The 137103-nt window shown below is 40.8% G+C and overlaps 2 protein-coding genes across 3 annotated transcripts in view; both read right to left on the bottom strand.

Annotated features, from left to right (window-relative positions):
• The window catches only part of LOC132768974 (melatonin receptor type 1A-like), a 10603-nt gene extending 5945 nt beyond the window's left edge, over positions 1 to 4658 (bottom strand). Inside the window, exon 1 of the mRNA XM_060765485.2 lies at positions 3368 to 4658. Within this exon, the coding sequence (XP_060621468.2) occupies positions 3368 to 3551 (184 nt within the window). The 5' untranslated portion in view covers positions 3552 to 4658. The remainder of the gene's footprint in view (positions 1 to 3367) is intronic.
• Positions 4659 to 16479: 11821 nt separating this feature from the next.
• FAT2 (FAT atypical cadherin 2) lies at positions 16480 to 132719 on the bottom strand. Of its 2 annotated transcripts, none has more exons than XM_060765486.2 (24): positions 132473 to 132719; positions 92062 to 95334; positions 91139 to 91453; positions 75656 to 75717; positions 74502 to 74813; positions 70356 to 70566; positions 62297 to 62436; positions 59474 to 59749; positions 58707 to 58917; positions 52094 to 56149; positions 50541 to 50737; positions 48960 to 49113; positions 46666 to 46899; positions 43207 to 43596; positions 41236 to 41450; positions 40111 to 40248; positions 38780 to 38923; positions 35683 to 35880; positions 33992 to 34802; positions 32403 to 32548; positions 28805 to 29246; positions 26645 to 26801; positions 23549 to 24138; positions 16480 to 18591 (listed from the first exon to the last, which is right to left on the bottom strand). In XM_060765486.2, the coding sequence occupies exons 2-24, from the start codon at positions 95324 to 95326 to the stop codon at positions 18071 to 18073; spliced, it is 13185 nt and encodes a 4394-aa protein (XP_060621469.2). In that variant the 5' UTR covers positions 95327 to 95334; positions 132473 to 132719; the 3' UTR covers positions 16480 to 18070. The 2 variants fall into 2 exon arrangements, with proteins under 2 accessions (XP_060621469.2, XP_060621470.2); XM_060765487.2 differs by having other exon boundaries at positions 23717 to 24138.
• Positions 132720 to 137103: the final 4384 nt, after the last annotated feature.

Genomic DNA, 137103 nt, shown 5'->3' with positions numbered 1-137103 from the left:
TGCCATGGCTCATTGCATGGAATGATGGGAGTAGTAGTTTTAGAAGGTCTTTAACATTTTCTGTACCAGCACTTTTATGCAGAAAAGGACAACAATCTTCTAAAACTACAACTATAATTTAATAGCATTGAACCAAGGCAGTCCGGATGAATCCTAGTAGCTATATGATATCTTGGAGAGTAGAGAAAGTGAGCCACTCTTTGTCACAAATTAAAACTATGATAAACTTTTGTGACATCTTACTTTTGTGACATCTCCACTTCATTAAATACATCAAGTGCTGCTTTAAATTGTCAGGTATACACAAACACACACTTTACTGGCAAAAAAACCCCTCAACTCTCATCAGAAAGACATAAAATGTAGGAAAGTACAGATGGTGCTAATTATGCTAAAGCTGGAATGTATATATGGCTGTGCCTAAAAATAGTACAAATGTGCAATAATTGTTCCCAAAATAGCACTGATTGTAATAAAGACAATGTTTTTGAAGACAGCATTCACAGACATTAGATGTGGCAACGCCTGCCAACTCAGGCAGCTGTCAGAAGCGAGTTAGATCAACTCATGGAAGAGGAGGCCATTATTGACTACTAAACAGGATGGCTATATATGAAGTTTAGTGCACATAAGTTGCAGGAGAACCTCATTCAGAAGGGATTAATGCCACTCTGTCCTACTTGTTGACTTTCCAAGATATATCTGGCTGACCACAGTGTGAAGCAGGATAAAAAAGTAAAGGTTACCCCTGACATTAAGTCTAATTGTGTCCGACTCTGGAGAGTGGTGCTCATCTCTATTTCTAAGCCGAAGGGCTGATGTTGTCTGTAGACACCTCCAAGGTCATGTGGCCAGCATGATTGTATGCAGCACTGTTACCTTCCCATAGAAGCAGTACTTATTGATCAACTCACATTTGTATGTTTTTGAACTGCTAGGTTGGCAGAAGCTGGAGCTATCAGCAGGAGTTCATCCCACTCCCTGGATTCAACCTTTTGCTCAACAAGCTCAGCAGCTCAATGGTTTAACCTGTTGCACCACCAGGGGGGCCTTGAAGCAGGATACTGAACTAGAAAAGACTTTGGTTTGATCCAATGAAGTTGCTTAATATTCTTGTGATTGCCTAATAACTTGACAACCTGGGATAATAACTTTATCCATCTGATGGAATAAACTCTAGCCTATCAAAGTTTATACCACAATTAGTTGGTGACGTCTTCAAGGCACTTCTGGATGCTTTACTTGCAACCAAGTAACATGGCCAACCCATCTGGAAACAATTATAGCTTAGCTTACAGTGGGGACACTTCAGCAAATATGAGTTCCCTCCTAAATTTTCACTGTGTTATATTTTCAGGGCATGGTACAGGCTTGAAGACAGATTATAACATGCCTAAGACTCTTGAAGAAATTATGTTTTGCTGTATTGCTAGTTATCTTTCAAATACAATGAGATCCGCATAGAAAAACACAGGGAGAGTCTTTTACTGTGGTTCTGGAGGTTTATGATGGTAAGTCCTGAGTGTTTTCTTGCATGCAGGGAAGACTTTTTTAAATCTCCTGAATACAATTCATTTGGAACCCTTAATGAGACAACCTGGCAGCTCTTTGAGCTCCGAGAGAAGATCTACAAAGCTTTGGACTGAAGTTCTTCAGGCAATGCTTTCGACACTGTGTCCTTTTTGCTGCTGAGAGCAAAGCAACACAAAACAAAACAAAACAAAACAAAACAGATATTACAAAAAAAAAAAAGATCTATAATGAACCTTTCCCATTCAGGGCTATAGTTAATAATATGAAGCTAATTAGCTTTTAACTTTTTTCTCCCAAGTTAATTGGATGTTAACCTGATTTATTATGCTACATAGAACAAATGACATTTGTAGGGCATTGTTTCATGCGTGTGTATTTGCACATGTTAATTTGTATCTATTGGTTTACATACAAATATAGATAGTCAGCCTTCACATTTGCAGTTTTGACTTTTGTGGATCTGATTATTGTCAGATTTGATGAAAATGTTCTCTCTAGGAACCTCTAGGTGCTCCACTGCAACTGCTGCAAGCTGACCACTGACAACCTACACATTCTTGGGGCATCTCTCTAGGAAACTCTATGTAATCTAGCAGAGGTTGATCATAAAGTCATGCAGGAGGACCTAGAGATTCCTAGATAGGTGAAACTGCAAGTCGCTTCTGGTGTGAGAGAATTGGCTGTCTGCAAGGACATTTCCCAGGGGATGCCCAGATATTTTACAATCCTGTGGAATGCTTCTCTCATGAGAAGCTGGGGCTGACAGATGGGAGCTCACCCTGTCTCATGGATTCGAACCAGTGACCTTTCAGGCGGTAGTCCTGCCGGCACAAGGGTTTAACCCATTGCACTACTAAGGGCTCCTCTGAAATAAAAAGTGGGTTTTTTTACTTGCCATTTTTCACATCTATGGAGCCCTGTGACATTGACCCAGGCATGGGCAAACTTCTGGAATTTCTGGTTGTTGGACTTCAACTTCCAGAAATCCCAACCTGCTTACCGGTTGTGAGGAATTGTGGGAGTTGAAGACCAAAACACTTGGAAGGCCAAAGTTTGTCCATCCCTGCTAGCCTCAGTCAATGTAGAGTGTTGATTGTAGTTCAATAGGATTGTGTTTTTGGATCTTCCTTGGGGGTGTGGCTTCAAGGATGCTCATAAGTGCCCAGACTTCAACCTTTGACACTACATCCGTGTTCCTCACATAGTCCTCATGCCTAAGCTTAGTTCAAAGGAGTTTAACCAGTTTATTTACCTAACTGGGAATGCAGCCTGAGCCCTGCCACATGCACAATGGAGGTCCTTCTTATAGCAACACCAGAGGCACTAAATGCTTGGCATTATTTAGTATAATGCTAAGTTTTTAAAACCTTGATTGTGTTTTTAAATACATTACAACTGTAGCCTCAGTTCACTTCTGATACAGTAAATAAATAACCCAAACTGGGAATGAAATGTTGGTAGGAACCAAAAGATTCAGACCATATTTGAGGCAGAGGAGGACTTCTTTCTACCAGAGTACATCAGGAGTGCAGGCATGGGCAAACTTGGGCCCTCCAGGTATTTTGGACTTCAACTCCCATCATTCCTAACAGCCGGTAGGCTGTTAGGAATGGTGGGAGTTGAAGTCCAAAACACCCGGAGGGCCGAAGTTTGCCCATGCCTGAGGAGTGGCTGGTGACAGAGGGGAGGCACTCTTAGTTTCCCCAACCCCATGTTGTCCCTTTGCTAAATCTCAAGGCTAATGACTCCCAACCAGCATTCTTCAGGCTGCTGTGTAGAAGCAGCAGCAGAGTATCCAAAGTGTGAGAAGGAGACCCTGCACAGCCTGCCTTACCTGCTTTCCTCAGCTTCTTGTTCTTGTAGACGGAGAGGATGACCAGGAGGTTGCCCAGGACGTCCACGGCGGTGGTGATGATGAGGACCAGGGCCAGGAAAGTCACCGCCCAAATGGGGTAGAGGTCCTCTCCTTGCTCCCCACCAGCGGTGGTGTTCTTCTGCAAGGAGCCGGCCTCCTCCATGCCTGGAGCTCCCAGGAGAAGCCAAACGAAGGGTCGAGAGAGGCCAAGGGAAGCCCGGAGGCAAAAAGGTTAGGGACGCGCACAAGAATCCCTTTTTTCCGTGTCAGGAGGGACTTGAGAAACTCCAAGTCGCTTCTGGTGGGAGAGAATTGGCTGTCTGCAAGGACGTTGCCCAGGGGACACCCGGATGTTTTGGATGTTTTACCATCCTCGTGGGAGGCTTCTCTCATGTCCAAGCATTGGGAGCTGGAGCTGACAGAGGGAGCTCACCCGCGCTCTCTCCTGTCGGTCTTCAGTCCTGCTGGCACATGGGTTTAACCCACTGCGCCACGGGGGGCTTCTCCGAAAGAACTTCCCAGAAGGGGGGAAACGAGAGTCCCCTAAAGATGAACTTCCCAGCCACTCGGGTGGAGAACTCCTCGGGGTTTCCTGGCGGGGAAGTTGATGGAAGAGTCTGGGCTCCTTTCCTTGGAAGATCTGCTTCCCCTTGGGCCCCCTCTCAGCCCCCCAAACACCCGGGATGGGCTCTCCAGAAGGCACACAACAACACTTCCCAGAGAGCCGGAGGAACAGGAGGAGGAGGAGGAGGAGGGCTTCTCGATTCCATGTCCGTCCTAGGAACCCGGGGAAAGGCAGCGCGAGGAAGTTCTCCCCCGTTTCCAAGTTTGGGGCGCAGGCTTCTCCTGGCGCGCTCATCCCAGGGGCTTCCCTTCAGGGGGCGCCCCCATCCCACGCGCTCTTCCTCCTCGCTCGCCTCGCTCCTGCTTCTCTGGGATGTTGTGGAGATCTTGGAGGGATTGGGGAAGGGATGAGAGAAGGGGAGGCACAGTGTGCGGGGAGCCCCCTCTTCCTCGCAAGCTCCCCGCAAGCGCCTGTCCCTCCTCTCCCCTCCCCGCAAGCGCCTCCTTCTCCCGAGGGAGAAGGCGCAGGAGCCCCGGCATCCGCGCTCTTCCCTTCCTCCTCCTCCTCCTCCTCCTCGTCGACATTCGCTGCCCTTAGCAGCAGCCCCTTTTTATATCGTTTGTATAGCGGATGCGGCGGACACTTGTCGCTGCTCTTCGCCCGCTCCAGCCGGCTTTTAACTCTTTCCGAACCGGAGGCAGGAGGAAACCGGACATAGAACTATTCCAAGTCAAGCAACTGGGCGCTTCGAAAGCCTGTCCCCAAACATGTGCACACCTTTGCTATGGGGTGATTTCGAGTCGTTTCCAGCCTAGAGCCACCCTATGACAAGGCTTTCCTTGTGAGAGTCTCAACTAGGAATACTTCTGTACTTAGTCACCACACCAGTTCAGCAAAATCAGCAAGCAGTTTATTGGAGGAGACAGAATCCTAGAGTTGGAAGAGACCTCGTGGGCCATCCAGTCCAACCCCCTGCCAAGAAGCAGGAAAATTGCATTCAAGGCACCCCTGACAGATGGCCAGTCTCTGTTTATAAGCCTCCAAAGAAGGAGCCTCCACCACACCCCAGGGCAGAGAGTTCCACTGCTGAACAGCTCTCACAGTCAGGAAGTTCTTCCAAGTGATGGAATCTCCTTTCTTGTAGTTTGAAGCCATTGTTCCACATCCTAGTCTCCAGGGTACAAGAAAACAAGCTTGCTCCCTCCTCCCTGTGACTTCCTCTCACATATTTATACATGGCTATCATGTCTACTCTCGGTCTTCTCTTCTTCAGGCTAAACATGCTCAGCTCTTTAAGCCACTCATCATAGAACTTGTTTTCCATACTCTTGATCATTCCAGCTTTTCAACATCTCCCTTCAATTGCATTGCCCAGAATTGGACACACTATTCCAGATGTAGTCTAAGAAATCCAATCTAGAACTATTAAAAGTAAAGCTGCTGGAGTTCAACCCCACACTGCCCAAGTCTCAAATCCTCAACGAGGAGAAGTTAGCATTAGTACAGTCTCAGGGTTTCCCTTCTCCCATGCTATGGTTGTTTAAAAAGGATACTTTTCTACCTCAAGCCATTTCAGAGCTGACTTCTTCCTTCTTACAATTTAGTATGGCAAATATTGCACTGTGTGCTTTGAGATCTTTCTCTGTTTGTGTGTCAGGAGAGATGTAGTGACTGGAGTCCCCCCCCCCCCCTTGAAATCTTACAAGAGATGGGTGTTAGAGTAGCTCAGAACCAGTTCTTTACTCAGAAGAAATATAGTTAGTTATTATTATTGTAAATAAATCTTTTGTGATTTTTTAATAAAAGATTGGACTCTTCATGTTTGCCTCTTAAGCTCTGAATTCTTTATACCCACATCACACTGCACTTCATGCTCTTCTCGCTAGTGAGCTGATGCTCAGCTTTAGTATCCTGTTTGTTTTTGGATGCTCTGCTATATACTTAGGGTAGTTTTCCCTAACAAAAGCAACATAGCACTTAGAAAGCGTGTCCCCAAACATGTGCACACCTTGGTTATGTGGTGCCTCCACATAGTTTCCAGCCTATAATCACCCTAAGGCAAGGTTTTCTTTGTTGAGAGTCCAGATACGCTACATCCACAGCATTCCCTGTGTCTACCCCACATAGCAATTTGCTACTTGCCAAAAAGGTTAAATCATAGTCCCTATGTTGTGTGGCTTTAGTATCTGTTGTGACTGAGGGCCCTTCCAGACAGGCCCTATATCACAGGATATGATCCCAGGTTTTCCTTTTATCCCAGATTATTTGGCAGTGGGGACTCATATAATCCACTTGTAAGCAAAAAAACCCAACAAAAACCTGGGATCAAATCCTGGGATATAGGGCCGGTCTGGAAGGGCCCTGAATCTGCTCCTGATTTTAGTCCACACTTTTAAGTGATCTATTCTAGAAGCTGACTCTAGCCCTCAAATAGGTTCAGCACCATGGATAGTTAATCTACCCAGTTTCCCATCCACAAAGTAATGACAAACGTGAGAGATCCAATCTTCTCCATGATATTCTGGAATTTCAATTTTTTTGTTTTAAAAAACTTACCCTCACCTCCAGCTATGGCTGACATATCTGGTAGTTACATAGGAAAGATGTTTCATTGATACATATCCCATAGTAAATTTGACAGAAAGTGCCACACTATCTATTGAGGCAGCAAGGAATTGCAACAGGGGATCCTACTTCTGATTGTTTCAGCCGTATTTGCAGGTGGGAGGCTGGTAGAAGTGGTGTCTTCCTTGTGCCTCTATCAGCATCTCAATCCTCCTTTGCCCATGTGGCTGTTGGTTGTTTAGATGGGCTGTGGGACAGCCTTACTGGACTAAGTAGCATTACTGAATCTAAAGGAACCGAGGTGGTGCAATGGGTTAAACCCTTGTGCTGGCTGAACTGCTGACCTGAAGGTTGGCGGTTTGAATCCATGAGACCAGGTGAGCTCCTGTCTATCAGCTCTAGCTTCCCATGTGGGGACATGAGAGAAACCTCCCACAGGATGGTAACACATCTGGGCATCCTCTGGACAACGTCCTTGCAGACGGCCAATTCTCTCACACCAGAAGTGACTTGTAATTTCTCAAGTTGCTTCTGACATGAAAAAAATGAATCTAAAACAGTTATGAGTTCATAACTTAATGTTATGAATCTGTAAGTGAAATATCAAATGTCAGCCATGGCTCAAGTTCAAATGAATTCGATGGCATTTCCTATTGAGCAGACACACATTGGATGCAACTTCAACAGTTTGCATGGTGCAAGATTATTTATTTGCAGGCTAAATGCAAGGCCTTTCAAACGTGAGGAATTATATGCAGCCTGTGGATCACATAAGGCCTACATGGCTCCCGTGTGGACTTTGGCCCCACAAAACCAAAGCTTTAACAATGATTTAGGCCTCTAAAGTACTATTTGGTGCAAAACATGTCCCTAGGGTTATAGTTTTGTATTCATCCACTGTTTGTGCAGACAGTATTCCAGATCAGCAAAAATTAGTAACCAAAAGTGATTGGAGTACCACTTCATTTTTTTTTTTTTAAGAAAATTGGCAACCTACAGCTTGCATGGTGTCGGAGTGGCCTGTAAATGATCCACCGCTGTCTGAGTGGGCATAGCACCACAGAAGGAAAACTGCAGTATGATTTTGTTTGTCTACTCAGAACAACAGGGAAGACGTCTCTTGCACTCCAGAGGTGCATTCAGCACTCATTATCAGAGGTGCATTCAGCAGGCAAAGATGCAGCAGCTCTGACAAAAGCTGTATTTTTTGACTCTGCCTGTGTTGTGAAACTCTATTTCCTATCAGAACTTTTGCCAAACCTCTGAGGTGGGTTTTTAAGTCATTCTAATTTACTTCAATTATGTCTTATATGTATGTATGCATGTGTTGCAAATGTGTTTGTTTAATTTTTTATTCATTCTACCTTTTTACCAAAAATATGATGAAGATTGCTAACAGTAATAAAATACAGATTATAAATGGGTAATTAGGTTCCCTATGTGCATGCATTTGCCTTCAAGTTACATGTAGACTTATGGCAATGGCAAATAGTTTCATAGGGTTTTCTTAGGCAAGGAATTTGAAGAAGTAGTTTGACCAGTTCCTCTGAAGTATAGAGCCTACAGTGCCTGGTGTTCGTTGGCTGTCTCCCACCCAAGTATTCACCAGAACTGATTCTGCTTAGCTTCCAAGATCAGAAGGAATCTGGTGCCTTTAGAGTATTTAGGCTGTTCTTGTTGGAAATAGCAACCTTCTTCAAGCCTTCCTTAGTTATTAGTTATTTGTTAAATATATAATTCAGATTGCTTACTGTATTGTGTATGTGTGTATTGGTATGCAGTTTTCCTTAACTCTGTGTTATGAGAGGGGCTGCAGACCATGTGATCAGATCTGGGGATATTCAGGACTCAGACTCTATTTCAGAAGTCTGTAGAAACAGAATGCTTTAGAGACTCTATTAGACTCTCAGAACAGAGAGATGCTTTAGATTTTGGACTGCTAAGATTCTCAGAATGATGCGTACCTGCACAGAGAAACTACTTCAAATCCTTTCTGTAACTGGATTGATAAGCAATGTACCTGCATGCTGAATGCATGAAGTTTGTGGGTAAAGCAACTATGTGAGTTTTAACAAAGACTGCTTATTTTTGGTCTCTTGAGAGCATGATTTAAACCAAGATGTTTCAGTTGTTTGAGCAACTGAAATAACACTTCTGAAACTCTACTTTTTTTGTGAATTGTCATATCTTTGTTCCTAACAGTTCAAAGAGATATCTAGGTATATCAGTCTAACAGCTGAGAAACCCAATCACCTTGCATGAATACTAGTGGATATTTACCACTAAGGAGAAGGTTGACTCAAGCAAGTTTTAAACTTTTCTCAGAAAGATCATACTTTGCAAAGGGTTTTTTTTCCATGTCAGGAGTGACTTGAGAAACTGCAAGTTGCTTCTGTTGTGAGAGAATTGGCCATCTGCAAAGATGGTGCCCAGAGGACATCCGGATGTTTTGATGTTTTACCATCCTTGTGGGAGGCTTTCTTATGTCCCCACATGAGAAGCTGGAGCTGACAGAGAAGCTCATCTGCATTCTCCCCGGATTCGAACCTCCAACCTGTCAATCTTCAGTCCTGCCCGCACAAGGGTTTAGCCCATTGCACCATCGGGAGGTTTCCAAAGGTTATGATTATTCCAAATAGTGTGAATGCCAATTGATCTCCAAGAGGGTCATGTTTCCAAAAGCCTGTGGAGATTTCTGGTTTTCCCAAAAAGTTCTGAATAACCATTTTCCAAAAGTTCTGCATGGGCCAAAATCATAGGGTGAATCTACAATGTAGAATGAATGCAGTAGGACACCACTGTATGTCATGGTTCAATGCTACAGAATAATAGGAGTTGTGGTTTTATGAGGTCTTTAGCTGTGTCTGTCCAAGAGTGCTGGTTCCACACCAAACTCCAACTCCTGTGATCCCATAGCATTGAGCCATTGCAGTTAAAAGTAGTGTCAAATTGAATCTACAGTGCAGATGAATCTACAGTGCAGATGGATCCTGATCTGATCTCCTAACACCAGCCTCCCTTAATAGCCAGGGACCCATATTGTACAAAGGAGCTCCTAGGCGCTGGTGGCATTGGCTGAAGGAGGGTGCATTCAGATCCTCCTGCCAGTGAGCCAGAGCATGTGAAAGAGAAGGTAATGTTGCAAATCCTGGTCACATTGCAGTTTGCTGGCAGGAGAGTCTGAATGTGACATCTTTAAAAACCTTGTTATCCAGGACTAAAGTCTCCTTCCCTCGGCACAGCTGCTGGGCTTTTGGAACTTTTAGGGGTATTTGCAGTTATAGCAATAGTGCTATGATTAAAAATGTCATTACAAAACTGTCACAAGGTTATAGGTCTAACCGAAGGCCATGAAACCTGTCAATTATAGTACTTGGACTCACTGAGAAGGAGTCATGTCCTCTATACCAGTGCTGCTCAAAGTGGTGGTTCAAGATACAGGAATATAGTGCAAAAATGGTTACCAGTTCCTAGTCCACCAGATCAGATAGCTTGAGAATCAATGCCTTAGGCAACTTATTCTGAATATTGTTTCATTTGTTATGTTATTTTGCCTTATTCTGGTCCTCTATTTTATCTTGACCCAATGTCATATAGTAGTTTGAGTGTTGGGCTATAACTCTGGCGACCAGGATTTGTATCCTCACTTGTCTCCTGGGTGACCTTGGGCAAGTCATACTCTCCGAGTGCCCGAAGAAGGAATAAGCAAACTGCCTCTTAACAAATTTTGCCAAGACAACCTTGTGACAGGTTCACGTTAGGGTAGGCATACGTCAGAAACAATTTGAAGGCACACAACAATAACAAGAATCCTGGCTTAGTTTATTTTTAACCTAATGATTTTAAAAACATAACGGTTGTGACTGCTTTAAATTGTGTGCGTATATAATTTGGACATCGGGGCAGCTTTCAGAAATAAGGGCAGCATAATTATAAATAGGAATGAAAGTAGTCATAAATAATAATGATGCCATTTAAACCATTGGTAGAAATATCCTCCAGAGGCGTACGGGCAATTCATGTGTGCAGCTTTCATTAGGAATAGACAATAAAGTAAGCAAGGAGTCACATCTTCTTCTTCTGTTTTGTTTCTTCAAGAACAAATAACTTGATAGCTTGGATAGAAAACCTCACTGATCCTACAGATCTCCCCATCTTTCAGTCTTTGATTTCTTTTCTCCCATGCTTTGATTTTGTGTGTCATTCCTAAAAGCCCATGGAGGTGGCTTGATCCCTGAGTAGCTGGGGATGGATTTGAATTACTTTTCCCTGTCTCTAAAATCTAATGAAAACCTATCTTTCTGTGGATTTCATTGCTATCCATTTGATTGCTTTTTTAATGGTGTGCTTTATTCTAATGGAAATAAAATTTGTTTTTCATTCATGAACTGTGTTGAAACAAAAATGGAAAAGCATATAATTGTGTTGTAAAAATGAAACTGTGGGGAAGCAATCATACACCTGCTTATCCAATGGGATTACCTCTGAATGCAAATCTATGCAATTGCATAGATTTTTCAGTAAGTATCTTGGAAGAAAGTATAGAGAAGTGCAGTGATGTACAATAGACTTTGCACAGCAAAGAACTAGATGAGGAATGGATAATGTGTGAGCCTCCAGATGTTGTTGAACTATAGCTTCTGTTAACCTCAACCAGCAGAGTCAATGAGTATATGAAAATTGTTGTCTATGGGCCATGAAATGGAGCGATGACATTATTGATCAGATATAATCTCATATCCACTTTTGGGAAAGTCTTTAGTGATATCAATCAGATGACATTTGAAAGTCTGGGTTGCTGTAAGTTTTCTGGGCTGTATGACCATGTTCCAGAAGCTTTCTCTCCTGACATTTTGTCCACATCTATGGCAAGCATCCTCAGAGGTTGTGAGGTCTGTTGGAAATTATGCAAGCAGGCTTTATATTTCTGTGGTATGTCCAGGGTGGGAAAAAGAACTCTTGTCTGTTTGAGGCAAGTGTGAACATTGTAACTGGTGACATTGATTAGCATTAAATGGCATTGCAGCTTCAAAGTCTGGATGCTTTCTGTCTGGGGGAATCCTTTTTTTGGGAGGTGTTAGCTGGCCCTGATTGATTCTTGTCTGGAATTCCCCTGCTTTTTGGGTGTTGCTCTTTATTTACTGATCTGATTTTAGAGTTTTTTTAAATACTGGTAGCCAGATTTTGATCATTTTTATGGTTTCCTCTTTTCTGTTGAAATTGTCCACATGCTTGTAGATTTCAATGAACAAAATCTGGCTACCAGTATTTTAAAAAACTTTAAAATCAGGACAGTAAATAAAAAGCAATGTTCAAAATACAGGGACATTTCAGACAGGGAAACAATCAGGGCCAGCGAACACCTCCCTATAAAGGATTCCCCCAGGCGGAAAACAACCAGGCATAATCTGGCTCTAATATTTTCATGGTTTCCTCCTTTTTCTTGAAATTGTCCACATGCTTGTGGATTTCAATTTGTTGAAATTGTCAACATGCTTGTGGATCTGGCTACCAGTATTTAAAAAAACGTTAAAATCAGGACAGTAAATAAAGAGCAACACTCAAAAAACAGGGGAATCAATCAGGGCCAGTGAACACCTCCCAACACCTCCTCCAACCAGAAAACAGCCAGCCTTTGAAGTTACAAGGCTATTCAGTGCTAATCAAGGTGGCCAATTGCAACATTCACACTTGCCTCAAGCAGACAAGAGTTTTTCTTCCACCCTGGACATTCCACAGATTTATAAATCACACTTTCCAAAGTTTCAAACAGACCTCACAACCTCTGCGGATGCCTGTCATAGGTGTGGGTGAAACATCAGGAGATAATGCTTCTGGAACATGGCCATACAGCCCAGAAAACTCACAGCAACCCAGTAATTCTGGCCATGAAAGTCTGCTTAATTTTGAGGAATAGTTGTATTCCATGACTTCAGATGAGGGCAGAAGAAGACTTTCCTCTCAGCAGGGGATGGGGATCTGGCAGCCTTCCACATGTTGGACTGAAACTCTCAGCATTCATCACCCTTAGCTATGCTTGCTATCGACACCCTTGGCTATGCTGGTTAAGGATGCTGGGAGTTGCAATCTAACAACATCTGGAAGGCCTCATCATTCCCACTTCTGCTAAATAGGCAACTGGGAAGAGATGACAGGATTCTTTTAGATTGACCTCATTTCTACAATTTAGTTTGCCACCTGGAAGCAGCTTTCATAATGCCAAACATCTCTGGGAGCTGCCAATCCTGATACATAAAAGGCTGCCCTGCCCTGACCTCAGCAGAACAACCCGGTTTCTTATATTCAAAACTGTAGGCCAGAGAGGGAGGGTGGCAGCGTTACAGTCAGAAGAACTCATCCTTGAATGAAACTGTTTTAAAAGAGCAATTTATTTTTCTATGTATCAACCAAAAGCAGGGGCAGAAACCCAGGCAGAAATGAGGGCTGCCCCCCTTTCCTTCATTGTCAGGCAGGCTTCTTCACAAAACAAGGCTCCCCGAAAGACATTTGCAGCACACCAGGGTATGAGCAGGGAAAGGAGGTGTGAGGGGCTACTTTCCATCACCTGTTATTTTCTTAAACAAAGCCAGTCCCTTAAAAAGTACCATCTCACATCCTGTGGTGTGCTCATCGTCATCTGCCCACATGATGGCTGACTCATTCAAGTCCGGCACTAATTCAAAGTCACTTCTAACCCTCCTTCCCTCAGTTGACTCCATTTTTTTGGATTTTTAAAAGAAGCCCCACAGAGATTTTGAATATTGGCCAGCATGGCCAGATTATAGCAATTCCTTCATTCATTCAAACTATATTAGTTGCATCTACTTCTCGTCTTTCTTCCAAGGAGCTCAAGAGGGCATTGAGGATTCTCTTCCTCTCCAGTCTGTCCTCACTACCCCAAGAAGAAGGTCAGGGAAAAATTGAGAGAGAGAGAGGGAGAGATTGAGAGAGAGAGAGAGGCAGGTAGACAGACAGACAGACATAGACAGAGAGAGTATGATCTGGTCCAGAGTTATCCCTTACACTTTATGCTTCAGCGTAAATGTGAACTTGGCTCTTCCAAGTTGCAGTCTAGTTTCATAACATTGGCTTTATTGTTTTCATTCTTAAGATATTTTGTAAGTCTCACATTGATGGGGTGGGATGGGTACAAGGACAATGGATGAATGAGTGGAAATTATTATTAAATTATTATTTTCTCACTTTTTGTTCAGAACTATGGTTTAATCGGCTCTCCATGTCCATGGCTTCTGTATTCACTACCCCTGGCTTAAAAATAACCCCAGTTTTTATTTTCAGAAAGCCATCCTTGATTTTGTCATTTTATAGAAAGGGTACAATTTTACTGTGCCATTGTATTTAATGAGGTTCAAGCTTCCACTGATTTTGACCATTCACAGAGGGCCCTGGAACCAAGGGCCCACTGTGTACAGTTAGCAAAGAGCAAGGCTGCTCCTCTCTCCTGTTTTTAAATGACTGCTGAACATGTCTATTGCAGTTGTCTGTCTGGCACAAGTGTGGAAAACTCAGATGAGAGCAAGGGTCAATAAGGCTATGGTCAACAAGATGCCGTGCCCCTGTACCATTTATTTGAAAATGTCCTCAACATTACACTAAGTTTTGTTTAGAGAATGGTATTCTCATCATCCCATCTCTTCATAGCTACATGTGGGAGAGAACTTCTCAGAGGTGGCTCCTAGTCTCTGAAACTCCTTTCCTAGAGAGGCTAGACTGTTACCCTCCATGTTATCCTCCTGGCAGCTAGAAAATTACTTTAGTCAAAATCCACTAATACAGTTAGGTATGAGTAATCTAGAGTTAGGCATTTGTAATGGGTTCATATTCACAATCCGTATATATTCACAGCTTTAGGGAATGCATAGTAAAGGGAAAGGTTTATCCGGATATTAAGTTTAGTTGTGTCCAACTCTGGGGGGTGGTGCTCATCTCAATTTCTAAGCCGAAGAGGCAGTGTTGTCCGTAGACATCTCCAAGGTCTTGTGGCCAGCATGACTGCATGGAGCACTGTTAATTTCCCGCTGAAGTAGTACCTGTTGATCTCCTAACATTTACATGTTTTTGAACTGCTAGGTTGGCAGAAGCTGGGGCTAACAGCGAGAGCTCACCTTGCCCCCCCCCCCCCCGATTCAAACCACCTACCTTGCAGTCAGAAAGTTCAGCATCTCAGTGGTTTAACCCGCTGTACCACTAGGGAATGCATAGAGACCATGGAAGTACATCCTGGCAATGAGAGTCTGATGTTTCCATCTCTCTCCCACAAACAGTCTTCAATGTGAAGGGAAATTGTAACAAGAACTCTGCTTCTACCAACTTCTGGAATGATTCCATCAGTGTTGCCTTTGAAAAACCTTTGAGAAGACACGTGGGCAATCATCAGCGTTCTGGAAGAAGCAAAGACCACCAGCACTGAAGCAATGATCCTCTGGCATCAACTTTGCTGGACTGGCCATGTTGTCCCAATGCCCAATTACCATCTCTCAAAGCAGGTACTTTACTCTCAGCTCAAGAATGGAAAATAGAATGTTGCTGGACAGCAAAAAAATATTTAAAGATGGGCTTAAAGCTAACCTTAAAAACTGTGGCATAGACACTGAGAACTGGGAAGCCCTAGCTCTTGAGTGCTCTAGTTGCAGATCTGCTGTTAGCAGTTAGCAAACATGGTGTGGAATTCAAAGAGGCATGAATGGAGGGTGAAAGGAAGAAACATGTCAAGAGAAAGACGTATCAAGCCAATCCTTGTCAGGACTACCTTCCACCTGGAAATGGATATCCTCAATGCAAAAGAACATGTGAATAGGTCTGTAGTTACAAACGGACCCACTGCCAAGATCCTGCACTTGGAAGGAAGTCATACTCGACCATGAGCCTATGATAGTCATACAGCATTCTGCTGTACTGCAAAGGAGTTCCTTTAGTGCTTCACCAAACTTGAAACCACAGGATTCCATTGAATGGAACCATGGAAGTTAAAGTGGGATTGTAGCATTATAATTATAGTGTCAATGGATCCCAGGTCTGTGACCATTTATTTTTACAACTAATAAGATCCATTGTGGTGTTGTGGTTTGAATGTTAGACTATGATTCTGGAAATCAGGGTTCAACCATGGAAAACCACAGAGTGATCTTGGGAGGGAGTCAAAGGCAAACCTTCTTTAAACATCTCTTGCCACGAAAAGTGTGCCCTAAGGCCACCATAAGGTCTGAAGAGACCTGAAGGCACACAATCACAAAGTTTCTTTGTAGTTGTGTGCCTTCATAATTAGCTTCATAATTAGCGGAATCAGGGTGGGGACAAATTAAAAGATTGTTGCAGTCCCTTCCAACTCCAATTCTGAATTATCAGTGAAAATGTGGCTGCTCCTAGATTTGACATTTGAATTAAAACACCACAAACAACTCCTCTTTATTCTGTGCTATGTGAATTGTAGCATGGTACAGGCAAATCCCAGAGTTACAAACATCTGACTTATAAATGACTCACAGTTAAGCATTGGGGCCGAGGCAACAGGAAGTGAGAGAAGTCTACCCCTAGGAAGGGAAATTCACTACTGAAAGGTTATTATGGGGAAAAGGGGGTCTCCACTAAAGCTTTATCACCAATCCACAACAAGCCAAATTTTCAAAATTCATTTATCGCAGGGACAGAAAGTGAGGTGAAATGTTATGGAGAGAGGCATAGACAGCAAAACAAACACCACAGGGATATTAACCCTTCCCTAAGTTACCAAAATGTATGTATGTATGTGTGTGTGTGTGTATATATATATATATATGGGGGGGGGGGGAAGCTGGAGTTACATTTTAAAAATGTATCTGTTCTGACTTACATACAAATTCAACTTAAGAACAAACCTACTTATTCAACTTAAGAATAAACCTATCTTGTTCAAACTGAGGGAGTGCCTGTAATTATAAAAAGCACACCAGTTAACATGGCATTAGTTGAAAGGTATTTATTATTTTTTTAATAAACAAATATTCATAATAAACTCTCAGTGCATTAAAGGTACAGGCCAGCCTTTTATTAAATAATCCACTCCATGCATCATTTTGGCTCTCTTTTTCTCTTTTCATCCACAAATTCTCTCACACACATTCTCACATATGGAACTTTGCACAAATGGGTCCATATCCATACTTCTAGTTAAGGTTTTGCTGTTTGTGGTATGTGTTAATGATGTGGGCAGAGACAATGTTTTCTATTTGTCCATTATTTCCTAGGACAGAAAACTGAGAAATCTGGTAACATTTGGGTCCATCAACAAACATCTCAGTTTAATTAATATGGAGCCCTTGTGTCTTTCTTCACAAGGATGAAGAAAGGACATCACTTTTAGGGAAGAAGCAAAGTTTTTAGTACGAACCACTAAAACTACTTTCATACACATCTATCTGCATTCATTATTTTCACTGGCTTGTAATGATTGTGGCAACGAGGAGACAACACTTTCAATGTTGCATTTCTTCATCCTGTAGAAATTCTCCTTTGGCCCTTTTCATTCAGCTGTCTTGACGGTGACAGACAAGAGAATGGAGAAACAAACATGATAATATATGCTCCTCTTTATGAAATGAGCAAAGAAATACAGAAATTACAAGAAAGCCATTCATCGACCCTAGCTCTGTCCCAGTTCCCTTTGTGAACTTTTAGTCTAGTGGGAACCATTGATACAAAAACTAAAGGCACATATCATCAGTTTTCAACTGCCACTTTCATTTTCCTACATTTTAGACAAAGTAATCCATTCAACCTCAGTGGTGCTTGTTGTGGGAACTGATAGGCACATATACATGCGGTTCCTCAATTATGGCAAATTCTATCTGTTTCTGTATGAGATCTGTGGATGAATATGCTGTCCATGCAAGGGATTAAAGAGAGGGTGCTGCAGGTTTCCATCCATCTGTAAAGAAATCACTACTGCAAAGGATAGGTTGCTGTCAGCAGTTTATCACAGTTCTTTTCATACTGCTTGGTGCATATGTCTCTGTTGTTCCCCCAATGCAATCCAACTTGGAACAGTGACCAGGTCTGTTTGGAATCCAAACCAGAGCAGAAGTCATTGGCAGGACTGTGAGAAGCATCAATGCTACTTTCCAGTGTTAGCTAGAATCCTGTTGTAGCCTTGCATTGGTGTAAATGACTGAACTTTTAGGGCATTGTGCATTGATAGCATTCAACATCCTAGCCCTGTGATGCTAATGAAAAACCACTGTGCATGCCCAGGAAGTTTAAAAGCACCGTTCTTAGTGGCAAGTGGGGACTGGAGTGACCACTGTGCAACTGGGGACTGCATAACTCATTGTGCAAAGGGCGGCACAGTGATGCAACCAAGTCTTACAGCTCAGCTTCCCTTATGGGATTGTATGCTATGCAACTGGTGAAGAGGACCACAGCCTCAGTAACACATGGAGAAGTACTGCTGTTAAAAACACAACAGAAAGTTCCAGGACAAAGATGTCGAAAATAAGCAGCATCTCCTGTTGCTCTATGTGTTTTAATCTGAAGTACAGCATTTTGTCTCATTCCCACTAAAACATCACCTCTTCACAGCTCCCATAGTCACTCTCCACCATGTCTGAGCCCTCATAATTAAGAGGTGATGCCGGCTGAGTTCTGACATTGGATGAGGGGCTCATCTCGCAGTCTGCATAGGAGGGCTGGGCCACACTAAGCCGCATGCTCACCCTCTTGTATCCATTGTCCGGGCGATAAGGTGCTCTCTCATTTTCTATTAGCTGGGAAGGGTAGTAGCTAATGGCAGTGTATTCATTCTGACACTGGGAAGCAGGTAGCTCGGCTGAATTAGGAGGCAAGAAATCTTCCAGATTCTGGTTGCTGTAGCGTGGTGGGATAGGGGCTCGCTTGTTGTTTTGGTCAAGCGGGAAAGGGAAGCCACCATAAAGACCAGCTGGGTCTGAGTCTATAGGAGGACAGGGACGATGGCGTTGAGAAGGTGGAAGGGGGCCTTCAATAACTTCATATTGATGATAGTCTTGGATGTCAGCGGGCTGGTATCTTGGAGGCCAATAGATTGTCTCTCCTGGGTACACTGCAATAAAAACAGAACTCTATTATTATTCCTTAATTAATGTGCAGTCTGCATGATCATGATTATTTCATAGTGCTTTATGAGATCTTGTACACTGTGATGATGAAATAATAATTTAGAAGATGGTATATAAAAAGCCAATTCCTTAATGCATTAATCAATCTATCTAGCTATCCTTGGAGAGCAAAGTACAGCTTTGCATAAGTCTTGTCAAGCAGTTATAGTAACAATCCACTGAGACTAAACTTCCCACCAGACATCAAAAGCTGTTTTTTTTTTCAGTTGGTGTGTTAATGTCAATACTAATAAGAAGATCTATGACAAATCAGATTGCAGGGAACTCTTAATAAAGGGTTTTTTGTTTGTTTGGGCTTTTGGCCATCTGAATCACATTTTCAAAGATAGACTGAATGCTAGAGAGTACAGGATATATTAGCTGAGGTCTAATAGTGCAACACTCTCCCATTGTTGTACCAGAAGACTAGAAAACAATAGGTGCTTTTAGTAACACACATCACACAGGCACACAAGTGTAGCTGAAGGCTCCTGGGCTCAGCCCAGCTTCAAAGCAACCTTCTACACCTGGTAAAAAGCTATTGCATAAGGAAGTACAGGACACCTAGTTCACAATGCTGTACAGTAGTATCTCGCTTATCCAACCTTTGCTCATCCAATGCTCTGTATTATCCAACACAGTCTGCCTCCCACCCGGAATAATGTCCAGGGTGGGAGAAAGAAAGAACCTTTGTCTGTTTTGGTGCTAAATTTGTAAATACAGTAATTACTACTTAACATTACTGTGTATTGGACTGCTTTTCAGTCAATTTGTTGTAAAACATGATGTTTTGGTGCTTAATTTGTAAAATCATAACACAATTTGACATTTAATAGGCTTTTCCTTAATCCCTCCTTATTATCCAACATTTTTGCTTATACAACGTTCTGCCAGCCTGTTTATGTTGGATAAGCAAGACTCTACTGCACTTTGAAACAAGTATATAGAATGTAACCTTTTAAAATGCTTAATGTGTATTGATTTAAAATTGATTCTAATTTTAATGTTATTGGAATTGTATGTGTTTAAGGCATTGAATAATTGCCTATATGTAAGCCGCCTTATGTCTCCTTCGAGGTAAAGAAAGGAGGGGGTATAAATAGGATAAATGAATGAATGAATAAATAAATAAATAAGGTGTTGTAAGCTACCTGCAGGAGTCTGACCACTAAGCTTTAGACTCAAGAGTTGAAATCTCCCACTATCCTCTATTGCTAGCCATGTTTTTTGGGGGGTGGGGGTGGGGGTGGGTGGAGCACAACTGGAGCACCACATATATGATGTCCTGTTGCACCATCACCACAACCTTTGTAGAGGGCTGCTGAAAGCAGCCAAAAAATGAAGACCATGATAATATTGTAATGCAGAGCAAAAAGGAACATCTCATCTTAAATTGATGAGCCATGCTGAGAACATCATGCAGTTTCATTACCACATCCAGAAAAATTGCCCACATTTGATCACTTCAAATCCCACCCCAAGCTTTTGTCACCACTGATTCATCTTTGGCTGCAGTATTCACTATTTCTCTGTATTTTAGGAAATTTGCATATAAACAGAGGAATTTACTGCCACAAGATGTACTTATAGCTTTCAATTTAGATGGCTTCAAAGGGTGAATGGACAAGGCACCGGGACTGTGGAGCAGCTGGCTGGGAGTCAGCTGCATTAAGATCACTACCGACCAAAAGGTCATGAGTTCGAAGTCAGCGCAGGTCGGAGTGAGCTTCCAACCAATTTGTGTAGCTTGCTGTCGACCTTTGCAGCTTGAAAGACAGTTGCATCTGTCAAGAAGGAAATTTAGGTACCGTGTATGCAGGGAGGCTAATGTAACAAATTTATGATGCCCTATAAATCTCCACCAAGCATGCGGGGAATGAGGAAGTACTTCATCAGTGTTGGATGGTGAAGCGACAGCTCCCCTGGTGGCCAGAAAAAGTTGGAATGTTACATAGGCTCTGACTGTCAGTCTATATATGTTGTGTGTATAGGCAATCAGTTAACCAATGTGTGAATATAAAATACTGCACTAAATTGATTCTGATCCATCATGGTTCTTCTTACATTGATTCTTTATTCAACCATAAATGGGTTGGGATTTTAATTTTCTTTCTAAAGCTATGGTTCTTCTCATGCCTTTCTACCCTAATGATATTTGATAACATCTCCCCCGCCCTTCTAGCTGGCTTCCCTATTAACCTGCCCTTGAAGCTTATATGCATTATATTACTTTGCTACTGGCATTAAAGACTCATAGTTGACCTGCATAACCTCCCATGTTAGAAGCAAACCAGGACAGTTGGATGAACATGAGAGTTTTGGACAGTGAAACTTGTCTGAAAAGCAATGGTTACAATGTCTGTTTGAGCTTTATCACTGTTCAGCTTGCCCACAGCTGTACCTGAATAATTCACTTCCCACCACCATCATAATTCACCAATATATTACTGACCCTTTGTGTCACATCGGAGTGGATGTTAAAACTAATGGCCAAATACAGAGTGCTTTATATATGTGCATGTGCATGCTGTGAGTTAGAAGCATTAGCAACCCAAATATATTCAAGTAAGGAAACCATTTGAACTTCACTGAATTGGACTTAGATTCAAACTATTTATTCCTTTCCTGGACAAAGCTATTCTGAGTTGATTTCATGTTATCAAGGAGTCATTCTTTCTTGTAGAAGGAAAAAAAAACTTCAACAATCCCATATACAATATGTCACATTAAATTTCCCCCTAACTGTTAAGCTGCTTTATTCTTTTAAGTGAGAAATAAATACAGGGTCTCTATGAGGCAAAGTTGTTTCTCCTATGGTTACGGGTTGGCTCAGGTGATGTTCTCAGGTATGTGCTGGATGCTTCTGTGCCTGCTCACCCAGGAAAAAGTGGAGCAGCTTCCTCCCTCTTATCCTGGGTGATCAGCTTAACTATGTTGAGAGAAACTGTAACTGGAGCTATCAAATATTTCATGATGCACAGAGAGCTGCATTTGAAATTAATGGAAGGATATCCTAAATAGGAAGGGAAGACTAAATATACTTTGAATGCTGGCAAACTGAAGTCTCTGTAATATACTTTTGTGCAAAAAGTTTTCTAAATGAGAATATAAGAATGAAAGAACCCAAGAAGAAAAATGTGGGATCAAAGGCATTCTGTTCCCACAAGAAGGACAGAAAGGCAAAAGTAATTCTTTGTTTTGTCAGTTGGCAACCTGGGTTATGCTACCTCTGATAATTGAGAAAATAAATACAGCAGGGACTAGAGGCCAGTGGCTAGTAGTCACTGATAACATAAGGAGCCGTAGTGATGCATAGGGTTAAACCCTTGTGCCGGCTGAACTGCTGACCTAAAGGTCGGCAGTTCGAATCCGTGAGATGAGGTGAGCTGCCACCTGGCAGCTCCAGCTTCCCATGTTGGGACATGAGAGAAGCCTCCCACAGAATGGTAAAATAACCAGGGCATCCCCTGGGCAACGTCCCTGCAGACAGCTAATTCTCACACCAGAAGCGACTTGCAGTTTCTGAAGTCATTTCTGTCATGATAAAAAAAAACGCTGGTAACATTATCCTCCCTTAAATTTCCCAATTCTCTTTTAAAGTTGTCAATTGAAAGCAATAACGACCTTTTGTGACAGTGAATTCCACCATATAAAGTAGTAGTAGTAGTAAGTAGTAACAATAATTTTATTACCTGCCTCTCCTTGTGGCTATGTAGTGTGTAAAAAAGGGTACAGTCATATCCATAGGTTCTTCACCCACAGATGGCCATCCAGCCTTGGTTTAAAAGCCTCCAGAGAAGATTGAGGCTCCTTCTTTGGGCACTTTTAAATTGAATCCAGATGGCCATCCGCCGGGAGCATTTTGATGGTGCTTTCCTGCATGGCAGGGGGTTGGACTGGGTGGCCTTTGTGGTCTCTTCCAACTCTATGATCCTATGATTTAACCAACTATAGTTTGAAAATATTTGAAGAAAAAAATCCAAAAGGCAATGCCTATGTAAGGGCCCCCTTTTAGTAAGACATTGTATGTAATGGAACACAAGCACCCTTGATATCTATGGAGGGAGAGATCCTGGAATATTGGTTTATATATTTTAAAATTGACCCTTTTTACACAAAAAGCACTGGCCATCTGTGAGAAGATGGAAGCAGAGAGAGGTGACCTTGCTGCCATCAACAAAATTCAAACTTAAAAATTTAATATGGACATGCCACTAGTTTTACCTACCTGCGCCCCTGCCCAAACCCTACTTTAAGGAATGAATCAATTTTTAATCTTTTAATTTTTTTATCTTATAGTTGCACAATCGTTTAGGAGTGGGTTGACAGGCCAGTAGGCCGGGATGCCAGGCCCGTAGCCAGGATTTCGTTTCGGGGGGGGGGGGGGGGCTGATTTTTTTTCAGGGGGTTTTTTGTAGGGGGCTGAGTTTCGGGGGGGGGGGGGGGCTGAGTCTGAGTGAAAGAGGGTCTAGCCTAGCAAACCTTTTGTATCATTACCCCAATACCCCCATGCATATGGGATATATTGAGTATGGTGATCAGATCATGATATGAATAAACATAACAGTTTAAATAATGCACCAGTAAGGCCTTTTCGCGAACCACCATGAAAATTTCGGGGGGGGGGGGTGAAGCCCCCCGAGCTCTCCCCCTGGCTACATGCCTGCGGAATGCTTTGTATTCATATATGGTTTTACTGTATGTATGGGCAAGTGTGTATGTTTTGTATGTTTTGCATGTTTTGATATGGTCAAAATTGACTAATCAATAAAGAATTGTTGTTGGCTATTGGTTTATGACACCTTCCACACAAAAAATGTAAAGCTGTTGTGTGGTTTACTGTGTGAAAGGAATCTAGCACATCAGAGGGAAAGGGAAAGAGAGAAAGAAGGTCAGACAAACCCATCTTTTCTCCAGCCCAGCTGCTCTTGATGATGGACTCATTGTCTGAGTTAGATGAGGGTGCAGGAATTGGGAGATTGGGGGCCACACTGCACACAATGGCACCCCGTTGTTTCTGGACATTGCTTGTGTTGAAGGAGATGAACTCTGATCCAACAGTAGGCTTGCCTGGGTCTAGTGCATTGAGCTGGTTGTGATGGTGAGTATCGTTGAGAATGTTGAGTTCAATGGGAGGAAGACCTTGAGTGCCAACCCCAACACTCTTGGAGAATTCACTTTTGGAAATCAGGTCCGGGTCCTCTTTAGCAACTGGTTTGTGGGCTTTGACTTTGCGGCCATAGCGTTTCCGTATGACAACGAAGATTGCTACCAGGATGATGACACCAAAAATGCCAGCAGAAATCTTGGCAATCTCTTCAGGGGCCAGGGCCCAACTGGATGGACTAATATTTGGAGTGATAATTTGCTGTGTGCAGAATGCCCCCTGGAAGTCCTCTGGGCAAATGCAACGGATGGAGCCATCAGAATTCACACAGCGCCCAGAGTTCAGACATGGATTTTCCTGGCACTTCTCTGCAAGTTTTTCACACCTATGGAACAGATGATAAGAGAGATCCGTTAAAAAAAAGGTGTAGTATTCTAAGAAATAGCCTTGTTAGTCTCTTGTCACATAAAAAGGGGGAAGTGAAGGGGAGAAAAAAAACCTACATCTTTCTGGATCATTTTTCATTCTATTCCATTCTTCCAGCTTTGCCCAGACAGCCTTTAAGCATGCATTTTAAATGCATGTCCTTTGTTTAATCACTATTTTGTGTATTTTAATATGTATTTTATAGAAATACACGTAATAGTGTGGTGGAGGCTCCTTCTTTGGAAGTTTTTAAACAGAGGCTGGATGGCCATCTGTCAGGGCTGATTTGAATGCAATATTCCTGCTTCTTGGCAGGGGGTTGGACTGGATGGCCCATGAGGTCTCTTCCAACTCTTTGATTCTATGATTCTATGATTCTAATATGTAGCTTTTATAAGAATATGTGTTAATATGTGTATCTGTGGTATTTTTGCAATGTTTATGTGTTCTGTAACCCGAGCCATGAGGAGAGGCAAGTAAGAAATAAAATTATTATTATTATTATTATTATTATTATTATTATTATTATTACAAATACACTTTATACCTGAGGCCTTAACTTAACACTACTTGGTACTACAACTAAAATGTGGATTTATATCAATTAAAGCACATGCTAATTAATCTTAAAGGGACTGCTTGATATTTTTTCTCCACCCCCCTTACTTCTTTTTAAGCAGAAAATGTGACACTAATACACGCTTGTCTATGAAATTAACAGTGTTCTAAGAATGACACAGGAAGAAAACACAAGAATCTCAATCTAGCAAAAGTTAGATGAGACTTGATCACATTTCAAACCAAAGCTGGTTGTAATGATTTTATTGTTACCTCGGCAAATGAGATTAATTAGATATATAGCCTACTGTGTATTGCATGCTCAGAGAAGCAAGCATTCCATTTCCTTTATGTTAGCCATAGTTAATTGTTTTAGCTATGAGTTGTTCCATAGATGATCAAACTGATCAGAAACAGAGAAAACAAACTTTGATTGGTTTTTCTCCTACCTCTTTTGTCAGCTTCTATTTCAGGGTGCAAAAACAAATCAAGGTATGGTTTCGGACTCAGACTTTAACAATAAGCCGTGTTTTAAACAAGCCAAGTGTTCAGAAGCTAACAATACACCTTATTTTTTAAAACTCTGGTTTTCAGATGGATAACAATGTGCTTCATTTGCAGTGTTGGGTTTGGACACAACAAGTTAGTTGAATACACTCTGAATTTAAGATTATACCCTAGATGATATTTCTGGAAAGGTCCTTCTTCTCCTTGTTTTCCTAATGACATATCTACAAGGCTTCTTCTTTTTTTTCTTTTAAGAGGGGTGTGTTTTAGTTTTCCCATTGAAAACTTTAGTATTAACATATATTTGCTTCTCAGATGTCTCCTATAACCTACAAAATGACTTTATGTGCAGGGGATTAGCACCACCTACTGACCATATGTATATTTTCCTCACAATGCCACTGCAATGAATTACTGTATAAGGTGGACTTTCAAGATCAGCAAGCTCCTGATCTGCAATTGCCACTGACCCTTGATCATCACATTCTCTAAGGTGATGATGTGAATGTGGAACCGATGAAATATAGACATGCACATCACTGCTATTTAACAATATGGGATGTGATTATCTGCTTTTGTGGTGGTTCCAGAACCAAAATTCATCCAGGGTGATCCAGAGGGGACACTCTACTTCCATTTTCACTGACGATCTCAAGCTAGATTGCTTTCCAAGATAAAACTAGCACAAATTAGTCTTCAAATGTAAAAAAATTGGGTGGTTTTTGTTGTTGTGATATGCAATAGAGTTTTCTTCCCTTTGGGAAGTACAATTCTCAGAGGTTGGAGTGAAACCTGTTTGCAGTGGTTGTGTTAAAAGCATCATGATGGGCAGTTCAGAATGATAAAAATCTGAACTGAATTGGAGGGATGAACATGTAGGTTGCAGTCATGGGTCCGGTTACAGTTTCATTTGTTTATTTCGTGTTTTCGTTTCGTTCAGTCCATTCGGATGGGATGGAACGGTACAACCCCTTCAGGAATGGAAACATCAGTGAAATAAAAAAAGGGGGAGGGGGGCTGGCAGGGCCTACAGCCAAGTGCTCAATGTTTGTAGGCCTGGCTGGCAGGGCCTACAGCCAAGCATCAAGTGCCGGGCCCACTTGGATGTAGGCCCTGGCTTGATGCTCATAGGTCCGGCTGGCAGGGCAGGCCGTGGTGCTTTGCTGCCCAAGGTTTAAAAATATTCAGTTTTTTTGGACCTTGGGCCGAAAAGCTCATTTGTATAAGCACTCGTTTTTGGAAGCAGCAGATGGAAATGGAATTAGGGCCATATGAGTGAGACAAACAGACACGGATAGCGATTCCATATGAATGCATGAGACTAGTAGGTTGTTTAAGAGACTCCTATTATTTAAACCAATGGCTTGGCAGGGGAGGCAGCATTTAGTAGGGCTTCTTACCTTTTCCCCCAATACCACTCTGGGCAATGGCATGTGTAGCCACCCTTCTCAGAGAGGGCACATGTACCACCATGTAAGCAGGGCTTGCTTTCACAAAGTCTGTCGGTCACCTCACAGTGGTCACCAGAAAATTGTAGGGGGCAGGTGCAAGAATAACCTGGTGCAAAAAAAAAAGGAGGTTAGCAATTTTAAACGGGGACAGTAGAAACACATGAAACCAGTATGTACTTTAGATGATGGTGTTTTTTGGTGGACAGAAATGATGTTGTTTGTTGCAACAAATTCTGTGAATAGCCCATTTACCAGAGCCATCCATTCTTGGGATGGTCCCTTCCTCTGCATACTAAGGACCTCATCATATTTGCTGCTGGAATTGCCATGGAGTGTCGCGAATTTGATTGTGCTTGGCGTGGGGCACCCTTTGCCCCACCCACTGCATTGCCCAGCCTCCTCCTTACCTCATCCCATGGGGGAAGCATCTGCCACCTCGCTTCCCCCTTTTGATCTCTATACAACATGGGAAGCCTCCCGAGTTGCTGCTCCAGTGGCATACGCTGGTACCCTTTCTCTTTTACCATGGAGCCTCGCTGGAAGTAGCTGCTTTGTGGGATGGGTGCCAATGGGCTCCATGGCAAAAGGGAAGAGGAAGCGGCATACTTTGCCAAATTTTAGTGCATCTGATGAGGTTGTAAAACCAAAACTGGGTAGCAGAGGAACATATTTACTGCCCAAAAGATTTCAGTCACTAACACTGTGTGAACTGTAACAACAAGCAGCAACTACTACACACTGCATCATCCAAACAAAACACAGACATCATCCCTACGCCTTTATTTTGCAGAGCTTGAAAACTAGTCACCATTTCATCTGCTTTCTCCCAGCCATTTTCCCTGCTAAGTCACGAAGCATTCTGGTTTTAAGGGTACAGTTGAGTAAAACATAGTCTATATTCAGATATTAACCTAAAGTCTATTTCAGCAGGTTACTCACACGCTTCTACATTGATTTAGGTATATGTGTAGATTTTAGAATAATCCCTATATGTTTTCCAAAGTATGTGCCGCTTATGTGGGTAGAAATCAGCAAGGATGTGCCTCTCTGTCTATGAATTTTGTCATTCAATATGTGGGCAGGAACCAACAAGTTCTGGACTGCCAGAACCAATGCTAAAGTTAGTCAGAATAAGTCTGCCATGCCAGGAAGTAGAAGCTGAGGAGAGGAAAGTGACAGTGCCCCTGCTATTCCTTTTGAGCCCCCAGCTCTTCTCTTCTCTCAAAGGACAAAATGCTGTGTCTATCCATATCTAATCTGATCTCACCAGTGCAGTGATGATTTGGATCCTGTTGCCACTGTATTGAAGTAAGTTTCAGCTGCCAGTCCAGTCATCATCTCTATATGGGGACACTATGTTGTCCTTTGTTTCAAGCATCAAAATATCTTAAGATAGCCTGACTAACCAGAATCTTAATCTCTATGGTTAAAATGAACAGGAAGATGTGTGTTCTCTGCCTTTTGCCAGCTGCTAACTTGTCAGAGCATGCAACTTGGCAGCAAGTATCAGGCAAAAAACACCCCCCCAAAAAACAAAACAAAAACAAAACCCTGCACATGCCTGCAAAGGTAATTCCAAGAATATCTCAGTGCATCTCTCCATGATCACACACAGAGATCAACATCGTCCCTGCAGATCTATTGGTTTTAAGATGCAAGACAAGGCAGGGAGCAAGCACTGCAAGCTACGGAATACCTCAAAAAAATCAGTGCAGTTACACACATGAATTGTGGCAGGGATACAATTCATTGACAGGGACAGTAGCAGGAGAGTATAAATCAGCCTCTCCAGCCTAGTATGTGGGAAAGGTGTTTTCTCCTTCCATCTACAGCACCCAAAGTTACCCCAAATTATCATCTTCTGCTTTGTGGTTAGCAGCACATGGTGAGCAGGCTGGATTGAAGAAATGTCTGGTTATATCTCATCGCCAGTCATGAAATGAGTCCTTTAGTGGTAGCATATGGCTCAGGCTAGTATAAGTCAACAAGCAGACTGAACTCCGTTATGCTGAGACATATAGGTTGGCCATCCACGATTTCCTGTTATTTCTCTAAATTTATCTAATGCTAACACTTCTTCTCAACTCTCAGTTACAACACAGCACTTACCTCCATTTTTCATCTCAGTACAGAGTCCATCATTGAGGCAGGGATTGCTTCTGCAGACCCCAGTGTGAGGGCAGCATTGCCTAACACCTGCCTCTTCAACAACTCCTCTAGACCTCTTCTCCTTTGGCAGAGCCACCAAATCCTTTCCATCGACTGTAATGGCATCCAGGCAGCCTCTGAACCCACTGGTGACCCTCTGAGCCTGATGATGCTGCACAAATCCACCAATGAGCAGATCTCTCCTGGAGTGGGAAACACTGCAGGCTTCTGGCAGCTGGAGAGAGGCATTTGCCAAGTTGTCAACAAGCAAATGGATGGAATGGCTCTTCACTTCCAGAAAGACTGAGTGCCAAGCTCTGTCACTCACAAAATGGTTGGATGAAAGGTTCCCGATAAAACCACTCCTACATCTGTATTCCAAATGAGGTATTCCATTGACAAGCTGCAAAAAACAAAAACAAAACAAAACAAATGAACAGCCACAATTGTAAACAACACTTGTATGGGTTTATAATAACTGGGACTTTTAAGGTGCTCTGCAGATTTTTTCAGTTCCTGTGGCTAAGATGTTGACTATGGTGCATAACTAGTTAAAAGTTATTATTTCTCTATCAGGTTGCATAAAAATTAGTGAGGCAAAGAGGGGCCAGAGAATGAGAAAAAGTGTATCTGGAGGGCTATGTTCTTCCTATGTTGCTAAGGGTGTAGAGGTGTTTACACCTTTGAATTTCACATAGATTCCAAAACTACAGCCAAAAAAAAAGAAAAAAAAGAAAAAAGGAGGATGATATCAGAGTGCAATGTTCCTGCTTCTGGCAAGAAGTCCTGAGTGATGAAACGCATCAAGGGAAATGTAAACTTAAAAGGTTCACAAGTCTGATCTTGAATTAGTCTCCTTCTGCCTCTTCCTAATCTGTCAACATTCATGTGGATTATTCATGTGGAGAGGAAATGTGCCACAGAAGATGCCCTTGAAAAACATTTGCACTAATTAAAGCACAGATTTAAGTCCAGTTGTAAGTCCCAATGGCATAATACCTATTCATTTCATTAATTCAATGGGTCTAATTCTTGTTAGGGTGAATATGGATTTAGGTCATAGTTTCAGTCTTCAGACCATGTTTTTTCTAATAAATAAAGTGAATTTCATCTTGGCCCCTTTGATTGGGTCTGTATTGCCTCAGGGCACTTCCAGACAGCATGAAAATGTGGGTTTAAGAGGGAGAACCAAAACAACAACAACAAACACCCAGGACCTTAGAGCAGGTCCCTACACATACCTGGAGGTCCCAGGATTCCTCCACCCACCATCTTCACAGGTCTCCTCTATCTCAGAGACAGCACATAATAGGGTACAATTAAAAAAAAAACTTCCTCCAGATTTCTCCCTTCCCCTAATTGTTTGTTCAAGCTCTGTTTAATATTATACATTTTAAAACAAAGTGTTTCAGAGAGTTCTTAATGCTCTCCATTCATGCTTCCTTTAAATCAGCCGTGTGTCTGTTTCACAGCCCAAGCAGCTGATCAGCTGTTTCGGGCTTTAAAAAAGCAGACATGTGCTGGAGCAGTCTCCACAGGAGGGAGGGAAGGAAATCACATGTTTTTGGTGAGTCCAGATATATACAGTGATGCAAATATGCATATTTTTGGCCAGAATCGGGATAAAAGGATAACTTTTTATCCCATGTTTTTCAGCTATTGCAGCAAATCAGCGCACATTTAGTGCTAATGTCATGTAGCCACCCCCTTTTTAACATGGGAAATCCTGTGTTTTATGTACTGTGTTGATGGGCCCTCAGTCTCCTGTGAAGAGAATAGGTCCTTTCCTAGATTTGGAGTCCACAGGATAACATCAAGTTCTGTATACTGGTAAGAATTTTTATAAGCCACCCTGAGTTCCTACAGGGAGACAGGGAAGGTCAAAAATAACGTCTGTATTATTATTTCTTTGTATGATTGTAGGTTAGTTTCTTTGAATATACATTAATTTTAAAAAGTGTAAAGTCCCAAGAATATTTGCATCCAGTTTGGGGCTATTTTTTTCCAGGGTATAAAGGTTTGGAGAGGGATTTAGGGGCTCTTAGGAGACTGCACATGGAGTACTAGGGGAGTTCATGTGATCCAGTGGCCACAATTTCCCCACCTCTGTTGTGCAGCAACTCAAATGGGCAAATGTCTGCCATTTTATTGATTTGTTATATAGAAATGTAGTAATGTAATGAAAAAGCAAAATGGGCATTTCTATGGTGTTCCAGAGCAGCCACAGAAAAGGCCACGCCCCTTTTCCTATCAAAGAGTGCCTTGTCTGAACTAGAGCCTCAACATAATGTAGGCAATTGGCAACCTGGAACAACCTTTCAAATGGTTCCAAGCCATTTAGGGATTGAAAGATAATTACCAAGACATTAAATTAAGCCTGGAAGCTAATTGGCAATCTTCACAGTGGCTGTTAAGAGAGATGTAATATATTCCTGTGGATAGGTGCCTGTTAGTACCTCTGCTGCTGTGTTTTGCAAGAACCAAAGTATCCAAAGACCCTTTGAAGGCAGAGTTCATTGCCATAATGCCTTAAAACAACTATCCCATGTTTCACCATAATCAAATGACATCTACCCAGGATAGGATACTACTGTCACCCATTTTAAACTATGTGAAAGCATTCATAGCTATTATTAAAAAGCAAAACAAAGATGCAAAAGAAACAATGTATATGAATGGAGCAGGCCTTTCTTTAGCACCCCTTGAGTGACCAGAGCCTCTTGAAGTGATGTGCACTGGATGAAAATGCTTAAAATATAAAATACGTAACTATTTTTTTTAAATTCGAAACAGTCAGCCAAAGGCCAACTGAAAAACCATACCCACACTGCTTGAAGGGATGGAGTCAGCCTCAGGAGAATGTTTCACAGTCAGGAATCTCTTGCTGGGTTAAATTTTTATGAGAACTATAATCTTGGGGCTTGGTATATTTAATTCTCATGCTGTTCTCCAAATGGGAAATGCCCCTATCCTTTTCTCCACATCTGCTCTTAATCCCACAAGAGAAAGTTAAAGTCTATGTATTTTCTTGTTGTTGTTGACTCCGATTGAGACTTCTTGTTATAATAGTTTGTGCAAATATTTGTGTTATTCTTAAACTAGAAAGAACAATCTAATAGTAAACTCAGCACTTCCATAAATCAATCTCAATGATACTAGCAATTGTATACAGGCAAGCAATAAAATTAAGCCCAAGCTCATCAGACAAGAAATTACAGCACTCCTTTCCATATAGAAAATGTGCTTTCTTGGGTTTAGTAGATAAAATATTACATTATTTGTCTGAAAGGTGATTTTAAAACTTATCTTTGGGTAAATATCACAATAAAAATACAATCCAGATTAGCTACAAGGTCCATGACAATTTATTTCAGACCTTTCTTGATGGTAAATTACAGGTATGTACTATTATTTGGGATAATGAGGACAACCATCCAGGCAGGACTTTTCTGGGTAGGAAGAGATATGTTTATCCTCTTGGGGTAGGAATTATTCTTGTTCACCTTGCTGTTCTCAATAAATTGCATACCTGCATAAAGTACTCCAAAAAAGCCCTTACCTGCAGAACAGCACTATTGCTCCCATTGGTAGTGAGCATTACAGCATGGAGCTGGTTGGTTTGCACATGCAATTGCATCTGCCAGTCCCTTCTGCCTTGGTGGTGGTACCAGATGTAACTGTGTCCATTGAATTTTATAGCTGTGCCTGAAAATGAAAGCAAAGAGAACAATGCTTTGAAGCAGAACAAGAGCATACAGCCACCTTTCAGTGCCAGTTAAGCATTTCTGCTTTCAGGCTTTTTGATTCTTCTTCATATGCATTGTCTAACTGGGCTTCTCCAGACTGCAAAACAGTTATGCTTCAGTGTTTCATGATTTAAATTGGTTATTTCCACTCCTACATTCATTGTCTCCTAAATACATATAACTTCATGTCTGGATTGTTGCAGTGCTGACTATAGTGGAATTTAGCTCTATCCTGTTCTGCACATTTATTTTCAACCACTCTTTTCTCCATCTGCACTGTAGACCTACTGCAGTTTAATATCACCATACTCGTCATGCTCAAAGATATGGAATTCTGGGAGTTGCAGTTTGGTGCAGTCCCAGCACTCTTTGGCAGGAAAGGCTAAAGACCTTGTAAAATCACAGCTCCCATGATTCCATAGCATCGAGTCATGCAGGTAAACTGCATTAGTTCTACAATGTGAATGCAGCCTTGCATCTGTCTCACAAAATTGAAAAAAATATTTTGGTTAATAATTGTGCTAAAATGCTGAGCATTAGCACTACTACACTAAAATAAAGGAAAAAATAAAAGGAAATATTCAAGTTGCAAATCAGAAATGTAAAGAGGGGTGGGCAGAGGAAAACCTCAGTGGTAATGGTCATATCCAATTTGAAATATCATCAGTGGAACTGTCCAAAAGTAGGAAGAACCAAGACTAATCTGGCCTGTATCAGAAACCTTCCAAAAGGTGGAGGGGGTGTAGAGGGTTTAATAAGTTGCTGCTAATACCAGAAAATCACAAGAAAAAAAACAAGACAAGAAGAAAGTCATGTGACTATTATGGGAAAAATGCCCAGTAACTTCAACTGCAACTTCTGCTAAACCCTGAAGCTTTTGGCCAGTCTGGAAGAACCTTGTAGTTCGCATACTGGAACAAATAACTTGTGGTCACCTAGATATTGTTAGATTCCAATTCCAGTCCCCATCACTAATATCTAACAGGTCACTAGTTTCACATGTGTGTCTTACGGGAACCTGGCATGCAAATTGGGTCAGTAGTGGTTCAATTCTACAAAAGACTCACTTATCTCATAGCTCAGTCTCTTTTGACACTAGACTACACCACCCCTACCACCCTAAGTCACAACAGTACTAATGGACCTCTATATTCCATGGTACACCATCCTATACTATTCTCTTGATTTCTTCTTTCCAATCCATGTCACACAAGAGAATCTGACAAGGAGCCTGATTCCAAGAATAACATTCCTTAGTTCAGAAACAATTCTGGTCTTGACTTGTGGAATTCACTAACCCACTTGTTACAGAGGAGAACAACAATGACTATGTTTGTGAAATAAAAGCAAAATAATGTTGGTCATGCTATAATGCAACAAAAGACAGATAATCCATTCTCACCATTGCAAGAACATATTTGTTCCAAGTTATGCTGAAGAGTGAGGACACTGAGTCGGGCAGTACTGTAAGTGAACACCATGCCTGGATCAAGCTGAATTGTTTCTTTGCAGGCCCGCTGGGCAGCACAGTCAGCCTCATAGCACGGAACATGAGCCAACTTCTTGACTTGCAGTTCCACTAGCTGGTCCATTTCTGCAGCTGCTTGATAAATTTTGCTAGCAATGAAATTGGGCTCATAGAAAGCACGTCGTGGTTCTCCAATGGCCAATAGGAGGTCTACACCATCAGAACCCACTGAAGGTTGCAGACTTGCCATGTGGATGTTCTGCCGTCTGGTTTCTAAGATTCTTCCCAGAAACCTTTGCAGGTTGTGCCAGTGATCCCCTATAAACTCCTCTGGAGTAAGGTGGTGGAAGCGTAGCATCACAGCCTTATCCAAGGTTTCCTGGCTGAAGGACCACACATGGATGTGGACAGTGGTTGTGGCTGCAAATGTTCCATCACTGACAGTTACATTCAGAGCATAATGTCCATGCGGGAGCCCATCGTCAGCAATAATCTTCCCATCTGTAGCACCCACTGAAAAGTATCTCTTTTCAAATGCTTTGGACACTAAAGTGTATAGCAGGGTGTCATGAGGGTCTCGATCTGTGGCATGGATTTTGCCAAGAACGCCACCTCGGAATGCTCTTTCATTAGTAGTGACAAAAATCTCCAGTGGAAGTGCAGAAGGAGGGTATCTGCTTTGCTGTGTCACTTGGATGTTTACAAATGCAGAGGAGGACAGAGGAGGGATGCCACTATCTGTGACCTGTTTAGAAAGGTGGAGTAAACTGTTACAGCTCTGCATCACCACATGCAACATTCTTGACCCTTGCAGGCTTTCCTCCCTATCCTCCACCCTCCACCCACTGCTCAAATAAAATATCCAATCCCTTGCAGCTGAGGCCTTATGGAGAAATCTGGGTCTTTCTAATAAACTCTGCATTGGCTTAAACTTCTCAATGGAGTGTACATTGACAAATCTACAAATCCTAAGAACAATTCACAGTGTAACCAAAACTGGAATAGTAGAGATGTTGCAATGGTGATTTCAGTGAAGTTTTTCCAAAAATTTTGAGTCATCTTCTGAAAAGGAATTCAGCTTTGGGAGAGTCTACTCTCCCTTTAGCCTAGTAAACCACTGAGCCTGGACCAGAACTTGCCAAAATTATTATTTTTCTGGAGTGGGGGAGGGGAGGTACAACTCCAATATATGAGATTTGAAAGTTCACAATGTAACTTTCCCAAGTTTCATTTTGCACATTTTATATCTTAATTTATAGCCAATGGCAGTATATTTTTCATGTATCTATTTAATCCTCCGTAATCTTCCTACTGTCTGTCATCATGTTATGCAGCAGCAAATTCCACAGAATCAGCTTGGCTTTCCAAGGCCATTGTCTTGTATTTTTTTTAATGAAACACAGCTGCAAGGGGTTGCAAATTTCCCTGTAGCAGTGGCAGTTTCTCCCAGGTGAACAAGTAACAGCCTACAGGTATGATTTTAACATGGTGGATGACTCAGTTCAAATGCCCCATCCACAAAAAGTTTTTCTAATTTAACTGAAAATCTCTCATGCAGTTATGACTGCGCTTCATTGAAAAGGTAGATGGAGACAGTTCACAAGCAACATGCCATTTAGCTTTACCTGGACATGCAGAAGGTATTGTTCTTTTGTTCTTCTGTTAAGGATGGATGAGGTCACCAACACACCATCTTGGTTGATCTGGAATGCCTTTCCTTCATTTCCTTCTATGATCTTGAAAGAGTATGGTGGCCCATTCTCTGGGGAGTCCCTATCACTCAAAACTAGCTCAAGGACACTGGTGCCAACTGGAGAGTTTTCCTAAGATGTTCAAAATACATTATTATTATTATTATTATTATTATTATTATTATTATGTTTATTTCTACCCCACTTTTTCTCTTCTCAAAGAGGCTCAAAGCAGCTTCCACAAGAAGACTCAAATATATACATACAAAATATATTTATATACATTTCAGAAAATCACCACTATTTACAGAATTGCTAATTTCCTAAAGCACAGAAGACACTCTGGAAAACACAAACAAAAGTTCACAGTTGTTCTAACTCAAACCTATCAGAAAAATGAAAACAGAAATGTGGGAATGCACAAACAAACAACAAAACCCCATAAACTGGTTTTGTAATAAATATGTCCTCATTGTCTATTTGTAGACCAGAGATTCTTCAGCTATTTTACTATCTACTGAACTAACAAGGGCATGGTGCTGCTGTTAACATACACAATGCCTGGTCTCTCTGGGGGCCACCATGTTGCAGTTCAGGGTGGGGGAGTGTGGCGAGTGGTCTGGCTGCTACAGGGAGTTTCATTCCCTGGCTGGATCGATAAGTGATCTGCTGATTGGCTCCCAGCCAGACAGCCAATGAGCTTGAAGTGGGATGCTGCTTCCACATTAACCGGCTTGCAACCTCAACCTTGCTGGAGTGCCCAGATGAAATGTCCACTCTGGTCAGATACTGGGGTACTTAAGGGGTACTTAAGGGGCAGGCCCATAGCCAGGATTTCAATTCGGGGGGGGGGGCTGAGTTTGTTTCGGGGGGGGGGGGCTGAGTCTGAGTGAAAGAGGGTCTAGGCTTGGGCAGTTTTGTTTGTTAATTTCGTAATTCGTTATTAATTCGTATTTAAATTAGCTTACGATCCAATATTGAGCTATGCAGGAATAGTGTGAGGAGTAAATTAGATTCGAAACAATTTTTTCAATTTATTTTGTAATTATTTTGTAATTATTTCGTAATTATTTCGTAATTATTTCGTAATTATTTTCGCATGTCTGGTGCAAGTTTTATAGTTGTTGTGTGTTTTATCACATCAACAGTCAACAACAGAGGGAGAGGGAAGCTTCAGAAGTTCCCCCTGTCCCATTTGGAGGATTTTTTAGCATATTGCGCAATCGCGTCCGCCATTAACGAATCAATTCGTAATTATACGAAATTTCGTATATTTTGAAATTTTTAAAAGGAAAATTTCGGAATTATTAAAAAAAAATGAAATGCAAGAGCTCCCTAAAAACAAAATGAGTTTAGAACCAAATTTTTCCGTGGTTACCCAAGCCTAAGAGGGTCTACCCTAGCAAACCTTTTGTATCGTTACCCAAATACTCCCATGCATATGGGATATATTGAGTATGGTGATCAGATCATGATATGAATAAACATAACAGTTTAAATAATGCACCAGTAAGGCCTTTTCGTGAACCACCATGAGAATTTCAAGGGGGGGGGGGCTGAAGCCCCTCAAGCCCCCCCCCCCCCCCCGGCTACATGCCTGTTAAGGGGAGTGAACTGTATGCTTCAGCAGTTTGCTGTAAATCTCTTTCCATCACCTACCTTGCATCTTAAGAATTTCATGACATTGCTAATGGTCAACTTCATTTTATCGCATCTTAGGACCCTTCTACACAGTCCCTAAAGCCCACAACAGGTAACAGGTTTAGCTGGGTTGTCCAAATGATGCCTCAGATAAACCTGGATTAATCTGGAGAGAACTTGGATATCCCAGTTATTTCAAGATTAATTTGACACCTGCAAAGATTTGGCCCTTAAGCTGAGGTCCGGATCTTTGCAGGTGCTGTGCGGATTGACCCCCGGGACTGTTTCTGCAGCCCTAGGGATGAATTCACACAGCAATCTCAGTTCTACAGGCCCCTGTAACCTGAAGGAGTGGGATGGTACCCACCCCCTTCCCCAACCCCCTTCTCCAACCCCCTTCCCCCCTCAAACTTACTCCAGGGGCCTACTGTTAGGGGCTTGCCAGAGGGATTTCTCTCCTCCCGCCCCCCACCTCTTGACACATCACTTTTGCCTGTCAGGAGAACTCTCTGGATGTGCCTGGAGAAAGTTTTTGAGGGATAATGGGAGGATGGATGTGGGAGGGTGTGGTTATTAAATCCCAGTTCCTCCTGGGATTTACTACAGTGTAGAAGGGCCTTAACTGTTAATTAACTTTGTTACATAATATAATTTAATACATTGTTAATTCACAATTGCATGGTAATTTTGCTGTATTAAACTTGTCACAATTTTGTAAAAGGTGGTTGGAATGGATTATGGATCCAGATTTGGGTGCGTTTGCATAGGGAACTGGCTGGCAAGGAATCCCAGTAGGAGGACAAGGAGAGAGGGGTTAGTGTGGAAGTTTGCTACCTCTCACATACACAAATCCTAAGTGACTGTGAGCCTGGGGCTCACACATCTCAGCAGGCTCTTTTCAGACCATATATAATTGGATTCAGTAATGGGACAGATAGCTCATCAATCGGCAGGTGGATTAGTCAATGTCTGGATGCAGACCTATCCTAATATTCACTGTAACCAAATAAAGTTGTGGCTCACAACCAGACCTCACAACCTCTGAGGATGCTTGCCATAGATGCAGGCAAAACATCAGGAGAGAATGCTTCTAGAATATGGTCATATAGCCCAAAAAACCTACAACAACACAAAGTTGTGGCTGTTTATTTCCAAGTCTAATCATGTGTTGGTTTGCACTGTATTGATTGTGGAACGGAGCTTGCACTTGAACGCACAACTGCAAATTCAGCTTAAGCCCCCTGACTTTAGCATGTTGGTTTCTTATTACATGTAAGCCTGGGTTGTCTCATAAGCTCCAGGCAACACAGTAATTAACATGAGAACATAAAAGATTATCTCTGCAAAAGCCTAATAGGGTTAAGTCAGTGCCTCTGAATCATTACTTTACCTGAACTGCTATACTGTAATTGAGCTGAAAGAACCTTGGTGGATTATCGTTGATATCTGACACACGAATAAGTACAGTGGTATCACTAGAAAGAGGCCCCTGCCCATTGTCTGTAGCTTGGACCTTCAGCGAGTAGCTGGATATCTGCAAAGTATAATACATGCACAAAGAGGGCTTCATTATTTCATCAGCCTTTTAACTCTAAAAGCAAGGATTAAGCAAAGGATCAGTTAACAGTCTCCTTATTTTTAGTACCTTCTACTTAACGAGGATTTACGGTACTGATCAGTATCAGATAGTTTATAAATTCTCAGTGGGTGCTCTGAGTCCCCAGTCAAAGAACCTATATTTCATTGTCAATACAGAGGGGTTTGTAGCTTTCTGAGGATGGTATAAATGTTAAAGGACTAATATGGGGAAAAATGTGGATAAAGTGATTTATTTCTTGACTTTACTGCCTATATATATCTGATTGATCATTTGAAAAAGATGGAGATAGAGGTACGCTGAATCAAGAAAACTGTATTATTCTTATAAGGAAATTTGTTAAACGTGGTACAATAAAAGCAGGTAGAGTGGATCAGGTGTATATGCCAAACCAAAGAGCCTTCATGACAAAGCCTGAATTCATGATTAATCTTCAAAACCAGTTGCTGAATTCTATTGTCTTCTCCTTACAAAGGAACTCTGCCTCCTTCGACAAAACACCCTATCTAGATGACTTGTATGTTGAGGGAATGGAGAGTGGCCCAATGACTATGATGAATAACCTTTTTTATTGGTTCCACCACTATCCAAAGTGTGTCTGGTAAGGATGAAAGGGAGAGCCTTTTCAGTGGCTGCTCCCAGGTTGTGGAACTCTTTTCCTTGGGAGGTTTGATTGGTTACCTCCCTCCCGTCTTTCCATCAGCAGGTAAAGACGTTTTCATTTAAGGAAGCTTTTGATTTTAGGATAGGTGCCAGAGCTTTTAAAGCAGGTATATAGTGTTTTTATTTTATTATGTTTTAAGTGCCTTTTAATGTTGTTTACATTTGGTTTTTAACTTGTGGTCTTTAAATAGAAATTAACTCATTTTTAAACACAGAAATTGAGTTTAACTGAATTTTAACTTATGAATTAACAGTTTGTTGCTGTTTTAGAATGTTGTATTCATGTTGGGAGAAACGTGGAATAAAAATTAATCAATGATAGGATATTATTATACAGAACAAATCAGGGCAGTGATGGCCACTGTCAGCTTCTCTTGTCATTTGGGGATAGTTTTTCCTTTGCCCTGGCCATCATATGGGGATCAGACTCACCCCAAGTCCCAAATGAGCCTGCCACTCACCTCCTCCCTGTCCAAGTACTTGGCAATACGGATCTCTCCAGTCTGGGGATCAATGATGAAATGGCTCAGTGGATTCCCTGCCACAATGGAGTATGTGATTTGGTTGTTCATCACTCCATCTTTGTCATCAGCTAAAACCTATTGGGGCAAAACAGTAGCATTGTCATCACATTCATGTGAAAGAACAAATAAAAGCTGAATGGAGAGAGAACTTAAAACAAGATTTTCCAAGATTAAAAAGAAGAAAAATGTAAAATTCAACTTATGGCTAGACTATGAATGAGGAATCAGATCTTACAGACTCAGGACAACGGCTCCCTTGACTGGGTCTAGTATCTAACGATAGTGCTGTCTTCTTATTTCACTACCGTTTTCTCCTTTATCAAGCATTATTGTTTTTTATAGAGAGTCTTTTCTTCTAATGATGTTTAGTCATCTTGGCTTTTTGGTTTGACTTGCTCTAGGTTTGATTTGCTCAATTTTCTATTTTCAATCTATTGTTTGATTTTCAGGTCTGATTTGCTCTAGGACTCATTTACTTGTCTGTTTAGCAGTCCACAGCATTTTTAGAACTCTTCACTAGGACCATATTTCAAATCACTTAATTCTCTTCCTTTCAGCATTTGTCACTTTCCAGTTTTCAAAACCGTAAATAGAAACTTGAAATGCAATGGCACGGACAACTGTGATTTTGATATTTTGTGATCTATTTCTATACTTGAGGATCTTGATAGCTGTCCTTCCAAGTCCTAGTCTTCTTCTAATTTCTTGACTCTGCATTTTGTGTAATAACTGAGCTACTGGCTAATTGGCTAATATACTTTAAATCATATGATTCTTCAGATGTTGATGAACTGCAACTTCCAACATTCTTCAATGCTAGTTATACTGACTAGGGTTAGTAGAAGACCAAATAGGACAAAAATTGCATTCCCTATCTTAAACATTACTTTCTCCTGTTGTTTTTCACTTCCCCTGTTTGCAACTGACAATATATCAAGAGAAAGACCCATTTTTAATGTTAAGTACATACAATGTCTAATGCACAGACCTCCACAAAGGCGATTTGGATATCAAACAATAGTAGCAGGGGCAACAGTAGAGGAATCCTTTCTTAGGTCTTACCGTGAGCACAATTTCACCAACAGCAGCATCTTCACGGGTGTCAGCAATATAAAGATCTTGGCTGAACTTTGGCACATGATCATTTATGTCTGTGACATTGATAATGACCATGGCAATGTCACTGAGAGAGGCAGAGCTCTTTCTTGTACCCTCAACAGACAGGTAATATTCATGGCTAGTTTCAAAATCCAGGCTTCTGTTGATATATAGGATGCCTATGTAGAAGTAGAGACAACAATGATTACAATTTCTTTGAAAACAGCACACAACACTATACTAGCTTAGAAGTCCAGACAATCAAAAGAAGGAACTGCTTAAATCATGGTAAGATAAAGTATTCTGTTAAAAAAGAATTTGCAATCTAAAGTAACAAAGAGTTATTGCATGTTTTAAATATATATTTTTAACTAATAGAGACCCTCAAGTGATCCAATGAGAGCTAGTGTGATATAGTGGTATGAGCATTAGAATATGACTCTAGAAAACATGGATTAATTGTCACTCAGCAATGAAAACTCACTGAGTGACCTTGGACAACTCTCAGTCTCAAACTGTGATGCAGTCACTTTAAGGTCGGCATAAGCTGGAAACGACTTGAAGGCACACAACAACAATGGTACTCAGTCATGGGGTTTTCCTGCAAAATATATTCAGAGGAGATTTGCCATGCCCTTCCTCTTAGGCTGAGACAATGGAACTTGTCTAAGGCCTCTCAGTACATTTGACTAACCAAAGACTTGAACCCTTGGCCCACAGAATCTTAGGGCACGTCTATACTGGCCACTTAGGTTAGATTGAAACTGCCATAGAAGAAAGCAGTTTTGCTGTGTGGATAATTAGATTGCAAATTTTGGAAGCAGTCTCAGACCAGGGTGGTGATTACATAAACCAGAGTCCAGCCTCAAACCAATTCCAGGACCCACAGTATCCATGGCTTGACAGCCATACAGACTGCATTTTTTTCCAACTCCCCATTCTGGAATGCGCATGTGGACTTTAGTGGAGTGCTTTGGGTATCTGTACAGTGACTCACATTCTGTGCAGCTAATTTCACTGTGTGATATGGTTTACACTGAAGTGGACTAGTGCTCATTGAGAGCTTCATTTTGGACTTTCTCCCAACTTTGTGTTGGGTTAATGAGCTTAAAGTGTGCTGTAGCATACTTTTGAGGCATGTGTAGTCCGGGACTTACACATCCAGGGAGTCCCTGGTGGCACAGTAGGTTAAACTGCTGAGCTGCTGAACTTGCTGACTAAAAGGTCGACAGTTTGAATTCAGGGAGTGGGGTGAGCTCCTGCTGTTAGTTCCAGCTTCTGCCAACCTCGCAGTTCAAAAACATGCAAATGTGAGTAGATCAATAGGTACTACTTCTGTGGGAAAGTAACAGTGCTCCATGTAGTCATGCCGGCCGCATGATCTTGAAGGTGTCTATGGACAACGCTGGCTCTTTGGCTTAGAAATGGAGATGAGTGCCACTCCCTAGAGTTCGACACGACTAGACTTAATGTCAAGAGGAAACCTTTACCTACCTTTAGTCTAGCTCCTGCATTAAAAGGTCAGTGCACAGCACTTAACTCACTACACTATGCTGGAACTCAAAACATTTTGTTAGTTCTTTGGTTGTTATTCTTTTGAAGTAGGAGCATTTGAAAGCTAATGCTTTTTCTATAAAACCATACCACTAAATGGTTGAAAGATTTGATACAGAATTTGTGCAGAATTTGGAAATTGACATTTTGTAATAAAGCTTCCAGAATGTTTGGTAATTGAGTCCATAAGAGTAATTTCTCCAGCTCCAGAGAAATAAATTAAGGGAAATATAATATAAGAATGGGAAATGTTACATAATATGTTTTTATGAACAAAAATATGACTGAAACAATGAGAACAGGCAATAGGACCCCTGCTAGAAGTGAACATAAAAACATAACACTGGAATAATGTGATTGATGAATAAAGAACCCACTTACCTGTGGTTGGATGGAGCCTGAATTTCCCATGATCATTCCCATTCATGATTTCATACTTGATCTCTGTGCTCTGAGCATTGTCTCTTGTCAATGAGGCCAGATTCAAAACCTCTGTGCCAACAGCCACATCTTCTTGTACTACAACCACATACTCTGAGTCCAGGAAGACAGGCAAATATTCTTTTAGGTCCACTATGGAGACTGCCACAGTAGCAAGGGAAGAAAGGGAGTATGGGGAACCCCTGTCTGTGGCACACACAGTCAGCTCCAGTGCAGAAGCCTGCAATTCCATTAAAGGCTTTTCCAGATGGATCACTCCAGTTGTCTCCTCTATGGAAAAGTGGCCACTAGCTGACTCAGCAAGAGAATAGACAACTTCTGCATTATGACCTGGGAGGAAAGACACACAAAAGACAGAAATATTATTAGGAGAGAGTATTTTATTTGAGCAGAGTTACTTAATACATAGTATGAAGGACCTTATCAGGCATAGTCTTCTCTGCATCCTCTCCTCATTGCTGAAACAAAATCCATCACATGATGCAGGGCAACTTCTGGCAGGAATCTGTGGGGCTCCACTTTGGCAACGAGGAGAAACAGAGCCCAGAGTAGCTTTGGAGGAGTCAGGTAACACCCAACTCCAATTGGAGAACATGAAGAGGAAGCAGGGAAAGGACGAGAAACTGTGTGGGATGGGACACCATCCCAGAAGACAGTGAAAGGTGGTAGGGAACAAAGGAGGACAGTTCCCTCTACTTTCCCCCACTTTCCCTCTGCCCATCTGATAAGATCTGAAATGATGGTATATTTTGACCTTGGAGGTGTCTATGGACAACGTCGGCTCTTCAGCTTAGAAATGGAAGTGAACAACAGCCCCCAGAGTTGGACACAACTGAACTTAATGTCAGGGGACAACCTTTACCTTTACGTTTTGAAATGTAAAATTGTTTATTTAATTGACCCTATCCTTGGACAACAAATCTTAGCTCGCATTCTTGTGTTGGATTTTGGGTTTGTTTGTTTTGGTTGTTGTTTTTTTTCACTGTGAGATAAATACTTCCTGATATTCTGTTAGCTAGTTACAATGTTTTAAGTTAAACTTACAACTTTGTAACTGTTTTCCACACACATTTTATTGCCACTACTGTAAGTGCCCCTAAAACCCACCTTTAAATCCAGCCAATCACACCAAGAAGCCGTGTTCTTTATGTAAAAAATAATGATGTTATTTTAAAAACAGAACAAACAAGATATCTCCAAGTCATTGCATATTATTTCCACAAAAGAAAGATTTTAAGGTTTATATGAAATTTTTGGGTTCATGGTTTCACAGCATGAGAAAATGATAATAAATTTATGCATTCAACTAAATCTTCTCTCCATAGGTACACAATGTGTAAGTTTCCCATTGTTATTGATGAAATTAATAAAAGGAAACCATTTTGAAAAGAAGTGATTATTTCTGTTATTTTGAATAATGTCAGCTTTTCCGTAAGTGCTCAGAATTGGTATTCTCTTATTTATTTCAATGACCATATATTCAGGATTTAATGTGGATCAAAAGGTATGGCATCTTTGTTTTCTGGAAAGGCAAAGAGGAGAGCAATACAGTGTTTTGTTATTATTTGGTAAAGACATATCAAGTATGGAAGATTAGTGTGTTTATTTTACAAGTTGATGCAGGTTAAATTACTGCCATGGAACAAAAATGGGCAAAGAATATTTTAAGCAGCATGCCTGATTTTGATGAAATAAGTAGGATCAAAAAGATGTGGAATCTTTCTAGATGATATCATTTGTTAATGAGTTTGCATGACCCTAGGGTGAAATCCTGAAGATCAAAATAAGAAAAATGATGTCTAGTAAACTGGTAGGATAGGTGCTTCTCCATCATAAGATATCAAGATGCCCTGTGCCCAGATTTTAGACAGAATTATATTAAGACAGTAACGTTAAGATATTTCACACCTTGGAAGTGCTATGAAAGATGCAGCATTAGAAGTCACAAGTGGCTGGTATGAAGGGAAAGTTTCCTTCAATGAGAACATTTAAGGGTCTGCATTTTTTGGAATATGATGTACTTGGAAATTTTGGAAAGTGGTATCCAATAAACTCCTTCTATCAGTGGTATGTGGGGGTGGGGGGATGGGTCTGCCATTCCTTTAATAAATGGGGTTGTTGTAGTCCCCTAGAATCATAGAGCTGGAAGAGACCTCCTGGGCCATCCAACTCCCTGCCAAGAAGCAGGAACATTGCATTCAAAGCACCCCCAACAGATGGCCATCCAGTCTCTGTTTAAAAGCTTCCAAAGAAGGAGCCTCCACCACACTCCGGGGCAGAGAGTTCCACTGCTGAATGGCTCTCACAGTCAGGAAGTTCTTCCTAATGTTCAGAAGGAATCTTCTTTCTTGTAGTTTGAAGCCATTGTTCCGCGTCCTAGTCTCCAAGGAAGCAGAAAACAAGCTTGCTCCCTCCTCCCTGTGGCTTCCTCTCACATATTTATACATGGCTATCATGTCTCCTCTCAGCTTTCTCTTCTTCAGGCTAAACATACCCAGCTCTTTCATCCACTCCTCATAGGGCTTGTTCTCCAGACCCTTGATCATTTTGGTCGCCCTCCTCTGGACACTTTCCAGCTTGTCAATATCCCTCTTCAATTGTGGTGCCCAGAATTGGACACAATATTCCAGGTCTAACCAAAGCGGAATAGAGGGGCAGCATGACTTATAGACACTATACTATTGATGCAGGCCAAAATCCCATTGGCTTTTTTTGCCACCGCATCACATTGTTGGCTCATATTTAACTTGCTGGCCACAAGGACCCCAAGATCTTTTTCACATGTACTGCTCTTGAGCCACGCGTCCCCCATTCTGTATATCTGCATTTCATTTTGCTTAGCTCCATCTAGCTAGTGCTAAGCAAATTCAGTTCCACTCTCAGTATGCTTAATTTCTAGATAAAATTAGCATACATCTGTCCAGAGGTGTTTTCTATTTTCATTTGGGTTTTTACAATAAAGAGATTTTTTTTAGTATCTTGAACTCATTTTTAAAAGGCCATTTGAGTTACAATAATAATATAATACAATAATTGCATACCAGGGAACAACACAGTTAAAACAGCAAGGTAGAACAAACCACTATTAAAATACATACAACAAGTACACACAGGTAAAATGCAGCTTAATATTAACCGGTAAAGTTTAGGTTTACAAACATTCACAAGTTAAAGTTGACTGGGTAGGCCTGCTGGAAGAGACAGATCTTCAATTGTGTTTTGAATTCCGACAGCTATCAGATCTTTTAGCTATCAGATCTTTTCCAGCAGGTGAATCCACAGCCAATGAAAAGTCATCAGTTGGGTTTTACACTACAGAAGATGCTAAGGTAGCATAATTTTAAAAAGTCCTATTTCAGATGACTGCAAAACTTATTCTAAATATCACTACTGGCTTACCTTCATCAGCGTCCCTTGCAATGACAACTGCAATTGGAGTATTTATTGTAGTGTTATCAAAGATGGCGACTGCACAGTGACTGGGGAAGAATCTTGGAGCATTGTCATTTGCATCCTCAATGTCCACAATTACGTCCATCTGGCAAAAGCGGCCACCTCCATCTGATGCCTTGACAACAAGCTGGTACTGAGGCTTCAACTCCCGGTCAAGTAATGCAAAAGTGGTCAGCTCCCCTGGTGCAAACAATGAAGGACAAAAAAAAAGACATGGTGGGCCTTGGTATCTGCTGCATTCATGGATACTTAAGTCCCATTATATGCAATGGCAAAGTAAAATTATTTTCCTTATATAAAATGCCAACATGAAAGCTTGCTTTTAAAGTTTTTTTGAAAATATTTTCAAGCTGTGGATCATTGAATCTGTGCATACAGAGCGCTAACTGATATCATAAACTCTTTCATGCACAATTAATTTTTATCTAATGTATAATTTCCTTGAATAGATTAAGAAAGGGTTCTTAGCATATGGGGAAAACAATGTATAGAGATTGCTGGCCCTTCTCTGAAGAAATTATACTTTCCTCTACTCAACAGCCCCTATTAAGAAACATATTCAATAACTGATTTACTGGTGTTCTGTTGGGGATTTCTGTTTTCATAAGTGGCTTTATGCATTTGGAAAGGAGACTTGAACACTCATGCAATGTCCATATGAAATAGAAATAACATTTCAAAAGCTTCTTCCAACCGGGAGAATTACAGAGGTATTCGGTTACAAGTCACACCAATTCTAACCAATATAGAAATAACTTAAAGGTGACAGATTTTATATAAATCCTCCCATTTTATTTTGACAGATTAGGGACTGAATCACTGTCAAAAAGTGAAAATGGTTCAAAAGTGGATCTTATTTTAGCTTGTAAATACAAATTTGAACACTAGATGGTGCACGTTGATGGTGGGAAAAAGCTTGCATGCACAATGTAGACAATGGCCCATCTACACAAACCAAACGAGTGGTGTGGGGGTGAATGGTTTCTGTGGCATCCACATGACACACAAAGTCCATTTGCTTCAACACATCCTTGCCCCTGCATTTTAAAAAACAAACAAACATGGGATGTTCTGATGCTTCCCTGAAGCTCTGAAGCTCATCTGCAATTTATGGCACTGTGAAAAGTTGGGCCACTTCCTATTTAGAAGTGACTGCAGCTGTTTGCACAGCCATCCTGCTCTCCCCAGGCTTGGAAAACACAGGGACATGGGGTGGTACTCTTCCTCTCTGTGTTGTTCAGTATGTAGCAGTGACCACCAAGCACGACACTGGTGGTAGTCCTCACTTGGCAGCTGTAGTGATGCTAGCCAAGTAACAAAGTGATTGAAGATGGGAGTGGGGAAAGAAGGGAGTGATCCTGCCTTTCCTCCCTCCCCTTGCTAGCACTGCTTCATTGTTCTGTTTAGTGTTAGTATAGGTCCCAAACAGCCTCTGCCCGGAACAGCAGGGGGAAGGTAAGTGTGGCAGTCTGACAGTGCCAAATGCTGGGCCGTGGGAATGCAATACAGCTGCAGAGCCAACTTGTTGCTGCACAGTCTGATACCTGCTAGCCAGCAAGCCAGTTAAACAGTTGGTCATACAGGTTTCAATGGCACCAGAGTATTCCACTCCAGATCAGCATCACTGTTTGTGGCACATGTAGATAGCTCCTTTGAGAGGGGAAAACAGAGTGCTTAGTAGTGTAATGGGGAGAAAAACCAGCGCATGGTTGAAACAGCAGATTGGGGATTGAAACGGTGGTATGTGGCTATAATTTATATTTGTCAAAAGAGAGAGTAGTTGAAAAGCAAGTCATCAAAAGATGGGGGATGTCTGTAGTACCATAGTGATGGTGGCAGGGAACTGGGATGAGGAAAGCTTCACTCCAAGCAATTCTCAAAAGAAGCAAAATTTTAGCCATTTTTTCCCTCAGTAAGAAAATATTTGGAAACTGTGCAGTTCTTGATGTCTATTTGCAGTTCAGGACTTTTCCTATCTTGTTATCTCAGCTATTAGTGCGGAAAATATTGGATTTTGATATTTTTTTTATTTCAGAATTTGAGATAAGGGATTCTCAATCTGTATATTTATATTTTTATCCTGTCCTTTTCCCAGTCCAGAACTCAAAACGAAATGCCTACTGCTTGCACAAATAGGCTTGGGGGCCAGGAGAAGGTCATCATTCAGCCTTCCTGATCCTCAGCATAAGTATGTGATCCACCAGTATCAAACAGCTCCTGTGTTTCAATTATCCTCTTACCTGTGTGGGGGTCCAGTCGGAAGTCTTCTGCACCAGGTCCATGGAGCGTGTAGATAATCTGCCCATTAATGCCAACATCAGCATCTGTGGCTGACACTTTCAAAACAGAAAATCCTTGCGAAGCATCTTCTATAATTTTCACTTTGTATGGTATCTGGAAAAGAGAAGACATCTCAGCAAGCGATAGACGTGAATTTGTCACCACACAACTCACAGCACAAGTGGTTTGTCTCGTGTCTGTTAACAAATGTTGCAGTTTCAAAGACAGGTGAATTGTTTCTTATATTACCAAAATCAAAGAAGCAAAAAACTGGAAGTAGCCATGAGTTGATCCTCCTTAGGGGTGGGCACCTTACCAAAAATGAAAAACAGACCAATCCAGGAGTGATCAGAACTTCATTTCTGGCTTTGACAAATTGATCAGTTTTACACTGGGGGCTTTATTGTGCTCAGAAGCTTCCAGAAAAAAAACAATCCTCTTTTTTATCACTGCCAACACATCTTTGGGAGCTGCTGCTAATCCAGGGTCGCAGTTGACAGCATCCATTTATTTAATCTCATCTAATCTGGAATGCTAAAAATCAAAATGAGTCCACCAGGAAGTTGAGTCCCTGAATTCAGGAAGAATACTTTTTCAAAAAATCAAACTCCCAGAATTCTTCTGCTAACATCCTCAACAATTCTGCTAGTTGAGTTGTTTCCTGATTAGTTATGTTTTATTTGGGAAGGTTAATCCTATAACAAAAGTGGAGCTAGAAGATTATTTAAATGTATAAACATTGGGAGCCCACATAGGATGCTCTGAATTTTATTGAAAAAGAGTGAAATCTAATGAATAAATATGTTTAGCCATAGAACAACCTCTGCCATCTGATGAGAAAGTGAAAAATGAGAAGAGAAAGCACATGCCCACTACAAATGAGAAATGGCTTCAAAATCCAGGGAAATCTTAACATGTACAATGCTTCATGCAAATGATCCTTATAACGTATGATTTATAAAATGTTTAACTTATACCAAATGATCTTCAAGTAATTTTTTGCTAAGGTAAAAGGAAAATTCTCTTGGGCAAAGATGAGAAAAGGCTGTATGCAATTCTGAGCTCCATTTTGCAACCTCCACAGCCTGCCTCTTTTCATTTTTTTTCTGGTGCCCCTTTTTGACAAATTTCATAGATTAACTGACTTCTGAGAATCCTCCTCAACTCCTCCAGTGCTTTAAAATGACTGGATCTGTCTGAAAATAGTGACTGAGTGTTAGACCCAGATTCTATTTGTCAAAGCTTTTCAACACTCAAGGAGCATATTTATGGCCATTACAAAATATTTTCAAATATTCTTCCCATTTCTAATTGCTCCTTTTCTGTAATAACAAAATATCTGGGTTCGGCCTTGCTCCTTCTCTTGCTTAACACAGAAGAGAGCCAAAAGAATGAGGACATGCTTCATGTTACCTCTAAAGAAATTTGGGGGATGGTTCAATATTCCAGGCATGTGGAGTGAATGTGCCAGGTTGCAGTGTGTTTTCTCAAAGGTCAGCTTTGGCCCCATATCAGCACAACGAATAGACATACACAATCACCTGCTTGCATTCAGGGCTGTTATCATTGACATCAAGGACAGAGATCTCCACTTCAGTTGCTGCTTGAAACTTTCCATCAGAAGCTATAACACTGAGCAGATATTTGTCTGCATCTTCCCGGTTCAGAGGTGTCTTGGACAAAATTTTCCATTCTCCATCAACCTCATTAACACTGAATTGTCCCAGAATATCTCCTTCTGATAAGGTAAGAAAAGCACAGTTATGAAGACAACACATTGTGGAAAATTAAGAGTTTCAGAGAAAGAGAGCCAGAAAAGAAAGTTGGATTGGTATAGTGGAGGGTGCCCCCAAATGTTTGGGTTGAAGTACTCATCCATATATGGACCACATATGACTTGAGTGGAGTCTATTAAATGTCCTTTAAGCTAGCCTAAATGTTCTGGTTAGGTGAAACCTGCTTGTCTCAGGACCAGGAGCAAAAGGGAGGGGTTTTTTGTTCTATCTAACTTCTTGACCCTGAATAATTGCACAAAATCAAATCACTATATACAGGGTTAGTCAAAATGCATAGGCCAATAAGCCATTCAATTGAATGGCTTATTGGCCTATGCAGTTTGACTAACCCTGTATAGGCAGGATGCACAAAATTATTACAAAGCAGTAGTTTCATCAAGTACCATGTTTGGACCCAACCACAATTATAACACTACATTTGGGCCAACTTTGTGGTAACATGTTTATTTCAGTTGAAGTATGAGTAAAGCACAGAGCAAAGCAACCACAGGATCATGAAACAACAACTTGCTATCAACTCATATTGCCAACTTGCCAATTATGCCATGTGACTGTTGACTCTTTGCCATTAAATTCCTCTGGCTTTTTTGATGAGGCATTTGTGATTGGTAAATGGAACATGTCATGGCAGTTGACTCCACATTTTATATCTATTATGTAAAAATAAACAATGAGCCAACTAACTTTTAGCCAGTTGGGATGGAGTTGTTAACACCTTTGATTAGTAAACACTGAACATGTGATAAGTTGAGATTTGGATATTTCCCAGGAAGTGCATTCAGACTGAAACTGCTAAACAACTTGACTATATTTAATTAGTAGCAATAAAGTAGATTTACAGCTATAGAATCATAGAGTTGGAAGAGACCACAGGGGCCATCTAATCCAACCCCTTGGTATGCAGAAAAAACACAATCAAAGCACTCTCAACATCCATCGAACCTCTGTTTAAAAGCCTCCAAGGAAGGAGCTTCCACAACATAATATATAATATCATAATATATAATATAGTTCATCGACACAGATAATCCATCAGCAATCTCTCACATAACAAATGTTAAACAAGGGATGAGGTGTGGGAAGTGCTTTCTGGGTTCAAAAAGCAAGAAAGTTGATATGTAGCCTTTTTTGTCTGCACCATTCACACACAAATTATTTTGCATCATTTTTTTAAAACAATCTTATACTTCTAACTGCAAAAACTTCAAAAAGAGTAATATTTAGATGTTTCATCTCCAAGAAAAATTATCAGAAATCAGACTTATATTAAATTATCAAACTATGAAGAAAATACATACCAGTTATATAACATGTGACTTGTCGATTTTGTTCTGAGATATCAGTGTCAATAGTTTTCAGAGTAGTAATCGTCAGCCCAGGCTCTGCATTTTCAACAATTGAACCTTTGTAGATTTCAGAGGTAAATTGTGGAGCATTGTCATTTTCATCAGTGATGGTGACCTCTACTAGGGTTTCAGAAGAAAGCTGAATTTTCCTCCCATGGTCAGATGCCACAACAAAAAATTTGTAGGTCTCCTGAACCTCACAATCTAGCTCCTTTAGTGTCATGATCCAGCCACTTTCACTGTCAATTGTGAAGAGTTCTCTGATGTTGTCTGATTCTGCTCTCAAGCTGTAGGTCACCTGCCCATCACTACCAGTATCCTGGTCATTAGCAGTAACTTGGATCACAGTAGTTCCTGTTGGCATGTTTTCCATAACAAAGGCCCTGTAGGGATTAGCTTCAAAAACTGGTTTGTTATCATTGACATCTTTGACATGGATATTGATAGATACCAAAGAGACCAACTCAGTATCTTGGTGTGAGCAGTGAGCTAAAACATCAATTTGGTACCATTTCATCTTTTCATGATCCATTGCCTTTTGAACAGTCAAGGCCCCTGTTTGCTTGTCCAAACTAAATATGCCTTCTTTATTACTTTCAGTTGTTGTCCCTTTAACCAGACTGTAGATGACAGGGTCCTCTGACACAGCTCTAACAGATCCTATTTCTGAACCCTCTGGGAGGTCTTCAGATGCTGAGAAGGTGTACAATGGCTCAGAAAACCTTGGCAATGATGCTTCCTTTGGAACAACATGAAGGTTGACCGGAACAACAGAATTCCAGTGTGGTGGTCTGGCATCTTCAGCTTTGACTTTAAAGTTCACTGTTCTGTTTTCTAATTCATTGAGGCTCTCCTTGACTTTAACAACTCCTGTGGCAGTATTAATCTCAATAACGTCTTCCACAATGACTTCCTCTACTGAATCAACAGAGTAAATGACATCAGCATTCACCCCTTCATCAGCATCATAAGCTAGTACTTGAATGACAGGGGACCCTTCGCTCACATTGGACTGGACAGACAAGACATATTCAGAGGCTTTGAACTGAGGTGGATTATCATTTTCATCTGCAAGTATGATTTTGACTGTGCAGAATGCTACCTTTCCTCCTGCATCCTTGGCCATGATTTTAATTGCAACAACCCTTTCTGTTGAATTTTCTCTGTCCAGTTTTTGCAGTGTTTCAATGCGACCCATTTCATCTATTGCAAACTTCTCTTGACCAAGCTTATTTATGATGGTATAATCTACAGTGCCATATGGACCATCATCCTTGTCAGTAGCTAACAACTCAATCACTTTAGTTCCTATTTCAGCATTTTCAGCCAATACTGCTTCATAAACATCCTGCTGAAAAGATGGGCTATATTTATTGACATTTGTGGCATTGATATAAACTGGTACAGTGGTCTTAAATACTCCATCTGAAGCAGAGACCGTGAGATCATAAAAAGGTTCCAGGTCCCTTTTACAACGGTTCAATGTGGAAATGATTCCCGAAGTGCTATTGATGGTGAAGTGTCTTTTCTCATTCCCTGATAGTATCAGATATTCCAACTTAGATGTGTTCCAGCTGTCAGGGTCAAAAGCCTGGACTTTAATCACAACATGGCCACAGCTGACTATTTCACTCACATTGGCCTGATATTGAGGTTGACTAAACTTGGGTGGATTATCATTGACATCCAATACACTAATTGTTACCAAGGCTTCACTACTGAGAGGAGGCACTCCATGATCGATGGCCCTCACTTTGATGTGAAATTCCTGATTTTTTTCATAATCGATCAACTGAGTTGTAGTTATTTCACCTGTGCTGGAATCAATAGTGAAGAACTTTGATGCATTTGAACGTTCCTCCAAAATCTGATAGGAAATGAGCCTGTTTCTCCCCGAATCTTTATCATTAGCAAACAGCTGTATAATGGGGCTCCGTGGTGGCATGCTTTCAGACACAGATGCTGTGTAGACCATTTGAGAAAATGCAGGTCGATTGTCATTAACATCCTCAACCTCGACTTCTACTACTGCTTCTGAAAAGGCACCCACTGCTGTGTCTGTGGCTCTAACTGTAAAGGCATGTTTTGTATCAGATTCATAGTCCAGCTGGCTAGTGACCATAAGCACACCAGTCTTGAAGTCAATGTTGAATTTTTTCAGGGCGTCTTCTTCCACGATGTTGTATATTAAGCGCAAACCTTCAGGGCTCCGAGCCTGGATGTGGAGAATGGGTGTGTAGAGTGGGATGTTCTCAGGAACCTTGACTGTATAGAAGAGGCTCTGGAACAAGGGGTTGGATTTGTCCCTCACAATGACTAGGACCTCTTCTTCAGCATACAAGGGAGGCTCACCAGCATCTCTGGCAGTAACCTGGAGAATGTATTTATTTAACGCCTGATAATCAAGGGGTTTCTTAAGTGAGATGTCTCCTAAGTATGGGTCAATCCAGAAGTATTTGTAGTCTTCTACAAAGGAGTAAAAAACGACACCATTATTTCCCAAGTCTTTGTCAGTTGCAGACACCTGAAAGATGACATCACCTGGCTCAGTGCCATCTTGGATTGCAATATAATAAGGCACATTTTCAAAATGTGGAGGATTGTCATTAATATCATCCACATGTATTTTTACTATAGCCTGAGATACCCTGGGTGGATTTCTAAAGTCCTTTACCTCCACTGCAATCTCATACGTATCCTGAGTTTCATGATCAAATGCCACACCCTTGGTCTGGAGTATTCCAGAAGACTTGATTATCATGAACCATTCTGTGCCGTTCAAGATAGAGTAAAAGAGTGGCTCATTCAGTTGATTGCCAGTGACATCAAAAACAACCAGAGTCTGAACTTCTGTGGAGTTTTCCTTCACTGTTGCTGTATATAAATCTTGACCAAATCTTAAACTGCTGACTTGTGCTTCAACAAAATTGATTCTAACCAATGCATTAGTCGTATATAAGCTATCACTAGCTCTGATGGTGAGTTCATGATAGTGGCCTAAGGTGGTAGCATTTAGCACAGAAATAACGCCAGTTGTAGGGCAGATGTTGAAAATGCTGTCTTGATTTCCATCAAAGATACTGTAGGTTATTTCCGAGTCAACATCTTCTGCATGTACTGTAAAAATCTCCATATTAGGATGGACAGGAAGTTCTACAGAAAGTTCATAACTATCTCTTGTAAATGCCGGAGGACAATCGTTTACATCCTTGACGTAAATGGTGACTTCAGTGGGTGTGGAAGCGAATAAAGTGGGGTAACCACTGTCATGTACATGAACGCTGAAGTGGAAAACTGGGGAAAGCTCATAATCAATATCAGCACAAGTTATGAGAGTGCCCATGCCTGGATCTATTTTGAAAAAATCCAGTACCTCTGGCTGCAAAATTTCATAGACCAACAAACTATTTGAATCTTGATCAGCATCTGATGCACGTATCACTAGTGGAGAATTGTTTTCATCCATAACCATGCTACCCTTTGGGACATTCTCTTTGATCCAGCCAACAACAGATGGCTTATCAAAGGCGGGTGCATTGTCATTCTCATCTACAACAAAAACAAACACTGGAACTTCCACAAATGATCCTGCCATGTTGGTGCCATGGATCTTCAGTTGGTAAGATGAATTCTGCTCAAAATCTAGATTCTTTTGCAGAGAAATAAGGCCAGATTGATAGTTGATAGAAAATATGCCATCCTCATCTCCTTCTTTAATTTCATAGGTAACTGAAGAAAGGCTAGTGGCTGAAACAAGAATAACAGAAGAGCCAATAGCAGCAAATTCACTGATCTCTACAACATACTGTTCCTCAGAGAACTGTGGAGGTGTGCCATCAGAGGGTTTAATGTAAACATTCACTGTAGATGAATCCTCCAGTTGGGGAAATCCTTGGTCTTCTGCCTTTACAGTGAGTGTGAATCTCTCTTGTTTGGGGGGATGGAGCTTCTGAGAAATGGTAATAATTCCAGAGAACTTGTTGATGGTGAAGAAATCTCCACTGTTGCCTAAAAACAGATAAAGAAACTTAAATGATATGGAAAATCTAGTTGTGAATTGCTATTATGTTTATCTGTTTTCATATATGCATCTAGTTTTAAGTACAGCATTATCCCTCAGTCTGTGAGACCAGTATCTATGGTTTCATTTATCCACATCTGACAACACCTGACCCCTCTAGGCATTTTCTAGGTCTTCCAGCATTACTTCTATGGTATTCCTGGGCCAAGGGTCCCTCATTTGAATAGGTTTAACTACTATCCATGATCCTGTGAATCCACACAGTGCTCATTCTAGTTAATGAAATGGATGATCTTGCATATAATAAAAGAGACTTTCTACAGATTACAGAGAAAGCAATAGTGTTAATGGTGGAGTCTGAAATAAACCTAATTAACTCAGAAATAACCTCCATTAAGGTTAGGGGGACTTACTTCTGAACAACAATTACCATCTTAGAGACAAAAGATTCCACTCAAAAGGATTATACAGGTAGTCCACAAATTATGAACAAGGTAAGTTAAGAACAAAGCTACAGAACCTGACTTTGAATGTAAGTTGGAACAGAAACATTTTAAAATATAACTCCCTCTGTGTGTGTGTGTATAGCATAGGGAAGGGTGAACACCTCTGTGATGTTTGTTTTGCTGTCTGTGTCCCAATTCAGAAGATTTCACCTTGCTTTCCATCCCTGTTGTGGGAACAAAGATTGGCGAGAAAGCTTCAGTGGAGATACCTTTTCCCCATAACTCCTCCCAGAGTGAATTCCAAGGGGCATATTCTCTCACTTCCTATTGTCTCGCCTCTGTTCTTAATTATGAGTCATTTGTAAGTTAGATGTTTGTAGCTTGGAGACTGCGTGAAATGAGTTGCAATTCTTCCAGGCCAGACTTCACTTTGTTCAAAGAGATCTACAGAATTTGGAACTATTGCATATTTGCAAATTGGGAAAGGCATCACTAACAGATGATGTTAACAGATCAACATGCTGAATTCAGGTGGTTTCTGATGGCTTGGAGATATGAAGCAGCAAAAACTGATAGGGAAGCAAGTGTATTTGTAATAACACAGTAGGTCCAAAAATATTCATAGTTCTGGGCTTGCAATTGTGATTTGTTCAGCAATTACCTATTTGTATTTTTAGAAGGCAATGATGTCTAGAATGATCAGGGTGAAATTGTTCTGCTGAACATGATACAGCCTGCACACATGTTACAATGTGGTGGAAAAAAAACAACAACAACCCCAAAACAAAACCATTATTGGATAGTATGAATAAACCAACAGAACTGTTTAGGAAAACTGCTTTCTTATGAAATGACAGTCTGCAGTCATTATATTCCAATACATGGAAAGAAAATGCCAATAGATACAGCAAACAGATTCATGAAACATCAAGTTGATGACTGTTCAAGCAAATGGATTTGGATAGCACAACAGGTATACCTCAGTTAAGAAAGTAAATTTGTTCCTGGAAATTATATCTTTAACAGAAAAGTTGGTATTACAAGCAGAAAAAAATATGGAAATAAAGAAATCTGATCCTACATCATAAAGTTCCATATGTGTCAGCAAACTTTTTATTCAAAATCAATAATATGTACAAATGAATCAGGTCAGATAAGCTTTGCATAGGTTTTTGAAATTTCTAGAGACTACCAGATACTTTGTCCAGAATTAATCCAAGGATGACTTTTTCTTATCAGCATCCATTTTTCTTATCATTTCCTGTTTGGTGGTCAAATCTATGCTTTTTAAATTATAGTGGAGGGCAGCTGTTGAGGTGACAGACCTGTTGTCCTCCCCCCCCCCCCTTTCGCTGTTCACACATGCTCAGTAAATGTTTCTGGATAGGGCTACTATATACTTTGTCTGCTGCAAGTAGGTACACATATCTAAAGTAGGACTGGGCTACAATAGCCCTTTTCTTGCTTGCTTTGTTTACTGCAACATAACAACACTGAAAAATTGTTTCTCTTTGCCCTCTTTCATCCTCCTTCCAGTGCAAATGCTGCTAGTAAATACCCAGCTAGACAAAGAATGAAGAAAAGTGGAGGGGCTGAGCAGGCATAAAAATGTAAAAAGAAACTTTGCTCTCAGAAGCTTTGTTAACTGAGGTATGCTTGTATAGTTCAGATATTAGAGAAGAACATACTTAATTGCTACTGTATTTATATGTGTGTGTGTGTGTGTGTGCTATTGTAATTTTTTATGCTTATATTGCTTTGTTAATTTTATGTTTATGTTGTTTACATATTGATGATGTTACTTGGAAACCGCTTTGAGTCCCCTCGGGGAGATAGAGCGGTATATAAATAAAGTTTTGTTGTTGTTGTTGTGGTTGTGATTGTTGTTGTTGTATTTCTTCAGTTATAAGACATATTTTTCCTTCATGGGATGCATCTTAGAATTGAAGGTTTATCTTATGGAGTGGTGGTGGTGGTACTGACATTACAGTTGATGGCATCTTACAAGTGAAGAAATACAATATTATGTAATTGGAATCTTTACTCATGAAAACAGACACTTTTTCACTGTCAGCTACAGCTCACTCAGTTCCCGTACCTGTTTCTAGGTAGTAGTGGATTTCAGCATTAACACCTTGATCCTGATCCAGGGCTCGCACTTGCACAACTTCTGTGCCTACTGGAGCTGAATCCAGGACTATTGCGTTGTAGTGAAGACTGGTGAACTGGGGAGCATGGTTGTTACTGTCTTCAACATGGATTGCAACTCTGGCAAAGTCTCTCTTGATTGGACCCTCCTGGTCTCGGACCTTTTATGTAGAGAACATTGATATATAAATCTCAATATTAGCAAACAGAAGCAATTAACTCAATAAAATCTCTCTAGCAGCAGAAAACTGGGTGGAAAGTGTTTAAAATCAGCCTCTTTGATACCATTTTGATTTCATTTTCCTTCACTTGAAGAGAGTTCTTAGGTGATTGAACCTTTGAGCCACATCAGGAGCAGGGACATGGGTACAGCCCCACTTCTCATCTGACTTGTAGAACCAGTTTACACATATCCCACACACAAAGTGAGATTTGACTTTGCTTAGTAATGTGGAGGAGCAGTCAAGATTTGTGTACATCTGGGCAAGACTCCAGCGAATATCTGCTTGACATGCTCTCCTCCTTATCTAGACCAGCATTTTAAAAAAACCAAAACAAATGGGTGCTTTCCAGGTCAGCTTATCCTTCTTCGTTCAGCAGAATATTGCACTTTGGGTCTCTTTTATTTTCTAAACCACTATACTGAATTAGTTGTGAGCCTCACTGAACCCATGGGAGAGACAAATATGCATCAAACATCTTTCATGGCTCACTTACCATAACTGTCAATGTGTGCAATGACATAGTTTGAAAATCAAGCCCTGCCACTGTCATGAGTGCACCACTGTTGGGGTCAATCTGAAAGAGCTTCATGCTTCTGGGATCCATGCTGCTCTGAAGGGTGTAGATCAGCTCTTTCCCATGGTCTTTGTCAGTTGCACTGACTCGAAGGAATTCTGTTCCAGGAGGTGTGTCTTCAGGAATGCGAACCTCGTACTGGTATTCCAAGAACCGGGGAGCATGCTGGTTAATGCCAATCACCCGGACATAGGCCTATAAAAGTGTAAAGAAATTGGTTAAGAGACAAGATAGATTCAGGTCTGGTAAAAATGAATTCTTGGATAGGAATATAAGTTTTCTCACAGAGAACATTTGCTTAAGATGTGGATTTAGTATACCAAAGTTTTGGATGCACATTTCCTACCATGTATTATAAACATATTTCCCAGTAGGATGCAGAGAAACCCCCCCCCCCTTTTTTTTTAAAGGGAACCATTATCTTGAATTACCTGCTTCAAACAGATATGTAAAGAGAAATAGTTTCCTATCAAACCTCAGCTATGAATACTGCTGGTCTTTTTGGTGCTCCTTTTTCATACTCACCCTCATAGCTCTTGCCTCTATTTGTCAATGCTGACATTTAAACAAAGCTTCAAAAGGTAACTTTTTGGCTGGGGGATTTATTTATTTACTTACTGTATTTATATACTGCCTTTCTCATGCCTGGGGGGACTCAAGGTGGTTTACAACATACTAATGGCAAAATTCACTGCCAACATACATGTAAAAATCATAATAAATACTAACATATAGCTATGGATTAAAATCATTAAAACTATTGAACACAAGACATAAACAACCTTTAAACATTAAGACAGAGTATTAAAACATCCTAGTTTTATTAAAATCACCTGATCCAAAACCATAAACCATAGCCATTCCAATTCTCATTGCACATATTCCCCAATTATTCTTTGTGCTGCATTATTTTATTGGCCAAAGGCTTGGTCCCACAACCATGTCTTTGTTTTCTTTCTGAAGGCCAGGAGCGAGAGCGCCGATCTGATTTTCTGGGGAGAGAGTTACAGAGCTGAGGAGCCACCACTAAGATGGGAAACTGAAGTCGAAACAATGTATTTCCCAAGCTATAGATTTAAATTTATTTGTATTGGTGACTCGGTGGTGGGAGTGGGGGATGATTTTATGTGAGATTTTTCATAGCTGTGAGGGCAGAGCTGGATATAGGACTTTCTGATAGGCCCCTTTCTCTATTGGTAGGTGCTTGGTGGGTTTACCTGACATTAATGGTAGCCAGAAGAGAAAGCTCTCAGTAACACTGGCACACCTTTTATTTCCCCACAATGTCACCATGTACACAAAGGTTTCCTTCTATTTGAGTTGATTGCTTTTCACTGCACAATCATCTCTTGGAAAAGACGGATTGATGCAACAACTCTCTCTCTTTAGCAAAATACATCTTGCTGGGACTTTGCAAGCGCAGGCTCCACACATGCAATAATGATTGCTGGTGCCAAAGTAAACAGAGGAAGAAGATCCTTGGAGGCTGAGATATTGCAAGTCAGCCAAAGGTGTCAGTGGATGACTTTTGGTGCGCAGGACAAGGTTTGAGCACATTTAAACCAGCATCAGCCAACTACTGACTCACAAAGGAATGGCATTCCCAGCCTCTTTATCTCATACATTTCCATCTGTAACTCTAATGGTTATCAGTAAACAACTAATCTAATTAAATTCTTGTTGAAAACCTTGTTTTAACAGGTAAATCTCTTTCTGTATACTCCAACTACTAGTGACAGAAGTTAGTTCCCAGATGCCAAAGTCACGAAGGCATATTTGTACTGAAGCTCAAAAATAATGTGTTACATGTAATGTAGATACCTGTAACTAGTTACTTTTTTAGGTTAAAAAGAGGTATGATGAAATTGATTTTCACAAGCATAAAACGATAAGAATGATTACTACAATAATTACCGATTTCCAATCGTTTTCAAAAGTTACTTTTAAATGATATCTTTAAATTGATTTTGACAGAAAATCACATTTTGTGATATTGTGTTATCAATCCTTTAAAAACCCCTCTTTTTAAAAAAATCACAGATAGGAATGACAAGAAAGAGCAAAACATAATTACTTTTTTCAGCAATGTAATGAGAAATGGAAATGACAAGAGAGAGCAAAAGAGAGCTTTGAACACAGTAACAAGCTAATAATTATGTTGTTTTTTTTAAAAAGTTGCTTTCCAAATTCTGTTCCAAACTATAAACATCCGGTCACTCTGAACTTGGCTGCTAGTGAAGAAGCTCTTAAACTTAATTGAGCTGGTGAAAGAAGGAAAGAAGAAACCTTTTCTGTCTCTCACCATCTGGCCTCCTCAGCTAATCTCTTCCTGTTCTTCCTTGTCATTAAGGAGGCTGTAGTTTTTGGTGATTGTACAATGAGACGTCTCCATAAAACCCCCCAGAATTTTCAAATTCAAGACCATGGCTAGAAACGTGGAGCTTCCCCCACCCCCAAATATTTTCTATTTTGGTTGCTGTGAGTTTTTTGGGCTATATGGTCATGTTTCAGCAGCATTCTCTCCTAACGTTTTACCTGCACCTGTGGCTGGCATCTTCAGAGGTTCTTCAGATGGCTGCATGGCCATCTGTCAGTAATACTTTGATTGTGTGTTCCTGTTTGGCAGAATAGACCTGATGACTTCCAGTTCTGTGATTCTATGTATCTCTAGCCCTTTCTCTTTCTCATTAAAGCTCTCCATGGATTACCAAAAGATTTTGAAGAAGTTTGTTAGATGCTGACCTGTGTCTTGATGATACTGGATCCATCTGTAACTTCCACTGTGAGGTTGTAGTTGGATCTTTTCTTTGCATTCAGGATTCTTGCAATGACAATGCTGCCAGTGCTTTTCTCAATATCAAAATCCATTTCCTCATTGCCACCTTAGAAGAAAGGAAGGGGGACTTAGAAGGCAGAATTGGGAAAAATACCAGGTGCTTGAATACCAATACCTCCTAGAAGGATAAACCAGGTGGCAAAGCAATTATCACAGTTGGCAGCATTTCTTACAATCCCACTCACAGAATCTGATTAAAAATATTTAGAGGGAGATGGTAGACTAGTGCAAAAGGTGGGTGGAGAAAGTGTCTATGAAAGGGCTCTATATCACCATGGACCTTGGTTTATGTGTCTGCATTTTTCCATTAGTGTATGGATGCAATGCCTAGCTTGTTGCTACAATGTCATTTCAGGTGAAGGGAAGGAATTTAAAATATCCAGAGGGAGACAGGAGGGCATGTTCACCTGAAAAAAAAGGAGGAATATGAAGGCAAATTAGCAGAGGAGAATAAATCTGCCGGCTTCATTACAGGGCGATGCTAAAACCCTCCTCCAAATTCTGTTGGGACTTGCCTCAATCCCTGGAGTCCTGCATTCCAATCTCCAATGCTCTCCTCAATTTCTGTAATACTTGCAATTGAATCAATTAAGCTTCAGGGGCTCCACAATGGCAAAGAACATGACTAACATGTTCCTGAAAGCCAGTAATTGTTGGGGAGCTCTCATTCATTAGTTTAGTTAGACAGTTAGTTTGTTAATTTAATTTATATCCAACCTTTTCCCCAACAGTAGACTGAAGGTGCCTTACAAGAAATTCAATGCAACAACGGCTTAAACTATGCACATTCCTGTTTTAAGGAGTGAAACCAGTAAAAAGGACAACTGCATTATCTAGCAGCCTGCTTAATAGATCAAGTGAAGGTTTCAAATGTGGATGGCTGATAAAAGGTGGCTAGCAAGTATGCTTGCATAGCCTATGATTCAGTCAAGGCAATTTCATGTGATAGAACAGGCATGGGCAAACTTGGGCCCTCCAGGTGTTTTGGACCTAAACTTCCACAATTTCTAACAGCCAGTAGGCTGTTAGGAATTGTGGAAGTTGAAGTCCAAAACACCTGGAGGGCCCAAGTTTTCCCATGTGGAAGTTGAAGTCCAAAACACCTGGAGGGGCCAAGTTTGCCCATGCCTGTGATAGACCCAAGTCCTGAACAAATCATACTTATGGTCTCCCACATGTCTTCTGACTGGATGCATATTTGTCTGCTCCACCCTCTGCTGGATAGTCTCTCATGCTCTTTTCTCTCTCCCAACTATAGATTCAGATTATTTGCATGCATTTCTGTAGATATAACCATGAAGCTGTATCTACATGGAAGCCATTTCTGATTTATGGTAGTTTCTTGGCAAGATTTGTTCAGAGGGTTATCTTTGCCTTCTCTGAGGTTGGAAGAGTAAGACTTGTCTAAAATGGGTTTCTATGGCTAAGTATGGATTCCAGAGTTACAAGCCTGTACAACACTTTGGCTGTGAAGACTTATCCTCAATGCAGTTGTTTTACCCTCTTCTTTTCATCTCTGTGACTAAGAAGTTTTTTCCTGTACAACCTGAACAACACACACACAAATACCTAACTCAGGAGAATTTTTATTTCATTATAGTACTAGTGAAACATTATCACAGATTGGAGAATGCCACTTCTTTTTTTCCATCCTTTCATGGATCAACCCCACACTAAATTCTTCACTTCAGATTTCAGTCTCATTCTACACACAAGAAAGCAACAGCAACAAGAACAGCAAATAGATAACATTTTCAAAATGTCTTAACTATGGCTTTTTTTGCAATGGGTTACTTTTTTTTGTCTCAGAAAATGTGTCCTGAATTTGTTTTTCTTTAAAAAAAAATACCCCATGCTGTTTTAGGTGAATCATGATGCAGCCAAGTGGAGTAATATATTGTGATATTAACTCTGTTCAAAGAAACACTGGAATTCTCAGGGAATTCAACTGTGTACATTATTACCTAATCATAAAGCTAACTTTAACACTACCCCAAACCCTCAATCCAGTGGTCATCTCAATGGGACTTAAAAAAAATCCCAACCATATACCCCAATATAAATTGTCTAAAAATAAAAATAATTATACCTGTGAGTTAATTCATTAATTATTTGAATACATTTCTGCCCCGCTCTTCTCAATGCCGCATTATAAATACAAATAAACAAATAAACACATGAAGCAATAAAAACATATAAAAACAATTAAAAAACAGATTAAAACATAGTACCTTGACTCATAGTCATCATTAGTGCTGCTACATTTGTGTCGCATTCCATATTGCACTGTTCCTCAAATGCCTGGTGCCATAGCCAGGTCTTTTAACTTTTTCCTGAATACCAGGAGGGAGGGAGCCAGCCTAATGTCTCTGGGAAGGGAATTCCACAGCCGAGGGGCCACGACTGAGACAACCCTGTCTCTTGTCCCCACCAGTAGTGCCTGCAAGGGGGGGGGGGTGTGATCAAGGGAAGGCCTCCCTGGCAGATCTTAACACTCTAACCTGTTCACAGGGAGAGATATGTTTGGACAGGTAAGTTGGGCCAGAACTGTTTAAATATGGGGAGAATGGGAAAGAGGTATTTATAAAAAAGATGGAAAGGGATGGAATATTTCAGACAAGACTGGACAAAGAGCTTGTGCAACTAAACTATTTAAGTGGGCAGGAAAGGGCACTGACTTACACTATAAATTGCTCCTCCAGACAAGTGAAAGAATGTTTGCAGGGAGGGGGCCTTTGGGCTTGGAATTCAAGGTCAGCACTGTACATGAACTTGCAATGTCATTTGCTGTAATCCTATGGAAGAATTCCATGTTTTCTGGGGAAGCCATGCAACACTGAGCAATTGTAGAAACAGACGGCACTCCCAGCAGGGACGCGCTCTTGCGACATCCCAGATGGTTGTAAAAGAGCAGAGGGAAGTGGCTGCCATGTGAATGTCATTTCATCCAAGGATGTCTACAGTGATTTTTTGCTTTTGGTTCTTTATTCTGTGTGCAAAATGTGTCTAAAACTATGAAACAAACATGTCCACAAACACATGAGTTACTTTATATCATGGTCCTCTGAACAAGCTTGATTACTTTTCTGAAAAGTTCCCAGGACCATTCAATGTTATCATGTGAAGATAAGCCTTCTTATTGGAAAGGTAGCCTTTGATGATACTTTTAATAGAGTAAACAAAGAAGCTTGAAAACTTACATATATTACACAAAGCTGTACATGAGAAATGCTATGAATCTGGTGCAACCTTTCAGATGTATTGGCCCCTCCACCATGGGCCCACTCCTTTCTTGAGTATCTTAACTTAGACACTGTTGAAAGTTTGGACTTTAAGAGCTGTTCTACAGGGGCAAACCCATTGAAAAGAAACATATATTTGAGAGAAGAGATGAAGGAAGCATTTACTTAGTATTAGGTAATGCAGATTATTTCCACAGCCAATCAGATATTCGAGTCAGGACTTCCTAGGCCTGCAGCATTATATTTGAACAAAATACTCTTTTTTTGCCTTTCATTCATTCAGTTGATCCTATTTTATTTATCTATAAACTGTTAATTGAACAGCTTAATATATTAACTGGATTAATAAACTGTTTCGGTAAGCCAAACATTCAAAAGTAGTTTAGGAGACAAATCTTAAAACAGATTATCTCAGATAAAGCTTAGCACACCATTTCGTTGACTTCTTCACAAAAATCAATTTCTGTGCTTTTTAAGGAAAGTACTATAAAAACTGCACAAGGCACCTCTGTCCAATTGAATTCCATTATATTATTACTACTTTGATAGTATTTGATAGCTTGTATATGTTTATTTTATAGATGGTTTTATCTGTTATTTATGCTGATTGCTTTGGAGTTGTATTACTTTTAATATGTTGTAAGATGCTTTGGGTCTCTTTGTGGTAGAAAAGTGAGATACAAATAAAGATTTTATTATTATTATTATTATTATTATTATTATTATTATTATTGATGCTAGATGGTTTGTGGGTGAAAAGGGTCTTTGGAACATAGGAAGATTTGTTGTCCTATGATACCCCAAATTTGGAAAAAGATATTTCCTAGATTAGTCAAATGATAAGGCAGGATATAGGGGAGCCCCCGGTGGTGCAGTGGGTTAAAGCACTGAGCTGCTGAGCTTGTTGATCAAAAGGTCGCAGGTTCGATTCCGGGGAGCGGTGTGAGCTTCTGTTGTCAGCCCTAGCTTCTGCCAACCTAGCAGTTCGAAAACATGCAAATGTGAGTAGATCAATAGGTCCAGCGGGAAGGTAATGGCGCTCCATGCAGTCATGCCAGTCACATGACCTTGGAGGTGTCTACGGACAACGCTGGTTCTTCGGCTTAGAAATGGAGATGAGCACCACACCCCAGAGTCAGACATGACTGGACTTAATGTCAGGGGACTACCTTTACCTAAGGCAGGATATACGGTTTTGAAGTATTTTATTAATTTTGTCAATCTTTGATCCAGGAATTACATATTTACCACATGAGCTGTTAATTCTAGGAGCTGCTTAAGGATGTGGAAGTCAGTAGAGGTTCTATCCCAGGCATGGGCAAACTTCGGCCCTCCAGGTGTTTTGGACTTCAACCATTCCTAACAGCCTCAGGTCCCTTCCTTTCCCTTCTCAGCCACTTAAGTGGCTGACAGAGAAAAGGGCCTGAGGCTATTGGGAATTGTGGAAGTTGAAGTCCAAAACACTTGGAGGACTGAAGTTTGCCCATGCCTGGTCTATCCGTTAGAGAAGTAATTAGCTCAATTCTGTACTGTGTTAAAAGAAAAAAAAATAACCTCCCATATCCTGTAGAGAGGGGAAAATATCATAGGACACTTATATGGAAACCTGATCTCAATATTTCAACACACTATGGATCAGCTTTCTGTACAACACCCACCATCCTATCATTTAACCCTGTGGAAGAACAGACTATGATTAATTTTGGCCCCATATTCACTGCCATATAATGCAGTTCTTTATATGGTCAGTGTAGACTCATATAATGAAGTTAAACTGCATTGAATGGCACTATATTAGTCAACACTGACAATTATATAACAGTGTAGATGGGGTCTCTGCTATATACAGGGTGAATGATCACAACCATTGTTTTGGTACAAAACTACTTTCCCCCCATAAAATAGTACTTTTTATAAAATATACTCTGTGAGTAAAAATGGCTTTTGCACCAATGTAATTTTTACAATAAACACTCAACACGAGAGTTCAACATCTTCTTGGCACTGTGTCGCAATCTGTTAGGACACATGTAGGAGGAATATATTAGTTAGTACTCATTCCTTAAGGGACTAGATACACAAATGCACCAGATCCTGTCTGATAGTGGACATAATAAGGATTTGTTCTGGTTGGTACTTGAATATAGACCACCAACAAATACTAGAGGTTTTAAGCTGCATTTCAGAGGAAATAACTGGCAAAATCACATCTGAGCATTCATTGCATTTAAAAACCCTATGAAATTGTAGGGGTCACCATATGTCAACAGTAGAGTTAAAGGCGTAACACACACACATAGTTTCATTCCCTAATAGATATATGAATTATATCCCACCTGTATTCCTTGAGAGAATGGTTGCTACTGTGATTAATAAACCAAAAAACTCTGGTTTCAACCCAGGCAATGCTAGCCTCAATAGAAGAATAAACAAGGTAACAATTAAATGCAACAAATTAGTATTTGCACCAAGTGAACGTGGAAGCTAATGCCCCAAATGGTAAACAGGACTGACTAGGGAGAAAAGATAAATGTTGAGATTAAATTCCAAGGAAAATACCACAATGCTAGTAGACATCCCTAACAAAAAAAAGTAAACTTTCCACAAGCATTGTTAATTCTATTCTGTGTTGATTCTTGTTCTCTCTTAATTGTATTTGTACTTCATTATCCATGCCCAACTGAACCAAACAAAGAACTATTCTTTGGAGCTGTTTGAGAAGGGCAATTCTCACATGCCTACAATCTATCTGCCTTCAGGGATGGTGTTGCTATACAGAAGTAAAATAACTAACCTGCAATGTAATGCCAAAAATAGGAATTGCAGACTCAAAGATCAGTACAGATACATCAAAGATAACGTCATCCAGCACTGTCTGCTGAAACCATCATTAATGAATCAACCCTTTAGTGACAGAATATAGGCTCAATCTGACGAATGTTAATTTATGAAGTTATACTATCATTCTCCATGATATAAAGAGGATCAATGCCAAGAAATCCATATACTCTGATTCTACCACATTGCGGAAGAGCAAAATTATGTGAACAGAAGAAGAGCACTCCATTTTCAGGCAACACTCAGTGTTTTTCATGTTCCAACAGGGCTCCCCAAAGCATTAGGTTTTGGCAGCAATGAGAAAGCCAAGTCATCACAGAGTTTAGGCTTTGCTTTCTAAATACTGCAAAATATCTTAGCCAAAATCTCACAGGACTCGTGAGTTGTCCGTTGTAAGATTTCACTGTGGTGAGGGCTGTACAATGGAAGGCCACGTTTATCTTCAGCAATGCTTGTCAGGGCAGCAATACAATTCTCTCACCCTTGCTTGTGTTCCTTGTTACATGCCAATATCGCCATGCTTATGCTGGAGGCTGAGGATGACTTTTCATATTGAGACCAGAGATGGTGTGCAATTTTCTGTCTCCCTGGGGATACAGACATGAGCCTCCTATAAGAAGTTTTATATGGAATTATAATTGCAATGACTAGAAGGGCTGTAAGAATGTCTTTAAAACAAGAGCCTTGTTCTGATGTTTAGTATGGAAAGGATCATGCAAGGAGAGAAATGTGTTGCTTCCTCTGACATTACTCTGTTCATATGAAAAGTGGCGGGTCTGAAAAGGAGAATCTCTTCCATCCATGAAGCCTTTCAAGATACAGTAAGTCAGAACTACATTTTTCCAAGACTGAGCAGAAAGCCTCTACATGTGGAAGAATCTTTTCTCTTCGTACTCGAATGCGGGGAAGTATTTCCTCTTCAGAGTCTCCTCATACGTGTGTGCATGTGTGCTTTCAGATCGCCTGTCGACTTATGACAGCCCCATGAAATCATAGGGTTTTCTTAAGCAAGGAATACTCTGAGGCAATTTGTCAGTTCCTCCTTCTGAAATTTAGACCACAGTCCCCCATATTAATTAGTGGTCTCCCATCCAGGTAAAAACTCGGCTGACCCTGCTTAGCTTGCAGTGGAGTCTGGTGCCTTTAGGATATTTAATCATACAACAGGATGCTTGGGTAACGTTAGAAATCTGAGTTCATACATAGTAAAAGCAAGACCACTGTGCTCCAATTACTTCTTGTCTATCACCAGAAAAAAAATGTGCTGGCCACTCCACTAGAGTCTCTAACTCTTTTATCTTTGTACTTCTGCAAAAACAAGTAATAGCTGTGTATTTTGTTGTGCTTATCCATTAGAAAAGTATAAGACATTTCAGACTAGTGGGGCAAGACAGCACAGCAGAAAACAAACTAAATCCAACTGATGTTATCAGCCAAGAATTGATAGTAAATATATCTTCAAACTCATCATTTCAAGGCTTCCAAAATCCCTTTGCTCCCCTCCTCAAAATTTGGCTTGTTTTTATTGCTGTGGGGAATAGGTATGATTACCGCATATTTCCTGTGAGCCACAAAGATGTGTTTTTGCCCGTTCACAACACAAGAATTTTCATTCAGTTTGGGAGCAGGCCAGAAATACCATTTCGCAAATTACGATGGGTAATATAAGATCTGCAAAACACTTTTTGGTGGGGTGCTTGCATGTGCCAACCTGAACACTGCTCATTGCCAGGACTGAGGCCCTGACTCTAATAAGCCTACTGACTAAAATAAACAGCCTTTGTTAGCTTGGGTCATGTATGCGCCAGCTGCCTGGAGAACAGGAGTAACATTTTGTCAGCACATAGTCACCTTGAAGCTCACTTCCGAGTCGTGTGCCACTCACCTGTGATGTTGAACCAGAGTTGGCTGAGCCCAGCCTCCACGCTTATCACCCCCACCATGTGGTTCACTGGGTCTGTTTCCATGACTGCAAAGTTGAAATGAGGTTCATCGAAGGCTAGTGGCTCTGATGAAGGGAGAGGCTTAGATATCCAACTGATGTGAAGTCTCACACTGGAGGAAAGTGGTGGGCTGCCATTGTCAGTCGCTTTGACCTGCCAAGAGAGAACAGCACTAGCTTACAAAGACAAGTATGTGAACATGCAGGAGGGTTGCACTACTGAGCTGCTTGCAATGCTTTCAACTATATGTCAGCATGTATGTTGATTTTTGCACTGCATCTTTCCAAATCCCCCAACCAGCATGAGTCTTTCTCCCAAGAACGAGACTGGAAGCAGTTAACAACATCATTAAAAACAATATATGTAGCCCCCGCTTTTCAACAATTCATTTTTGGACATGCTGCTGTTTTGAGTCCCTTCCTTCACTCTTTTGACCACTGCTTTTTTTAGCATGAGGTTGTTTTTCCCTCCCAGCTGACTCAGTGCCATCTAGTGTTTAGTTTTCCATTTGCAAGCTAAAAAACCCAGGGTTCCACTATTCGATAGACTCAGTTTTCTGACAGTGGTCCAGTCTCTAACCCATCAAATAAGTGTGGACTTCCTATACAGATTAAAACTATAAAAAATCTTCAATAACAGTAGCAATGCAAACATTATTATGGAAAAAAACTAATATAAAAAGTTCAAAACATTAAATATTCCGGAACAAAGGGAAGATTTGAACAAAAAAATCACACAGGAAGAGATAAAAAAAATAATTCAAAACATGCCTACAGATAAAGCGCCAGGGCCTGACGGCTTTACTACTAAATATTATAAAGCCTTTCAGGAAACCTTAATACCTCACTTACAAAAAGTAATGAACAATATACTAGAGGAAGGAAAAATGCCTGAATCTTGGAAAACTGCTTCAATCTCCTTAATACACAAAGAAAATACGAGCAACACATTAGTTAGAAACTATAGACCCATCTCCCTACTAAACGTAAATTATAAGATATTCACGGGAATTTTGGCAGCCAGATTAAAAGACCTACTAAGCAAAAGAATAGAGGAAGACCAGGTAGGGTTCCTCCCGAAGCGACAATTAAAAGGTAATATAAGAGTAATAATAAATATCATAGATCACTGCAAAAAAATGAACCAGAAGGAGGTAGCGCTTAGAGAAAGCGTTCGATAGAGTTAACTGGAACTTTATCTTGGCGGTACTAAGGGAGATGGATATAGGATATCAATTCACGAAAGCAATTAAAGCCATATATACTGACCAAACAGCAAAAGTAGTGGTAAATGGACAACTCTCTACGGATATTCCTATAATGAAAGGGACGAGACAAGGTTGCCCAATCTCCCCGTTGATTTTCATTCTAACTCTGGAGATCCTTTTAAGCAACATAAGAAACAACAAAGACCTATCAGGATTAAGAATAAAAGGCCACTCTTTTAAAACACGCGCGTTTGCAGACGACGTGGTGTGCTTCATAGAAGATCCAATAAACAACATAAATAAATGGTTATCAGCAATAGATGAATATGGAGCAGTGGCGGGCTTGAAGGTAAACAAAGATAAAACACAAATCATTGCGAAGAACATGAATAAAGAAAACAAAGAAAAATTGCAGGGAATAACGGGAATAAAAATTAGTACAAAGGTAAAATATCTGGGAATAACAATTACACCTAATAACAACCAACTTATAAAAAATAACTATGAAAAGAAATGGTCAGAAATTAAGAACAAACTTCAGAAATGGTCAACACTCAATTTATCACTGCTTGGTAAAATAGCAGTAATAAAAATGAATGTCCTACCGGACATCCTTTTTATATTCCAAGCACTCCCAATTCTTAAAACAAACACTATGCTGAAGAGGTGGCAAAAAGAAATAATTAAGTTTATCTGGAACAGCAAAAAACATAGAATAAGTGCGATAAACTTGATCGACGATAAAGGGAGGGGAGGTCTGGCTCTTCCCGAGCTACAGTTATACTACGACGCAACTGCACTAAGCTGGCTAAGAGAGTGGGCGACACTAAAAAAGGAGAAGATTCTGGCACTAGAGGGCTTCGACATAAACCAGGGATGGCATGCCTACCTATGGAGGGATAAGGGAAAAAAAGAATCGGCCTTCAGAAATCACCCCATAAGGGCTGCTTTAATCAACACATGGAATAGATACAAAAATAGATTGTACCAAAAAACACCATTATGGTTCTCCCCTAACGAGGCATACCATAAGAGGGAAATACCAAGGAAGATCTGGTTAACATATAATCAACTCTTAAACATCAGGAGGCAGGACATAACTTTAAAACCAAGAGAGGAACTGAATCAGATAGATCCCTCAATCTCTTGGTTTCAATACCTTCAGATTGTAGAAAATTACAAAGAAGATATGAGATTAGGGTTTGAAATAAAGAAACCCTTCTGGAACAAGATACTGACTACCAAAACAAAAATTATAAGAAAAATATATAATCAATTACTAATTTGGGCTACAGAAACAGAACAAATCAAGACTAACATGATAAACTGGTCAAGAGACGTAGGCCAATCAATTCCACTAGCAGAATGGGAAAAAATATGGAAAATCAAACTCAAATATACATATGCCACAGATTTAAAGGAAAGCTGGGTAAAGATCTTTTATAGGTGGTATCTTACGCCTGAGATACTAGCAAAAATTAACAAAGATAGGACCAAAGATCGTTGCTGGAAGTGTGGCAAAGAAAAGGGCGTGTTTTTCCACGTGGTGGAACTGTAAAAAGGTAAAAAAATATTGGTCACAAATCCACAAGATGATAGAAAAAATACTTAATGTAAGATTTGAACTAAGACCAGAAATACTACTATTAGGAATCCATAATCTGAAGTTAGAAAAGAATGAGGATAAATTATTTTTTTATTTGACAACTGCTGCTAGGATGGTATTAGATAGAGTGTGGAAAACGGAAGAGATACCAACAACAGAACACTGGATTGGCAAAATAATGGACATAATGAATATGGACATTTTGACGCAGAGAATCTCACAGATCTACAAGAAACCACAGAGAACGGACTGGAAATGTGTAATAGAATTCATCAAGGAAGAGAACCAAGAGATGTATACAATAGATCTATAAAAGAAACCCAAGAGAATGACTGATGAAGAAGGGAACGATCACCCCGAGCAAATAAGTATAAATAAGCTTTAATAAATATTAAGAGAAGGGACAGAAGTTGGAAGACTAAATATGTATTGATTGAATGTAAAGCATGTAGAATTAAGAATACTTGTACCACCCTGGGCTAACCTGGAAGTACCCAACCCTCACCTGCCACTCCCCCCTCCCCCTCCACACCCCCCCCTTCGCTTACCTTTGTAGCCCCCTCCTTCCCCATACCCAACTTATCCCTTCTGTTATTACCCCTTTAAACCTTCCCCCCTGTCTCTGAATTTTGTATGTTTAAATAAAATAAAATAAAATAAAATATAAAAAATAATAATAATAAGAGAAGAAACATCTTTGGAAAAAAATTAAATATTAAAATTAATTAAATTCATTTAAACCAATGTGATTTTTCCAGGATTTACAAAGCTGTTGAGTCTTGCCTGGCTCCTCATTACAAGCAAAACCGAATATACATATGAGTCTTGCTAGACAAGAGGAAAAGATTTATCTAATCTAGAATCTATTTTCTAACAACCATCAATCAGATGCCTTCAAAAAGCTGTTGAATCTCTTTGTTCCCCAACAATAACAATCTGCTACAGTGATTTTTGCAACTAGTCCAAAACTTCCCAGTCTCCCTCACACCTTTGCCAGTTCAGCTTCTCCATCGCTCATGGATGAAATTTTTCCTTCCCCCTTCTAATCTTATTCTATCTTGCCTTGAGTCGCAGACTATATGAAAGCCAATCAAAACTGAAAAAATCGATTTTCATCTGCAGAGTACAAATTCATTTTGTTTGTTTCACAGTTGGCATGCAAGAACTTTTTGACTATCCCTTAATGGCATAATACATGTAACGAAACCACTTCCAACACTTGGGATGGGGGAGGACTACCAACTCTCTCCGGCCACCTTCCTACTTCTCACTTACTGTCAATATGTTATATTCTTGGGCAGGAAAAGCTTTTCTGGAGAACACCATGCCAGTCATTGGTTGGATTGTAAAGAATCCCTCATTGTTTTCTTCAAGACTGTAGGTAACTTGGGCATTGGGGCCCTCATCGCGATCAGCAGCAATTATTCTGCACACTGATAAAGGGGTCTCAGATGTTGCTTTTTCTGGTAGCTGAACCATAAAGAATTTTTGGGAGAAGCTGGGAGCATTGTCATTGACATCTATGACCTGGATTACTATTCTGCTGGTAGATTTCAATTCTGGATCACCATTGTCTGAAACAGATACCTGCAAAGAAAGGACAAAGTAGTCTATTACAACTTAAGACACAGAATGGTCTAGGACAGTGATTCCCAAACCTTGGTCTTCCTGCTGTTTTGGACTTCAGCTCCCAGAAGCCCTAGCTGACTTGGTAAACAGTCAGGAATTCTGGGAGTTGACGTCTGCTGGAGGGTGAACATGTTTTGTTATTCTGGCAGCAACATAGTAGTCTAAACACATGACAGAGTCTCTTCAGTATGTCTTTTTGTTTTGTTTTTAGTTGGCGAATTCTGGCTTACTGTTGGCCTATGAATCCTTTTGACATTGTTATGCTTTAATTAATTAATTAATTAATCAATTAAATTATCTAAATAATTTATTTAGATTTATTTGTTTCAATGATAAAACAACTAATTTGTGCATCACATTTCTGGAAGTCAACTAGGCCCAAATAAAAATCATTACCAACCACTGACCATACTGGCTGGTGTTGTAAGTAGTTATAATGCAACACATCTGGAGAGTCCTCAGCTGAGCAAACACACAGGTGCTTATTTTGTTTAATGGCAGGAAACCATTTGGCTTCTATAGTCTGTGCAGTTTTGCAGATACTTTCATCTTCAGTTAGAAGCCAAGCCACAACGTATATCTAAAGCTGGCATTGAGGACTAGACTCAGAGAAATGCAGAACAAGCAATTATGTTTTGAACCAAGGGAGTCTTTTCCCTTCGCCTTGTGTGCTCTGACTTGCAAGGAAATGTTCTTTGAAGGTTTACCAATTAAAAAAGAAAGCAAGAATGAAAAAAAGAAAAGAAAATGCGAACCACTGGCAAGTGAATCAAGCTAATTGAAACTTCGTCATCACTCACTTCTAAGATATGTTCAGCCTTGTATTCACGATCCAGCTGCTGAGAAGTGGTATAAATCAGACCTGCCAGGAGAAAAAAGATCACTGTTGGATCCAAGTATTGAATTGTAATCCACATGATGCCACACATTAACACTCACCTGCTAGATCAACGTGAGCCAACCTCAAAAGTGATACCACCCTTGGGCAAATGCATGATAAGTGAAAGAAGTTCATAGTTAAAAACACTTCCTGCCTCCTGGCCATGGCATTTTTCCACACTTTTAACATGAACTGTCAAATGTCCAGTGTTAATATTTTTGAATTGTATTCTCATGATCAACTGATTTTAGCACTTCTTTCTACAGAAACACCATTTTAAGTTTTAGAATTGAGAGTACAATGAAATGATTTCAGTATGACATAGAAACTGGTCCATCCAGCTCAACCTACTGACTATCAGTGGTCTCAGAAAGTGGACTTTCTCAGACCTATTAGATGGCAAGGAGTCAGACCTCCTCTATGGAAGCCATGTAACCGAGGCCTTGCTCAATGCATTACTGAAAAGTATGAATGTTTGTCTTTAAAATATACGTGGAAGATTTTATAGACACAAACAAAACATTCGCCAGCATTTGTGTAAAGGTATGCCATGAATCATTTGGCATTTCAAACAAATTTAGATTTCTCAAGGAGTGATGAATAACTAGGGTACACATCTACACTGATCTCTTAAATCAGTGCAAACTGGTATCTAAGAAAATGGTTTTCTTATGCAGATGATGATCAACACATGCAAATCCTGGAACCATTTTGAGGCCCAATGGTGATTACAGTAACTACGGAGTACTGAAGTGTATTAAGGTCTTTCTTTTGCACACTTTTGTGGAAGTTTGTTGACTAGCTTTTGCAGTTTGAAGCTGGTTTTGAACTACATTAAATGGTTAGTTTAGATGAGACCTGAGTTGTGATCTGGGTAATGCAGAGTCTTCTAGAGGGCCCATTCATTTCCTTCGAACTGTATGATTCAATATTCCCTTTCTAGGAAGCCACTCCTGATATTTCAAAGTCTCTGCCTTCAGGAAACAACTCAGAGGCTTTAAACACATGCCTCAGCAGGTTGCCTTTGAAGGGTAGGTAGGGATTTTGCTTCCACCTTTTGCTTTGCTTACTCTGTATTGACTCTCCATGGCAGCTGTATGGCAACTGGTTTAGTGTGGTGACGTAAATGAATTGGCGTAATTGGCTTGAGTAAACTTACTGTTGAGTGGTTGGATTATTTGAGTTTCTAATTGGTTCAACTGGCATTTAATTGGCTATTACTGGCATCTGGCAGCCACTTTTCTAGGAAAGGGGGTCCTTGGACAAACCATGGGTTCTGCACTTGAATGTCTTCTTTTGCATTTTAGGCTGAGTTTGATTTCTCTTACTAAAATAAGAGAGCATTGGTCAGTTTTGGGCCCATACACAGAGAAGATATGGTATTTATTGGAGATCTAAATAAAAACTTTGAAGCAAGCCTTAGAAGAACATTTTTGTGGAAGGGGCTGGCACTTTCCAATATTTAGGGTTAAGTTATGATGGAAATTTTATGTTGAATATACATTTAGCTAGCAATAAATTGATAAGTAGTAAAATTATCAATCTGTAACAAAGGGGGTTTTAAATTTAAAATTAATTCAATTAATTAAGCATCTAGTCAGTTATTTCTGATTTTAACCTTTTTACAATCAAAGACAAAAGCTACATGTTGTATGGTGCTGAAAGATTGAAAATGTTGTTGCTCAGACACTTCAAAATAAGTTAATAAGAATGATTCTTGAATATTCCCTTGGAAGAATTGGAGTAGCTAGGATCAATCTGTTACACTTCAGATACTCATAGAGGTTGAATGGAATGGAGAGAATGCAGGGTGCCTGTCTCACCAAGCTTTGTTGGCTCAAATTGACATTTGAAGACTGGGCAATTATGGACAAGACCTGGCAAGGAAACACAGTGTCGATTTCCTTCTGCCCCGAGGAACTGGGTCTTTGATCAGAATGCAGACAAATAAAGAGGAAGCATCAATGGTTCTTGTTGCTCATTCAATTTGTTAAGTTCAAAAGAAATCATTTGTAGAAATTGACACAAATATCACTATTATAATGAGCAATTAAAGGCACTTAAAGCAAGGTGTTCTAATCATCAGCTCAAACAAAATTCATTTTTCAAATGACTTTCCAAATGAGAACACTTCTGTTGCATTTCCCCCGCATCCGAATCAGGAATAGTTATCCGCACAAGGTGAGAGATTCCATCATCAGCATGGCTTAATAGCCTGTCTTAATTTCCAGGTTGCCTATCCAGCCATGTAGTACACTGATCCACCTGGCACAACCTGTTGGAGTTTAGTTGCTATGTTGAATGATTCTTGAAATCCTATTAAAATATTCTTTTATTAAATGGGGACATTTTACTGATATGAAAACAGCTAGACATTAAAAACATAATAAATATTATCAAGTTGTAGGTTTTTTGCACTGTACAGCCATGTTCTAGAAGCATTATCTCCTGACATTTTGCCTGCATCTATGGTAGGCATCCTCGGAGGATGCCTGCCATAGATGCAGGCAAAACGTCAGGAAATAATGCTTCTAGAACATGGCCATACAGCACGAAAAACCTATGACAACGCAGTGATTCTGGCCATGAAAGCCTTTGACAATACATAAATATTATCTGTTGTAATAAACAAATCCAATTCTAACACCCGTTCAAGGCACATGCCTCTGTATTCTACCATATACAGCAACAACTTATATATTCTATTTGTTCACATTGTTCAAATAGTGCAGTGCTACATTAGAAATGTTATGGCTTGGGGAAAAAAATCTCTAGAAAGAAAATTGCTCCATTTTCCATGTAAAGTTTTTTAATAGGAAAAGGGGGAAGTTAAAACAAAAACATTAAATAATAAAATGATTTGGGAATATTTTCTTTTAGAATGAGGAATTAAATGCTTAAGATGTGGTGTGTATATTTACTTCTGCAAAATTATTTCTAAAAATTATATATATAAAAAAGATATTATTATTAGAGAATGTATAGCATTTCATTATTGTAATTTCTAGGTTTTTGTTTCCCTTTTATCAATTTTTTCATTACTTTTTTTTGCCAGTTCCTAATAAACCAGCAAAGTCAAAGCGATCCCTTACAGTTCAAGATCTTGCAGCTTGATTTGTAACAAAAACATTTTTTAAAGAAGTAATTTTTGTGTGACTCAACTGTACCTTTAATATACTAAACAGGATGGTTTTCTGCCAAACAGATTTGCATAATTGTATTGAGATGCACGTGTGTGTGTGTTCTTAAAATGATTTTCAATTTGTAATGATTTTTTACATTTCTTGGGGAAGGGAGAGAATTTGGAAATGTTTCATCTCTGTGTTGTACATGTCTACTCAGAGATAGATTATGTTATTTTAAAAAGAACTTACCTTCAAGTAAATATATATATATAATATAGGGATGGAATTTTATTTTATTTGTTTAAAACTTTTATATCCCTACTTCTCTACCTCCGTAGAGGGACTTAGACCAGCTATGGAAATTTGACCCCTTGAAAGACATACACAGGAAGAAAAACAGCACATTGAAAGTTCCTGCAAATTGCAGAAAATGCTTTTTTGTTGAAGCTGTTCCCAACACAACATAAACCATGCACTTTTTGAGAACTGCACAAGAGTTTGGGAAACTGCAGCTTTGCAGAAAAATTGCACTTGCTGTCTTTTTGCTTTGCCTATAAAACTGCACAGCTTTCTGAGAAAGAAAATCCACAGGATTACAATATTTTTCTCTATGTACTTGGAAGAAGTCCACAAATATATATATATATAAATTACAGGCTATAACCCTATGCAAACAATGAGTGTAAAGGTGTGAGATTGCAGCTGAAGCAGGAAAAGAAACTTGGGCCAATTGAGGCTGCACCTATACATGAATGCTTTGGTTTTGCTTTTTGTTTGTTTTTTTAAAGACTGCAGATTACAACATAAAAAACAATAGTCTTCCACAACAAAAATGCACACAAAAAATCTTCTGCAAAATGCTGCACTACTGTACTACAAACAGCACTGAAATTGTTTTTGGTGCTAACTACACAATTTGAATATTATGATTTACTTTGTGCTGAAAGTGGTGCAGCTTTCATGGAAAAACTACAGTCTCCTATCACTGCAGGGTTAAAATAAGGCCTGAGTACCACAACACTATTAGATGAAAACCTATTTCATTGTTTTCAACATCCACTGGGCCAATGGATAACCATGGGCAAGGCACTTTCTAGTTCTAGAAGTAGCAGTTCTGCATTTGTCCTGCCACCCCCCCCCCCCCCCATCCTCCTTATAAGTCAGGGATGGATATCTAGTGACCTACTAAACTGAATGCACTCCAGTAACCATGTATGGCAGCTAGCATGCCAAAAGTCAGGTAGACCCCTTGTTTTCACTACTGGCCTGGCACTGTTTTTTAAAAGAGTAGTCCCTAGCTGGCTACTACAGTATCTGGCGAGTGGGCTGACTTTGGCTTAGCAAATCAAAGGTATAAAGAGAAGAAAAATCCATGGGAATCGGCACAAACTATATAGCTCCGGAGATTGTGATGTCAGTATTTGGAACAGACTCTAGTTAGCAGCCCCTACTTGTTCTTTACTTTCTCCCTCTCAGGGATTAGGACTATAGAAGTTTTGAATCTCATTAGAAATTGCATTTAAAACCAAAGTTGGCAATGTGTTACAACAAGCTGCGCTTAATGATTTTGCTGTCTGGTGTGTTGTTTTTTCTTCCATCCTCCATCTAAGCATGAACAGAAGATCCCAAGGGCAAGAACGAAACTATAAAGGAATGTTTGCCTATGCCCCTATTCATGGAAATGAAGAAGGCTTCAGGCGAAACACTTAAGCGTGTGGTCTCTGAAGTACAGCCCAAAGATCTTTTGCTAACTTAGATCTTAAACACTGGGCCATGACTCATGCTGAACAGGGAGTCTAAAGAAGGATGGGTACAGAGATACCTGTTGGCATGTATTTTTACAGATGTGCCAAGTATGCAAAATAAAGGCACGTAGGCAGAATGCTGGCACTGAGGATGCAAGCTCCCCCTCTCCACACATTTATGTACTCCCCCCCCCCCAATAAGTTTATTAGGGTTCAAGGTAGAGCTAACATCTCAGTACCATTCCTTTGCCTATCCCCTGTCACTACAACCACTCTCCCTCGCTTGGGTCCCTCCAAATGTGTTGAAACACAATTCCCATCTCCCCAATTAAGATGGCCATTTTGACTGATGATAATGGGAAGTGCTGGTTTGGGAAATCCTGTTCAGCCCATGAGAAATAACCAAGACATGGCACTAGCATCTTCAGACACTTTTACTTCATTTCGGCCTTGAGCAGTAGAAGGGAGGAGAAACCAGTAGGAAGAAGGGAGCTGAGCTGGATTGAGAAAAGGCATAGGAGGAGAAGTTTGTTTCCTCTGCCCTCCTGATCCAAATTGTGATGATATATCCTCCTCTCAAATGGGAAAAAGGTTTCTACCAGGTATTTTTCTTCATAAGTTATTCGCTTTTATTTCCACCTTTTTATTTCCTTTCATCTACAGGTCTTTCATGTGATACTAACTCAGCATTACAACCATGTACTCATCTCCTACTTCCAACTTTAATTCTAATTGCTCAGATGCCACCAACTCAAGGTGGGTCTACACTGTAGAATTAATGCAGTTTGACACCACTTTGAGTGCTATGACTCAATAATATAGAACAGTGGTTCTCAAACTGTGCTCTGCTCAGCCCTTAGGGCTCTGCGAAGCACAATCCCTGGCTTGGCCCATCTGTCAAATTTTAAAATGAAATGCGGCCCCTGGGTTTAAAATGTTTTTGGGACTCCACAAGAAACTTTTCCTTCAAAAAGGGCTGTACAGCTTTAAACGTTTGAGAACCCCTGCTATAGAATCATGGGGGTTGTAGTTTAGTGCAGCACCAGAACAATTTAGCAGAGAAGGCAGGAGACCTTATAAACTACAATTTCCATGATTCCATAGCATTGAGCCATGGAAGTTAAAGTGGTGTCAAACTACAGTAACAGTGTAGATGTACCCTAAGTCAACAAACTTCAACTGTTTTTAAAATATCCACGGGGCTCAGATCAGGGAATACTTGGAGTCTGAGTTGCTTTGATACACACTGGAAACCTGAAAGCTATTGTTGCTGTGTTCCAGTTTTTTAAAAGCTTACTCAAAAGCAATCTTTCTGAGTTCATAATGCAATGCAGGGATGCTAGAATCAAAACTGCTAGCACCAAAACTGCAACTACTTAATATTATACTAGAATGGTTTCAGCAAGTTTTTAAGTGACTCCAATTAAAGCTGCCTGTTGAAAGAAGGAGACATGCAAAGAATAGGCACCTTAAGTTAGTTTTACATAAGTGGGGAATGTTATAATAATGGAAAAGAAAACAAGCAAACAACATCCAATAATTCACTGACAGCAACAAAACCTTCGCCCAAGGGAAGCAAGATATTTTTTTATCTTCTGGATGTGTAGAGGCAACATTGAACAAAAACACAAAGGTTGGCAATTAGGTTTTTCCCCATAGCCAAAAGGTCTCTTTATTCTAATTTAGTTTGGATTTTTTTAAACTTCATATTAAACCACCAGCACTGAAAGACAAACACAAAACAAACAATGTTAGTAAATGCGTGTTTACTGAAAAGAGTGAGCAAGGTGGAGGCATAGATGCACCAAAGCATTATTCAGACTTTTTGGTTTTTTACTAGAAGACAATGTGAGTAAAACCCATAAAAAGATATTGTACAACACTACCTTGTAAAATTGGTGTCTGCGATGTGGTGGGACAGGACAAGACTTGGGGCATTTTTAAGGGAGATTTGATTGATTCTCTTTCTATCACCCACAAATCCTTATCCAGATATCCCTACAAAAATCACTTAATTTTTTCTTAAAAACAATACACACGAGAGACACAAAATAACTAAGTGTTTTTTTTATTTATATGCAATTTGGAGGCCTGCTCAAGGACAACATCTACTTTTGGCATTTTTGACTTCAGTACCTCCTCCCAATTGGTCTTACGTTTTCCACCCTCATTTGTGTTATTAGTTTTACAGGCCAAATGGTGGAGGAAACAACAGTTTAAAACAACCTGGAAGAGCACTTGCATAAAAGACTATTCAATGTGAGACTCTTGTGGATCTTCATCTATTGTATAACTGTTCCTTATTACTTCAACGATGGCATGAGGCTGGCATTTCTTGTTTTCGGCTTCTTTTACCCACTTTTCTGCTTTTAATGGTTTCTTTCCCGAACTGTACAGCTTGGGGGACACCTGACTTGGCAGCTCTGTGGTTGGAGTCCTGTGTCTCAGAAAAACACACAGCCACTACTGGTTTCCTTACAAAGTCTACTAAATACCCTGTAATGAAACCAAAGAGCAATTGTGGTTAATGGTTAATTACGCTAATTCCAAAATATAGCTGTGGTATTTTTACTCCTGCCAAGACACGCAAATGTGATGCGTGTTCACATGGATCCTAGCAGCAAATCTCAGGACAAGCACAGAAAATGGATGGAGCTTAAGAAGCAGTTCATTAGAATAAACATATCTACTTTTGTTGCTGCCATTCATTTTGCAAAAAAAAGGGCAAAGAGTAAGAATAAAAAATCAGATCGCTCATTTTTTTTCCATGTCAGGAAACTGCAAGTTATTTCTGGTGTGAGAGAATTGGCCATCTAAAAGAATGTTGCCCAAGGGACATCTGGATGTTTTGATGTTTTATCATCCTTGTGAGAGGCTTCTCTAATGTCCCCACAATGAGGAGCTGGAGCTGATAGAGGGAGCTCATCTGCACTCTCCCCAAATTCGAATCTGCGACCATTCGGTCTTCAGTCCTGCCGGTGCAAGGGTCTAACCCATTGCATCACCAGGGACTCCAATATATAGCTCCATTATATCAAACAATATAATCTCAACAGACACAGGCCCCCATCCACACTGTCCATTGAATGCAGTTCAAAGTTAGGTTCAAACTGCAATGGACAGGTCACAAACTCAATAGACAGGTAGCAAACACAAAAGCCCTTAGTGCTCTTCGGTTTATGTAATCCCCATCTGGGCCTCAAACTGGTTCAATACCAGTTGGAAACTGCATTAAATGATTCCATTAAAACATGGATGGTTCCTCCAGATACTGCTGAATTGATCCTTCTAACATCCCCCTCAACTGGTTCCACTGGGTAGGTTTGCTGGAGAATGCAGTCCAATAACTTCAGGAGATCCACATGAGTCCTCTTCTGAGTTAAGAATAATCTTCTTATTGTAAAGAGAAGAATAAATACATACTTTACAGCCTTGAACAAATTAACACCAGGAAATGGAACACCCGAGTATAGGAAAGATGTCAAAAAATGATCAAAAAGGAAAAAGAGACAATCCAGCTTGTTTTTGCTGGTGCCTAAAGAGAAGGATAAGATACTGCTCCTTTCCTCACTGTTAGATGAATTACTACTTTGCACTTTGTGCTCACTTGAAACAATTGAAGTAAGCTAAGGACAAAGGGTGAAATTTGGAGGACAAGGACACTAGATTCTTTTTTAAATAGCTGAAAAAGTGGGATGGCAGAAGGTTAACTGGTACTGTGCTGGTCAAATTAGGACAAATAAAGTTAAATGAACTTATCAATTGCTTTATACAGAGCAATCTGGGTTAGATCAAAGGCCCCTGCCTGAAAGCTTCTCTTCCATGATCTTTGCTTGTTGTAGGATTAATATAAGATTTCTGCTATCTGTTTAAACCACACAAAGGGCATTGCCAGAGGAGTGGGTCCCTTAGATGCATTTGAGCTTTACTTTCTTTGGGCCATTGCCCAAGTTAATCCATAACTAGAGTGGCTCATTACGTAATTCTTGAAAAGTCCAGCACAAACATGTCTATAGCGATTGACATCCCTGGATTGCAAACAAGCCAAAACCCATTATTAGCTTTAAAATATACTGTATGGCCCTATATCCCATGGGTAATATTGACACTCTCCAAAGGAATGCAAACTAATTATTGGTTGTTATTTCCCATTGTGAAAACAATAACTTTGAAATATTCCTTCGTGGAATTTCCCCTATGTTGGATTTAGCTAAAAGCAAAACTTTTAAAATTTTAACTAACTGTAACCTACTCACAATACAATCTTCATACATTACTGTGGATGACTATTTAGATTTTATGTCACTCTGTAACTCTTGTCTGACTCAGTTTGACTATGTTATGTTTAACTCACTGATATTAGGTTTAATTTGGTGTTTAGTTATTAATGCTGCTTTAATACGTGGGGTCTTTCTGAGATTTTATGTTCTCTGTCTGTTTTATGAATGCATTGAATGCATGCCATTGTATGTTGGAACCCACCCTGAGTCCCTTCGGAGAGATAGGGCAGAATAGAAACAAAGTTTTATTATTATAATATTATTTTAACAAAATAAACTGCATGAGTGACTGAAGCTAAAATTCGATGTTAATATATAGAAATAAACTGAGCAAAGAGTATGTTTTACTAATTTTAAAAAACAGGTACAAAATATTTAAATGAAACTGGATACCGGCTGAGCATCCCTTACCTGGAATTCCAGACTCAAATTACTCCACAATCCAAAAACTATCCACATTAGTGGCTCAGATAGGATGCTTTTGCTTTCTGATGATTCAGTGTACAAAAACTTTGTGTCATGCACCAGGGTATTTAAAATTTGGGATATAAAATTACCTTCACGATTCATATGAAACATAAATGAATATTGTGTTGAGACTTGGGTCCTGTCTTCAATATATTTCATTAATTATGTATATAAAAATACAGGTATTCCAAAGAAAAAAATAATAATTCCAAAATCCAAAACACTTCTTGTTCCAGATAATGGATATTCAACCTGTATGAGCTGCTGTTGCAGGCTGGGAGCTTCTAGGCGTTTTAGATCAGTAAAGCAGTTTTTCCTAGCTCTGGGAATTATTGGAAATGTGACTATCTAATTAGGTAGTTCCCAAACATGCACCCCCTTGGGTTCATATCTTCAATTCCAAGACTCTAATTCAGCAATATGATGTAAAAAAAGGTGTAAGCTTAATAATAAAAGAGACTGGATTAAATTCTGAAACAACCCCAACATGCAGAGACTTGCTGCAGCAGTGAAGGATGGGAACCAAGCCTTTTTCGTTGCAACACAAAAGCCTATCGTCCAATATTCTACAATGAATACAACATTTATCTTTAAAGATCGTCTAGCATGTTTTGCGAGGATCACAGATCAGGCTTGTCTTCAACCATTTGAGGACTGTTCCTTTTAGCCCAGCTAGCAAAACATGAGCTATTATAAATACTTTTCTCAATGAGAATGTATACTTTATCACTATGTGTAAATGTACACATACATACACCGTATATAGCTATTGCAAATTCATAATATTTAGGTAGTTAAAATGGCACCATGGTAAAGATAAGAATAAGAAGAGAAGAGTCAACAGCATAAAACAGATCAAATAAGAAGAGAAGAGTCAACAGCATAAAACAGATTAATTAAAATATAAGGCAACTTAAAAAGCAATCAAAAACTCATCAACAAAGAAATACTTAGAACTTGCTTGGATCTAAAGCCTAATTTATCCCAATGCTGGTGAACTCCCAAAGCCTTGCCTAAATACCAAGGCCTTTGTTGGCTGGCAGAAAGATAACATGGCAGGAGGGGGCCAGTCCTCTATAGGGAGTTCCTCATTAAAGTGTTCCACACCTATAAGTAATAAAAGAATGAAATAAAACGTAATGCAATAAAATGATGTCAGTACTCTTCACGGGCTCCTAAATTATTTGTGCTTTGGCAGCTCCTCAGTTATGTCAATTTCTCGCATCAGCTGAGAGATACAGTGAGCCCTTGGTATCTGCTGGGGCTTGATTCCAGAACTGCCTGTGGATATCAAAATCCATGGATGTATAAGTCCCATTAAATAGTGGCATAGTAAAAAAAAGTGTCCTTGTATATAACATGACAAAATCAAGGTTTGTTTTTGGATTAGGGGAGGAGTAAGGTATTTTCAGGTTGTGGGCGGTTGAATCCATGGATGCAAAATCCATGAATATAGAGAGCAGACTATGTATCTTTGGATCTTGCTTTCTAAGCTCCAATTCCCAGAATCTCTAAGCAGGTTTTGGAGTTCAGCCTGTGACTGTGTCTAGTGATCAGGGCACTGGATATTGGGAATGGCAATGCTGGTTCTAATGATGTTGGGAATGACAATGACAATGCTGTTTCTAATGATGAGGGTGCTTTAGATGGAGAGAATGACAATGAAATTCCTGTTCAAACTGTCTTTGCTGATGAGAATGCTTCTGAAGAGTTTGGGGATGATGGGATGGTCTCTGGAAGAGGGCCTGAATTGCTTCCAGAGAATTCCCAGGCCTTTGAGCTTGAGAAACGCTCGGCAGCTGGCCCTGCTGCAGAAATTAATGAGCTAGAAGATAGAAGTCATGTTTTCAGACAGAAACAACAATCTCTTCACCACTTTGACAGGTTGAGAGAAAAATTGATAACAGACTCTAGACTGAATAAAAAAAAGTTTCTGGCAGGGATTTAGAGTAGATTAGGGGATAAAAGTGCCAAGTACAGAATCCGGTGTCAGACGAAGCAACGTTGGAACTGGATCAAGACATAGTGGTGAACCCCGCAGTCTTGCCTTGGAAAGATTCAAGTTATACCTTGTTTGATTTGATGATTTGGAGCTTTACCTTGGAAGTTTCTGTGTGGAGTTTTCATGTACTTTGATGGATTTATTTCCTGGATTATTTGTTCCTGTATATCTTTCTACCTACTTAGATTTACCTATTTCTTTGGAGTGTTTTTACTCCTAATGCTTTTTTAAAAAAATACCTACAATAAACTGCTTGCATTTTCACTCAGCTGTGTGGTGTTTTGAAGTCAGAGGGCTTCTTCCTGGCTGGAGTTCAGCAGCAGGTTAGGGTAGGTTGAAAGATTCTGGCAGTATGCTGAAAGACTTTGGGACTTGTAGTCTCCAAAAGTAGGTTCTGAGTGACAATGGTATTGAAGCATGGATTGCAGTCTTTATTTAGTTGCTGTACAACGACTCAAAAGAAGAAAGCAGATTTCTCAGCTCACACTAAACATGTTAATTCAGGTTTCCTTCCTATGCCAATCAAAGCCACACTTTAGGACTAGTGTGGACATGCCACATGTTTCCAATACATATCTATCTAGTTAGGGTTACCTGAGGTAAAAGTGAAAGGCTCCTTTAACTTTAATCATTGTGTAGAAGAAGGAATTTCAGTAAGTGCGGCTTATTACTTGGTTGCATGAAAAAGTAACACTGCTGAAATTCTTTGTTCTGCATAACTGTTAAAGGTCTGGCAATCATACCTATCATAGCTCCAAACACAGCTCATTTTTACTATACTATTCAATACATAGTAAGTTTATACTATTGCATCATAAAAAGCAGAGGTCCAAGCATGTCTACTCAGAAATAATACCACTGAATCCAGAATCTATAAGCAAATGTTTCCAGGATTATAGCCCCAGCACAGAAAGATTTTGCTTCTTCACTGGCCCAAGACCACACTCAAAACACTAGTTGTGAGAGGCAGTTTACATTAAATACCACTTGGATTTTAATGATCTGGAAGGATATGTTACCTAAGCTAGAGATGACACAGATATAATGAATGTGAAAGACAGAGGAAGGCTAAGTTGATACCTCCATTGCTAAACCTGACAGATACAAGGGAAATGATGAATCTAGCTCAGATGTCATAAAAGACATGGGGAATTTAGCTAGTGTTGATATCTGCTTGCACTGGATATGAATAAAAGCGTTCTCTATCAATCTGCAGAACAATTCAGCACTGATTCCAATGATTCCAAAGTTGGACATTATTATTACATGGGAGCACTTTCCACCTTCTCTCTTGCAGTAGCTCCACTGGATGCCACTTTGCTTCTGGGAACAATTCAAAGTGCTGGTTATGACCTTCAATGCCCTATATAGCTCAGGGCTAGGGTATTTGCCCGACCACATTTCTCAGTATGAACCTGCCCGGGCTCTGAGATCTTAAGGAGAGGCCCTTCTCTCGGTCCCACCTTCACTGCAAGCTTGGTTGTTGGGAATGAGAGAGCAGGCCTTCCTTCTTGGTGGTTGCCCCTTGACTCTGGCACTCCCTTCTTCCCAGGGAAGCCAGAATAGGCTCCTCCCTGTTCTCCTTCTGGAGGCAGACTAAAACCTTTTTGATTCAGGCAGGCTTTAAAGAAGAAGGCTTTTAAAGATCAAGACAGGGATGCAGTGGTTTTGGCTCTGAATATGTTTTTAATCAGTTTTAATGATTTTAACTATTTAAAAACTAAACATGGTTTTTATTTTTTAATACAATTAATATTTAATACTATTTTAATGTTTGCTTTTCAGGTTTTAAATTGTATTGTATCAGTTTTACTATAAGCTACTTTGAGTCTCTTTTCTGGAGATAAAAAGTGAAGTAACAACAACAACAACAACAACATTCTATCACTGTCTCCATATGCTGTATCTGAGGTGGTAAAATCACATGGGAGAACTGATAAAGATCAAACCACTTTAGTCACTCAATTTTAAATCTATTATAAGTATCCTGCTATTTTAGATATTTCTCTAACCTTAACATGAAGTGTTTTTTTTAATGCGCATAGTTCTAATTTCAAATGAGATTCAAACACAACAACTGATCTTATACAACTCCATCAGAAGATGGCAGGCTGGCTTCTACATGTACATTCGTAATTCGATGAAGCGATGGGGCAGTTTGCTACAGTTTAGACTCTATTGTCAGCTATTATCAGTTATTTATCAAAAGTCATGAAATCAAGCACTGTTAGTCCATGTTTGAACTAGCCTAAAAGTCCTTCCAGACAGAGCCCATATCCCGGATCCTGTCGGATTTTTATCTGAGATGTCCAAACGATGCTTCAAATAACAGCAAAATAATTCGAGACAGAGCAGATAAATCCTGCTTTGCCCCAAATTATTTAGATGCCCTATCCTGAATGGCCCAATTTTAATGGGGTATGTCTCCATAGCCGATTCACTTCTTCGGGCACTATGAGCCCGAAGAATTGAAGAGGGCAGCTACTCCCTCCTTAAATCTCCCCCAAAAGCCCTGAAAACAACTAGAAACTCGCCAGGCCACCATGATGCCTCTCTGCAGGCCTCCTAAAACATAACAATGACATGCCAGGAGCCTGGGGGGGGGGTGTCATTCCTGCCCCCCCCCCCCTTGTCTCCTGGTGCATCACTGGTATGTTTCCAGTAAGTTTTTCTTTTCCTTTAAGGCTTTTTTGGGGGAGGTTGCCCCATTCCAGCATGGTAACTATAGCCTTTTGGGGAAGCCTGGGTCTTTCAGAAGGGTGTGGGGACTTAAACCCACTTCGGAGTGGGTTTCTTTAACCCACTCCAAAGAGGGTTTAAGCCCTGTCTGGAATCATCCTAAACCACCTTCAAAAAGAAAGACTCAAAAGGAAGACTCAAAGTAAGAAACACTAGAAGATTGTGAGTGTTTTCTGTGTACCTATTGTCTTTACAGTCAAATGAGAATTACAACTTGGTACACTCATGACTAAACATGAAAAGGCCATTAAAAAACAAGGATCTTAATTTGAAATGGACAGATACTAAAAAGCATATATGTTATGCAGAAGTATAACCAAAGCAAGCATCATTTACCTCATTAGTACTCATAAGTTCTCAAAATCAGCTTTATATAGGTTTTCCAAAATCAAATCATCATCTATCCATACAAATGTGTTTAGATCAGGTGTGGGCAGTGTGTGCCACCTGGGATTGTTTTTGTTCCTCACAGGACCAAACGTTTTGCTCCAAAATGCCACCAAATGTTCAGCTGGGGTTTGTGGAGGACATACCCATCACTTTGGAGCCCCTTGATCCATTTTTAAAAAGATTGTTTTGCCTCAGAATGATTCAAAATGTATTCTTAGGGTCCAGGAAAGCTCCAATACATGTTAATGATGCCTCCATGTCCTTTAGAGGGTGTTTGCAGGCAACAATTGCAGTAGAGAGTATGATGGGAATATGGCCTTTCAAGGTCTCTTGGGTAGGAGGCTAATGCAACCCTTTAGCCATCCTCAGGTGCCATTTACTAGTTTAAATCACCTTCATGTTTACTTGTCTCTTATGCTCAATTCTAAAAAGGCAAAATAAAACCCATTTACTTTGTCCAAGCAATCTGAACTTTTTGATGGGCGGGACCTCTGCCATCTCTTTCTCTCTCTCTCTCTCGCTCTGGGATAATATCTTGAAATTCACATTTTGGAATGTTGGGCATTAGAGACTATACTGTACTCCCGAAAGAATATCACCAATCATTAGGAAGGTTAAAAAAAAACATGCAATCTGCATTTATTCATTCCTTACCAGTTTCAGGATTAATGGCAAAAAAATCTTGATGATTTCCATTGATGATGTGAAAAGTCAGCTTTCCTTGGGAGTCAGAATCTGGATCAGTGGCTTCAACTTGAAGAACTGAAGTATTGGCCTGTGAATTCTCCATGACAGAGGAATGAAAGACAGGTCTGGATAACTGGGGTGGATTGTCATTAATGTCGGTGACTTCAATGTAAATTTCAACCACAGAAGAGAGAGAGACCGATCCTAAATCAACAGCTAGCACTGTCAGCCAATAATGAGAGTTGGATTCTCTGTCTAGTGGTCCTGTTGTAAAGATTGTACCTAAGAGAAATAAAATAAAATATTTTTTATAAAGTCATTGACATGATGTGGCACTCTGGGTACAAATTGGACCAGCATTTACAAAAAGCAATGCTTGTTCTCATGGGCAGTTCCCTTTGACTGATCATTAAGAAATGTTTGTTTTGGGATCCCCAGCATTGTGCAATTGGGTATCAGTATGCCCCTGAAATCTGCCTTGATGCTCATCAGATTGCCCACCTGCCCTTCCTAATTTTTAGATGAGGAAGATGAGAATGAAAACTAGGTAAGAGACATGCTGAAAAACATTATCTTCTCATGAGTGATATCTGGATTTCAAAGAACACTTCTGGACCTTAGAAACATTCTTAGAAGATTAACATTGAAAATGGCAAGTGTTTTGTTTTGAAAAATGACCAAAAGTTTAAAAGGTGGAAAATTGATTAAAATTAAGAATTTGTGAATGGACCATGGCAGTCATTTTCCTCATCATAGAAAAAATAGTAAAAGATGATAATACTGTGGGATGAGGTTGTGGTAGATATTTTTTTGATAAATAAACCCTTCTAACTAAATAATCACGATCACTTGAGCCACTTCTCCCATACCCTCTAGCATTCCATTATTACCTGAATCCTTTTCAATATCAAAGACAGCCAGGCCTGTTCCTTCTCTGATGAAATACTGAATTTCTCCATCTTTTCCTTTATCGCCATCTTGAGCTGTTACTGTCATCACAGACGTCCCCTCTGGACTGTTTTCTTCCACTGACCCTTGATATGCAAAAGTTTCAAAGTAAGGAGGATGCAAATTTTCATTGACATCCATAACCTCAATCTCAACATGGCAGAGGGAAAAGTGAGATTGGAGCTTTCCACCATCGCTGACCTTCACAGTTAGGTTGTAAAAGTCCCTCTTTTCATAATCTAACTCTTTCTCCAAGATCAGAGCTCCGGTCAGCTCATTCAGATGGAATGTATTATCACTCCCATCAAACAGTTCATATTTCAATTCTGCCCCAGAGATGCTGTCTGGATCAAAAGCTTCCAGAAACAACAAAATTGTCCCCACAGGCAGGTCCTCAGGGACCTTCACTTTATTCAAGACTGGGTTACAGTGTGGAGAATTGTCATTCACATCTTCTAATGAAATAATCAGATCAGCAATGGTAAAGAGCTGGTGGCTCAAGTGGGGTTGGTCTCTAGCCTCAACCTTTAATACATACTGAGGCCATAATTCCCTGTCAAGAGGAGTAGTGACAACTACTTCGCCAGTGACACTATTAATGGCAAATTTATTGGTGGGTGCCAGGAATGAATATTTCACTCTTCCATTGTCATTTGTATCAGCATCTTCAGCTTTCACCACTATGATTGTTGTTCCTATTTTTATGTCCTCTGGTATAGTAACCAAATATGTACTTTGTAAAAAAAATGGAGCATTATCATTTGCATCCAGAATATTTACTGCTAGTAACTTCCATGATGACTTCTGAGGAGTGCCGAGGTCATACACAGTGATGTTGAGCACATAGAAACTTGTTCTTTCATGGTCAAATGGAGAGGACACCAGAAGAAGACCTGTTTCTGTGTCAATATAAAAGCAACTATCCTCATTTCCAGAAGATATCACATAAACTATCTTCCCATTAAAGCCAGTATCATTGTCTCTGGCTGTCAACCGAGTTATAGATGAATTCAATGGAACTGATTCCATTACATCAATAGACCTTGGAAAGGTGTCATCAAATTGAGGGGCATGATTATTCATAAGATGTGCATTCAAGGTGGAATCTTCATCCAAGTTTTGTTCTGGAGACTGGGAGTCAATGGAATGGATTATAGTCCTGGCCACATCCTTTAATACCCCAGTCTCTTCACAATGAAAATAGACTGGATTGTTCTGGTTAACCACAGTGATATTTATCCAGGTTGGGAAAGCATAATTATTGCTATCTGTGGCACTAATTTTGAGAGAATGGAAAGCTGGTAGTTCTTCATAGAAATCTCTGAGAGAAGCTCTAAGGGAAATTACACCAGATACAGAATCCAGTTCAAAAAGCTGTCTTTCATTGCCAGATATGATTTCATACTTTATGCGCTGCAGCTCATCGACATCTATGGCTGACACTGTAATCACAGGATGCCCAACAGGCAAGTCCCATGGAATACTACCATTGCAGTTAATCTTTTCAAATACTGGTGCGTTATCATTCAAGTTATTCAGAATGAGGGAAACATAAACTTCTGTCTGATGACGAAAAGGAGATCCTGAGTCTGATGCCCAGACACGCAGGTGGTACCACCTCTGCATTAATTCATAATCCATTAATTTAGTCGTGGAAATGATGCCTGAAAATGGGTCTATGGCAAATGGAACATTCTTCTGGTTGGCTATGGTGTATGTGATGAAGCCATTCTCACCAGAGTCACTATCAGTAGCTTTCACCAAGAGAACACTGGTGCCAGAAGGCAGATTTTCATCAAAGGTGCTGTGGTACGAAGATTGGGTAAAGATTGGAGGATGATTATTGCAGTCAATAACATCAACAATGACAGTAACAGAGGCCTGGCTATAATTAGTTTTAACTTTAAGAACAAAGCGGGACTGTTCTTGAAAATCTATCACTTTATCTGTAGTTATGAGTCCAGTTTGAGGATTGATTTTAAAACTTGCACTGTCAGAACTGGTTTGTAAAATGTATTTAAGGTTTGGGAGTACTGGGGTGATTTGAATCATAACAACATGACTCCCAGGAGGAGCAAACTCACTGAGTTGGACTTGATACACATCTTTTTCAAATTTGGCAAAGGTGTATTTTGAAGGTGTTATTGGAATAACTACAGTCTGAGAAAGAAGAGGTGGCTTGTTCTTGTCCTTAGCCTGTAGGCTGAGATTAAAACCAAGTGAGTTCTCATTCCAGTTGATCTCCTTGGCTGACACGATCATGAACTCATTGCTTCCTACATATGATCTCATGGATTTGAAATAGCCTTTTTCATTTCCCCCTATAATGTCAACTGAGTCTATTCCAGAACCAGAGCCATCTGCTTCTACACTCAAAGTTGCATATAAGAGGTCCTCAACAGAATCAGATGGTCTTATCGTTACTGAAACAATGACTGGGGACTTCCTGAAGGATGGTTCTATCTGAACTATAATGTTGGCTGAGTTTCCAAAGCCATTTCCTTCAGAGATCTTCCTCATTCGTTCCACAGCAAGAACTTTTAACTGGTGCTTCCCTCTGTGGGTGGCATTCAGTCTCATGGCAGTCATAATAGCTCCAGTGGTGGGGTGAACGGCAAACAGTGCTGACCTTGTATTCAATGCATAATAGAACTCAGCATTCTGGCCAACATCAGCATCGGTGGCACTGACCACCCCAATTGTGGCTTTCAAGGGTGTGTCATCTTTGATGGTCACTTTATAAGAAGGGGGTGAGAACAGAGGCTTCAAATCATTTCTGTCGAGGATGTGGATCAGCACTTTAACCCAAGCCTCATAGGCAAATGTCTTCTCTATGGCTTGGATTATCAATATGTACTTGTCTTTGAACTCCCTGTTCAGACGGTCAGTATAGCCACTCCTTGTTCTAATCCTTAGAAAGCAGAAATCTCCAATAATAAACTCCTCAGCTTTAAAGAGTCCACTTGTGTCTCCAGAAGCTATTTTGTATTTGATGTCCCATGCTGGGTCAGTGATGTAAATGCCCATTTTGACAAAACTGTCCACATAGGTTTTGGGAGCTGAATTTTCAAAGATAGTGGCGTTATAGAGAGGATGAGTAAAGTGGAGTAGGGAAGCATTGCCTTTTTCTGAATTTCCATCACAAGTCAGAAAGAACATTAGGCAAAGTGCAAAGCTCATAACAAGCCTCCTGGTCTTGGTTTCCATTGCAGGTTCTAAATGGAAGAAAAACGAGAACAATTAGCAGATGGAATGGCTACTGGTAAAACAAAAGACAGAAAAGCAAGACAAAATCTAATTTATGATCCTGGAGTAGAAAACTGAAGTGAAATCTCATTGATTACAGTTGAGTGTCAACTACCCAAACCAAGTCACTTATTACAAGTTGTGTGCTCCTTATCTATAATATTTGGGAGCAGTGAATTTTGAAATATCTGTATTTACATCCATGTAGATAATGAAATATATAGGAGAAAGGACCAAAGTCTAAATACAAAACTCATTGATGTTTCCTATGCACCTTATACAAATAGCCTGAAGGCACAGCACATTTTAATAATGTGCAAAAAAATGAAGTTTGTGTACACTGAATCATCAGAAAGTAAAGATGTTACTATCTCAGCCACCAATGTGAACAATTTTAGCTTTTGGAATATTTTGGATTTGGGACTTCTACATAAGGGATGTTCAACTTGTATTTCCCCAGTATAAGAGCTCATAAATAGAAAACACAACCACAGAGTCTGCGAGACCACATTCTATGACACTTACTCCACTGGAATTACATGTACAGAGTAACTGGCTTTTCTTTCAGGTGACTCCTGTTTGCCCCTCTGTGTTTGTTCTACCACTTACAGTTTTTATATCTGCCATTTCTGATTGTTTATCTGTCTTCACTACACACCGCTGTAGATGTAAGCTCTGCTCATTCATGTCTTTTATTCAGATACTGAATGTGTATTTGTCTTACACTGGACTCTGTGTAGTAAGTTGGCAAAAATGCGTAAGAAGCTTTTGTATGAGTAGAGCTATCTATGTTAAGCTTTTCCATGCATTCAGGAACCACTGTACATATGCAGGGGTGTTATCACACTTCACAGGGAACGTGAAGCATGATCCACAGATGAAAGCCCATCCAAAAGGACTGCAATGATTCACAGTTGCCAGTATTAACTACTTGACATCACAAGTGAACTTACTGTTTGAAAATACTTCCCACATAATACATTAAGAATTCGATCATAAAGTAAAAATCATTATATAGCTCACTTAATGTTAATACACAGGATTACACAGGATATACTTTATATACACTGATTTGTAACATTGGCTTTGATGCCTACTCTATGAGTCACCATTACTTATAAACCACTACTTGAAGAACAACGCTTAACAATGCAATCCTACCTCAAATATATGTCAACTGTACATTTATTTATTTATTTACTGCATTTATATACCGCTTTTCTCACCTCTGAGAGGACTCTAAGAGGTTTCCAAAATAATAGTGGCAAAATTCAATGCTACACATACATGTGAAAACCAAAACATAATTTCGAGACAATAACATATACTATAAATTAAGAACCTTAACCATGTTACACATATCAGTATAAAACAACATACATTAAAATCATATAAATTAAAAGAGTTATTTAAAATCACACAATCTGGGAGCATAAGTGACGAGCCATTTCAATTGTCATTTGCAATTGCTCATTATTGCACTGAGATATCAATCATTTCACTATCACTGTGCAAGCACTTGGTCCCACAACCAGGATTTAACTTTCTTCCTGAAGGACAGGAGGGAGGGGGCTGATCTAATTTCCCTGGGGAGGGAGTAAAGGGTTAGGATTAGATACAAGTCTTTTTTGCAGGCAGAAACCTAGCAGCAGAGCTCTGCTAGCTCTATTCTCCTGGTCAAAGGACCAAAGGAATCTAGAGGGGAACAGTGATGGAAGAATCAATTTATATTAGATTCAAATCCTCTCCAGCACATGGACACAGCCACAATGGACATCCAAAGTTAAGCCACAGTGACGGGAAGACTAATTATTTTCCAACGCACCTAAGCTGGATGATTTGGGATTCAATACAACTTTAGCTTAATGTCAGGTCAGCTGACCCTCAGCCTAGCTGACCAGTTAGGACTGCATCCACAGCCCTTGCCCAATGGCAGATGGTGATGTCTGTGGCAATGAATCCACCACAGGTCTAAGCTAGAACTACAGTAGAGTCTTGCATATCCAACATAAATATGCTGGCAGAACACTGGATAAACGAAAATGTTGGATAATAATAAGAGATTAAGCACCAAAGCATCATGTTTTATAGCAAATTGACAGAATAAAGCAGTTCAATACATGGTAACTTTATGTAGTAATTACTGTATTTACAAATTTAGCATCAAAACATCACAATGTATTGAAACAGCTGTTGATCCGGGCAGGAGGCAGACTGCGTTGGATAATACAGAATGCTGGATGAGCAAAGCTTGGATAAGCAAGACTCTACTATATTTTGGGAAATGATGCTCCTCTAAATTTGGATGTAAACTTGGAGGAGATTCATGGAAACCACCTACTGCTTGTCTGGGGCAATATGGGATTTCAAGGAAGTTTTGAGCCAAGCTATATAGGGTATTGAGGATCATAACTAGCACTTTGAATTTTGCCCAGAAAAAGACCAATGCAGTTTCCAAAGACAGCCACACAGAGAGTGTATTACAATAGTACAAATGTTTTGTTAGGGAAGCATCTGAAACAGTCCAAAAAAAAAAAAGGCGGGAGAAGATGGTCAGAGATCACCTTCTGGACTCAGGAACTGGGATAAAACTGGAGAAAACACCCAGAAATATGTGTTATAGGAGCTGTCAAATTTGCCCGGGGTTGAATCGCTTTAGTAATGTTGAGTAAGGGGAGTTCCTATGGGCAGTCTGCTCCCAAGCATTGGCCTTTTGTTTCCTAAAATCCTGCTTCATTAGCCTAGCATGGTAATTTTTTTAAGTCAGGTTTCCCATCAAGTGGTTTAAACTGCTTAGGTCTACTGTAGAGTTACTGGATGGGAAGGAAAAGTTGGGTTTCCCCTCAATTGGTATCATATTGAAAATCAACTGCTTGGGTCTACTGTAGAAGAGCAGGATCCGAGGTGAAAGCCAAGCCTATGTTTTTTTTTTCTTTTTGGTTCGTGGGATAAATCTGAAAACTGATAATTTAGGTAAAACTGGCAAAAAAAGACAATGTGTGAAGGGGAATGAGAAATGGAAGGATGTTCTTTAGAACACTATGGGGCATAAAGCCATGGTAATATGACACTTCCCCCCACCTCCACCCCCCACCATGGGATAGAGACCATCACAGCAGTCTTGCATAGACATACATTTCTTAATCACAGAAATACTGTTGTGTAAAGTCAGGTAACTACTTTATAATATGTGTTTAGGAAATGGAAAGAGAAATACTAGGGTCAATTATAGAACCTTATATCTTCATATGCAACTGCTGTCCCATGTTTTAACTTCCTCTTAAAATTAAAATCAATGACTGAGTACCCAACAGCTCTTTGGCACCACTCTGTTGTGAATATACATATTTTACAGGTATTTTCAAATTCTAAACACATCTGTTTTTACTATAATAAAGCACAAGGCGCATAACCTTAATTATGATTGCTTTTGATTCCAGGAAAACTTCATCATGATGGACAAAATACTAAAATCTACTAAATGAAGGTTGAGCATCCCTTATTTAGGGTTTCATCTACACTGTGAAGGTAATGCAGTTCAACACAGCTTTAACATATATGCTCAGTGCTATGGAATCATGGGGACTGTAGTTCAGTAAAGCACCAGCACTATTTGGTAGGGAAAGCTAAAGATTACAACTCCTAGGATTCCATAGCATTGAATCACGGTAATTAAAATGGTGTAGAGCTGCATTAACTCTACAGTGTAGATCAGGCATGGACGGACTTTGGCCCTCCAGGTGTTTTGGACTTCAACTCCAACAATTCCTAACAGCGAGTAGGGAGGGCCGAAGTTTGCCCATGCCTGGTGTAGATGAACCCTGGAATTCAGAAATCTGAAATTCTCAAAAATCCAAAACTGTCCAGAAAGATGGCTGAGATAGTGACACCTTTACTTTCTTATCGTTCAACACACACAAACTATCTTTCACACACAAAATTATTAAAAATATTGGGTACAAAGTTATCTTCAGGCTATGTGCATAGGATTTATATGAAACCTTAAAAAATGTAATGTTAAGAGTTGGATCTCACCTTTAAGACATCTCATTATTTATATGCAAGTTTTCCAAAATACGGAACACTTGTGGTCTGAAGAATTTCAGCTAGAGGATACTTAACCTGTATTGTCACTGGTTGTTGATGTTAAATATAACTCTTACACCCCAGATGAGAAACTGGCTAACATTTCATTTTCTCTTGGAACAAGACATTGAAATCTCTCTTGAGGGCTGATTAGAATCGGCTCCTCCCACTTTCATCCACACATAAGGATTGGCAGTAATTATTCTCATGTTTGGGGATTCCCATCATCACAGCTGCTTCTTAATGAGCCATGGAATATATGTTATCTTGTGGTAGAATCACACCTGTGAGACATTTTTCAGGCTGAAGTTGTTGATGGAGCTCCCTTCCAAGGGAAGTTAGTCTGGTCTCCTCTCCCTTATCTTTTTTGCCAGCTGGGAAAGGCAAACGGATCAATCTGCCACTTTCAGTTTTATGACCACTGCTACTTCAAATGCCCTTGTGTTATATAGGAGCTCCCCTTGTTATGGACCATGACCCAGCATAGAAATGGCTGTATGAGTGCTCCATTACAATTTGGACATGTTGTGGGAAGGGGCTGTCATAATGCTAAAAACAGATTTGCTGTTCCTGCATTAGTTACCCCTGATTGGAAACTACCTACTTGCTGAGGAAGGGGCACATAATGACAGGAGGGAACAGTACTCCCAACTCTCACCATGAGCTTTTAAATGAGTATTGTTTTAATGACAATCCATGTTTTAAGATATTTTAAGGGGCAGGAAATAAATGATGATGATGATGATGATTATTATGAGCTGTCTTGAGTCCTATTATTGGAGAAAAGCAGTATATTTTTAAATGAATGAATTACACTGTAATAACTGAAATGACCACGATAATATGTCATACATGCTCCCGCCACCGAGTCGTCACTGTATTTTCAATCTGTTGAGATTCAAGCAGCTATTAAACTGTTTGTCTCATTTGAGAAATTCTGTATGGGTCCAGATTTTAATCTGGAATTCTTTACAATGTTTGATCTGTTTGTCACCCGAAATCTCACACAAACAGAATGATATTGGCTATGGTCTTTGGCTAGTCTGTGCATACAGTTTTGCACCTGAAATGAAAATTCTGTGATCTGTAGTTTTCAGCAATTAACACAATTGACCTCATTTTTTTTGCTTATATCAAAGATGCAGAGGAAGATAGTATGATGTCAACTTCAATGTTTTTGGTAGAAAAAGCACTATGACTCTGGAGATTAGGGTTCAAATCCCTGCTCAGCCATAGAAACCTACTACCTGACATTCAGCAAGTTACATTCTCTCAACCTCAGCAAAGGAAAACCTACTCTGAATGAATCTTGCCAAGAAAATCACATGACAGGTTCGCCTTAGGTCACCATACATCAGCAATAAATTAAATACGCACAGCGATAACAGAACTATTTTAATGACTTAATTAAAAATTAAATATCAAAGACACAGAACTGTTTGGAAAATGCAAAAAATGAGTTAATCCATGGGTGGCTGCCTCATATCATCAGTGAAATCATTTGGGTTGAGATCACATGTTTGCTACCATCTGTGATCAACATGGGTAACTCTGCTTGCTTGGTGATGCTGACTGTACCTTTTATCTACCCACTAATCAAAGTGCTCTGAGTAATGCACAGCGCCTTAAACTATAAAATGAAAATACAACAAAAATACCAAACATAACTCACCACACGCACAACGGAAAAGAAATCCAAAACCAAAGCAGTGACAGCAAAGAAAACATGGCAATGTACAAAAGCAAATCAGAATAATCAAAAGACTGTGATGAAAATGAACAAAAACCCTTAAACAGCGATAATGTATCACTGTCTATGTGGAATTACACCATTAAAATATACAAAATTCACTATATGAACTTAATTGAATAGGAGAACTACAAAAATATTAGTTTGATAGACCAGTTGATGGCTACTACTGAGAGAAGGTTTCACTTTCCCAAGGCTGTCGCCCACCCACATGCAACTACAGGCAGCCAAAGGGGTATTTAGAAAAACTTGATAGTTTGAGGCTATAAGAAGATAAGAATGAGAGCGACAAGGAAAGAGATCTTATTGCCAGAGAGCCATGATCTTAAAGCACAGTTCCTGTCATAACTTTAACAGGGTGAAAAAGTCAGGGAGCATGCAGGAACTTGTCAGAAGATGTTCTTTCTCCACTCTTCATTTGCTGAGCCTAGGAAAGCAAATGCTGGTGCCCTCCGGTCCTGTGAAGGAGGAAGGATTTCTTGCTTTTTACAGGAAAAGAAATGAGCACCAGCTTCAGAGGAAATTAAAACAGACAGCAGAGACTTTGTACCAAGGGCTCTAAGCCCACTTCATCTAGTCTCTTTGCTCAGCAATGGCTGGTTTACAATTCATGGTTCATGTGAGCAAGTCCATGACATACCACCAAGACTCGAGACCACATATGAACCAACATGGCCCTTTATTTCAAGGACTCAGGTTATAGGATCCCTGGCTCCTGGCTTTAATGAGTACTGATGATGCACCAGATCAAGGATGCTAAGGCTCTTCTCTCTTCATAAGTTAAATAAATGAGGGGAATATAATGTAGGCAACTTGTCACACATGAGGATGAAAAATCACAGTAAGTTCCCCATATCTGTGGGGGGCATTGTAGGGTTTTGCATGGATATGTGAAACTTTGGGTAATAGTGAGCCCTGTTGATCAAATGACTTCCTATGAGAGCATACTATAGAACTGTGCTGGATAACTTAGGAAATGTCTAGAAAGGACACTGCAGAATTATAGCAGCCTCACACTGCTTTATCTAACAGGGCTTCTTCTACAAAATCCTGGAATTTGTAGTTTGGTATGGCATCAGAGCTCTCTAACAGACAAGGCTAAATACATTGCAAAACTACAAATCCCAAGATTTCCTACCCTTGAGGTATGGCAGCTACAGCAGTGTCCACCTATTATAATTTTGCAGTGTGAATACACTTACATGCTTGAGAACAAGAACCCCATGCTTAGTAAATGACAGGATGAGAATCTCCCTGCCCATTTTCCCACAGTAAGTTGCAGGTGAGTCACCGATCACTTTGTGACACAGCACATATTTCCCACAAAGAGGCTGGTTAGTTCAAACCTTGACACCTCCAATTAAAAAGAACCTTGGATAACAGAGCTAGGACACTGAACTACTCAGTGTGGGTGAATGAGGTAGTGATTTTTTAAAATCTGTAGCTCTGTTCACACTGAAATTCATACCATTCTGTTTTTCAGAGTGCGGACTGAATTTATGGAAGTTTATACACATATGGAAAATAACAATAGACTATCTGTCTATTGGCTTGTCTTTTGACATTTTTATGCCCATAGCGTGGGCGTGGTTTTGTTGCTGTCTTGAAGAATTGAAATATTTACTTTGCAATGCATACATACAGGCCAGTCTTTGGGTTAGAAACATCCAACTTACAAATGACTCATAGTTAAGAACTGTGGTGAGACAACAGGAAGTGAGAGAAATCAACCTCTAGGAAGGGAAATTGACTCCTGAAAGAGTTATCAAGGGGGAAAGTGGTCTACACTGAAGTTTTATCACCAATCCTTTCTTCCACAACTAGCCAAAATTTTTCAAAATCCAAAGATCACAGGGACAGAAAGTGAGGTGGATTCTTCTGAACAGGATCATAGACAGCAATGTACTTGTTCCGACTTATATACAAATTCATCTTAAGAACAAACCTACAGAACCTTTCTTGTTCTTAACTTTGGACTGCCTGTACTGGTTTTGGAACAGCAGCAATGATACTAAAACATTTCTGTGTTGGTTCATGAGAAAGACAATTGCGAAATCCATAGCTGGATCAAACAACTTTGTTAAGACCAAACCAAATGCCACAAAAAACTCTTTATTGCATCGATGAGTCTGAACACATACCCTCCAACATTTCACAGGTGAAAACTGGGCCAAATGTGTCCAAGAAACATCAGAATATGTTCAAGATGGCAAAAGATATTAACAAGAAAGATAAGAAAGATATACAAGTTAGGAGAGGCTGCAGTAGCCACTTTCCAGCTGAGCCTACTAGGAAGGGAAAAATCCTGCCCCCGCATGATCATCATCCCTCTCTCCCTGAGTTCTTTGGTTGCAAACTAGTTTTGTGCAGTCTATGACAACTGAAATAAACTAAAGGGAAATGGAAGAAAGCGGGAGGAGGGGAGAGAAAATGAGACATTTTAAAAACAGCTAAAAATGGGACAGTTGAGGATTACTTTTGACTGTGCTTGACAAATCAAGGCATCCTGGATTTCTAAAAGGTTACCAAAATACTGAGAGGTGGTTTGTGAATTCATGGTTGTGACTAAAGAGGTGGTTCCCCTTGTGTTGTACTTCTATTGCTCTTTCTCATGAATAATACCTCCATAAGATTGTGTTTTGTTCAAAATGAAATATTGTAAGTGGGAATGGAAAAACCGGTGAATAAACTATGGTGGATGCTCGAAGCATCCTGAGCAATTGATTTCTTCTTAAAATCAAGTACTCTAACACAGTTTTAAGGTGGGGAATGGGTACTTAAAGGTGTGGCCCATCTGGAGTTCTGCTCCAAAAGAAACAGCACAATGCCTAAAAGGTATCACGATTTTTATTATGGAAACACATGCATAGAAGCAGTTTGTGCTTTCCTCTGTGGAAGCTGCCAAAGGATTTGCTAGCTCTGGGAAAATGGGACTCAGCTTCTCTTGTAATTATGGATGTCTCACATGGCTGGCTATTAGTGACATGTCATCATAGCTGGACCACAAAACTCTTGTCCTAACTTGATAGATAGATAGATAGATAGATAGAGATAGATAGGGTGTGACAATGAAACCTTGAAAGACGGACTTAGGCCGGATCCAGACAGGCCTTTATCCCACAAGCATCCGCGTTAAAAAAGCGGATGTTTCTGGGGGCCTGTCCACATGCACTTTCTGGGGTGGGTGTCCTGATGTTCTCTTGGGACTAGCCTGAGAGAACGTGAGGAGGCCCTACCCCCCTTCCCCCAAGCCCCCAGACCCCTTAGAAAACAAATAAAAACGTACATGTCCTCCTTTAGGAGCCTTGGCCAGCTCTCCCAGTGTGTAGAAATGATGCGGGGGGGGGGGGGGGGGAGCGATTTTCCTCCCTCCCCCCCCCCACCCTCTTGAAGCATCATTTCTATTCACCGGGAGAGCCAAACGAGGCTTCTATTTGTTCTCTAAGGGGTCTGGGAGCTTGGGTGGAGGAGGTGGGTATTACCACAGTTTACCAGGCTTATTTAGCCCGGTAAACTGTGGGAATACGTTCTGCAGTATTCTGCAGTCCTGACCTGGAAATAGTGGATTTATCCAAGAAGGCATGGAACAAATCCACTATCAAATTAATTTGCTACAAACCAGGATTTTTCTGGTTTGTAGCAAATTAATTCAGGACTGTCCAGAACGTTGTTTGGACAGCCCCTCCTTTATTGTGGGCGTTCCCGCAATAAAGGTCCTGTCTAGATGGGCCATTAGACAAAAGTAACCACTGCTTTACTAGATAATGCTTTGAGTGCTTTATATGCATGCGTAACAAGTTAATGAATATTAACTCACACACCTCAGGAGAGGCTTAGCTGCCATGTTTTGTACATATGGTGTATGATACATACGTTGGGTGGTGGTGGAGAACATGATAAAGATACATGCGGGAGGTGGTCAGATATAACTAAAGGGAGGGATGGAGGGATTTTCTTTTAAGAGATTCCAGGAATGCTCAGAGACACATGGAAGCAGAAGAATAAAGCTGCCCTTTTCCTGGCTCTATTTAGCCATTTTTATACTTCACAAACCCGGATTCACTAAAAGAGCTGCAAATAGCACTAAAGGATTGTCTCAGAGCCAATTCCCTGCTTGGGTGCTTCTTTTTAATTCCTTCCCTCCCTTCAAAGCAAGATACAGCTTCACAGACAGAGCTTCTTTGGCATATGTTAGAAGCAGGCGTTGTATACTCCAGAATATTCCAGTCCATCTGTGCGTGAGTAGTTCTCCACAATATTCTTAACATGTGAAGAGAAACTGAGGGGTGGTCAATTAAAGGGGTGTGTATTCTGACTAGAAATTACTGGCATTGAAGTAATGTACCATTAAATAGGTTTTAGGATGTAAATCCCTCCCCCAACACACATATTTTGCATTTACAATCGTGATTGCTTGATTGTGTATCTAAGCACCATTCCTGTGTTGCTGTATGATGATCATATATGTAAATGGGCGGATCTGGGATGCAGCCATGATCTTAGCCATTAATTTTACGTTTTTAATGTGTACAGTGTGGATTGCTGCTGAAACAAGAAACTGTGCCATGTAGATTTTTGTGTGGCCACCCCTTGCTCCAATTCAGCTCTCATGATTTTGGCCATTTACGATAAATGTGAGTTTATAGAACTGTAATATTGTTGTATGTCATCAGGTCATTTTTGACTTCTGGCATTTCTAAGGCTAACCTTTCACAGGGGGTTATTTATTTATTGTACTTATACCCTGCCCTTCTCACCCCCAAAGGGGGACTCAGGGTGGCTTACAGAGTTCTTGGCAGAATTTATTCAGAGGTGATTTACCTATGCCTGGGGTTGAGAGTGGGACTTGCCCAAGGTCACCCAGTGGGCTTTCATGTCTAAGTGGGGGATTTGAATCCTGATCTCCAGAGTTGTAGTCTAGCACTCAAAACACCATACCAAACTGAGATATATATGATGGATAAATTTTATCAGAAGCATACCATAGAATCACTTGGAGGACCTAAAATATTTATAGAAAGGGCATATTTTGTCAGATACAGGTAGATGATATTGTAGGGATTGGTCTCTTGGAACATCTTGTACTTTGGCCAGATATTGCTCTGGCATACTGCAGGTATTTCTGTACTTGCAACTTTTTTTCTTGTTAATACCATGCTACTGTGACATCTTCAATTCACTTATACTGCAAAAACCTGAAGTATGGTATGTGTGTCCTTCAAATGCTTAAAAAATAGAATGGCAAGCAGAGAATTAGATGTGGTTGGCTTTGCCTGTCTGTCCACATGGCATACTAATAACATGGATTCAAAAATGTCTGGTAACATAAAAGGAATGGAGAGACTCAGGGCCTGGTGGGGACGAGAGACAGGGCCTTCTCAGTGGTGCCCCCTCGGCTGTGGAATGCCCTTCCTACAGATATCAGATTGGCCCCCTCCTTATTGGCATTTTGGAGGAAAGTGAAGATTTGGTTGTTCGAACAGGCATTCAATTAGGCAGTGTAATTGATTATAGGAACACGGAATAACGGATGATGAGATTGGATTCTGATTCTATTGATGAGACGTGAATAATTTGTCATATTGATGTTTAACTGTTGTTATGCTATTGTTTTTAAATGCTCCAATGGTTTTGTAATGTGTGTATTGAAATTGCTGTTGTTAACCGCTTTGAGTCGCCTAAGGGCTGAGAAAAGTGGTATATAAATGAAGTAAATAAACAAACAAACAAATAAATAGAATCAAATCAAATCATTTATTTCAGTCATAGACCAGCACAGGAAATAAAAGTCACAGTTTCATATGATATGGACCTAGGATCAAATCCTGCCCTTTTTGGATCCTAATCTAGCCTTTGAGGTTCTTTATAGAGTCACCATGCATCCCACGATACCATCACTTGAGATTTCCTTACGTTTTGTAGAGGCTTTTTCTTGTATCTTGAAAGGGGTAAAATGTTTCTCTTAAGGCTTTGTTACCAGTAGGAAGATATTTAAAATAAACTATGTTGACTTGTATTGTTTTTATAATATTGTGAGCTGCTATGGGTCCAGTATAGGGAGAAAAGTGGGATACAAATAAAGATTTATTAAGATTTATTAATTTTTGTCCCACCTATTTGGAAAACCAACAAAATGCAGCCTCCAGGATCTGACTAAGAGATTCCTCTCCCTTGATGTAAAGCAAAAACTGCAAAATCTCTATACATAAATCTGTTAGGTGAGTACAACGGGACAACAAAACTCTAAAACCCCCCAACGAAACTGAACCAAAATTGCCATGCCCCTAGGACAACCCACTCGGTACAAACTAATCTACTCAAAATTAAAAACAACACAACAACACACAGATAAAACGGCAAAACAACTGAGCATGCGCACTGGCGCAAAGTCCCCAGCACGCGCACACACATGGCCGAACGGCCAACGCACCGTCCCTCCCTTCTGGCCGCGCTCCGCTCCCGAGACGGACGGCCCTCCCTTGCCCCGCCCGGCACGAACACGTCACCAGAAACACGCAACCGCCGCCTCCAAGCCCGGCACGCTTACGCTGCCCCCCCCACACATACGAACACACGCAGGCACCATGCACCTTCCCCCCACCCCCTTCCTGCCCACACATGCAACGTAACTTCCCCCCACTCCCTTCCCGCCCACACACGCAACGCAACTTCCCCTCCTTCCTCTTACCCTGCTAACCCCGCCCACGCCGCCGTCAAGCCTCGCCCCCATTCTAACCCCGCCCACCCTCTTCCCCTGTCAAAACCATCCCTCCCTCGCCCCCTTGTAACCCCGCCCACGCCACCGCAAAGCCTCGCCCCCTTCTAACCCCACCCACCCTCTTCCCCCAGTCAAAACCATCCCACCCCCGCGCCCCTTCTAACCCTGCCCACGCCGCCGCCAAGCCTCGCCCCCTTCTAACCCCGCCCACCCTCTTCCCCCAGTCAAAACCATCCCTCCCACCTGCCCCTTTCTAACCCCGCCCATGCCGCCGCCAAGCCTCGCCCCCTTCTAACCCCGCCCACCCTCTTCCCCCAGTCAAAACTATCCCTCCCACCTGCCCCCTTCTAACCCCGCCCACAACGCTATGAAGCCTTGCCCCCTTCTAACCCCGCCCACCCTCTTCCCCCAGTCAAAACCATCCCTCCCCCGCCCCCTTCTAACCCCGCCCACGCCGCCACCAAGCCTTGCCCCCTTCTAACCCCCCCACCCCCTTCCCCCAGTCAAAACCATCCCTCCCACCTGCCCCCTTCTAACCCCGCCCACGTTGCCGCCATGCCTCGCTCCCTTATAACCCCGCCCATCCTCTTCCCCCGGTCAAAACCATCCCTCCCCCTGCCCCCTTCTAACCCCACCCTCGCCGCCGCCAAGCCTCGCCACTTCTAACCCCCACCCCCTTCCCCCAGTCAAAACCATCCCTCCCACCTGCCCCCTTCTAACCCCACCCTCGCCGCCGCCAAGCCTCGCCACTTCTAACCCCCACCCCCTTCCCCCAGTCAAAACCATCCCTCCCACCTGCCCCCTTCTAACCCCGCCCACGCCGCCGCCAAGCCTCACCCCTTCTAACCCCGCCCACCCTCTTCCCCCAGTCAAAACCATCCCTCCCCCCGCCCCCTTCTAACCCCACCCACGCCGCCGCCAAGCCTCGCCCCCTTCTAACTCCGCCCACCCACTTCCCCCTGTCAAAACCATCCCTCCCCCCGCCCCCTTCTAACCCCGCCCACGCCGCCGCCAAGCCTCGCCCCCTTCTAACTCCGCCCACCCCCTTCCCCCTGTCAAAACCATCCCTCCCTCCGCCCCTTCTAACCCCGCCCACGCCGCCGCCAAGCCTCACCCCTTCTAACCCCCACCCCCTTCCCCCTGTCAAAACCATCCCTCCCTCCGCCCCCTTCTAACCCCGCCCACGCCGCCACCAAGCCTCACCCCTTCTAACCCCCCACCCCCTTCCCCCTGTCAAAACCATCCCTCCCTCTGCCCCCTTCTAACCCCGCCCACCCCGCCGCCAAGCCTCACCCCTTCTAACCCCCACCCCCTTCCCCCTGTCAAAACCATCCCTCCCTCCGCCCCCTTCTAACCCCGCCCACGCCGCCGCCAAGCCTCACCCCTTCTAACCCCCCACCCCCTTCCCCCTGTCAAAACCATCCCTCCCTCCGCCCCCTTCTAACCCCGCCCACGCCGCCGCCAAGCCTCGCCCCTTCTAACCCCCCCACCCCCTTCCCCCTGTCTAAAGCATCCCAACTCACCCTCCTCCACCAAAACGCCACCAAAGGAGAGAAAGAGGGAAGGTTGGCCACAGCAAATAAAAAGTGAAAGAAGGAAGGAAACATGGAGGGAAAAAAGGAGGCAAAGGAAGAAAGGGGGAGGGAATGAAGGAAAGAGAGAAGGTACCTCTCTATTTCATAATAGACCAGATATCTATGAAAAGATTTACTATAGGCCACAGCAAAGCGTGGCAGGGTACAGCTAGTGCTTAATAAAAGCAAGTTGTTTAGCTGATACCTAGCACTGTTGGAATTCAGCCTAATACCAGAATCTTCTCATTAGTTGTGTATGATGAAATGAAACAACAGTCTGCAAGAGGACTTGTCTGTTTTGTCTATTGTGTAGGCACAAGATGGCCAACTAGCAGCTTGTGGAGCCAATTCAACTCCAAAAGCAACTTATCTGATCTCTGGCAGCTGTACCACATTTTAACAAAGGTGTGGCAAAAATTGCCTGTAGATGATCTCCTAAGAAAAAGAAGAAGAAACTGCACCATTTTAAGATTTAAGAAGAGTCCAGAAGAGGGAGGAAAGATGTTTGGATTCCTTGCCTAATTTTCCAATGGTGCCTGACTGCTCAGGTGTGATGAATGTGGAAGCCTTGCTCCTAGGTGGCATCAACTTTGTCCATGCAGTGGCCAGTTTATCAAATGTCAAGGTGAATGTGCTGTACAGTATATTGTACGATTGGCTGAAACAAGAGAGGCAGGGGTTTGCTTTGTGGCTGTGATCAAATTGGTATGACTAATCTCTCCATTTTGTTCTTTTCATTTGGTGTGGTGGTGTTAGAATCTTCTGTGTAATAAGAAGACAGATCCGCACTAAGTGCTGGTAGGCAAATATACCAAGAGAGGTAATTACCAAATGACTCAGGCTTCTCTTATAATCAGCACTGAAGATTTTAGCTTTTTAAGCGCAAGTATACTTTCAAAGGTTCTCATCAAGTTTTTTTAATTAGTTCAGTATTTTAACTGAGCAGCAATCTTGGTGAGCTTGAATTAAATTCCTATTAGAAATCCCACATTTAAGAGTCTGGCTAAGATATATTCAAATTGAGAGACTGGCACAAGGGTGAGGTTTTAGAAAGAAATTTCTTTGAAACATGGGAAACTCTAGTGGTTACACATTATTATCTAACATGCATTCTGGTTAATTACTCTGTCTGGAGTATGGTGAGTAAACACATATAGCATTTCTCTTTATGAAAGTAAAATAAGCGGCCATTTGATTCTGCATCTATTGATGCTGAAATCAATGCTTACAAAATGGATAATTTATTCCATATTGTACAAAAGTGGGTCCAAGATTTTGTCTGAAATGATGATGATCAACACAAACTGCAGCACTAATTGTCTCAATTCATGGTACGTGGTGGAAAATTTTCTGTGCAAGACAAGTAAAGTGAATTGGAACTTCACCAGGGCACAATTGTAGCACTCAAAGGTTCATTTCAATAACACTGGCAGATGCAAAGGAGGGAGGAGTATCTAAGAAGAAAAGGAAACACGCTACTTGCCACCGTAGTTGCTACATCTGCTTCTGTTCTCCAGAACTTGACATTTTAATGCAGTGTTTCTCAATCTTCCTAATGCCACAACCCCTAAATACAGTTCCTCCTGTTGTGGTGACCCCCAACCATAAAATTACTTTTATTGCTACTTCATAGCTGTAATTTTGTTACTGTTATGAATTGTAATGTAAATATTTGATATGCAGGATGCATTTTCATTCACTGCACCAAATTTGGTACAGATACCCAGTATGCCCAAATTTGAATACTGGTGGGGTTCGGTGGAGGGATTGATTGTATCATTTGGGAGTTGTAGTTGCTGGGATTTATAATTCACCTACAATCAAAGAGCATTCTGAACTCCACCAACAATGGAATTGAACTGATCTTGGCACACAGAACTCCCATGAGCAACAGAAAATACTGCAAGTGTTTGGTGGGCAATTATCTTGAATTTTGGAGTTGTAGTTCACCTACATCCAGAGAGCACTGTGAACTCAAACAGTGATGGATCTGGACCAAACTTGGCACGAATACTCAATATGCTGAAATGTAAACTCTGGTGGAGTTTGGGGAAAATAGACCTTGACATTTGGGAGTTGTAGTTGCTGGGATTTATAGTTCATCTACAATCAAAGAGCATTCTGAACCCCACCAATGACAGAATTGGGCCAAACTTCTCACAGAGAACCCCCATGGCTGATAAACCTTGGAATATGACCTTAGTGGCAGATTATGTGTTGCACTGGTGCTGCTTACCTAGGTACAGACTGGTAACAGAAAGTTGACCTAGTAATGAATTGATCACAGTAATTATAAATCCCACTTGGATTGCTGTAACACAGTCTACTTAGAGCTGTCTTTGAAGAGGCCTCAACACTTCAATTGGTTCAAAGAGCTGCATTCAGATTTTTAATTGGGTCTGGCTACTAAAATCATTTAGCTCCCTATTGCAACAGCTCCACTTCTGCTAGTCTGTTTCCAGGCACAATTCAAAGAGCTATTTGGCAGACTGTATCTCCCTGTATGAGCAGGCATGGGCTCTGAGATCACTTGGAGAGGCCCTTCTCTAAAACCTGAAACCATAACAAGTATGGTTGGTTAGGGCACAAGAGATGGCCTTCTCAGTGACTGCCCATGGAAAATGGAGCTCCCTTCCCAGAACTGCCCCCCTCCTTGCTGTCCTTTCACCTATAGGTAAACCCTTTTTATTCCAATATGTTCTTAAAACAAAGTTTTTAAAGAACAGGCTATGGGATTGCTGCATTGCTTTAGCTGAACTTTAAATATTTACTTTTGTGTGTTTTAAACTGTACTTTTTAAAAGTTTTGAGCAACTTTGGGAGGGAAAGGAGGGTACAACAGCAAAGTGGGCTCTTACTATCCATTGGGATTTGCTTCTATGGATACTATTTACTTTGCTTATATACCGCTGTATCTCAAGCCCGAAGGCGCCACTACAATTGCATAGTACAAAGGCGTCCCTTATATAAAATGGCAATATCAAAGTTTGCTTTTCAGAATAAAAAAAATTAAAAAGAAATGCGGTTTGATGTATACAGAATCCAGGGTTGTTTGTACACTGGTAACAGTGTAGTAGCAATCTGGGGAACGATGAAGGGAAATCAGAGACCTTCAATGCATATCTTGACTGATTAGGAAAAATAAGGTGGATATGGAGCCCCCGGTGACGCAGTGGGTTAAAGCACTGAGCTGCTGAGTTTGTTGATCGAAAGGTCGCAGGTTCGATTCTGGGGAGTGGCGTGAGCTTCCGCTGTCAGCCCTAGCTTCTGCCAACCTAGCAGTTCGAAAACATGCAAATGTGAGTAGATCAATAGGTACCGCTCCGGCGGGAAGGTAACGGCGCTCCATGCAGTCATGCCGGCCACATGACCTTGGAGGTGTCTACGGACAACGCTGGCTCTTCGGCTTAGAAATGGAGATGAGCACCACACCCCAGAGTCAGACATGACTGGACTTAATGTCAGGGGACTACCTTTACCTATGGCTATTCTATCAATACAACATTCACTAGCGATTCCCTTGGTCCACTCTCTGGACTGCCGCTTCCCTTGCTCCCAATTTTGCTAACACGTCTGCACCTTCATCTCTGACCCAGTTACCTTTCTGATCTTTGTACTTCACAGCCACAATAAAACTGACCCTCTTCTGAGTCATCTGTAAAACTGGAGGAGTTCCCTCCCTCCCTTTCGTTTCTTCCCTGTAACCTTTAGCAGGAAGATAAGCTTGTCACTACATGTGGGTCTTTATGACAACTGAAGCAGTCTTTGTCCGGGAGACTGGGGAAAGCAACACGGAAAGAAATATCCACAATCTCAGATAAGGAAGCAGCAACATGCTCCCAAAATCTAGATTTACCCAATTTACTACTGGGCTTCCTGATAGTGCCATTTGAAAACAGCAGATTAAGTAAAAGGGTGTATAGAAGACGAAAAGATTTCCTGTTAAAAAGATGTAAGAGTGTTTGTATTCTGGAAGCACTGGAACTGCAGCAGAGAATTGGGTTTTCTGGGACTGTTGGAAAGTTGCTGATTCCTGTGGTTATAGAGTTTTAAATTGTTGTTTTAATGTCATTGGCTCTGAAACAGAAGTTATTGGCCAAGGGATCAGTGAGAGATTTGGCCTCCTTTAGTGCAGACTTTCTATTTTTCTTCTGTAGAGTAATCTCAGTCTCTGATAAAGCGGTTATCAGATATACAAGAAAAACAACAGACAAGTTTAGTGTAGTCTTCTTTAGTTTGGCCAAAGAGAAGAAAATCCTTTTTATACTGATGACCTAGCTCAGTTGAATAGAGGTTATGGAGACTGCTTGAATATAGCTTGCCTAATTCTGGCATACTGACCTTCACAAAAACAGTGAATTCAACTGAGTTCATAGAAGTCAGCTTCAGAGTCATATTGATTATACTTAATCCAGCATACATGTTATAGCCACTGTCTCCACTGTCCAGAGGATCATCCAAGACATTTTATTGCTTCCATTTTTATTGATGTTTAGATTGCTATTGAATTTTGTCATGCTGGCTTATAAGGCAGTGGGTTAAATTCACATGTTATAGTTGCTGCAGGAGACACTGGTTGAACATAGTATGCATGCTACAAACACATCTGCTTTGTAATGTGTAGAGCTGCTCATGTGAGCAAGTCCTTTCCATCTTGGCTGGTATAGAAGTTACCAGAAATTGGCTTTGAATTTTCCCATTATTCTGTGGTTTCACTAAACGTTTCAAGTTTAAGAAAAGCAATAGATGCTTAAATCCATTTGTTAGTTCCAACCAGAATCAATCAAAACTATGAGAACTTGAAAAAAAAAATCAGCTGTTATGTGAGTTCCATTTGTTTATTCCAGTTGGGAATAACAATTGGATTTATGTATGATGGTCCTGGTGAAGGGGGCACAAACTAAGGGTAAGGGGAAGAGGGGAAAAACGGTATAATAATAATAATTATAAAGAAATACAATATGTATAAGTGGATAAAAGATGGTGGGTAGAGTTATATGTGGCATAAGTTGCAATGGAAATTTAAAAATAATGATAAGAACTATGATTAAAGATGTTATTGATGTCTATTTACTGTTAGATTGTATATTTATTTACTGTTAGATTTTGTCTAAGATATTGTAAAAAGAGAGAAGAATGTATGCTTATACATTTTGTTGGACAAATTTATAAGTAAAACCATGTATGATGGTCCTCCTTTGAATGGCTAGACACATAGATCAGGACACTTTTAAAAAAAAGTACTTATGCTCTTAGTTTTCCTGCCACACCTGCCCCACCCAAACCACAACTGGATAGCAAAGATCCTTTATAAAATGTGTATTTAAGTTTTTGGAGATGAGAAATATTTCACCCTCCAATGATAAGTATTTTTATACCAGTATTGTAAACATGATGAAGAGTTTTTGCCAGAAGTATGATCCTCAGAGAGTAAACAAAGAGGGTGAGGTTTTTGGTATGCAAGCAGAAGAGAGAGAGAGAGAGAGAGAGAGAGAGAGAGAGAGAGAGCCCCGTGGCAGTAAAGAAAGATAAATGGATGAATGAGTAGATTAGATAAGAGATGGCTGCCTGTAGACTTGTCATTGCTTCACTTGCAAATGCCTGTCTGGATGTGTCCTGGGAGAATCTCCAGGGGCTTAGTGGTCTTTCTACACGCTCCCAGTATTGTAGAGGGAATGTACAACTGCTAGTTCAGCCTAGATCAGATGTAATAATGGCTTCTACATGGGTTCTCAGAGAACATTTTGTGATTTCCAGCAGAGGTGGCTTGTGGGAGTAGGAGGGGAAGCTTTACTCCCAAAATTCATAGTGAGCCACATTCTAATCATAACCACATTCTAATCACAAGCCACCTATAATCCTACTAATATCTACACCAGTTAACTTTCTGAAAACTGATTACATGCCACCCACAATGTGGGACAGCTTCCCTTGAAGGTAAATATTAGAATAAGAAAGCAGTTTCCAAAGTTTCTTCTCTGCCTAGTGATGCTAGAGAATAATTGTTTGGATTTCAACCAGCTCTGAGATCCAAATATCCCCAAAGAAGCATAAGAAGCTGCTTTATTCAGGCCTATCTAATCCCCCATGAACACATTTTGCCAAGAAAACCCTGTGATAGATTTACCTTAGGGTACTAACCACAAATTAGAAATGACTAAAAAAGACACAATGACAACAAATGAAGAGGATTGGTAGAACTATCAGAACTAACACTGGCAATATGTTGTCGAAGGCTTTCATGGCCGGAATCAGTGGATTGCTGTAAGATTTTTGGGCTGTAAGGCCATGCTCCAGAAGCATTCTCTCCTGACATTCTCTCCATCCTCACAACCTCTAAGAATGCCTGCCATAGATGTAGGTGAAACGTCAGGAGAGAATGCTTCTAGAACATGGCCATCCAGCCCAAAAAACCTACAGCAACCCAGAACTGGAAATGCATGCATATTGTGTTCACCTTTTCCTGTTGCTCTCTAAACATAGAAAAGATTACAAAGAAGAGGAATATACACTGGTGCTTTCCAGACATGTGAACATGTTCACTTTATACAGACACACCTAAGTGGGAAATAAGATCATCAGAGGTAACATATAATCTGATCATTACTGAGTAAATTATGTAAACAAGCCTGGCAGGTACTTAATGTTGCTAAGAGTCAAAACAACACAACAACTTTATGTTAACATAGTAGTAAAATGAAGTTTCGGCCTGTTACCTTTCTATGCATCTTAGACAAGGTGCCATCACTGTCCTCAGCGGGAGAAGAAGGTCAGTCACTGCAGTTACTATTATCAACTTCGGTCTACCTGCCATTAAAGAAACTGAGACACAAGTTTCCAAACTAACCAGCCAAAGCATGTAATCAAATTGAACTTGAAAATCTGCATGACATCAATCCAAATGCCAATTGGAGGTATGCTTTCATTTGAATTTTGTCTGATGTACTATGAAAGTCATAAGTGAATTTCCAGCAGGGACAAGGGAGAGTGTAATGATACGGCAATATATCAAAGTGGATTTCCTGTCTTGGTCCGGTATTGTCCATTCTGACGGGCAGAATATGAGACTGGCATCTCAGGCAAGCAGAATTTTCTATCACCTTCTATTTGGTACTTTTCAATAGAAACAGGGTATGTATACACACACACAGCTTTTAGAGGGCTAAATAGTGTTTTAAACTGTTATTTATTTATGTTTATACTATTACGTTATTTTATTTTTATTAACTGATTTGTGATTATTGTCTGTGTTACATTATTTACAGTATTTGTTGCTTTGCTGTAAGCTGCCCCAAGTATCTAGGGGGAGAGAGGGCAGGATATATAAAAAGTTTAATAATAATAATAAGCCATGATAATGATGATGATGATTTATACCCCACTTTTTCTATCCACAAAGGAGACTCAGAGTGGCTTGCAAACAAAGCAATTCAAAATCCACAAATATACTAACACTAAAATAGAATTAAACATCAATGTTATTAATTAAAAATGAACACATAATCCTTAATAATGATTAAAATGTATTCAAAGCTAAAACCACAGCACCCCCTGACTTCATCATTAAAACTTTCGTTTAAAAGCCTGGCTAAACAAAAAGGTTTTAGCTTGCACCGGAAGGACAGCAGGGAGGGGGCCATTCTGGCTTTCCAGGGAAGAAGGGAGTTCCAGAGTTGTGGGGCAGCCACCGAGAAAGAATGCCTACTCTCTCATTCCCAACAACCAAGATTGCGATGGAGGTGGAACCATGAGAAGGGCCTCTCCTGAAGACCTCGGGGCCTGAGCAGGCTTGAACAACAAGGTATGGTCTGGGCCTGAGCTGTATAGGGCTTTAAAGGTCATAACCAGAACTTTGAATTGTACCTGGAAACAAACTGGCAGCCAGTGGAGTTGCTGTAATGGAGGATTGTCTGCTCCCTGTAGCCAGCCCCAATTAGCAACCTGGCCACAGGTCTTTGGCCCAGCTGAAGTTTCCGAGCACTCTTCAGAGGCAGCCCCACATAGAGTGTGTTACAGTAATCCAGATGATATGTAACTAAGGCATGTACCACCATGGCCAAATCTGGCTTCTCAAGGAACGGGCAAAGTTGGCACACAAGTTTTTAATTGTGCAAAGGCCTTCCTGGCCACCACTGAAACCTGGGCCTCCCGGTTCAGTGTTGAGTCCAGGAGGACTCCCAAACTGCAGACCTGTGTCTTCAGGAGAAGTGTAACCCCATTCAGCACAGGCTGGATCCCTTTTTCCTGATCCACCTTCTGACTGACCAGAAGTACCTCTGTCTTGTCTGGACACTGGTTTAGGGTTAGGACACCTGTTAGGTGGAAAGGAGTAGTAGAGTTAGGTGTCATTTGCATATAGATGAAATTGCACTCCAAAGCTCTAGATGACCTCTCCTAGAGGTTCCATGTATATGTGAAACAGGCTAAGGAAGCCCGAGAGGCAACGACCAGGGGTTTGGACAGGGGCAGGCATGTAGCCGGGGAGGGGGGGGAGGCTTGAGGGGCTTCAGCCCCCCCCCCGAAATTCTCATGGTGGTTTGCGAAAAGGCCTTACTGGTGCATTATTTAAACTGTTATGTTTATTCATATCATGATCTGATCACTGTACTCAATATATCCCATATGCATGGGGGTATTGGGGTAATGATACAAAAGGTTTGCTAGGCTAGACCCTCTTTCACTCAGACTCAGCCCCCCCGAAACTTAGCCCCCCCGAACCCCCCCTGAAAATTTTTACCCCCCCCCCCCCTGAAACGAAATCCTGGCTACGGGCCTGGACAGGGGTCCCCCAGCACTACCTTCTGGGTATGCTCCTCCAGGAAGGAATGGAGCCACTGTAAAACAGTGCCTCTCAGTTGCATCTCAATGAGACGACCCAAAAGGATACCATTGTTCATGGTATTTAAATTGCTCTGAATACCAGGGGAACCAACAGGGACACACTTCCCCCAATACTGTTCTCTGTATGGGTCATCCATCAAGACAACCAAAACTGTCTCTCTTCCATAGGCAGGCCTGATGTCAGATTGAAATGGATCTAGATAATCCAGAAACCCCTGGAGTTGGGAACCATGGTTCTTTATTTTTTCAAACCATGTGCTCTACCTATGATGTGATCTTTTTCCAACTGTAAGTAAACTCACACCAGCCTTTTGCTAAATCTAGCAAGATTTTAAGATAGCAAAACAACAACATAGTAAATGCATTTCCATAATTTTGGCTCCCTTCCTTCCTTTCACTGAAATCTCCAGCACAGGACTCAACTGAGGAGAGCCAAGAGTACTTTGCAATGTTTCTCCCTCTTTTGTCTTGGGTTCCTTTTCCAGTTTTATTTCCATATAAAACATATAAACACTAGAAAGAATTATGAAATCTATAGAACCTTCTGACTTCATACATTTTGTTTTGGTTTTCCCAATTCATTATGGGAACCCATAGTTAAGAGCAATTGCTAGAGAAAATACATTTCACTAGTTCAGCTAATTGTAGGATAAAGAGGATGCTTCAAACACTACAGTGCTACAAATCCAGATTTGCTACAAAGTATAAAATAAAGCTATAATCATTTTCCCCTAGCAAGCTATCTATATACAAACACAGATCGGCTGACTTCTCTGGTTGAAGTAGTCTGTAGTGCCTTTCATGTTCCTTGATTCGTGTTTGGGCGCTGCATTTGGTGGTCCCTATGTAGACTTGTCCACAGCTGCATGGTATACGGTAGACTCCTGCAGAGGTGAGAGGATCCCTCTTGTCCTTTGCTGAACGTAGCATTTGTTGGATTTTCTTGGTGGGTTTGTAGATTGTTTGTATGTTGTGTTTCCTCATCAGCTTCCCTATGCGGTCAGTGGTTCCCTTGATGTATGGCAGGAACACTTTTCCTCTGGGTGGGTCTTCATCTTTACTCTCGTGGCTTGTTCTTGATCTTGCAAAGGACAAGAGGGATCCTCTCACCTCTGCAGGAGTCTACCGTATACCATGCAGCTGTGGACAAGTCTACATAGGGACCACCAAATGCAGCGCCCAAACAGCCATAGCAGAGCACCTGATGAACCAGCCTGGACACAGCATATTATTTGAGAACACAGAAATGCTGGACCACACCAACAACCACCATGTCAGGCTACACAGAGAAGCCATTGAAATCCACAAGCATGTGGACAATTTCAACAGAAAGGAAGAGACCATGAAAATGAACAAAATCTGGCTACCAGTATTAAAAAACTCTAAAATTACAACAGCAAAACAGCAGAGAGGAAACAACCAGGCACATCTTAACACCTCTCAACAAAAGATTTTCCCAGGCTCAGCCAGGCCTTCAAATGCTAATGAAGGTGGTCAGTTGAAACATTCACACCTAGCTCCAGCAGAGAAGAGCTCTTTGCCCCACCCCAGCCATTCCACAGATATATAAACCCATTGTCCTAATTCCAACAGACCTCACTCTGAGGATGCTTGCCATAGATGCAGGTGAAATGTCAGGAGAAATGCCTCTAGAACATGGCCCTATAGCCCGAAAAAACCCACAAGAACCTAATGAGAATTGTACATTACTAGAATGAGAAAATATGATGGGGGATAATTCACTAATGCATTTTTTAAAGCACATTAAAATGTATTTTACAACCAAATTATCGGGGTGGCAAGTTATTGCGTATGGACTGAATCTGGGTGCCTCTACACTGGAATTAATACAGTTTAATATCACTTTAACTTCCATAGCTCCATGCTATGAAATCACGAGAATTGTAATTTTCCATAGTTTTTACTCTTCTTTGCCAAAGAGTGCTGGTGTCTCACTAAACTACAAATCTCAGGACTTCATATCATTGAGGTATGGAAGATAAAGTCATGTTAAATTGTATTAATTCTAAACCAGGAGTATGCTAGTGGTGACCTGCTAAATGTTATTATACTGCAATTTCCATCAGGACCTGCCAATCTCACAATCATGAGGGAGGACAGGAGCTACAGTACACCAGCATCTGGAGGGTCAAAAGTTATCTGCTCTTACTTTAATCTAGTGGAGGTAGATTAGCAACTTCCAAGGTGGTCACAGCAAAAACAAAGCATTTCATCTGTCCATCTTTAAGGTGCCTGAAGAGTCTTTGTAGTTTTATCTCTGTTTGGCTAATTCAGTGTCCCTGACTGTGAGAAAACCTTGACATTTGATTATAATCTTCTCTTTCACTGGTCTTTGATCAATAAATCCTTGGTAACCCATTCCTAATTTCTGTGACCATGTTCTCCCAGGTTGAAAGACAAAGAAACCCAAGCTTTATTATGGCACGGATTTGCCATTTCAAACTCCTTCGGGTCTATTATTTTATCCTTCATTAGCAGTGTTGCAATAGGTCTTAGGTCACAAATGGAACTATGATGAGTTAGCTATAAAAACACATGCATGGCCTGCAAAAACAAGTCAGAAAAGATACATAGAATGATATGGGATGTACGAAAATTATGATATTAAAATGATGATAGAATGCAAGGAAAAGGGTATGCTATGTGTATCCCAATTGAAAACATGTCCATCCAATAACATCTTTTGTGTTCATCTGAATCTGACTGACTGATCTCCTTACACAAATCTTTGATGACCTTAACATAAAAGATGTGCCATTTGAGTTTTCCTAGTTGGTTTTTCTTGTTGCAGAAAAATTCACAAGATGTTTCAGAGTCATTGTATAAAAAAGAGAATTGAAATCAATCTAACTTGGGTAGATTGTAGTATTGCTTTTTTGCTTATTTCTAGTTTTAGGATACAAACATATCTGATGTCTTTTTTAACTTGTGTCTGTCCAATCAGACAAAGCCAGTCTTTCTTATCTGTTTGCAGTTGTCTTTGCATGCTGTCTGAGATTTCCAGGTGTGGGAATATCACAGTTTTGAGCTGAACATGCAGATCTCTGCATGTTAGGCCTGGGTAACAACGGAAAAATTTGTTTCTAAAATCGATTTGTATTTGGGGGGGTTTTTTGTTTCGATATTTAAAATAATTACAAAATTTTCCTTTTAAAAAGTTCGATATTTACGAAATTTCGTAAATGGTAAAAAATTAACGAATCGATTTCCGAAACAATAACGAATCGATTCGTTAATGGCGGACGCGACCGCGAAATACGCTAAAAAACCTCCAAAACCTTCTGAAGCTTCCCTCTCCCTCTGTTGTTGACTGTTGGTGTGATATTATAATTTTTTTTCACTAATTAAACCATAAAACTGGCCCAGACATGCGGAAATAATAACGAAACGACCTCAAAACAATAACGAAACGAATACAATATCGAAATACGAAGCATTTACAAAACGCTTTTGAAAATTCGTTTTTTTAAATAATTGCTCCAGAATGGTTCGTTATCGTTTTGTAATTGAAAAAATTAACGAATTATTAACGAATTACGAATTAACAAAACGAAACCGCCCAGCCCTACTTCATGTCTATATGTCCCTGAAATCAGAAATCGTGGGATTTTTAAAATCTGGGGTTGTTCCTGGGTTTTAGATGTTTGTTCCTGATTGCTTGGTTCCCTAAAAGAAGGTGACACTTGAGTAGAAGGCAAAAACTTTGTTTGTGTGCCAGAAACTTCATGAAACATATGGAGGGCACATTTTCTCTCACCAGAACAAAGTTGTGGCTCCCTAATCAATGCTTTGCATCTTTTCACAAGGAGAGCAATCAGGAACAGCCATGTATAACCCAGGAACAGCACCTTGTTGTTTGATGCCATAAGTACACAACCAAATATGTCTGGACAGATGGCCAGGCATCCAGGCTCTAAAAAGTGTCAATAATGGCAAAGTTATCTTACTAGCTTGAAAGTGTGTGTTCCTGTTTGATTATGCAGTGCTGACTTGGGCAGAAGTGGTTCTACTCCGTAAACTTTGTTTGTGTGGCAGATACTTCATGAAATGTCTGGAGGTCACAGTTTCTCTGGCCTGGACAAAGAACAGAATATTTGCAATGATTCTCTGCAGTGATTCTTCACATATCCACATCTTGAGGTTTTTTTTTTTAAAAAAAAACAAAACACTGAAGTTTCTGGCGGAAGTTCTGTGGCAGCCATCTTGGAAGCCTCTAAATCTCACATCAAAGCATCAAGTCTGGACAATTGAAGCAGAAATCCTGGGTCCAACAGGTCTGCATGTGGACCTCTTCTGAAGTCCTGGGATTTTTTTTTTTTTTGCCATTGTTTAAAACTTGTGATTTAGTGTTGTCTGGAAGCACCCTGAGTTATCTGAGTCCACACTGGCATATATTTCAGTTTAAAACAGAAATTGTAGGATTTTATTCAGCTATGTGGAGGGGGCCTCAGTGCCACATTTTTATCCCCTTTGCAATCAACTGAAACTTTGTATTCTATGCAAATTAAAGGTCTACGGACATGTAGTCAGGTTACACTAATCTAAAATTCTAGGTTTAAGACACTTACATTCAGAATCTAAAGTTACTGACCTGAATCACCTTATACCTCCCCCAACCCAATTATTTTATTTGATAGTAATATGAATCGCTTCCTCTTTCTGCTTAAAAGTATCCCAACTGCCTTGCCCTTTTATATCCTCATAAAGCTACTTGTTCTAATAACCAGGAAGCGAAATCTTCTCTGTTCTACAGATTTGGCCTCTCCACTCCACCCACCCTGAAAACCACAGAAGATCAGGGTTGTGAGGGTGCTGCCAGTTCTGTAAAATTGGGCTTATTTCTAAATAGCACAATAACATCTGCTTTTCAACAAAGAGCTGCTACTTTTTAATCCTATTATGTTCATGCATCAGTGGAGGCTAAACTATGTGCTGCATGGTGGATATATGTATTTTATGCTCATACTTAAAGTGATACAGACCCCCCCCCAAAAAAAAAGGTCACGTGTATGCCAAGAAATGGGGAGGGGGTGGTGGTGATACTGTACATTTGTGCTAGAGCCAACAGCTCTTGACAATACAGCAAAGGGCAAAAACCCTCTGTTGCCTGGAGCAGATGTTGAATTCAAGGTAAGGGTAAATTATTTCTGATTTTTCTTTCAGTTTATAGGAGTATTTTGAAACTTTACTAAAATATCTGATTAGCATTTCCACTACTGTCTTACCAGTACTGACTAGCAGAAGAATCAATCTGTAGAAAAAGATCTAAGAGCAGGGGAGGCACAACCATGGATCTTTTCACTCTACACAATTATAAAGCCATTATTCCACTTTAACTGCCATGGTTCCTTCCTGTGGGATTCTGGGATTTGCACTTTTGGAAGGAATATTTAGAATCCTCAGACCTTTTGTGCCGAACCCAGAAATCCACTGGATGCAGCCGTGGAAGTTAAAGTGGAATCATAATGCTATAATTACGTAATTTAATGCCCCCTCCCCATGTCAAAAGAACTATTCTAAAAACACATGAGTAATTTTGCACTATGAGCCTTGGATCCAAGGAACTGAGCAACAAGATCTGAAAACCCCAGGAGAAGCTGGACTGATGTTTCTTGAATAGACTCCCACCAATACAATATACAAAACTACTTTTGAGATGGAAATAGCTTGAGAGTCTGTAGTCTAAAATCAACTAACTAACCAATCATAGTAAAAATGTCTCTTGGGATTTCAAGTATCCATAATTTACATGAAGTAGTGAATGTGGGCAATGCAAGCTTTGGTAGGAAACTGTGAAGCTGATTCACGAAGATCCGATTCCAGCACATTTGTCCAGTGACCTTAAAGCAAGGGCAGGAAATGTGTTGGCCTCCAGATGTTACTGCACTGTAACACCCATGTACATACTTTCTCTCTCTTAATGGACTATGCTAACTAGGTTTGATGTGGGGTTGCCTAGGTCTATTTGACCAAGGCTAAATCCATACAAGGGCTATATCTCAGCTCCAGTGTACAGTATTCTGTCCTGGTTTGACCCCAGTAACATTATTATTATTATTATTATTATTATTATTATTATTATTATTTTAAACACAACAAGATGAGTCCACAGCAGACACTCTGCTGGCTTTTGTATTGGTTCACACGTCGGACACTTCCCAAGTTCTAGGACTGTGTGATGTATCGGTGAATAATGCGTGCAGATCCCAGTAAGGTGGCCTTCTGCAGCTGGCAGATGGTAATTTTGTCAGCATCGATTGTGTTTAAGTGCAGGCCAAGGTCTTTAGGCACTGCACCCAGTGTGCTGATCACCACTGGGACCACCTTTACTGGCTTGTGCCAGAGTCTTTGCAGTTTGATCTTTAAATCATGTCAGCTTTTCCAGTTGTTTCTCTTCAATCCTGCTGTCACCTGGGATTGCAACATCGACAATCCATACTTTGTTTTTTAACATGATCATGAGATCAGGAGTATTGTGGTCCAAAACTTGTATGTCTGAATTCAGAATAATAATAATAATAATAATAATAATAATATTCCACCCCATCTCCCTAAATATACTTAGTGCGGATTCCAATCACAAAAAGGCAACATTTGATGCCTGAATACAACAATCAATACATACATAAGAAAAAATAATAACCCAGCATATACGAACAAATTATAACACAACATCTAAAATTAAGGTACATAATCTATCAATTTATCAATTAAAGCTGGGGTCACACTCACCCATTTAATCCAAAATCAATGGGTCTTGAAAGTCATACAATTCCCCCTCCCTGAGGTTACCTCAGTACAAAAAGGCATTTCTATTATGTCCACAAGTTCACTCTATTCAAGTTTTTTCAGGTCACGTAACTATAGTACTGCCCCCCCCTTTTTTTTTCTGGGAAGCATTCTCCTTCTTCCTGCCCTCCCATCCCACCCCTTTCTGCCCCTCTGGCGAAGTGACTAAGTGGGGGGAATGTTCATACAACTAAACCATGCCACTTCCTCCCAGTAGCTAAAATTTAACTACTGATTAAGTCTGATGTAACTGAACATAGCTAGACTCTGGTAATATCCTATTAAAATGGCAAAGGGCAGCACTGGAAGCAGGAGCAAATAATTTGCTGATTATTCTTGATTTTGCCATTATCATGGGTGCCCTGTGCCCCAACCCTTCAGATATTTGAATATGTGGTCATTTAAATAAATACTTTGAATGATTAAAAAGGTAATAGTGAAGGATCTAGATATCCTACAGCCAGCCTACTGCACTTTAGACCAGTATTGCTTATGTTGACTACTGTAATGTTGATGATCAGTAAGCATGTCAAGGACTACAACTTATTTAATTTTTGGAAAACTTGCCAAAGACTGGCATGTGACGGCTTATGGACCACTACTCATCCATCACTTTGAATACCACTATTTTAAACAGGACAGTGGCCATATCTGTATACAGCGAGAAGTTAGAATTCCAAAGGATTCTGATTCAACTTGAAGAGGACATTTGTTTCAGTCTTCCTCCTTCCGCAAAGAGGACCAACATACCTAACCAGAAATTTGACTTGTCAAAAAGCTGGTAGCACAAACAAGGGGTTATTCTTTATTTAAGAGACCTTTTTTGTTTGTTATTGAGCAACAAACAATGGATTACTGTTCAGGTGTAACACTAAATATGTAGCCCTGATTACTTAGGCCACTCCCACTGGAGGGAGGAGCCAAGAGAGAGCAAGGATTCTTGGGCTATTTTGGAGCGGGTGTGGAGTTGTAATACATTTTAATATTTCAAGGGTTAATAGTTTTAATAACACAGATGGTGTAATTGTTTTTTTTAATGTTTTATATTTATATTTTAATGCAATACATTTACACTGTTTTAATTTGCATTATGTCATATTTATTGTTAGCCTCCTTTGCTCCCTATAGGAGGAAAAAGGTGGGATTAAAAAAACCCAAAATTATTTCATTAAAATGATGATCTCCAAATACTGCCACAGCCTGAATCAGACAGAGAATAAGAACAGGGAAAGCATATTTGTAAAAATAAGCATTAGCTGTTCCAGAACCCATTCCATCCTGGGGCCCTTTCATACTATACAATGGTTGCACCACAATTCCACTTTAACTTCCACAACCGCATCCTTTGGAATCCTGGCCTATGCAATATGGTGGGGCACTACAGCTCTTTGGCTGGGAATTCTAAATGCCCCCCCCCCCAAAAAAAACTACTAATCCCAGGATTCCATACCATGTTTCCATGGTAGTTAAAGTGGAATCATAGTGCTGTGTGTAGTGTGAAAGGGCTCTTGGTCCATCTATCAGGTTGTTCATTGTGCAGGTTTATCATTTCTATGTGAATAATTTGAGATGAAAACAGAGTTCCTAAAACCTTAGTGGAGGCCTCACCTGCCCCTATCCTGTTAAACCAGAATGCTTTGGTCTAATCTGGTTTCCCTCCACTTAATTTAGCACTGTTATTAAATTGTCTCTTATCCAGATATTTGTGATACAGGTGAGCTGTGGCTTCTCAAGGGAAACCCAGGACAAACCATTGTTTCCCTGTGAAATACCACATTGTTCAAATGTCAGTGACATCTAGAAACTGATCTTTATCCTTGCAGTCTTTTACATGTATATACTCTGCTTGTAATTCACCAGTGAGGTTGTCTGATAACGCCTCATATTTATGTTCTTTTGTAAATTTCTGGCTATTCTCCATCTCTCCCTCTCTTCTCCAATTTATATCTTTCCCCCACATATTGGTTAAGAAAACCATCAACTGGACCACTTTTGACATCATATAGCAAAATCCAAAAATACATTGTAGTATATTAGGCCAAACAAAATACTCCTGATTTTTCTTAGAGTAAGGGTGAGGAAACTTTGGCCTTCCTGGTGTATAGAAAACTATAGTCCCCATGTTCCATTACCATTGAGTGTCTTGACTGGGGGTCCTTCCACACAGTTGAATAAAATCCCACATTATCTGCTTTGAACTGGAATATAGGGCAGTGTGGACTCAGATATCCCAGTTCAAGCAGATATTGTGGGATTTTTTGCCTTGATATTTATTATTTATTTACGACATTTATAGCCCGCCTTTTTCAACCATGCGGTGACTGAAGGCAGGTTACAGATTGGCACAATTCAATGCCATGCATTCATAAAAATGCGATTAAAAACATAACATAACAATATAAAACATATATAAAAACTATTAAAACATGGTTATATGGCTGCGTGGAAGAACTCTGGGGCTCCTGCAAGATAAAGTTCAAAGCATCTGGAGGGTCTACGACAGTGTTTCTCAACCTGGGGGCCATGACCCCGGGGGGGGGGGGTGTCACAAGGGGGTTCAGAGGGGTCACCAAAGATTATCAGAAAACATATACTTCTGATGGTCTTAGGAACCCCTTTAGCAGAAAAGGCTGAAGATCTCTCCACCTGTCCATGTCTTCCTTTCTGGAAACACACTGCGAATCCTCCCACCAATAGCCCTCCTCCACTGTAATTGGCCAGCCTCCAGCTGCCCTCTCAGCCAAGGAGAGGGCTGTTTCTGAGACTCCAAGTGGGGAGGGGACAGCAGGCATGCTCATCGCATGGCAGTGAGAGCATGTAAGGTTGGAGGGAGGCTCATGCCAGCAAGGCATGGGGGTTCTGTGTGGGAAGTCTGGCCCAATTCTATTGTTGGTGGGGTTCAGAATGCTTTTTGATTGTAAGTGAACTATCAATCCCAGCAACTACAACTCCCAAATGTCAAGGACTATTTCCCCCAAACTCTACCAGTGTTCACATTTGAGGATATTGAGGATTTGTGTCAAGTTTGGTCCAGATCTATCATTGATGGAGTTCAGAATGCTCTTTGATTGTAGATGAACTATAAATCCCAGCAACTACAACTCCCAAATGGCAAAATCAATCCCTCCCCCCAACCCCACCAGTATTCAAAATTGGGTATATCGGGTATTTGTGCCAAATTTGGTCCAGTGAATGAAAATACATTCTGCATATCAGGTATTTACATTACGATTCCTAACAGTAGCAAAATTAGAGTTTTGAAGCAGCAACAAAGATAATTTTATGGTAGGGGGTTACCACAATATGAGGGACTGTATTAAGGGGTTGCGGCATTAGGGAGACTGTTTTAGAGCAAGGGTGTGGAAACTTTGGCCTTCCTGGTGTATAGAAAACAATAGTCCCCATGTTCTATTCCCATTGGCTGTCTTGACTGGGGCTCCTGCAAGATAAAGTCCAAAGCATTTGGAGGGTCTAAGATGACCCCACCTGCACGGTAGTTTGATAAGCTAGAGCAGACAACCATATGAAGACAGGCAAAGAAGGCATTGGTAATACATACGGTTGCTTTTGGACAATACATTAATTACATCTCTGTGTGAAAAAGAAGGCCTTTGCTCCAGAGAAACAGCTCCTCAACGCTTCCCACAATGATAGTTTCGTCAATAAGGTAGTTGGGTTAGGGTTATTTATTTAGAGCAAGGATGAGCAACCTTTGGCCCTCCAGATGTTGTAAACTGTGGCTGGAATCTTGCTGGTGCAATTATTATCTACAACTCGCTATTCCCTTATCATTGGCCAGACCCGACACAGCTTATGGGAAATGAAATCCACTGACTTAGACTAATACCTCCAGCAGACAGTTGCATGAAATCATGCCAAGAATCAAGTACCTACAGACAGGCTTTTTGAAAACATATAAACCCTTGTGTAAAACGAAGGCCTTGGCTCCTCCTTTCCTTCTAAATTCTGACTCTACCCAATAAGAGCAATATTGAAGATTCAAACATACTGCGAAAGTGTTCACAGAAGATGCGGATCAGCTAAGAATGCCAGCTGTGGCAACAATCTCTCTTTTTAGCATGACTGTTCTGGCACTATTTCATTTTAAGGTTCAAGTTCCCAAACAACACTACTAGCAACTATGTAACTGCCAAAAATATACATGATTAAGTCAGCAAACAGACATGACACATTTGTGAACATGCAGAGGACAGCACAAGCCCACATGCATGCTGTCTGGTGACTGCATTGCACACCCATGCACCCACTCACTCCATTTGTTACTAATGTTCATGAATTATCTGAATTGTTGAATTATCTGCATTTGGTCATTTCTCAGCCATACCTAAAGTTTCCTAGTTCATGAAAGAAGAGAGGGTTGCGAGCAGATGTTACTCCACTGAAGTCAACTGCTTAAATACACTGAAGTTTTTGGTATGCAGATCATCACCATCATATTTATTTATTTGTTACATATCTCTCCTCACAACTTGAGATGGGGTACAACACCATCACCACAGATCCATTTAGACTAGTGGTTCTCAACCTTCCTAATGCCACGACCCCCTTATACAGTTCCTCATGTTGTGGTGACCCCCAACCATAAAATTATTTTTGTTGCTACTTCATAACTGTGATTTTGCTACTGTTATGAATAGTCATATAATATCTGATATGCAGGATGTATTTTCATTCACTGGACCAAATCTGGCACAAATACCCAATATACCCAAATTTGAATACTGGCGGGGTTGGGGGGTTGATTTTGTCATTGGGAGTTGTGGTTGCTGGGATTTATAGTTAACCTACGGTCAAAGAGAACTCCATCAACGATGGAGTTGAACCGAACTTGGCACAGAGAACTCCCATGACCAACAGAAAATACTGGAAGGGCTTTGTGGCCATTGACCTTGATTTTTGGAGTTGTAGTTCATCTACATCCAGAGAGTACTGTGAAATCAAACAATTATGGATCTGGACCAAACTTGGCATGGATACTCAATATGCCCAAATGTGAATGCTGGTGGAGTTTGGGAAAAATAGACATTGACATTTGTGAGTTGTAGTAGCTGGGATTTAGTGTTCACCTAAAATCCAAGAACTTTCTGAACTCCAGTAATGATGGAATGGAACCAATCTTGGTACACAGAACTCCCATGACCAACAGAAAATACTGAAAGAATTTGCTGGGCATTGACCTTGAGTTTTGGAGTTGTAGTTCACCTACGTCCAGGGAGCAGGAGGCGGGCTTTTAGTAGGAGGGATTCACTGCCTTTTTCCAAAAAGGAAGAAGAAGACAGGCTGAGAGATCTTCAGCCTTCTCTGCCAAAGAGGTACCTAAGACCATCAGAAACATGTGTTTTCTAATGGTCTTTGGTGGCCTCTCTGAAACCACACTCATGACCCCCCACTAGGGGTCCCGACCCCCAGGTTGAGTAACACTGATTTAGGCCCTAGATTTGTGCTTGCATGTTTATTCTCATTCACCCAAATGGACACGAGGACAAAGCTGAAGAGATAAAGCAGCATAACAGCATTTTGACAAGTAAATTGTCTCACTCAGTACATGTTCATCCAGCTGTATAAAGCACAGCCATTCATTCAGTAAACATTACAACAACCTTGTAAAGTAGCCCATTATGGGTTGCTGTGAATTTCCCGGGCTGTATGATCATTTTTTCAGAAGCATTCTCTCCTGACATTTCACCCACATCAGTGGCAGGCATCTTCTGAGAATGCCTGCCATAGATGTGTGCAAAAGGTCAGAAGAGAATGTTTCCGGAACATGGCCATACAGCCTGGAAAACTCACAGCAACCCAGTGATTCTGGCCATGAAAGCCTTTGACAACACATAGCCCAGTATGATCAGACAGCACACTAGAGGCTGAAGTAAGAGCACCTTACCTGCTTGAGGAGAACTGAACGGTCTGCAGTTCATCCTGTCAAGCCTAGACCAAAGCACATTTGCTCAGAAGCAATAACCCTTGAACTCAAAGAAGCTTGTTCCCAAATAAGTATGCAAATTATCCTGACCTTAGCTATTTCTATCGTGCCCATCCCCCCTTTTCTAACTGCAGCCACTCTGTCCAATTTCCCCTGTTTCTCAATGGTAGTTTTCATTTCAAGGCAAGCATCATTGGACAAATTTGAAAAGTTTCCTCACAACCTCTGAGAATGCTTGCCATAGATGCAGGTGAAATGTCAGGAGAGAATGCTTCTAGAACATGGCCTTATAGCCTGAAAAACTTACAACAACCCAGTTTCCTCACAGTGTTAGGTTTACTCTGCATAAGAAATCAATAATTTAATCTATTCAGGTTGTGTGTGTGTATGTTTGTGTAGAAACATGGACAGATATGCGTATCATTTCCCAAGCAAATTATATATCTGTTCATCAGTGAAACTCTGGAGTGTGGTGGAGGCTCCTTCTTTGGAGGCTTTTAAACAGAGGCTGGATGGCCATCTGTCGGGGGTGCTTTGAATGCAATTTTCCTTCTTCTTGGCAGAATGGGGTTGGACTGGATGGCCCAAGAGGTCTCTTCCAACTCTATGATTGGATGAAATTGGGTAAATTAGGAATAAGATTACTGTCCTAGACTCCAAAGTTTCAAAGAGTGTACACTTGGTTATTGCCCTACCTTATCCACTGAGTCCTAAATAAGTTTTTTTGGAGGGAGGAGGTCTGGGAAGCAACATGGGAAAATACTTTTTGCAAATTTGACAGGCACACACCCTCCACACAGGTTCTTGAATCTATTCTGGAACTACAGCTCCTAAACTCAAGGCCAATGCCCACCAAACCCTTCCAGTATTTTCTGTCAGTCGTGGGAGTTGTGTGTGCTCAGTTTGGTTCAATTCCATCGTTGGTGGAGTTCAGAATGCTCTTTGAGTGCAGGTGAACTATAAATCCCAGTAACTACAACTTTCAAATGTGGGTGAAACGTCAGGAGAGAATGCTTCTGGAGCATGGCCATCCAGCCTGGAAAACTCACAGCTCCCAGCCTATTCTTTCAAGCACACTTGTTGCACATTACATGCCTCGTCTGCCTGACCCAAGTGGTGTCTGTGTGTGTGTGTGCCCAGAGAGCCTTCCTGCCAAACGAGTCTCCAGGGTTTGGGAGCGCACCCTCCCTCCACACCTCCGGGGCTTGCGCGTCTCCTGCTTCTTTCTCCTCCGCGCTCTTTTACAGGCCATCCAGAATCAAAGAGTCCCTTTGCAAGACAACTCCCTCTTGTAAAGGGCTTCTTAGATTCTGGGAGGAAGCCTCCCCGTCCGGGTCCTGCGCCCCACTCTCAGCCCCAGTGGCACCGCGGCGCTCCATCCTTACCTGGACGGAGGGACCTCCTCCCGCTCCTCTTCCAAGCCTCTAGGAGCGTTCCCTTTGCACGGGGGAGTCCCGCTTTTGCAAGGCGCAGAGCCGGGTCGGCTTGGCCAGCAAGTGCATGGCTGGGGCTGCGGGAAGCAGCGCGCAAAGTAGACGCCAAAGCCGGAGAGAAAGTTGTGAGCGGGCGCGTCCTCTGGCTCCGTCTCTTCGCGCGCCTCCCCTCCTCCGGCGGAGGCAGAAGAAAGGAGGAGGAGCCAGCAGCAGGTAAGCAGGTAGCAGCCTCTCTCCCCCCCCCCCCCATTCTCTCTGGGAGAGAAGGACAGAGAGGGGGACTCTCAAAGTGCCTATGACTGTGTTTCTCAACCTTCCTAATGCCGCCACCCCTTTCATACACTTCCTCATGTTGGGGTGACCCCCCAACCATACCATTATTTCCGTTGCTACTTCATAACCGTAATTTTGCTCCTGTTATGAATCGTCATGAAAATATCTGATATGCAGCAGGATATATTTTCCTTCACTGGACCAAATTTGGCACAAATGCCCCATACGCCCAACTGGTGGGGAGGGGATTGAGTTTGTCATTGGGTGTTGTAGTTGCTCGGATTTATAGTTAATCTACAATCAAAGAGCATTCTGAACTCCACCAATGATGGAATTGAACCAAACTTGGCACATACAACTCTCATGACTGACAGAAAGTACTGGAAGGGTCTGGCGGGCATTGACCTTGAGTTTGGGAGCTGTAGTTCACCTACATCCAGAGAGCACTGTTGACTCAAACAATTATAGATCTGGCCCAAACTTGGCCTGAATATTCAGTATGCCCAAATGTGAACACAGGCGGATTTTGGGATAAATAGACTTTGACATTTGGGAGTTGTAGCTGCTGGGATTTATAGTTCACCTACAATCAGAGCATTCTGAACCTCACTAACAATAGAATTGGGCCAAACTTTCCACACAGAATCCCCATGACCAACAGAAAATACTGTGTTTTCCGATAGTCTTTGGCGACCTCTCTGACACCCCTTTGCCACCCCCCAAGGGTCCCGACCCCCAGGTTAAGAAACACTGGTCTATAAGGGCCCAGAGTGCAAAAGAGTGCAGGGTGGTGCCTCTGGGAAGGGCTCCTGGGCACAGGCAAAGTTGGAATCATAGAATCATAGTGTTGGAAGAGACCACATGGGCCATCCAGTCCAACCTCCTCCCAAGAAGCATGAAAATTGTATTCAAAGCACCCCCAACAGATGGCCATCCAGCCTCTGTTTAAAAACCTCCAAAGAAGGAGCCTCCACCACACTCCAAGGCAGAGAGTTCCACTGCTGAACAGCTCTCACAGTTAGGAAGTTCTTCCTCATGTTGAGGTGGAATCTTCTTTCCTGTAATTTGAAGCCATTGTTCCATGTCCTAGTCTCCAGGGCAAAAGAAAACAAGCTTGCTCCCTCCTCCCTATGACTTCCCCTCACATATTGATACATGGCCCTCATCATGTCTCCTCTCAGCCTTCTCATCTGCAGGCTAAACATGCTCAGCTCTTTAAGCCACTCCTCATAGGGCTTATTCTCCAGACTCTTGCTCATTTGAGTCACCCTCCTCTGGGCACATTCTAGCTTGTCAACATCTTCCTTCAATTGTGGTGCCCAGAATTGGACAGAGTATTCCATATGTGGTCTGACCAAGGCAGAATAGAGGGGTAACATGATATCCCTGGATCTAGACACTAGACTCTTGTTTATGCAGGCCAAAATCCTATTGGCTTTTTTAGCTGCTAAATGACATTGTTGGCTCATGTGAGAGTGGGCAGACATGAGCAAGAGATGAGCAAGACTTGAGAGGAAGCAACAGAAGTGGGCATGGATTATGGGAGGCACTATGAAACTTCCTTGTGGGATAGGGAAGCTTTTCGCCCCTACCTGGTTTCACACAAAATGCCTCTTTTTCATCTCGAATTTGTCTCTCCACAAATGCGCAATGTACATGAGGACAGAGGGACATTGGTATTACGAGTAATATTAATTCTGGGCAAAGAATAAGCCAGGATGCACAATTGCATGGGTCATTTTTGCATGTGAAGAGAGTAGGCCTGTGCAGTTTATTAGATCCCTTAAAATACACCCAGGGCCCTGTATCACGGGATCTGATTCCAGGCTTTTTTTTGCTTTAAACAGGACTATATGAGTCCACACTGCCAGATAATCTGGGATAAACAGAAAACCTGGGATCAGATCCTGAGATATAGGACCTGTCTGGAAGGTACCCGATCTTATGAACTTGGCTAAAAGAATTGGCCACTGCCTGTCTGTTGTAACACCCAAAGGAAGCTATTATGAGAGGCCTATGATGTACCTATGTACAATTGGTCTTCTATATTCGGATTCAACCAGACATAGCTTGAAAATGTTTTTGTAAAAATTCCAAAAGCAAACTTTGATTTTGCCATTTTTATAAGGGAATCCACTTCACTGTGCCTTGTACATAATGGGACTTGAGCATCCACAGATTTTGGTATCCACAGTGTGTCCTGGATCCATCTCCTAGCAGATACCAAGAGCTGACTGTAATCTGAAGAATTATATGCTAAGAATCCTCTTAATGTGGCAAAGTTGAACCCTTTTGTGAGCCTATCCAAATTCTTTTGAGCTCCATCATAATTTGAACCAGGCTCTCCAGCAACTAAACATAATCCTTCATCCAGAAACAGCAAAAAGCCCTGTGATTGTTTAAAGTTTAAAGACTGACAAATGGACTGTGACACAAGCATTCAGAGTAGTGCCCACTTCATTAAATGCATGCAGTGGGTGTAGGTGTATTGGGGGGGGGGGGGGCAGGATAGATTTCCATGTGATATGGCTAAACATTCCAGTCATTTCTCCATCATGGGTCTTGATGGTACAGAATGTTTGCTGTTTTTAAAATCCCAAAGTGTGTATGACTCTTTTAGGAATGCTACAGTGTAAATGACAAGACATCCAACACAAGGGCAGAAATGTTGGATTTAATGAAATCCTTTTAGTGTGAGGAAAGTCAGCATGGTCTAGTGGTTTGAGCATTGGACCAAGATTTTGGAGATCGGGATTTGAATCCCTGCTCAGCTATAGAAACCATTGAGTGACCTTGGGCAAGGCACATGAGAAATGTCACCAGAAAAGACTCATAATTCCCATGTTATAACTGTTTTCATTGCAAGACAGCATTCTAGGAATAATATAAAAATTATTTTTTACCTGTCAATCACAAACACATTTGTCTATATAGATATCTCTGCCCTTGCTGCTAGGAAAAGAAATAATGTCCAATTCTTGTAATAAATGGTCATGATCTGCTCTGGAACTAGCAAAGATACACCATGGGAGATACACACACATTTACCAGGAAGTACCCAAAGCTGCTTTGCAATCCAGATAGTTGGCTAGACTCAGCACCTCAGTACTAGTGCCTTATCTTCCCACCACTATTGTTTTGCCAGCAAGAAGCAGCTCCATGGCAGAGCTTTGCTGATTGTCACTCCTGGTAAGGTCATAGCCAGCAAGGCTTTGCCATGGAGCTGCTTCTTGCTGGCAAAGCATCACTTCTGTTATCGCCAGAAGTGACTTTGCCAGCAAGTCTGTGTTGGGGAGCTGCCTCTGGCCAGTAAAACATCAGTGGGTCTTTCTGATGTGTGGAGATTGGATTGTTCCAGATCCAACCTGATCCACATGTCAAAAACACCAGGGATCATTCTGAGGTTTCATGGAAGCCCTGAAATAACCTGCAGTTCATCTTGTGCAGTTCATCTTGGGAGAGATTAAAGACTGGGAGAAGCACTTCTGCTGCAGAACTAGCTGTATATTGTCAAGATTTTATTTGGTCCGTGTAGATATGAGGTAAGTCAGTCTACTGTACTCATTAATTAGTCTACTGGGAAGAGCCAGTGTGTTGTAGTGGTTTGAACTTTGAATTACAACTCTGGAGACCAGAATTCAAAACCCTGCTTGGCCATGGAAACCTACTGAATGACCTTGTACAAGCCACACTCTTTCTGCATTAGAGGAAGGAAAAGATAACCTGACCCTGAACAAATCTTGCCAAGAAAAACTTCATGATATGCTCAGTCACTCACCTTAGGATTACCATAAGTCTGAAACTACCTTTTTTTTCTTTTTTCATGTCAAAAGTGACTTGAGAAACTGCAAGTCACTTATGGTGTGAGAGAACTGGCCGTCTGCAAGGACGTTGCCCAGGGGACGCCCGGATGATTGATGTTTTACCATCCTGTGGGAGACTTGGCTCCTGTCCCCACATGGGAAGCTAGAGCGTGACATACGGGAGCTTGCCCTGCTCTCTGGATTTGAATCACCAACCTGTCGGTCAACCAGTCCTGCTGGCACAAGAGTTTAACCCATTGCGCCACTGGGAGCTCCACTGAAAGTACCTGAAGGCACACAACAATAAAAACAACAGTCTTCTGTGGTTGCAACTGCCAGTTGAATTTTGGCTATTATGAAGTCAAGTAATGTTCCTGAAAAAAGAATTGTATAGCAATGAAGTTCTGCAGAAGACAACCAGAATAATCAAGAGAGCAATGCTCTTACAGGGGTCTGTTTCGAGTAGAAAAGGGTCTATAAAGGAGTCATGATACCATTGTGTGTGTC

Source organism: Anolis sagrei, chromosome 2, assembly GCF_037176765.1.
Source record: "Anolis sagrei isolate rAnoSag1 chromosome 2, rAnoSag1.mat, whole genome shotgun sequence".
Taxonomy (NCBI): domain Eukaryota; kingdom Metazoa; phylum Chordata; class Lepidosauria; order Squamata; family Dactyloidae; genus Anolis; species Anolis sagrei.
This window is presented reverse-complemented; position numbering and strand designations above follow the sequence as displayed.

What these genes read in the sequence shown, in the direction of transcription:
- FAT2 (XM_060765486.2), bottom strand. Translation starts at nt 95,326, where the DNA reads ATGGAAACCAAGACCAGGAGGCTTGTTATGAGCTTTGCACTTTGCCTA. An exon ending in AGTCACATGTTATATAACTG is followed by an intron (nt 50,738 to 52,093) that starts GTATGTATTTTC and finishes TTACCTTATCAG; the next exon opens with AAGGAGATATTCTGGGACAA. An exon ending in AATACCTTCTGCATGTCCAG is followed by an intron (nt 34,803 to 35,682) that starts GTAAAGCTAAAT and finishes CTTTCTAAACAG; the next exon opens with GTCACAGATAGTGGCATCCC.